This window comes from Hyperoodon ampullatus (assembly GCF_949752795.1).
Source record: "Hyperoodon ampullatus genome assembly, chromosome: 5".
Lineage (NCBI taxonomy): Eukaryota > Metazoa > Chordata > Mammalia > Artiodactyla > Ziphiidae > Hyperoodon > Hyperoodon ampullatus.
This window is the reverse complement of record NC_136918.1, coordinates 21,731,099-21,874,113: the sequence shown is the minus strand read 5'-3', so window position 1 is coordinate 21,874,113 and position 143,015 is coordinate 21,731,099. Positions and strand designations below refer to the sequence as shown.

General features: G+C 41.8%; 2 protein-coding genes across 3 annotated transcripts; one reads left to right on the top strand and one right to left on the bottom strand.

The window, feature by feature from the left end:
• Nucleotides 1-48,671: 48,671 nt before the first annotated feature.
• NGLY1 (N-glycanase 1) lies at nucleotides 48,672-105,289 on the bottom strand (the record flags this gene model as incomplete). Of its 2 annotated transcripts, none has more annotated exons than XM_079704372.1 (11): nucleotides 48,672-49,055; nucleotides 49,446-49,623; nucleotides 56,946-57,131; nucleotides 62,006-62,170; nucleotides 63,292-63,402; nucleotides 66,461-66,680; nucleotides 69,141-69,363; nucleotides 75,983-76,148; nucleotides 93,212-93,457; nucleotides 97,974-98,088; nucleotides 105,159-105,289. In XM_079704372.1, the coding sequence occupies 11 exons, from the start codon at nucleotides 105,287-105,289 to the stop codon at nucleotides 48,880-48,882; spliced, it is 1,917 nt and encodes a 638-aa protein (XP_079560498.1). In that variant the 3' UTR covers nucleotides 48,672-48,879. The 2 variants fall into 2 exon arrangements, with proteins under 2 accessions (XP_079560498.1, XP_079560499.1); XM_079704373.1 differs by lacking the exon at nucleotides 49,446-49,623 and adding an exon at nucleotides 65,292-65,437 and having other exon boundaries at nucleotides 66,559-66,680.
• A 9,974-nt stretch (nucleotides 105,290-115,263) lies between these two features.
• Nucleotides 115,264-118,642, top strand: OXSM (3-oxoacyl-ACP synthase, mitochondrial; the record flags this gene model as incomplete). Its single annotated transcript, XM_079704799.1, has 2 exons — nucleotides 115,264-116,243; nucleotides 118,186-118,642. 2 exons carry the CDS (start codon nucleotides 115,264-115,266, stop codon nucleotides 118,586-118,588), a joined length of 1,383 nt encoding a protein of 460 aa, XP_079560925.1. The 3' UTR covers nucleotides 118,589-118,642.
• Nucleotides 118,643-143,015: the final 24,373 nt, after the last annotated feature.

The following is a 143,015-nucleotide window of genomic DNA, read 5'->3' as shown; positions in this document are numbered from 1 at the left end:
CAGACCACGGTCTAATCTGGGCTCTGAACCTGATCAGCTAAGTATTCCTGCCTTGTTATTTAACTTCACGGACCTCTGTTTGCTCCTCCTTAAATTGAGGATTTTTGCTCTTGTACTTACTGTGTCTTTACATCTTAAAAGTACACATATATTCTACAAGTTTGAAAAGGGGTAAATAATTTTAAGGGCTCTGAGGGTTTTTTTAAAAAATAAAGATATATGTGTTAAATAGAAGCCAAGCTATAAAATATATAGCCATCTCTTTTTTTAAAACTTCAGTTTTCAAAGCTCTCCAGTCTCAAATTTTCAAATGAATAAAACCATATATTCAAAAGTCAGATGGGTTAACTAATGGAAATTCACGTTCATCTTTTCACTTGCCTTGTACATGAGGCACTGAGGTCTTTAGCCTTCTAAGCATGAAGACCCTCTAGTAAACGTAACTTGATTTATTCTTTTGAAAATACTGACTTACCTAAAAGAATCACAAATAAAGGAGCTGTTGAATATAAATGCAGATCAACAGTTTAAAGCAGAGGTTCGCCATGAAGGGGAAAATGTACATAGATCACAAGCATCTCAGCTCCTGAAGACACGTTGACCTGTTTCACCTCCTGCAGCATATATTTATGATAAAAGTGATTGTGTTGAACTTCAGTGCAGCTTTCCCTTCTGGGGTTTTGTCAAACAACTTCCATTTACAGAGTAAATGCAATAATTGCCATATTAAAAAGCTTCTATGAGAGATCATAGGCAAAACATTCTCTGACATAAATCGTACCAATGTTTTCTTAGGTCAGTCTCCCAAGGCAATAGAAATACCAATGAAAATAAACAAATGAGGCCTAATCAAACTTACAGACTTTTGCACAGCAAAAACAAACAAACAAAAATGAAAGACAACCTACAGAATGGAAGAAAATATTTGCAAAAGATGTGACCAACAAGGGCTTAATTTCCAAAATACACAAACAGCTCATACAACTCAACAACGACAAAAATAAATAAACAACCCAATCGAAAAATGGGCAGAAGACCTAAATAGACACTTCTCCAAAGAAGAAATACAAATGGCCAATAAGCACATGAAAAGATGCTCAACATTGCTAATTATTAGAGAAATGCAAATCAGAACTACAATGAGGTACCACCTCACACCGGTTAGAATGGCCATCATTAAAAACTGTACAGGGGCTTCCCTGGTGGCGCAGTGGTTGAGAGTCCGCCTGCCGATGCAGGGGACATGGGTTCGTGCCCCGGTCCGGGAGGATCCCACATGCCGCGGAGCGGCTGGGCCCGTGAGCCATGGCCACTGAGCCTGCGCGTCCGGAGCCTGTGCTCTGCAACGGGAGAGGCCACAACAGTGAGAGGCCCGCGTACCGCAAAAAAAAAAAAAAAAAAAAAACTGTACAGATAAATGCTGGAGAGGATGTGGAAAAAAGGGAGCCGTTCTACACTGTTGGTGGGAATGTAAGTTGGTACAGCCACTATGGAAAACAGTATGGAGGTTCCTCAGAAAACTAAAAATACAATTACCATATGATCCAGCAATCCCACTCCTGAGCATGTAGCCAGACAAAACTATAATTCAAAAAGATAAATGTACCCCTGTGTTCAGAGCAGCACCATTTACAAGAGCCAAAACATGGAAACAACCTAGATGTCCATCAACAGATGAATAGATAAAGAAGATGTGGTACAGGGACTTCCCTGGTGGCACAGTGGTTGAGAATCCGCCTGCCAATGCAGGGGACACAGGTTCGATCCCTGGTCCAGGAAGATCCCACATGCAGCGGAGCAACTAAGTCCGTGTGCCACAACTACTGGGCCTGCGCTCTAGAGCCCACGTGCCACAACTGCTGAAGCCCGCGTGCCTACAGCCCGTGCTCCACAAGAGAAGTCACTGCAATGAGAAGCCCGCGCACCACAACAAAGAGTAGCCTACACTTGCAGCAACTAGAGAAAGCCCACGTGCAGCAACAAAAGGCCCAACGCAGCCAAAAATGAATAAATTAAAAAAAAAACGATGTGCTACATATATACAATGGAATATTACTCAGCTATAAAAAAAGAATGGAATAATGACATTTGCAGCAACATGGATGCAATTAGAGATTATCATACTAAGTGAAGTAAATCAGAAAAAGAAAGACAAATACCATATAATATCACTTATATGTGGAAGCTAAAATATGATACAAATGAACCTGTCTACAAAACGGAAGTGGACTCATGGACATAGAGAACAGACTGGTGGTTGCCAAGGGGGAGGAGGTTGGGGAAGGGATGGATTAGGAGGTTGGGGTTAGCAGATGTAAGCTTGTATATATAGAATGGATAGACAACAAGGTCCTACTGTATAGCACAGAGAAATGTATTCAGTATCCTGTGATAAATCATAATGGGAAAGAATATGAAAAAAAGCATGTATATATAACAATCACTTCACTGTACAGCAGTAATTAACACAACATTGGAAATCAACTATACTTCAATTTTAAAAAAGCTTCTATGTCAAGGTTTGTCTCGTTTGTAATATTACTTTATTCATGCATTTATTACATTTAAAGACTTAATTTCCACCCCATGGCCGGCACCAGCCAAAATGAAAAATTGTAGAAATCAAAGTCAATTCCATTAACTGTCAAAGGCCTTTATTTAATCAAGCTTTCTGAATAGCTTCCATGGGAATTTATCCTAACTACTTTAGAATTTTTATTCTTAGATCTTATGTCTCCCTATTACAGCAATCAAAAAAATATTAAATGCCAGCTATGTGTTAGGTACTCAGGACCTAAGAATTCAAGAAGGTTATGAGGATGTAGTCTCTGCCTTGAGTTTACACCTTGTGCAGTATAGTTTTGAGCTAAGCTTTTCAGTAAAAAAGCCATTTATATGCATCCCTTTGCTATTTAATAAACAGTTTACCTGATGTGTCACACCTTTCATTGTGCTTTCATTGTGCTTAAACACAGCAGGGTTTGTTTATTTGTGTGTGTGGTACACGGACCTCTCACTGTTGTGGCCTCTACCCGTTGCGGAGCACAGGCTCTGGACGCGCAGGCTCAGCGGCCGTGGCTCACGGGCCCAGCCGCTCCACGGCATGTGGGATCTTCCCGGACCGGGGCACGAACCCGTGTCCCCTGCATTGGCAGGCAGACTCTCAACCACTGCGCCACCAGGGAAGCCCACAGCAGGTATTTTAATCAATAAATGATTGATTTAACTAAGAAGATAGAAACTCAAAACTATACTTCTAGATACCTGGCAAAGTTTCAATAGAGTTTCCACTTAAATCATGTCTTGTTCCAACACTGAGGTTCAGCTGGGAGGTGAGGGGAGAGGTGCTAATCTTTAACCCAGTAAGCATTTAAAGAAGTTAATATTTGAATTCAAGATTCAGTGTCTGCAATTTTACCTCTCCCTTCCTCTTATTGTGTTAGCTTTTATGGATCATAAATATATACAAGGTTGCTAGGCAAAGAATAATAAGAAAAATTCAGTAAACTCAATAAATGGTTTTCCAGATAATGACTATTAAATGTTTTCAATGTAATTTACTTTGTTATATCAATATTTCTTTAGAAGTATATGCTCAAGTTAGGGAAGAAAGCTACCATCAACGTAGCCTTTTGGGTTTCAGCATTTCTATAGTAAATATCATAATAAGATTATTAACTCTGCTTTTTGAGACTAATTGCTCCAAATATTTTCTAAGTATATTTTTACTTTTAAAAATATACCTAGGGGCCAGCTTCCCTGGTGGCGCAGTGGTTGAGAATCCGCCTGTCAATGCAGGGGACACGGGTTCGAGCCCTGGTCTGGGAAGATCCCACATGCCGCGGAGCGACTAGGCCCATGTGCCACAACTACTGAGCCTGTGTGCGCACCTAGAGCCGGTGCTCCGCAACAAGAGAAGCCACCGCAATGAGAAGCCCGCGCACCACGGCGAAGAGCAGCCCCCGCTCGCCGCAACTAGAGAAAGCCCGTGCAGCAACGAAGACCCAACGCAGCCATAAATAAATAAATAAATTTAAAAAATATATATATACCTAGGGGTTTCCCTGGTGGCGCAGTGGTTGAGAGTCCGCCTGCGGATGCAAGGGACACGGGTTCATGCCCTGGTCCAGGAAGATCCCACATGCTGCGGAGCGGCTGGGCCCATCAGCCATGGCCGCTGAGCCTGCACGTCCAGAGCCTGTGCTCCGCAATGGGAGAGGCCACAACAGTGAGAGGCCCGCGTACCGCAAAAAAAAAAAAAATATATATATATATATACCTAAGCACCAAAAGTAACAGGTGTTTATTGATGGCAGAAGACATTAATGACCACCACATTGCTGAGTATTATCACCACTGAGAAGACAGATGAAGGCTAAAGGTCTTCAATTTCTACCTATAATAAATTATAGCAAGTTCATCTTGTTTGCCTTTTTGATTTGGAGGAGTTTATTTTGATTGGTTTTGGCGAAGCAAGCTATGCTGATCCTTGGTGATGTCCCTAATTACTCGTACAGATAGAAGGGACATTTTCCATTATTTTAGGTGATATAGACCAGGCCTCTCAATTACTCTACTAAATTATGTAATATGGAAAGCATAATTAGCATATGATTGGCATATAGTTAACAATGCTGTACTTGGGCTTTGAAAGGGTGTACCATTAGGTCTGGGCTTTCAAAGAAGCATTTTGTTCTAAGCAAACCCCATCTTGGGGGAGCATTAGATGCCATCATTCTCCTGACCTTCACCCACAGAATGTGATGTGATCCTAGCACGCGTATGGCTACGTTGTATTAGACGTCTCTTTAGAGTCATTGGATCGAGTGACTCAGTGAGTTTATAAGATTCAGACCTAAAGAAATAAGGTAGAAGTGGCTTTCCTAACTCTCCTGTTTGCATTTCAGAAGAGCTTGGAACTCGGATGGTATGGGGCTGGAAGTACGAGAAATACCTACACCAGAAAAATCTGAGATGGAAAGCCTTCAAGTTACGGGGGTTTCAAAAAAGATATCTGTAGGTTACCCAAGGTGATAATTCAAAATCAGAACTTTGAAAATATTCCATCTTTTAGTGTGCCAATTAACAAAAAGCAAACCGTTCCCTACTTAAAAACAGCTAAGCACAGATTAGCCCAGATATCTTATGTAACTGATATCTTTGTCTAATAGCTTTCTTCTTTACTTCGAGAGTGCTGTTTGAATGTGGAAATATCCAGAAGCAGGCCTAAGATGCTGACTCTTTAAGGAATGTATTTCTGATTTAAACGTTGTTTGGGAAAAGTAAAAGAACAAGACCAGTCTGTTCAGTAAATGGTACACTACCTAGTGCTACACAGTCCTAGAAAGCCTGACACATAGTAGGTATTCAGTAAATATGTTCTCAAAGAATGAATTTGAGGCATATCAAAAAGTTCCTCGAAGAAAAACATCTCACCCCATCACCGTGATGGTGCTGAAACTTGACCAGGATCCTCAAGTCTTATTTTTTCAAGTGTTTTTGGTTGAATACCAAAGAGGGTAAAGTACCTTAAACTTTATCCGTTAACAGATTATGAAGAATTAGCTAAAGCATTGTTCTTCTTTAGGAATGAAAATCAGGATGATATGAGGAGGGAAAGAAGAGAGATTATGGTTCCAGGGAAAAGAACTGGGGGTGGGACCAGAAGAGGGATAACAAAGGCATCCAACTGAGTGAAACTGAGCAGAGAAAGTGAACACGTTCTGTCTATGGAAGTCGATGAGCTGTAGCCCAGCCAATGCTTATGCTTCATTTTATGAAGAAGGAATAACCCCATTTATCGAGAAGCCTGCTATCCGTTTAGTACAGTACCGGGCAGGCACTTGCACACATATCAGCTTAATTAACTTTCAACAACCCTAAGAGGGAAGTATTATCATTCCTATTTCACAGCCAAGGAAATTAATTGTCATAGAAAGCCACAGAGCTGAACAAGTGGTGGAACTGAAATTCAAGCCCAAGCCTCTCTTTGTCCAAACCACACCCTTCTGTCAGAGTGCCAGGTTGGCTGCCATACTTGGCAGGGGAGCATCTTCCGCAATGTGCTAGGAAGCTGGCAATACTAGTGAATAAATCTGGCCCTTGGTAGAACCCTTCAGTTGTTACATTTTATCATTGAACTATGGTGACAAACATCCACAATTTGTAGGACTGACTAACACTTCTCTTGGACACTAGCCTGAATCTGCTTTATCCTGCCTTGTTACAAAATAAGTTGCTTTTTGGAGTCAGTCCAAAGGATCAAAGACTACCTGAGGTCCAAGACCCTGTGGGTCCAGGGACATCTCTCCATGTGCATGATTTTAAACCATATAATATAATTCCAGTGTTATGATCATAGAAGACACTCAAATAGCTAACTTTCAAAGGTAGCAGGGAGAATGCAGAAGTACCAAGGGATTGGACTCTTGGATTCACATTTTGGAGAGCTTCAAATTCATAGTAAAAGATACTTAAAGCAGCATTAAAAATTCTGAGTGTGCAGTCATACAGGGAAGACTTGTTTCTGGACACTCCACCTATGTTAAGAATTATTTGCCTTTTTGTAACCTATTTTTATATATTACATTTTTTTCATCTCCTATTCCAGCATTTTGCAAATAATGTTTCTCAGTATACTAGCTCCTTGAGGCATAAACAGAGATTTTGGAAATTATAAATCCCTGAAACCATGCACACTATTGTGTAGTACCCAAGCATAAGAGATTCATCAGATAACATTAACATTTTTTGTGTCAGAGCAAGCTGCCGTGAATAAGTTAAACTTACTTAGCCTTGAAACTACTTGCAGGAATATCTATTAACATTGTTGAATTTTTTTTTCAATGAAAAGACTTTGGGAAATGCAGCTACTTTTTATATTATTTCTGTTATTATAACATGTTTGTTTTACAAGTTTAGAAAGTGTAAATACAAAGCAAACAAAAAATGACCCCATAATTCCATCACTCAGACAAAAATTCTACTCCTGGGTATATACAAAGAGAAATGCATACTTATATGGACCAAAAGACACACACAAAAATGTACATAGCAACACTATTCATAGTAGCCCCAAATCAGAAGCAATCCCCAAGTCAATCAGTGGTGGGACGGATGTAACATTTGCACGCCATGGAAAACCGTCCAGCAATGACAGTGAGTGATCACTGCTCCACCTACCAGGAATGAGTTTCACAAATGTAATGTTAAGCTAAAGAAGTCAAGCAGCAAAGAATATATACTGTATGACTCCGTTTATATAAAATTTAGCAAGAGGCAACACTAATCTATGATGGTAGAAGTCAGAATGTGGTTACCTGTGGGAGGATTCTGGGTGCTGGTAATTTCTATTTTTTGAACTAGATGGTGAATATATGATTCTGTTCATGTTGAAACTTCATCAGCTGTACATGTCGAATTACTTTTCTAAATGAACGTTATGCTTTAATTAAAAAGTTTACTTTAGGCTTCCTTGGTGGCGCAGTGGTTAAGAATCCACCTGCCAATGCAGGGGACACGGGTTCGAGCCCTGGTCTGGGAAGATCCCACATGCTGCGGAGCAACTAAGCCCGTGCGCCACAACAACTGAACCTGCAGTCTACAGCCCACGAGCCACAACTACTGAACCCGCGTGCCACAACTACTGAAGCCCGCGTGCCTAGAGCCCGTGCTCCACAAGAGAAGCCACCACAATGAGAAGCCTGTGCACCACAATGAAGAGTAACCCCCACTCGCCGCAACTAGAGAAAGCCTGTGTGCAGCAATGAAGACCCAACGCAGCCAAAAATAAATTAAATAAATAAAAAAATTTAAATTACATTAATAGAACAGTTTACTTTGGGGAATTCCCTGACAGTCCAGTGGTTAGGACTCCACGTTTTCACTGCCAAGGGTGAGGGTGCCCTGGTCAGGGAACTAAGATCCCACAAGCTGCGCCATGAGGAAAAAAAAAACAATTTACTTTAAAAATGTTGTATCACCAACACTTGATAGAAATAAGGGTGAGGGTGTGTGGAAAGACAGGCTCACTGATGCCTCTGAGTTGATCACTGATTTAGAAGATTTGTATCCTGAATGTGAAGTGGTAGGAATACCCTTACCAATTTATTTCATATGTGTTTCCCTTTTTATGTGTGCCGTCCCCCCAAAAAATGATGTAAGATTGAACAGTTCTTTCAATAAGCACAAAAGGAAACTTATGTGATTAAATAAAGAATGCTGCCACATCTGAAACTCCGCAAATCACTAATGAAATCTTTTAATTACCATATTTACTTGCATACCTTCACTTCCTAAACTCCCTCGATTTTCAATAAAGAAATATAACATTGTCCTAATAACAATAATTATAACTATTATTTATTGGCACTTACTATATATTGGCACTGTACTAACATTTTACTTTAATTCTTACAGGAACAGTATGAGTTAGGAATTTTCAGAATTATAAAGGTAATAGCTTCTGGGTTGTAAAAACCAGTAAAAAGTATGTCCAGTAAGAAATGCAGACACTCCTTAGCATGCCTTTTCCCCATAGATATCAGTGATTAACACGTTGGTATGTGTTCTTCCAGATCTTTCGTATGTATGTGGAAACACACACATGCACACAGCAGAGAGGTGGTAATAAATGAGATATTATAACTATATCCCTGTGAGCTGCTTTACTCAGTGTCTCCTGGAAATCCTTCTATGTCTGTGCATAGACCTCTCTCGTTCTTTGAACGACAGCAGTGATTATTCAACCATTTCACCATAAGCAGGCACTCTGGACTTTTTGGACTGGAGGATTCTTTAAAGACCTGTCCCGCCTCTTGCCTTCCAAGATGGCCCACACTCCGTCTGTGGAGTGTATATCTCCCTGGGCCCCTCTCACTTTCCCAGATGCCCCCATGCCCTGGGGCTGCTCTCACTCTCTGAGCTGGGCCACATTCTGTCTATGGAGTGTGTATCGCTCTAAATAAATCCACTTCTGGGGACTTCCCTGGTGGCGCAGTGGTTAAGAATCTGCCTGCCAATGCAAGGGACACAGGTTCGAGCCCTGGGTCGGGAAGATCCCACATGCCACGGAGCAACTAAGCCCATGAGCCACAGCTACTAAGCTTGTGCTCTAGAGCCCGTGAGCCACAACTATTGAAGCCCGCGTGCCACAACTACTGAAGGCCGCATGCCTAGAGCCCATGCTCTGGAACAAGAGAAGCCACTGCAACGGGAAGCCTGTGCGCCACAACGAAGAGCAGCCCCCGCTCGCCACAACTAGAGAAAGCCCGTGTGCAGCAACGAAGACTCAACGCAGCCATCAATAAATCAATCAATCCACTTCTTACCTATTACTTAGTCCCACTGAATTATTTCTGTGACGAGACACAAAGAACCTGAGCTTCATTAAGTCCTGAGACCAGGTGTGTGATTTTAAAAGACAATGGGTTGAACTCCCAGTCCCATCTGAGTTGTGCGGCTTCAACTCCACCCTAGAAACGGAGCCTGATGCTGGTTGTAATAATGAGCTCCCTTCCAGCGCTGTCCTCACTTTGGAGTGGGCAGGGGGGCCAGGAGGGCCGGTGGCAGGGGGGCACGGATTTCAACAGTCCTTCTGTAACCCAGCAGGACCCGCTGGGGCCTTCCCGGGACAGACCCCTCCCCCGTATCCTCTGCTTTAGCCCCTCTCTGAAGTACCCGGATAACAGCATCTGATGCACTTTTCCTGAATTGTTTCAGATGTGAAAATCCCCCACCAAATGGAAGAAGGTAACTATTGATACTTGATGACCAGGAGCACGTAGCCCCCAGGCCTATGGGAGGCTGAGGATTGATAATGTTATCCCCTGGGACACTGCCCTGAGACCTCAGCATCAGCCAATCAGAGAACTGCACACAGGCTGATAACATATCCTGCAATTACCACTCCCTCACCTGGCCTTTAAAAATGCTTTGCTGAAACTCATCAGAGAGTTTGGGCTTTTTGACCACTAGCTGTCCTGGACTACTTGTATGGCCTTACAATAAATGCTGCACTTTCCTTCACCACACACACACACACACACACACACACACACACACACACACAATAATAATAATAAAATAATAAAGACCTATCCTATGCATTGTGGGATATTACCAGCATTCCTGCCCTCCACCCACTGGAGGCCAGTAGCAAACCGCCTCTCCTCCACCAACCCACCCCCAGCGTGACCAACAAAAATCATCTCCAGATATATTGTCTCCTGAGAGACAAAACTCCTTCCCTCCCACCACCAATGAGAATCACTGGTAGAGAAGGATATTTATGTTGTTATTTTCAACAACGTGAAAGGGATTCGCTGAACATCTTGGTATTATTTATCACAAACCACTTTTTTATGGTTGAGAAGACCTAGGCTAGGAAGGTTGATCTGCCCGAGGTCCCACTGCTATAAATAGTAAAGGGGAGATAGGAACCCAGTTCTATTCTTGTCTCCAGAGTTCATGATTTTAACCACTGTAATTTGACTATCCAGAGGTTGTTTGAGAAGCCACTCTAAAAAGAGACTGTCTGAACAGTGACTATCACTACCTATTGACAGTAAATAAATATTAAAGCTATCTCAGCTTCTTCTGACAGAACCAGGAGGTAGAATTTTTCAGCTTTCTAAAGGTGTCCATAGCAGAACAAGTCATCTGTAATAAACATTTAAACAGAAGACTTGATGAATTTTTAGAACATATAGCTAATGTAGTATCACCACAGTTAACATACCCAACTATGATGAAGCGCCCTGAAAGCTAACCTAGTTTATACTGGCAGCAGGTTCAAGGGCAGGGTCCTAGACCTCTCATTAGCAGCAGTGAGCATAGACATGTATGAAGCTCCTACTGCATACAGAAGCACACTGATCGGCCCCAGAGCTGGGCAGGGTCTTGTAACCCTGAGCAATCAAAAACAAGGCAGATCAAACAACAGAGGGAGAGTAAAACAAATTCAGAATTAATCTAGCTGTTAATATTGATTGAGTGCTAACTCTGTACCACGTGTTTCAATCAGCTGTTATCTCATTCCCTTCCACAAATATTTAAGCACCTCCTATGCGCCAGATGGGCCACCAGGTGCTACAGATATAAGAGTAAACCAGAGGCACAAAGCACACCTCTAGAAAAGCAAGTGAAAGACATTCAGTAACTAGTTGCTTAAATAACTGTGATCCGTGGGTGGGTGGGGGAATGTATAATAACAAGGTAGGGGATGGAAGAGGCTTTCTTAAAAACTACATTGAGCTCTGAGGACGGAGTATGAATTAACATTCAACAACACGGGTTGAACCCTCAGGCAGAATGGGTCACGGTGTAGCTGAGGACGTGAGAGAAGACAACCAGGGCCAGGTTAGATCAAGCAGAGCATGTGGGGTCAGGTTACGGATTTTTATCTTTGCTCCTAAAAAGTCCAAGGAAAAACCAAGGAGGTTTTGTAAGCAGTGGAGTCTCCTGATTCCATTTGGAGTTTCCTAGTCTCTTTGCTCTAGTATTATTACTGTTATCTTAACAGAAAAGAGAATCAGACACCAAGTCTTAGAGATTAGACTAACTTGCCTACTACAACATATTCTTTCCCTGCTAGAAAAATAAGAGGGGAACAACAACCCTGAGCCCCTTTATTAACAAGTATTGGCTCCTTCCCAGTATTGGCCTTAAAATTTTCCCCTCACTGGGGATTTTGGGACCTCTGGTTAAACAATGAACCAAGGCTTCGAAAGCTTAACGGAGGATATGTTGCTACTGATTCTCTGCTTCTATTTTGCTCTTTAGTTTTCATACCTGTAAAATGAGAATATTCCTCCTGATGAGTCATCTGATGGAGAATACTACGATGAATAAAGACTGACTGTTAATATAGTTCTAAGAACAAAAAATTCTCAGCGATTCTAAGTTAAGTCCAGGCAACCACCACTTATGGGCTGTTATTTTAAAATCTGCCTCCCTAAACATCATCCATAAATTCACTGCTTTCTTATTTTACTGCTGCTGAAGTAGTTTCCACAGCATCTGAGCTGACCCTTTCCAGAGGGTCTGGGACAACAACCGAATAATTGCTTCACCTGATTGTGGGCACCTGAAGATACAGAACAGTAGAAGTCTGAAATGTTTTGCCATTGCCTTGGTCATAAATTTCTCTCAGGAACTGATCATGCTGCACAATTCTTGCTTTTTAATTAGGCTATCACCCATCTTCACCCGTTCATGTTACATTTCTTGTTTCTTCAATGGTCTCCAGGAGCTAACTGCGAATGATGTTTTTCACAGCTGTTTTTAATTCCCTGGCCTCAACTTTACAGGTTTTGTTGGTTAAATCATTTGTTTCAAAGTATAATTTCTCTGGGTTTCTAGTTTCTTCATCTGTAAAATGTAAAGAATTTGGATTTGATACTCCCTTCTAACCAAATATTTCTATGGTTTCTTTTAGTCTTCCCATTATTCAAACATAAGAGTAATTTGAGAAATATGACCAATGAGTTGCATTTACCCCTTCACAGCTTTAGAGAACGCTTTTTTTTTTTTTTCTGTAACTTGATACCAAACATTACATACTTTGCCCACACTGTTGGCTTTTGAAAGAATGAATACAGCCAGGCTTCTTTCAGCAGCACTGAAGGAGAACATCCATTGTTTACCAGTGGGGCTCAAAAATCAAATAATCTAGTTTAACAGGAGAGGGACATGTGACTAAGTCCATTTTGTGCTTGGTTTTGGTAATGTCAAAAGTGCATTTTGCCAATAACTGCTGGAGAGGGTGTGGAGGAAAGGGAACCCTCTTGCACTGTTGGTGGGAATGTAAATGGATATAGCCACTATGGAGAACAGTATGGAGGTTCCTTAAAAACTAAAAATAGAGCTACCATATGATCCAGCAATCCCACTCCTGGATATATATCCAGAGAAAACCATAATTTGAAAAGAGACATGCACCCCGATGTTCATTGCAGCACTATTCACAATAGCCAAGACATTGAAGCAACCTAAATGTCCATCAATGGATGAATGGATAAAGATGTGGTATGTATATACAATGGAATATTACTCAGCCATAAAAAAGAATGAAATAATGCCATTTTCAGCAACATGGATGGACCTAGAGATTATCATACTAAGTAAGACAGAGACAAATATCATGAAATCACTTATATGTGGAATCTAATTTTTAAAAATGATACAAATGAACTTATTTACAAAACAGAAACAGACTTACAGATATCAAAAACAAACTTATGGTTTCCAAAGGGGAAACGTGGCATGGAGGGGAGGGATAAATCAGGAGCTTGGGATTAACATACAAACACTATTATATGTAAGATAGATATCCAACAACGACCTACTGTATAGCACAGGGAACTCTACTCAATATTCTGGGATAACCCATATGAGAAAAGAATCTGGAAAAGAATGAATATATGTATATGTAAAACTGAATCACTTTGCTGTACACCTAAAACTAACAAAACATTGTAAATCAACTATCTCCAATAAAATTTTTTAAAAATGACTTTTGCTGTTAAAATATTATTTTGCTATCTTTTCCTCTTATTTGAATGTCTTCTTCAAAGGCCATAGGGGGAAAAAGTCATGCTCCTGGGAAAACTATAGATTCACTTAATCTCATGATCCAGCCTCTTCCACTGAACAGAGCTGAACCGTGAGTCCCAACCAGAGAGATACCTGAGCTCAGGGCTGTTGAGGTCCTCAATGAACTCACCATTCATTCCACTTCCACCGAGGAAGAGCCATCTAGACTTTCCCTTATCCCTTAAAGGCCTCTACATGGACTGGGTGAATTTTTATTGAATTGATTTATTTTCATTTCTGAAGTTCCCCTGTTCTGCCCCTTGAGTGACTTTTTACATTAAATTTTAATCAGCTTAAAACAAGTCACACAATCGTTTGCTAACAAACTTAAATCGTAGCAAAGTCAAGAATTAAAAAAACAGAAAACAATGCCATAGTCCCCAGTAACTTGCTGTCATTCTATTTTCATGCCAACAGTTATGTTTGGAGAATTGTTATCTCCAGTACAAAAAATCCTTTTGGAGATTGTAATAACCAAGACTAGCACCCACACTGTTATGCTTTATCGTTGGGCCTGAATTCTGTTGATATTTTCCACCTGTCTATTCAGTCTCCTTGTAACTAGCTATTCTCTTTCCTCCTCCACACCAACTTCCTAGGACCAGATCTAAAGCCAAAAAGGCATCAGAACCCCAAAGTTGATGCTTTCCTTCCCCAGAAAGTTGGTGATTTATCATAGAACCCAGTAGAAGAGGTGTAATGGAACTGATCATCAAGCAGGCATAATAAAACCAGAAGAATTAGGAAAGGATCATCTATTCAAAATAGAATTCCATACCTTCTCACTGCCCTTCATGACAAAGTTTCAAAATTTACTTAGAAACAATGCCTTTCATGGGCTTCCCTGGTGGCGCAGTGGTTGAGGGTCCGCCTGCCGATGCAGGGGACACGGGTTCGTGCCCCGGTCTGGGAGGATCCCGCGTGCCGCGGAGCGGCTGGGCCCGTGGGCCATGGCCGTTGAGCCTGCGCGTCCGGAGCCTGTGCTCCGCAACGGGAGAGGCCACAACAGTGAGAGGCCCACATACCGCAAAAAAAAAAAAAAAAAAAAAAGAAACAATGCCTTTCAGTCCCTATTTAAAGACAGGAAAATTGCAAAATATCACTGCTACAGGTAACTTGTTGACTCAGTTTTACTTTACATTATACTGCTGTTCAAATGTTTATATCTCCCCCCAAATATAATACTGAAATCCTAATGCCCAATGTGATGGTATTAGGAGGTGGAGCCTTTGGGAGATTTTAAGTCCTAAGGGCCCACCCTCAGGAATGAGATTAATACCCTTATTAAAAAAAAGGCCTGACAAGGCTTCCCTGGTGGCGCAGTGGTTGGGGGTCCGCCTGCCGATGCAGGGGACACGGGTTCGTGCCCCGGTCCGGGAAGATCCCACATGCCGCAGAGCGGCTGGACCCGTGAGCCATGGCCACTGAGCCTGCGCGTCTGGAGCCTGTGCTCCGCAACGGGAGAGGCCACAACAGTGAGAGGCCCGCGTACTACAACTACAACAACAAAAAAGGCCTGACAAACTGAATATGACATGGCCTTGCCCTTGAGGAAATTACAAACCAGGGAGAACAATCTACGAAGCTAATCATAATATTAATATACGTTTATTAATAAAAAGAAAATATACAAATTTCCTTGTACCTTCCATTGGTACAGTATATCAGGCATTTGAAACTATGGAAGACTAAGTACAAACACAATGAGATTGGGTGGTTATTGCCAAGGTGTATTGATGCTGCTCAGAAATAAACCAGATGCTAAAGGAAATTAACAAGGGGTGGGGGGAGGCCTGACACAGAGCTCCCTGGCCCCTTAGACCACGTGACGACATAGCAACCCAGAAGAGGGCCTTGACTAAACACCAAATCTGGCAGTGCCGTTATCCTGGATTTACCAGCTTCCAGAACTGTAAGAAACAAATGTTTCTTGTTTATAAGTCACCCAGTCTCTGGCATTTTGTTACAGGAGCTCAGACAGCCTAACACATTACTTTTCCAGAAAGTTGGTTTTGTCAGGACTGACTGGTATTCCACAGAGAAGGAGGGAATGAGTTATAGGGAAAGAAGATGGAAAAAAAGAGTTGGGGGGAACGCTGGAAATAAACTGCGTGATTCGAAGCTGGCCTGCAGCTTGGAGTGCAGTTATAGGTGGAATGCTTGAGTCCACTCTTTTTTTTTTTTTTTTCCGGTACGTGGGCCTCTCACTGTTGTGGCCTCTCCCGTTGCGGAGCACAGGCTCCGGATGCGCAGGCTCAGCCGCCATGGCTCATGGGCCCAGCCGCTCCACGGCATGTGGGATCCTCCCAGACCATCCCCTGAATCGGCAGGTGGACTCTCAACCACTGCGCCACCAGGGAAGCCCTTGAGTTCACTCTTGAAGCAAGGCTCTAAACTTGTCCAAGAACTCAATCCCCAGTGTTCCTTCAAATCAGACACAAATCTGAAGGATACAGGTAAAACATATGTAAAATGGAATTTTATATATATTATATATATCCCTAATTTAGGGAATAAAGCCATTTTACATTTGAGTTATATATGTACCATGCTATGCAATTTATAAAGTGTTATAGCTATCAAGACCATTTTTAAGTGATAAAACTGAGATTCAGGGAGGCCATTACACATGTTCACTATCACTCAAATAAAACACACACAGAGCTAAGATTCAAATATGAGCATGTCCAACTTCCAAGGCCACATTGTCTTTTTATACCTTACCTTCCTAACCTTAAAACTGTGTATGTTTATTCATCTAATAGTTCCCCAAGGCCCCTTTCTCCAGTCTTGAATACACTGCTCTTACCAGTATACAGTATTGATATACACATTTAGGATACTTAATCCAAGGAAAAAAATCAACAAAAGGCAGTATTTTACAGGCTGAATTTAAGTGTTACTTTCAAAAAGAAATATTTTCACTGGCACTTAGAATGCATTTTATAATATTATCACCAACCATTATAATGTCTACTCTAGGCAAAATTATGAGATAACTTAACTTTGTCTTTCAAGACATTGGCCACATAAATTCTGTGCCTTATCACATCTTAAGAAGGATATGAAAATCATTCAGGATTAAGTACTTCAAAATAGATGAAAGGCTTTGCTTTCTGTGAGATTTAAGTTGCTGCCTGACTTCTCAGATTCTTTTGTATGTTTACAAAGATCAGGAAGCTTTAAGACAGGAAACATCTTCCAAAATTATTTGACACAGAATACTTTTTCCCCCACTTAGAATCTCAAGGAATCCATTTTAGGAAATTCTGGCTCACAGGAGACCAGCCAAGTTTTCCCTGCAACTGCAACAGTTGAATTTTCCTCTATGTGTCCCTAATGAGTAAGAACTATAAATGAATGATCCAAAATGAAATCAACAATTCCATAAAATACTTTGGAATAAATTTAACCAAAGAAGTACCAACTTAGACTCTGAAAACTACAAATCATTACTGAAAGAAATCAAATAAGATCTAAATAAACAGAAAGACATCTCATGTTCATGGATTAGAAGACAATATTGTTAAAACAGCAATAATCTACAAATTGATCTATAGAGTCAATGCAATCCTTAGCAGAATCCCAGCTGGCTTCTTTGTAGAAACTGACAAGCTGATCCTAAAATTCATATGAAACTCAAGGGACTTAGAACAGCTAAAATGGTCTTGAAACAGAAGAACAAAATTGGAAGACCCCCAAATCCCAATTTTAAAACTTACTACAAAGCGACACTAATGAAGACAATGAGGAACTGGCATAAGGTTAAACATATTGGTCAGTGGAATAGAGTTGACAGTCCAGAAATAAATCCTTGTAACTATAATTGATTGATTTTCAACAAGGGTACTGAGATCATTTAGTAGGGAAAGAATAGCCTTGTCAACAAATGGTACTGGAACACTGGATAGCCACATGCACAAGACTGAAGTTAGACCCTTACTTTACACCATGTAGAAAAATTAACTTTAGAAAATGGATCAAAGACCTACATGGAAGGGTCAAACCTATAAAATTATTAGAGAAAAACATAGGGGTAAATCTTCATGACCTTGGATTTGGAATGAATTCTTAAATATAACACCAAAAGCATGAGCATCAACAAAAAGTAGACAAATTAGGCTTCATCAAAATTAACAACTTTTGTGCTATAAGACAGTGAAAAGACAAGCCACAGAATAGGAAAAAATATTTGCAAATCATATCTAATATGGAACTTGTCAGAATATATGAAGAACTTTTATAATTCCCAATAATAAAAAAGATAACCCAATTTTAGAAAGGGCAAAAAAAGTCTGAATTGACATTTTCCCAAAGAACATAAACAAATGGCCAATGAGCACCATGTAAAGATATTCAACATCATTAGTCATTAGGGAAATGCAGATGATAATCACAATACCACTTCACACCCAGTAGGATGGCTATAATAGAAAAGTCAAATAATAATAAGTGCTGGCAGAATGTGGAGAAATCAGAATCCTCATACTCAGCTATAGGAACATAAAATAGGGGAGCCACTTTTTGGAAAACAATCTGACAGTTTCTCAACATTTAAACATTGCCATTTGACTCAGCAATTCCACCCCTAATTATATACCCAAGAGAACTGAAAACATATTCACACAAAAGCTTGCATATGAATGTTCACAGCAGCATTATTTATAACATCCAAAAGGTAGAAACTATCCATATGTCCATCAACTGATAAATGAAAAAGCAAAAAAAAATCTATGCAATGGAATGTTATTCGATCATGAAAGGAATGAAGTACTAATACATGCTACAGCATGGATAAACTTTAAAAATATTGTCCTAAGTGAAAGAAGCCAGTCACAAAAGATCACATATTACGTGATTCCATTTATACGAAATATCCAGAACAGGAAAGTATTGATATATAGTGACAGAAATTCAATTAGTGATCAGCTGGGAGGAGGAGAGATGGAAGGGCTGGTGGGTGATAGCTAAAGGAGTATTGAGTTTCTTTTTGAGGTGATGAAAATGTCCTAAAAATCGATTATGGTAAAGGCTGCAAACTCCAAGTATACTTTCTGTGTACTTAAATGAATTTTATGGTGTATGATTATATCTCAATAAAGCTTTTCCCACAACATAATCCATAGCACAGATACTCAAAATGTTGTTAGTGGGATTGTGCCTTCTGTGAACTGTTTGTTGCTAGGCTATGAACAGTTGAGGAGCTTGCACCAAAATATGAAACTGTAGCAAGACTTTCCCCAAAAGGAAATTGTGCATTGATTATACAAGCCTAAGTTTCTTATCTCATAAATAAGCTCTTTTGAGTAGCACTGATCTACAGCACCTCACACCTGAAACAGAATGATTTCCAGTGCCTTTGGTGACTACATCCCCTGAGACTGAAATGAGGAGGGCTAGTGATTCTGTAAGAGGGTCTACTCCAAAGTTTCCGTACTGGCAGATGGATTATGGGGGCCATGAAGAACAGAAGAGACCCTTGAGGGAGGTGCCAGAGTGGGAGCAGGGGTAGGGTACGGAAGGGATCAGCAAAAAGGGAAGAATAGGAACAGAAATTTAAAGATATTGTGAGAGGGAAAGTTGAACAAGAAAACCAGAGTTAAGACAACAGCAATAACAATTTATCCAAGTTTAGCTTCTTTACGAAGCATATGGAAACCTTAAAGATGCTGGTGTCAATGTGCTGCCCCCTGCCCTGGTTGGAATACAGAAGGACTGAGATGAAAGTCAGGAATCTATACAACAAGCACCCCAGACATTTCCAACCACGCTGTAACAGCGAACCAGAGGAAGAAGCAGAAAATAAATGCACATGGCAGTAGAGGAACAATTTCCGGGATTTTATGGAATCTGTAGTAGTTACAAGAGTACTCTGAAAATTGAAGCAGAGTCCTTTTTTTTTCCTTACAAGAGAAATCTGTGCTTAAACATTCTGCAATATCAGCTTTTGAGTGGTTCTTACTCTAATTAAAAATCAGGGCTTTAAACAAGTTCCTATTTTTAATTCGAACATTAAAAATAGCAGGTAGTAATAAAAGATGTTAGGGTGTAATAATAAAATTAAGTAAAAGCTATAGCTTAAATGATTTTCAGCTTCTCTCAATTTAAAGTTTTCCAGGTGTACTTCATCAATAATGTGTTACAATTTAGCTTAATTTCAATTAAGCTAAATATTGGGTTAGAGTTAAAAAAGCTACCAGTTAGGGCTCAAGGTTAAAGACAGCTACAAACAAAGGGAGCCTAGGCCTAAAAAGTCAACCAATCTACAAGCAGTGAACACCAACCACATAACCATCATTATATGGGCACCATGGAAAAGACGACAAATTTAAAACATTGTCCTTGGCTCCAAGTATACTATAAATGTGAAGACAAGGCATTTCATAATAAATGAGAGTCATTTATTCGTTCAGCAAACATTTACTGAGTACCTACTGGGATAACTATTCTTTCATACTCGTGAGAATTTATTTTGTACATTATTCTCTGTGCCTTTCTGTATGCCTGAAATAGTTTATGATACATGATTTTTTTTTTTTAGAAAGGATAGTGGCAGGTACTATAGATAGAGTTGGTGATCTAAGCAAGGAGATATGGGTCTGTAAGTAAACTGGTTAAGTTTCAGATTAGAAAATCAGTTTGGTAGATCAGTAAGCATCTTTTTTTTTTTTTTTTTTTTTGCGGTACACGGGCCTCTCACTGTTGTGGCCTCTCCTGTTGCGGAGCACAGGCTCCAGACGCACAGGCTCAGCGGCCATGGCTCACGGGCCTAGCCGCTCCGTGGTATGTGGGATCTTTCCGGACTGGGGCACGAACCCATGTCCCCTGCATCGGCAGGTGGACTCTCAACAACTGCATCACCAGGGAAGCCCATGATACATGATTTTAAAGCAGTAATTAAATCGTTCAGTTTTAGTGCTGGTTGGTAACTAACAACTGCTAATAATATTGATTTCAGGTTTTGAAAAAGAGATCTAGCAATCAAGGCAGAATGAGGATTAATGCTAATTGGAAATTATACCTTCAAATTTACCTTAAAGCCAGAAACATCTTGTAACTGCTTTTTGTTTTGAATTACTTGGACTTACCTTTCCTTTCAAGGTGGCTTTAGTACGAATTCATGTTTTTCACTTTGGTACATAATAAACATACTGCCTGGTGTTGTTTGTAAGACTTTTACACACGTGTATCTTAGTCTCTGAATAGAACCAAGGGGAGGGGACCTATCTCAGGCCTCTTTGTATTCCCATCATGCAGCACCATGTCCTAAAGATTGTTAATAATGATTCTTTCAAATATAAAAGATGATTGTTATATAAACATTATAATTGGGAATGTAAGTTGGTGCAGCCACTATGGAAAACAGTACGGAGATTCCTCAGAAAACTAAAAATAGAACTACCGTATGACCCAGCAATCCCACTACTGGACATATTTCCAGACAAAACTATAATTCAAAAAGATACATGCACTCTTATGTTCACAGCAGCACTATTCACAATAGCCAAGACATGGAAACAACCTAAATGTCCATCAACAGGTGAATGGATAAAGGAAATGTGGTACATATATAAAATGGAATGTTACTCAGCCATAAAAAAGAATGAAATAATGCCATTTGTAGCAACATGGATGGACAGAGATCATATTAAGTGAAGTCAGAAAGAGAAAGACAAATACCGTATGATATCACTTATATGTGGAAGCTAAAATATGACACAAGTGAATTTATCTACAAAACAGAAGCAGACTCAGACAGAGAACAGACTGGTGGTTGCCAAGGGGGAGGGGATTGGGGGAGGGGTGAAGCGGGAGTTTGGGGTTAGCAGATGTAAACTATTATATATAGAATGGATAAACAACAAGGTCCTACTGTAGAGCACAGGGAACTATATTCAATCTCCTGGGATAAACCATAATGGAAAAGAATATAAAAAAAGAATGTGTATATGTGTGTAACTGAATCACTTTGCTGTACAGCAGAAATTAACTCAACATTGTAAATCACCTATACTTCAACAAAAATTTTTTTTAAAAAACCAGTGTGATTGGACAGTGTAATTATTAGAATATGGGCTTACCACATAATTCAGTCTTTTACTGAACAGGGTTGTGTTTCTAAGAATGTGGGTGATGCCCCACTCCAAAGAAAAATAACAAATAATGGAAGGATGATGGTAACAGGTTTTCCTGATAAACAATGACTAGAGTCATGGATCACTTAAGTCCATATACTTGCCCACAAGAAAAGTTTCAATACTTTTTTTTAAACTTTATGTATTTATTTATTTTTTGGCCATGCCCAGGGGCTTGTGGGATCTTAGTCCCCCCACCAGGGACTGAACCCGGCCACCACAGTGAAAGCATGGAGTAGTTAACTGGACCGCCAGGAAATTCCCTCAATATGTTGACCAGCCAAGCTCCCTGTGTAATGTACGGCTGTATACATGTTAACCCCAAAGTAAAAGCTCTGCCCAGTGGAAATTTAAAATCCAGAACACAGATAACAGGAAAAAAAGGAGACGTTTAATTTAAAAGAAAGAGGGTAAGAATTTTAAGGCACTGGGCTTAACTTGAGTGTGTTTAGAAAGTACTATACACTGGCCGTGGGTAGTGTTTTTCCTTCCACATTTCACGTTATGCCAGTGCTGAGGAGCTGCATTTACATCCCAACCCACAGAGCCCGCATCCGTGTCTGCCCCGGGCCCGCTGCCCGCATCTGACCGCGCGCACTTACCTTCCGTTCTGAGTCCGCCGCTCCTGCCCTTCAGACGCCTCCTTCCATCTTGCTCGCGTCCTCCTCCAGCGCCATCTGACCGAAGCCCTCTGCGTCAGCCAAGCTTTTCAACCTACTCATCTTGCCTTCCCCCTTTTCCTTCTATTGAGCCCACCTGGCAACACCCGAGCCCTGCCTCCCGCGCTCCCGCGGCTTCGCTCTGCCCGCAGGGCCAAGTGGGTGCTGCCCTAGAAAATCCCCAAACACCTTCCACACAGAGACCCGCAGCATCGGTATCACCGGGACTTTGTGGGGCTGCAGGCCTCTGCCTGCCTCAGGCCCACTGAGCCCGAATTCATGGCTTAGCAAGATCCCCAGGTGTTCCCCATGCACCTGAAAATTGGCGAGCTAAACGCAAAACACCTGGGTTGCTCCAGGAGCCGTGGTCTCCGGTCACAATTGGCCTCGGCCGCCTCTGGGCACCCATGTCATCCCATTCCCAAACTGGATATTGTCTTTGGAAATCCATCCGTTACTTCTCCCCGCTTGTCAGCCAATAGCATTACCTCTTCCCCCTCATTATTTGGTGGGCGGGGGGCTAGCAGGCCTCGGGCACGAAGTCCTCCACTGCTCCCCCCGCCCCCTCCCTAAATCCCATCGGGCTTCGCTCCCCTCTGCACCTAGGCTGTCGCTCTCTCCTCAACCACAGGCGAGGTGGCTTCCCCACAGGTCCTCATCCGTGGCCTCAGGTCCGTCCGCTCCCTCACCGTCTTCCTTTACAGAGGCCTCTGGTACTCCACGACGAACTCTGTTCTTCCACCGCCAGCTTCTACCCTCACCATCTCATTCTTGACGCAGTCCTCAGCTCTTTGCCATCTGGCTTCTCCCTTCACCCTGCCGGGGACCCTGCCCTAAAGGACCTGGGCTCACTCTGCAGCATTTGACAGTATGTCCTTGTCTCAGGGGCCCCCCTGTACTTTGCCCCCGGGATACTCCCCCCTGGTTGTTTTCTACCCTCTCACTACTCCTTCTGAGTCTCCTTCGTAGATCTGTTCCCCGCCATCCACACCTCAAGGCTGGTGTCCCCAGGATGCAGGCCCGGCTCTCCGGTCTTCTCATTCCTCACTGCCTTACTGCAACCCCACCTGCTGTGCCAGATGCCAATGATGCCCAGTCTGTCACCCCGGCCTCTTTGTTGAACCTGCAGTATTCAACTGCTTGTGTGTGGCTCCACTTAGATGGAATCGAGACACCTCTAATTCTGCAAGTCTCAGACGCATTTCTTTTGTTCATTCAATAATGGTTTATTGGGGGAAAGGTGGGGAGGGTAAATTGGGAGATTGGGATTGATGTACACACACTACTGTATGTAGAATAGATAACTAATAAGGACCTACTGTATAGCACAGGGAACTCTACTCAGTACTCTGTAATGCCCTATGTGGGAATAGAATCTAAAAAAGAATAGATCTGTGTATATGTATAAGTGATTCACTTTGCTGTACACCTGAAACTAACACATTGTAAATCAACTATACTCCAATAAAAATTAATTAAAAAAAAATAAATACAATAAAATGCAAAAAAAAAAACCCCAAAACAGTTAGTTCATTGAGCATCTACCATGGGCCAATTCTAGGTGCTGGTGATACCGTGATAATTAAGCATACCCTCTCCCCTGCATCTGAAGTTCACACGAGGAGGGCAGACAGACAATAATTAACGAACAAATGGACATCGGGTATTGGTAAGGGCATGAGAAAAAGAAAGGCAGGTAAGGGAAAGAAAGGGGGCTGGAGCCAAGGGAGGGGGACAAGGTATGTTCTTGAATTTGTCTTGGTCAGGAAAGGTCCCTCTTATAAACTGGCAGTTGAGCAGAAACCTGAAGAAAGTGAGGCCATGAGCCGGGGTGGTGGTGGTGGGGGGACGACAATTCCAGGCTGAGGGGAAGCAAGTGCACAGGCCTGGAGGCTGAAGTGCGCTGGTGGGTCCCAGAGCTGGGCAGGCGGAGGCCAGGGTGAGAGGGAGGGAGGGAGGGAGGAGGTGAGTCTGGAGAAGCAGCAGGGTCAGAGGGGGCAGGGCCCAGTAGGCAATGGGAAGGGCTCCACATTTATACCCAGTGAAGCGGGAGCCACTTGAGTTTTAAGCAAAAGAGTGGCTTGTTCTGACTTAATTCGCAGCCACCCAGACTCCACCCTCCCTGTTCTCCATCTCAGTGAAAGACCCTTCCCCATCCTGACTCTTAAAAACCCCTTCTCTTCTTGAGGTTCAAAGACCCCCCATGCCCCAATACAACACTCCAGTTTCAAATACACCATTATTCTGTATCAAGGGTCCTGGTGACTAAGAGCTCACAGTCTATAATGCTGTAACCATAGTTTTAAAATTAACTTTTCAATAATGGCAAACAACTATCCAGGTGCTTGCTTGCCATCTGTATATCATCTTCAATAATATGCCTTTGCTCATTTTCTAAAAAAAAAATAAATGAAAATTTAAAAATTAGAAAAATAAAATTAACTTTTCAAATCCAACAAGTAATAAAAGTCCTTCAAATCCAAGGATCGCTTTTAAAAAAGAAAATACAGGAATTGTCTTAGAATCAAAATAACAGAGGTCTCAAAGTAAGATATTCGGTCTTCCTGTGTTGTAGGAACGTATTTACCACAGAGCGTGACTTTCCTAAGTGCTCTGTTAGAGATCCAAGATGACTTTACACGAAGTACAAAAAGCATTGTTTAACAGGAGAGGAAACCGAAGCCTGGACAAGAGTGACCTGGTTCAGATGACAGCTCAGAGGAACACGAGCTCTCTCCTGGCTCTTCGCTTTTTCTACTTGAACATATCCCTGCAGAAAAGCCAAACCTCAACAGCTACACCTTTAGTTTTTGACCATCTTTGGTTGAACAAGTAAAAACCAACACATCATGTTCTTTTGAGGGAGGCCAGACGGCCCCTGGCACCTGCCCCTCAACTCAAACCTTCCCAAACAGCTCAGCCCTGCAGGTAAGGTTTAATCACTCCTAGTCCTATAGTCCTTTCCTGGCCGAGGCATACGATTTTTTCCTATTCAATGTGCCGTTGGTTTTATATCAATCCCAGAGGAAATCCACGGCCTTCTCTGTGGCCTCTTTCAAAAGGCATACATGGAGATAATGCTCTAAATGCAAGTTCCTCCCACGGAAGGATGGGTGGGCAGTGCATAGACATTTAGAAGGAGTGCACATATCCCAGGGAAACTGGTTATTCCAGAAATGTGTACAATATTGCGGTGCATATAAAGCCAACGGCACACCCAGTCATAATTTATCTAAAGAACTCTTCTTATTCCAGGCCCATATCTAGCGTCATTGCTGATGCCATAAACAAAGCAACATGTCCCATCCTGAAGCCTTGACCTTCTGCAACACAATGCCTTAGATCCTCAGTCTCCTGAGGAGCAGGAAACAAGGCCAGCCTGACTTTCGAGGCACTAGGCTCTCATTAGCTTTGGATGAGAGGAGGAAGCAAAGGACTCCAGGTTCCTGGCTTTTGGTTTCTTCGCTTTCTTTTTCCCCCTCCAAGGATCCTAGGGTCTTGACAATCATCGAAGGGGATGCCGATTTGAGAGGGAAGTAGGTGAATTCCACCTGGGACATCTAAGTGAGTGTCTCCACTAAGTGGGAGGAGATGGGCCTGGAACTCAGGATGGAGATCTGGGCTGCAGACAAAAGGTTGCAAAACACCAGCACAGGTTTGCGAAACGCGGCTAGGTGAAGCCGCGGAGCATGAGCCCAGGAAGAGCGTGCAAAGTGGGAAGAGGCCGTAGAGCAGGATGGTCCACCTGACAAATCGCACGCAGGTGATGCTGGGGGAATGAACCATCGAGGGATGAGGGTTGGTGGCGTGCATGAGACAGAAGCTGAAATGCGTCAGCCCAGAGGCTAGGCTGGGTGGGAAGGGAAGCAAAGCCATGAGCAGGGTGAGTGGCTTGGAGAACAGGAAGTCAAAGAACTTACTAGCTGTGGAGCCTCGATCCTGTCAATTGACATCCTTCCAAAAAACTTGCCCATTTCCTGTGCAGTAATGCCAACGCGCTAGGCGCTGCTATTTCAGATCCGTATATCCACCAAGGTGCGTGGTTCCTTTTCTATCATGTCCTGCACAAAACCTAGGAGTTGCAAGATACACGTTTCTGGCGGCAGAAGCAAACAAAGAGCCCCTTCCCACACTCCCATAAGCTTGACATTCTTCTTCCAGCTGCATGCCAGACCAACACTAAGCAACTGTACGACTCCCTCAGGACAGGCAGGAATGGGAAAATAGAACAGGACTGAAATCTATTAAGATTCATATCCATAGAAGTTTGATGAAGCTAACAAGGACATTAGGATAAGACTAACTGTAGCACAACCCCCAGTCTTTAAATGGCGTAGAGGTTGAATCAAAGTGCTTGAGTTAATGAGAATTTCCTTTTTGGGCAAGAGAACACTGGTCAACAAAGCTATTAGCTGTTTAGATATTGGAAGAGAAACCCAGTAATATATTATGCTTTGGAGAAAAGTAATAAAACCCACTCGTGATCTGAATCTTGAAAACCTCAACACCTCAATTTATTTCATCAGGGATTCTATTTTTTAAATGTTGGGAACACCACAAAAGGGGCAAAAAAGTAAAGCTATAGTTCTGCTCTTGAAATCTAAACATCTATCCGAATATTTGTCTGTGTTTGTTTCATCCTTGTGCTGCAGTTCTCCAAAACTGGGATGAGGGTTTTTCCTGTGTGTGTTTTTTGTTTTGTTTTAAGTTTGAAACACTCGTAAATCAACTACACTTCAAAAAAAATGTAAAAAAGTAAAAAAAAAAAAACAACACTTAAGAAGCCTTTTTACTGTTTTTAAAGGTTTTTTTTTTTTTTTTTTTGATGTGGACCATTTTTAAAGTCTTGATTGAATTTGTTACAATATTGCTTCTGTTTTTTATGTTTTGGGTTTTTTGGCCATGAGGCATGGGGGATCCTAGCTCCCTGACCCTAGCTCCCTGTGGGATTGAACCCACAATCCCTGCATTGGAAGGCGAAGTCCTAACCACTGGACTGCCAGGGAAGCCCCCAAAGAAAGCCTTTTTAAAGAGAACAATAATCATAGAATGTTACCGAATTGTAGAAGATAAGACACATTAACTTCTGGTGCTTCAAGAGGTACCCAACCGACAGTTGGTCAGTTGTCAACTATTATGTAGTTGATAACACCAATACCCAAATTTGAGTGATGCAGACTCTCTGGAATTTACACCACCTCTCTGTCTTGTTGTAACAAGAAATCTCTCTGGTTCTAAGACCTTCCGGGATATGTGAGCACTGGTAGAGGGAGTGCTATGGTCTGTTTGTGCCCCCCTCCCCAATTAATTTGTTGAAACCTTAATGTCTGATGTGATGTTTTGGTAGGTGGGGCCTTTGGAAAGTGCTTCAATCACGAGGATGGAGCCCTCATGGATGGGCTTAGTGCACTTATACAAGAGGCTCCAGAGAGCTCGGTGGCCCCTCTCCCCCGTGAGGACCACCAGACGCCTGCAGCCCAGAGGGCGCCTCACCTGGCCCAGCTGCACTGACTTCCAGCCTCCAGGATGGTGAGGAATAATTGTCTGTTGTTTATAAGCCACCTGGTTTATGGTATTTTGTTACAGCAGCAAATGGACGAAGATAGGGAGGGAGCCTTACTTGGTCCAAACAGAGAGAACAGTTGAAAGCCTGGAGAGGAAGGCTTACATTGGGTGGGGATGTTGGGAGGAGGGGGCAGGGGAAGGTGCATGTATCGCTGTCTGCCCACTATTGGCACACACTCCGCAAATGTTTCCATAAACGGAATGAACTAATTCTAGTTCCCATTTTGCTGTTAACTTGTTGTGTGACTTCAGGCAAGTGATTGTGCTTGACCCTCAGTTTCTTCATCTGTCAAGTTGCGCCGACCTCTGAGGTGACCCCCACGATCGCATCTATGAACTCTGAAGCTCTGGGCACATGAAAAGTTGAAGAGTAAGAGTTGTCTCTGTTCTGGGACTTCCCTGGTGGTCCAGTGGTTAAGACTCCACGCTTCCACTGCAGGGGACATGGGTTCCATCCCTGGTTGGGAACTAAGATCCCACGTGCCTTGCAGTGTGGCCAAAAAAAAAAAAAAAAAAAAAAGAGTTGTCTCTGTTTTGCTTCTTCTCAAATACTGGCAGATATCAAATTTTCAGGTCAGAAAACACTGCCAGTATTTTCAGTGGCTTTCTTCTAAGCTTTCTTCTAATCAACAAGCTTTTTAGCTTGTTAAAACTATGTGTTCTTCCCCCAAAGGCTGATTTCATTATAAGATTTTTAAACGTTGGTCTGAAATGTCTTTGTGTTTGGGAATTGAACCTTATTTTAAGAAGAAAATCTTATTCACTTTCTTTTTAAATAAGATGGGATTTCTAGGCTGTGCCACAAAATCTCACTTTAATGCCTAAAGTGAGTAGTAACCTACATTCCTGCTATTAATTCTAAGTTCTGACAACAACTGCAGATACATCTACTACTGCTAGTTTATCACTGTAATTAATTGAATACTTACTATGTCTCAAGTACTATGCTTTGCATTTTATATATATTCCCTTTAAGCTTTATAACAACTCAGTAGGGAAGATATTATTCCTTTACCACACATATACAAAGAGGCTCTGAAAGGTTAAGGGACTTTATCCAGCTAAGAAATAATAGAACCAAGTTTTAACCAGGTCTGGCTTATTTAAAAGTCCTTGGTCTTTCCACTATGACAAGTAACTGTTCAAAACAGACTTATGGAACACAAGTCAACAGTAAACTAATATCTGTATTTATGAATATCAGAAACATTGATTCATTTTTCAAAAAAAGAAAAAAAACCCTTGTAATATGTATTTTTTCCAAAAATGTCTTCAAAATATGCCTCAAATTACCACACTTAAGGCTCTTCATTGTTTGGTATAAACTGAATCAAATCAACAATATATACTCTTTTGACATTTTCTAATTCAAATAAGAAAACAGCCTTGATAATACTAAAATGAACGTTAAAAAAGCCCTCTGAAGGAAACAATGCTCCCCATGTTAAAATAACCCTTAAAAGATTAAAAAATAATGGCCACCATCAGGCATACAAAGAAAGTCCCTGCATTTTTCACGTTTCATGTCATGTATTCTTGCTGATTTCCACTTCAGCAGGGACTACCTTGTTTTGTGGTAGCTGTTGGGTCTTTGCAGATTCTGCTACAGGTGTTGTCTTGTACTAAAGAATAAGTAACTTCTAGTATTACCACACTGGCTGCAGGCAAGATGTCAAGAAACATGCAGTAGAAGTTGGCTTGAAGCCCTTTGCACATATAATGACTCTCTGAAGTTCCAATCTACACAAGAGCAATTTATAGTAGCAACATCATTCCAGCACATTGAGAGAAAAGTTAAATTTAGCTTATTGGCAAGAACAGTCTACCGCAGCTTAAAAGAGTCATACAGGTTTTAAATAACTGAAACATGAGAGAACTGCCCACATTCTTCCCAGTCTGCTTGGAACACCGGCAACTTGACACTCAGCCTACAATTAGAAGGTGTACAGTGTGCAATCCAAGGAGCTAAAAGACCTTCCCACGAGGACCAAAAGAAATATGCAGATTACAGTCAATCATTCAGGAGTTAATTATTCAGATTCATCCAGTATCAGCCAGAGTAGACCTAGCTAATCTATCTACCTTGTATCACTCACTTTCATTTCATTGCAGTGACTAAAAATGATAACCTGCACTTATCAGCAAGTTGTGCATCTTTCAGGAGGACTTATAAAAATTAAGCTGAGAGAAAAAAGCACACTCTCCTATCAGTTGATATTTTGGGCTCTAAAACCCAGCTCTGCTAAAGAACTGGGGTAACTGAGGGGAGATGATACACCAGAATCACCCTAGGAACTGTTTCAACCAACTCATTGGTTTTGTTCAATCCGTGAACTTGGATTATATATATCATTTTGAGGTGGGCTCTATGATTCATCTGAAGTTCTTATTAAACCTTGCTTAAAGTTAAATCGTCACAACTTTTGCAAATCCTAGATGGGGGGAGGGGGAAGACGAGGAAGCACTTCCACTCCAAATGCAAACACTGAGCATTTCACATGAAACTTCTCTTCCATGTGAAATCATTCAACTCCACATGCTCAGTGAATTCAGCTGATTTACAAACATTTATGCTGAAGCCAAAACCCCTAACCCTACAGTCCTGTTTAGTGATGGTCTTGCTTATGAGCGGCTCACAGATGATTGGCAGTTTGGCCGGGTCTAAAAATAAAAGAATGGGAAGAAGGGTTGAGCATACACAGCGATGGAGAAAATAATGAGGATGATTTGCAAGTGAGGATTATGAAAATTAGTATCTTCACCTTAAGACACACATTGTGAATGATCCATTTTTAGTGAAGTGCAAGTTAGATTGTGACTCCAAATTATTTCACAAGATAGAAGTGTCCTTAAAGCTTTAATCGCCTTAGTTTATTTCACTGTCAACAACTGTTTTACAGTGCCTCATTTAATATTTGTGAGTGAAAATAACCTAAAAGAAGTATAGTTCCGTAGTTACGAGTTCAAGCTTAGTGAATCACATGTTTAAGCTAAAACAAAACTGAAACCTCACATTTTGGAAACCAATCATTGAGTTCCTTCAACAGTTCTTTTTTTTTTTATATATATATATAATTTTATTTATTTATATTTATTTGCTTTTTAAATATTATTTATTTATTTATTTGAATTTCTTTATTTGGTTGCGTGGGGTCTCAGTTGCAGCATGTGGTGTGTGGGCTCAGTAACTGTGGTGCGTGGCCTTAGTTGCCCCATGGCATGTGGGATCTTAGTTGCCCAACCAGGGATTGAACCTGCGACGCCTGCATTGGAAGGTGGATTCTTAACCACTGGACCACCAGGGAAGTCCCCTTTCAACACTTCTTAAAAACTTACTATGTGTCAGGAATTAAATCTGTGGGGAATCAAGGGCAACTTTGAACTGGGGATTGATCTGATGATATGTTTTAGAAAGATAAAGGGAGAGAAAAGGGAGAGACCAGAGGCACAGAAACCAATTAGGAAGGGATGAGGGCCTGAGTCCTGTTGTGGGATTAGAAACAAATGAGTGGAAGAGAGAAATATTTTAAACATCTTAAAAATGATCAACAAGAAGGACTTGATAAAGTTTTGTGATAAAGTGGCATTATTGACAGAAATAGGAAAGATGGGAAAGGGAATCACCTGGAGATGAGGAGTTGGATTTGGGGTCGAGACAGAATACCTTCAGTTTAAGATGATGGTGGCTCATCTAAATGACTGCTGCATGGATTTGATTAACTATAAGAATCCGAAGTATGTGTACTTTCTTCCCAGTGGTCCCTACCATAATTTATGCAGTGATTAGTTTTGAAAGAAGTAATGTGTGAGTTACATTTTTCCACATTTACCTTCTGTTAATGAATACTGGTCAGAGAGAACAAGAGCTGTATCTTTGAAATCTTACTTTCTTCTACAAAGAACTTGTCTACATCTTATCAATTTACAGTCAATAGGTTCAAACTTGGCCCATGTGGGCAGCTTGTCAGGAGATTGGGGGCCACACCTGAATTAATCGTAGCCTGCCGTTCTCTTTAAAACAGCTCACAGAGGCCAGTGTATTCAGCTCAATGTGGACCTCAGAACTCTAAGAACGGGAGTATCCACGTCTATGCTTTGCTGTAGACAGGCCACAGCTCCAGGACCACCAGGCCTGTACTCAGCCATCAGCCTCTTTTTTATTTATTTTATTTTATTTTTTATGGTCTTTAAAAAAAATGTTTTAAGTTAATTAATCCATGGCTTGAAGGATCTTAGTTCCCCGACCAGGGATTGAACCCAGGCCGGCAGTGAAAATGTGCCAAGTCCTAACCACTGGACCACCAGGGAATTCCCCAGTCTCTATTTTAATCTCACTTCCTCTTCAAAATGACTGTCATCCAGCAATGCCAAATATATCTGCCACAGATCACGGAAGTCCTTTATAATTCTTATGATGTTCAGTTCATCTTTATGTTACATGAGAATCAATAATAAAACTGCATCTTGTCTTTTAAGTACATGATAAGTAAGTGGGAAACAAGAAGACTAGGAAATGGTATGTTTAGATACCATTTATATCTATATTTAGATAGTTAATAAATTTGAGATTCGAATTTAAAGAACATCTCTGTACCAGTGACATATGTGTCACAAAATCTGGCTGATTCAATTTATACAAGACTAAATAAAAAATGTCTTTTTAAAACCCATGCTTAAACATTGTGTCCCCAAAACTATTAGTCCTGTGCTGAGGAGCTCAGCAGCTGCTTGAAGGCTGTGCTGGCACCTCAGGTCCCACTCTAGCACTTGGTATGTAGGGTGGAAGGGAGGGATTCAGTGCCTTGTAATGGTCACCATGAATTGGTTACATCACTAAGATGTTACTAAAAGTCTGGGAAACTAGATTGATCTGTATCATCTTGGGACATGTTGTAGGTATTTTGATTTTGGGGGGAAATCTTTGCTACGAGCTGCCTTTTCTTTTCATGTACCTCTTTCTCTTAAAAAAGCTGACAAGAATCAAAACCAAACAACAAACTAATCACACCATTAAAAATCCAACAAGAAACTGATGTGCTTCAAATGACAAAGCCTTTGTACAGTTGATTACTATGCAATTATAAAAAATAAAGAAAAGCACATTATGATTCACAAACATTTAAAATATAAAACATGATGTATAGTGAAATTCTGTTTTTGAAAAAAAACAGATACATGAACTTTAAAATATGTATCCTTATTTATATAAAGACAAATACCAAAATCTAAAAAGTGGTTATCTCTGAGCAATGGGGTTACAGGCGAATTTTGGTTTTTGCTTATCTGTATTTTAATTTTTTCCATTTGAACGTATAATAAGAAAAAGTTATAGGGAAAAGAATTCCAAATTTTAATTGCTTTCTAGCTAATTAAATATAATTTCATTCTATTAAATTTCTTCAACATCTCTGATTTTCTTGCTACATTTTTGAAAATAACTGCAAGTTTACAAAAGATGATAAACATGAAGCAAAATCATGAATGAGGATAAAGGTATCTAAACAGGAGTGGCCAAGGCCAAAATTCTGGAAGAAGACACAGTTTGGCCAGGCCTGGCCCTGCAGGGAGAGGGGAGATCAATTACAATGACCACTAGCATGCATCAAGTCCTATTATATCCAAGTGTCAATGCCATTGCTTTATAGGAAACATCTCCAATTCTCACGTTCTTGAAATGTTGGAATTCTCTCTATGTATCACACAATAACACACTCAGGAGGAACTTAGTTAAAGCTATACGACTATGTGATAAAGTGGGTGCACTAGAGCTGACAAGATCTTGGTGAGGCCAAAGCACAGGAGCAAATTTGGTCCAAGAAAAGATGGAGAGGTGCTGATAAGCAGTGTGTTGCTGCCCTGTTTCTCCTAATCAATGTTCGGTCCTGTACCGCTCAGCCAACGGCTGGTCCTTCAACATGTGGAGCCGCAGTTCACATCACTCACACAGCAGATGGGAGAGTGAGGTCTTCCGTACAGAGAAAAGGTGCATCAGGCTTATCCTGAGGACACACAGATGTGGGGGGATGTCTGCAGCCAGCTCAAGGAATTGTGCAAAATCTAAGTTATTCAACCCTTACAGTGAGAGATGGTAGCGTGTCCTCTCTGTAACCGCCATCTGTCAGATAGAGGTGCGGATAGTCAGTAAAGCCACGCCAAATTGCCAGTCATTCTGCTCGGAGGCTGGGCACTCAGTTAGGTTCATTATAAGCAAGTCACTCTTGGTTCACCAGCCTAATATTGTGTACTGGTAAAATAATATTCTTTTTCTTTGGAATTTATCACTATTTAAGTATCTATTTCTCTGCATATCGCTATCTAAATATGTGTGTGTATCTTGCTTAAAAATCATCTCCCTCTCTCTAATACAAATGCCATGAAGCCAGAGAGTTTTGTCTGTGTTATTTTTTGCTGTAGTCCCCATACCTCAAATAATTCCTAAAACAGAGTAGGCTGTCAGTAATATTTATCGAAGGCCTGAATCAACTATGTCACGAACATCAACATGGCTCATACCCAGCGGCTAAGAAGGTTCTCACTGTAGAGACGGCTGTGTTTGAGGATGGCAGTGGGATGGCTGCATGGAAAGGAACTCGGGCATCTCTGAGGTGTCAGCATAAGGTCCAGCTCTGGGAGTCAGCTATGTCTCGGTTGGTCAGGGAAACTATGAGATCTGCTCAATTCTATAAGAGAAATAGTGAAATTAGAAAGAAGACTTAAAATGGAACTTGGATAAAGGATCTCTTTGGTAAAAGAGAACTGAAAGATGGGTAAGAATTGACCACGACAAAAAAAAAAAAAAATTGTAGGATATGGTATGTGCCACTAGCTGTCAGACTGTCCCAGTGATTATTTCAACCACAGATTTTAATTTAAATAATAATAATACCCATTTGGATAGATGAGCACTTGTTGGACTGATTAGGGTAACAGGAAGCCAATTAGGATTATGCTGATAGATCCAATCAGAAAAGGAACGAGAATGTGGCTTGAGAGCGAGCGAGTCCTGGTGGCTAAGGGAGAATGTATGGAGACCACTACCCACAGGGAAAGAAAAGCCGAGAAGCAGATCTTCCATGAATCCACAGCACAGGGGGTGCAAAATGTTGACAATGCGTCCTGGGGCAAGACCACCAGGACACATTTATATATTTATAAATTTATATATTTATATATATAACTATATCCGCAGAGTAGCAGCTCCCCAAAGAGGCAGGGAGTCCACTCGGGGTTCTTCTACTCTGGAGTTTATCTGCTTATCCTTCGCTGCCTCTTACAATATACCCCTTCTGGGTGCTGTGCTATGTATAGTAAGGGTGACAGAATAAAATGGCACATGGTTCCTGGAATTAAGGGGCTTGCCATCTTGTGTTTTCACCAAAGGTGAGGGGTAAAAGAAACTGCAGTGGGTTCAAAGTGAAAGAGGATGCAAAGAGGTGGGCTCAGTTAATCTAGAGCACCATTTTTTTTTTCCTTCTCTCTCTTTTCTCCGCCCCTCTCCCTTTGGAGGTAACCTTGGCCTGCTCTAAGAATTGAGAGAAGAGAACCAGAAGAAAAAAATTTTTTTTCTATTAAATTAAAAAAAAAAAAAGCAGCTAGCACATAATGATGCAAGGGAAAGAACAAAATGAAATAACTCCACGTTAGTAAAATCTTGGTAAAAATGAGAATGAGACAGGTTAGCAATAGTTAGAGGCTTCCGAATACTAGGCAGTGGGTAAAGAATTCCTAACTTGCTGTGTGGCCTTGGACCAATGTCTTAAGCTCCCTGGCCTTCAATTTCCTCATCATAAAAATGAGAGCATTATGTTAGAACAGCAGATCTCAAATGTTTGTCCATTTAAGAGTCAGGGACTTGTGAATAAACCAAATTCTCTAGCCTCAACCCCAGGATTTTGACTGAATATCGCCTGCATGAGGCTCAGGAATCTGTATTTAAGTGACACCCCCCCACAAACACACACCACCCCCAGATGTGTGATACAACCCTCACTCTGGGGACACTGCCTGAAAGATCCTATGTTCTGTGCGAGGCATCACCCTTACAAAAGGGAAATAGCAGAAACATTAAACACGCAAATTGCCATTTCTTTTCTTCCTGTTTCCATTTATATATTCCCATTGTAATACATCACAAATAGTTTAAAGTAGGAATTATTTCATAAACAGTATAATTTAATCTGTATGCAATTCCTTCTTCAGTGAAATCAAAATTATACTTTTTTTTCAGAAAATGAGGCTTAAACACAACACTGCATTCAAACTAAGAAAAATAATCAACTTGTATTCACAAATCAAAATGAAAAGTTTCCCCAAAATACCATGATTTATGAATTATGCTGTGAAGAGTCTGAGAAATCAAATGCAGACTGTTTCCATTCTCCTACTGAAAACATTTTAAAAGTAGTGATTGTTTAATACGCAGGCCTACTTGTTAGCAAGGCATCCCTGTAGCTCCTGGTGATGTGGGACTGGATATTAGTACCCTACACAGCAGTGGGAGGAGGGCAGGAGGGACAGCACCTGCCCCTCGTTGGGAACTCAGGCAGCACTGCAACCTGGCAACACTTCAGTGTAGACGCCCATTCCCATTCATGTGGACAGGAAAAAGTGGTACTTAGGTTTGCACTGTGCCTTTTGGACAGCTCCTCTGCCACCTGGCATTTTCAGGATATAGTATTTGATTAATGAAAATACCTTAATTTTCCCTAGTGGCAAAGGTACATGACTTGATTGCATGACCATTCGGTCCTGACACTCCTTATCCTGTGAGATGATTTGAATCCAACTGAAATTACAGCACTCATTTCTTCAGCCATGAATTTTTTTTGAAATTCAACTACTTCATGATCCACTTTAACAAAGTTTTCCTGCCATGATTCTGCCTTAGCATTTAATCTGTTTCAAATTTAAGTTTACAAGAAGTACAAGAGCTTTGATGGCTCCATACTTATTCAGTGAAGATCAAAGGCCTTCTTTGTTTTTTTTCGTCTTTTACATCTGCAAGGGATAACTAACATTTCAGATGACAGGTTTTCTTTCCACCAAAGAATTTAGCATGAGAATGCCTTCATTTTCAAGCATTTATTTTTCTCTAAGCCTAAACGTTCTCCAAATTATAAGCATGCTGCCATCACACATGGAATTTCATTCAGTGTTATGTTTCAAGAACACCAGGGATCTAACACACCATTCTTAATTGCCACCAGATACAACTTTGTCCCTGTTCTTCCCACAAAGCTCTTTTCCTAGTAAGACTGGCTTTAGGGCTTATAAAATGATATAAGTCAAAGGTTGTTATCTTCCTAAACAGATCTTAGAGAAGATGGTTCTTTGTTGTGTTGTTTCCGTCTGGCAAAGGATCATTGACATACTTAAAAGATGGAACACATATGGAGAAAAATATAAAACAGGCAAAAGATTACTGTCCCAGTATATAAAGAACTAAAAATCAGTAAGAAAAGGACAAAAGAATCCAATAGAAAAGGAGGCAAAATATCCAAACAGGCAATTGCAGAGCAGGGAACTCAAATGATCAATAAATGTAAAAGGATACTCCAACTCACCAGTAATCAGAAAAATACAAAGTAAAGCAACAAAATACTATTTCACACAGATCATAATGGCAAAAGTTATAAAGTTTATAACTGAATAATTTTCAGAATGCTTTTTAAGTATTTTTAAAGTTTATAACTTTAAAGTTTATAACTGGTGGGAATGTAAGTCACTATAGAGAACAATATGGAGGTTCCTTAAAAAACTAAAAATGGAGCTACCATATTACCCAGCAATCCCACTCCTGGGCATATATCTGAAAAAGACAAAAACTCTAATTTGAAATGATACATGCACCCCAGTGTTCATAGCAGCACTATTTACAATAGCCAAGACATGGAATCAACCTAAATTTCCATTAACAGATGAAATAGATAAAGAATATGTGGTACATATACACAATGGAATATTACTCAGCCATAAAAAAGAATGAAATAATGCCATTTGCAGCAACATGGATGGACCTAGAGATGATCATACTAGTGAAGTTAAGTAAGATAAAGACAAACACGATATGATATTACTTACATGTGGAATCTAAAAAAATGATACAAATGAACTTATTTATAAAATAGAAACAGACTCACAGACAGAGAAAACAAACTCATTGTTACTAAAGGGGAAAAGTGGGGAGGGATACATTAGGAGTTTGGGATGAACAGATACACACGACTACATATAATATAAAAGAAACAACAACCTACTGTATAGCACAAGGAACTATATTCAATATCTTGTAATAACCTACAATGGAAAAGAATCTGAAAAAGAATATATAAATGTATACACACACACATATCTGAATCACTTTGCTGTACACCCGAAACTATCACAACATTGTATATCAACTATACTTCAGAAAAAAGAATATTGTTATAAAGTTTAACAATATTGTGTATAGGCCAGGATGTAGACAAGCAGGAACTGGGATAAACTGCCAATAGTACTGTAAGGTGGCATAAACATCTTGGAGAAAAACTGGCAATAAATGTGAAAATATACATAGACTGTGAGTCAGCAACTCTATATCTAGGAATATATCCTAGAGAAACTGCACTTACCCACAAGGAGAAACAGGTAGAACTGGTTATAAGTACTGCTTGTAATAAACACGGAGAACAAGACAAACAACCATCAGGTTAGTAAGGGAGAAATAAATTGTGATACCATTAAACGATGGAATGGATTCAGCACTTAAGATAGTTAAGATCTATATGTTTCAACATGGATGTGGAAAATGAAAGAGCGAATTAGTGAACATTATGTACTATTTACAATACTATTTATGTAGATTTAAAACTCTACAATTAATATTTTATATTATCAAATATATGCATATAGTAAAAGTTTAAAAATCATGCAATAAATAAACTCTATATTCCTGATTCCAGTCGCCTGTGGGGAAGGGAGAGAGGGAGTAGCGGGGACCCACAAGGCCTTCAACTGATTAAGTGCTGTTCAGATGTTCATTAGAAGATGAAGCAAATAAAACCAAGTGCTAATAGCACAGGGAGATCAGCCCGGTGCTTTGTGACCACCTAGAGGGGTGGGATAGGGAGGGTGGGAGGGAGACGCAACAGGGAGGGGATATAAGGATATATGTATACGTACACCTGATTCACTTTGTTATACAGCAGAAACTAGCACACCATTGTGAAGCAATTATACTCCAATAAAGATGTTAAAAAAAAACCCAAGAAAAACCAAATGCTAATGTATTTCACTTTCGAGTGGAGAGGACACTGGGTTTTGTTATATCATTCTTTCTACTTCCCTGTATTTAAAAATACTTTTAAACTGACGTATTAACAAGTAACAGTGTGGGATACCTGGAAAATATCTCTGGATGCTCACGATGATCCTTTACACGGTGAGGGTGCTACAGTGGGGCAGCCACTCTGTGGCGCTAGTTCCTCCAAATGCCGTGATGATACTTATAAAGCATTCTGAAAATTATTCAGTACAAGGGTTCTTGTCAAAGACAGTCGTGAGAACTGAGCTTTGTCTCACAGAACACTGACTGAAGTGAGGGATTATAGAAATAAAGATATAAAAATTGGGCTTCCCTGGTAGCGCAGTGGTTAAGAATCCGCCTGCCAATTCAGGGGACACGGGTTCGAGCCCTGGTCCGGGAAGATCCCACATGCCTCGGAGCAACTAAGCCCATGCGCCACAACTACTGAGCCTGCGCTCTAGAGCCCGCAAGCCACAGCTACTGAGCCCGCGCGCCACAACTACTGAAGCCCATGCGCCGGGAGCCCGTGCTCTGCAACGAGAAGCCACCCCAATGAGAAGCTCACGTACCACAACGAAGAGTAGCCCCGCTCACTGCAACTAGAGAAAGCCCGCGCACAGCAACAAAGACCCAACACAGCCAAAAATAAATAAATTTATTTTTAAAAAAAGATATAAAAAGTAAGTCACCTACATTTTGTATCTGACATCAGAAATGACTCCTACCATCTTAGCTGACTTCCTGATGGATCCTAAGTTCCTGAAAATTCAAAGACAACAAACTTCAACGTGTCAAATTACTTTGCTTTAAGCAACTTGTACTATTAAGCAATTACCTTAAATTTGAGTAAAATGTGCACAAATAAAATAGTACATTCTTTTAGGGCCGGCACGAACTTCAACACGCACACGGGCAGATAACTTCTATGAGTAAACTGACCATAGGTAAAAGTGAATTAATGAATAAATAAAACCATATGCAATCCATGTAGTCTATCTTTGATTTTACAATCTTGGTAGGTGGGAACAGGGGATTATTTCTCTAAGAAAAAATGTAGTGCAAGTATTACAGCAAAAGGTGACTGACTGACCCTAGGCTTTAGCATCAGAGCTGGGCAGGGGTGTGGGCTTATGGTCCCTACGGCCCTTATCATGGGGATACAGGTCCTGCCTTAAAGAAAGCGCAGCTGCTGCCATTGTGCATGCAGTGTTGTCACAGCACCTAACTTTCCGATGTAAGCTGAAATCCAGATTTTATGGTAAATATAACATAATTTCAAATTGTTGGTTGAATAAGACTGGGGACAGCCCAAAACGTGAGCTATCGTGCACTGAAAGAAATATTATGCACTTGTAGAAAGGATAAGGAAGCTTTTAAAATACTCACATAGATGGGATTAACATACACACGCTACAATATATAAAACAGGTAATCAACAAGGACCTACTGTGTAGCACGGGGAACTCAATATTCTGTGATAACCTATATGGGAAAAGAATCTGAAAAATAGATGTATGTCTATATCTAACTAAATCACTTTGCTGTACACCTGCAACTAACACAGCGTTGTAAATCAACTATACTCCAATATAAAAAAAATACAGAGTGAGTGCCACAATAGATCAAGTGAAAAAGGTGAGGTGCAAGACTGAATCCGTAGCATGGTACAGTGTCTGAAGTGATGGAAAGCGGGGGAAATGTTTTTCCTGCTTATATTTTCAAAAAGAAAAAATAGAATAAACCATGAGATCATAAAGGGAAAAGAAAATCCCTGAAACAAATGAATACTGAGCAGGGAGGGATGGGGTGAGGCTCGCTGGGGACTGGCCATGCCCGCCACTTACACGGTCTGCTGTGCAGTCAGCCTCCCAACCAAGGGAGAGGCCTGCCAATCAGCAGCCTCCCTGAGTGAGGAAACTTAGGCCTGCCACCTGGTAGTTATCAGCTTAGTCCTTAGTCATAAATACAGTCCATCAAACATTTACGAAAAGCCAACCACATGGAACAGAAAACAAGATGAACAATGTGATATGATCCAGAAGAAAGTGGAGATAATTCTTTAACAGAACAGACCTCTGGGAAAGTTATGATTAGGCATCTTGATAGAGAGAATGTCCCAGGCATTAAACAAGCACAAACCGATATGGAGGAAAGAGATCAGGAACAGTCAGGGATTAAAGGTGATTATCAAACAAAAAGCCCACCCAACAGGCAAACACAGTCACTCTTCGTACCCTCTGGTTCTGCAGCTTTGGACTGAAACAACCGTGACAAACAACTAAAACAAAAATATTCAGAAAAACCCTCCTCACTGTCGGTGGGAATGTAAACGGGTGCAGCCACTGTGGGGAAGTGTGGAGGGAGGGTCCTCAGAAAACTAAAAACAGAGGTGCCCTATGAGCCAGCAATCCCACTCCGGGGTATGTATCCGAAGAAAACAACAACACTGTCTTGAAAAGAGACATGCACCCCAGTGTTCATTGCAGCTCTATTTACAATAGCCAAGACATGGAAGCAACCAAAGTGTCCATCGACAGATGAATGGATAAAGATGTGGCACATATATACAATGGAATATTACTCCGCCAGAAAAAGGAGTGAAATAATGCCATTTGCAGTATCATGGATGGACTTGGAGTGCATTATGTTAAGTGAAATAGAGAAAGACAAATACTGTGTGATATCACTTATATGTGGAAACTAAAAAATACAGCAAACTAGTGTATAAAACAAACAAAAGAAGCAGGCTCACAGAGATACAGAGAAAAGCTACTGGTTACCAGTGGGGAGAGGGAAGGGGGGAGGGGCAATACAGGGGTAGGGGATTAAAAAAAGGGTTATTATGGGATTATATGAAATCATGTGAGACTTTTGAGAATTGTAAAGGACTATAAATTTAAAGACTCCTTCATTCAATAAAAGCAGTAAATTAAAAAAATAAAAATCATTTCTTCAAAAAAAAATATTCAGAAAAGAAAATCCCAGGAAGTCAAAAAACAAAGCTGGGGGCCTCCCTGGTGGCACAGTGGTTGAGATTCCGCCTGCCGATGCAGGGGACACGGGTTCGTGCCCCGGTCCAGGAGGATCCCGCGTGCCGTGGAGCGGCTGGGCACGTGAGCCATGGCCGCTGAGCCTGCGCGTCCGGAGCCTGTGCTCCGCAACGGGAGAGGACACAGCAGTGAGAGGCCCGTGTACCGCAAAAAAAAAAAACCCACCAAAAACAAAGCTGGAATTTGCCTCACACTGGCAACTGTTTACATAGCATTTTTACATTGTATTAGTCATTATAAACAGTCTAGAGATGATTTAAAGTACACAGGATATGCACAGGTTATGTGCAAATACGATGGCATTTTTTTTTTTTTTTTTTTTTTTTTGCGGTACATGGGCCTCTCACCTTTGTGGCCTCTCCCGTTGCGGAGCACAGGCTCTGGACGCGCAGGCTCAGCGGCCATGGCTCACGGGCCCAGCCGCTCCACGGCATGTGGGATCTTCCCGGACCGGGGCACGAACCCGTGTCCCCTGCATCGGCAGGCGGACTCTCAACCACTGCGCCACCAGGGAAGCCCACCACGGCATTTTATAAAAGGGACTTAAACATCCTTGGATTTTGGTACCTGTGGATACCGAGGGATGACTGTATATATAGAACATTCAGATAAGAAACAAAACTGGCTAATGAACATGATAAATTTTAATCTCATAGTAATCAAGGAAATGGAAGTTAAAACTAGGTATTTTTCATCCATCCTCGGCAAAAAGAGCAACGCTGTTTTAATTAACTGTACTAGTTTGGGCTGCAGTAACAAATTACATAGACTAGGGGGCTTAAACCACAAATATTTCTCACAGCTGTGGAAGCTCTAAGCCCGAGATCAGGCTGGGCTCCCCGCGAAGGCCCTCCCCTCTTCCTGGCTTAAGGATGGCCTCTTCCTGGGTTCTCAGAGCTGGAGAGCAGAGAGGAAGCAAGCTCTCTTCTCTCCACCCAAAGGCACAAATCCCATTCATGAAGGCTCCACCCTCATGACCTAATTATCTCCCAAAGGCCCTACCTCCTAACACCCTCACACAGATCACACTGCAGGGGTGGGTGGGGAGAGGGTTAGAATTTCAGCATATGAATTGGAGTGGGAGGAGGGTACACCAACATTCAGTCCCAAACAGTAATCTCATGGTGTATCAACAAACCACTCACTGGCTCTCCTGGTTTCTGTGCACTAGGAATTCAGTAGTGGTTTGGCTGGGCAGGTCCAACTTGCGTGACTCCGTCTCATGAGGCTGCAGTCATTGAAGGCTTGATGGGGCTGGAGGACAGGCTTCTATTGCCGTCGGTTCCTCTCCAGACCTGCTCGAGGCCTCCTGGCGCAGCCACGGGCCTCCTCCGGAACAAGCGGTCCAGGAAAGCAAGGCTTTTCATGACATACCACACACACGGTCACTTATATTCTACTGGGCACAGACCAGCTCTAATTTAGTGTGGAAGGGACAACACAAAGACGTGGAAGTCAGGAGGTGAGGCTCATTGGAGGCTGGCTACCACAACTGCCACATTCAGTTTGGGGGAGAATGGGAGGGAATGGGTGCCCTGATAGACCACCGCGGGGTGTGTAACTGGTGTACCTCATTTAGAGGGCAGTTTGACAGTGGGTGGGTGGTAAGATTTAAAATGCAACATATCTTTGCAGGTATTCTATGTGAAGGATGTATGTGCAAGGAAGTTCAGTGCAGTATTTGCAATAACAAGAAAAAGGGGGAAAACCCACATATCTGTAAATTAGGGAATGCATAAATTAAGGAATACTATGGAGCAGTTAAAAAGAATGTGGCAGATCTATGACTGGCCATGGAAAGATTTCTAAGGCACATTGTTAAGAATACAAGAAGAAAATACTCTTCCATTTACATAAAAAGAAAACCAAATATCAATACATGAATACTGATTTTGTGTGTGTGCATAGATATCTCTGAATGTCAAAATCTACAGAAAAGCTCTGGAAAGACACATGTAAAAATTTTGGTGGTTACTTCTGAAAATGGTACAAGAGGAGTGGGGTGTGAAGGCAGCACTTTTAATTCGTAATACTGTCTTGTTTGAATTTTTAACAAAAATAAATAAACATTTAAAACTGGAAAATAACAGACTTTGAGTGACAACCCAAAGTGCCCTCTTACAGTAAAGACTTTGGGCTTTTGTGGCTAGAGTTTATTTTAGCTCTTTGGAGACCCTTTATGGCTCACTTATGGATTTCTAGTTGCTGCTACAATTTTGTCGATCTCAGATCAAGTCTTTAGAAAATTAAGGAAATAGAGCAAGGTCTCAACTTCTGAGTCTGCTTTCACTTGTCGGGGTGTAATGAATGGGAAACGGCTGTTAGACAGTCCGGTGTTAAAGTACCTGACTCTCAGGCTCTGTTTCATCAGCTATAAAATGGGGACAAGATATACTACCTACTGTACAGTGCCACTACGATCCAATGAGACACCAAAGTCACTGGTACCTAGTAGACACTCAAAAGGTGGCCACTATCAGTGTAGGTCCATTCTAAATCTCTGATCAGAAATAAAGCACTGGTTTGGTCAATATAAAGGATGTAACTGAATACATCCTAAGGGGAATAAAACCAATCATGACTTGTGTGGTTTTCCCTTATTCTTCCCATGAGTACTTTAGGAAGGAATACCACCTTGATCGCAGCTTATAAAAGTGTATTTGCTTACTTCACTCTGTATGACAGACCATATATACACTCCCAAACGTAAAATAGACAGCTAGTGGGAAGCAGCCGCATAGCACAGGGAGATCAGCTTGGTGCTTTGTGACCACCTAGAGGGGTGGGGACAGGGAGGGTGGGAGGGAGGGAGATGCAAGAGGGAGGAGATATGGGGATATATGTATACATAGAGCTGATTCACTTTGTTATACAGCAGAAACTAACACACCATTGTAACGCAATTATACTCCAATAAAGATGTTTAAAAAAAGGGTATTTGCTTTACCATATGATACCACTTATATGTGGAATCTAAAATATGACACAAATGAACCTATCTATGAAACAAATACAGACTCACAGACATAGAGAACAGACTGGTGGTTGCCAAGGAGGAGGGGGGGTGGGAGAGGGATGGATTGGGAGTTGGGGTTTAGCAGATGCAAACTATTCTATATAGGATGGATAAACAACAAAGTCCTACTGTACAGCACAGGGAACTATATTCAATATCCTGTGACAAACCATAATGGAAAAGAATATGAAAAAGAAGGTGTGTGTATGTGTGTGCATATATATATATGCACACACACACACACATATATATAAAAATAAATATATAAAACTGAGTCACTGTTGTACAGCAGTAATTAACACAACATTGCAACCCAACTATACTTCAATAATTTTTTTTTGCGTTACGCGGACCTCTCACTGTTGTGGCCTCTCCCGTTGCGGAGCACAGGCTCTGGACGCGCAGGCTCAGTGGCCATGGCTCACGGGCCCAGCCGCACCGCGGCATGTGGGATCTTCCCGGACCGGGGCACGAACCCGTGTCCCTTGCATCGGCAGGCGGACTCTCAACCACTGCGCCACCAGGGAAGCCCCTTCAATAAATTTCAAAAGTGCATTTGAACTATAAAATCAAAACACAATTTATTGTGTTGTAGGAAAAAAAAAATACCAAAGCATATATATCTATAGTTATCTATTATCAAATTATAATACATTTTCTCTCCAGGAAAGCTTAACTATAGTTAGAAAAATAACTGGCTCTAACATCAGTTTTAGTATCTCCTCAACTTGAACATTCCTACCAAAGTATCTGTATTCATGAAACATGTAATACAACAGCAGTCCACACACAGGACTAGAATTCTATAGAATTACAACCCTGTGTTACAATCCTGCAACTCGGTAGAAGGGAACACTGAGTGTATAAGTCAATCTTGCCTGTGTTACTAATCCACTGCATTGTTTAGACAGGCCCTTCTCCGGGCTAGAGCTTCCTCAAGGAAAAGTGAGGAGTCTGGATTAAATGATCTCTAACAACCCCCCTACCCCTAAATTCATGACACCGTGTTCTCTAGCCCTCCCTTAATCCGAGGCACTTCTTTTCCTTCTAAAGTGATCAAAACATAACTTCTTGTTCATCTTGAGAATGTGATTTCCAGCAAAGGACCTACTTTAAAAAAACAACACTGCAGGCTTCCCTGGTGGCAGTGGTTGAGAGTCCGCCTGCCGATGCAGGGGACACAGGTTCGTGCCCCGGTCCGGGAGGATCCCACATGCCGTGGAGCGGCTGGGCCCGTGAGCCATGGCCGCTGAGCCTGCGCGTCCGGAGCCTGTGCTCCGCAACGGGAGAAGCCACAACAGTGAGAGGCCCGTGTACCGCAAACACAAAACAAACAAACAAAACCCAACACTGCAACAGAAAGCAGACGGTCTGTAAAGTTCCTCAGGACGCCAAGGTATAAAGCCTGTTAGACGGTGAGCAAGGGCAGCAGAGGCTCACCGACCAGCTGGTGGTTCTGCAGCGTGGTGCAGGTATCCCCTGAGCGCTTTGCGCTCACCCTGGGGTCACTGCAGACTGAGGGCTCTTACAATAAGACCCCAGGATCACTCGGAGGTTTGTTTCTGATCCAGTAAGTCTGAGGTGGGGACTGAGAATTTAAATTTCTAACAGTCTCTAGGTGATACTGATGCCACTGGTTCACAGATAACGAACACTTTTGAAACCACTGCCCTAAGCATTTGTATTTTAGATTTGTATCTTGTAAAGGTTTTAAGAGAGGCTTATTATTAATTTTTACAAAATATAAATGGTCTAGTTTTGGTATCATATATTTGGATTCTGAAATTTGTTTTGATCGAGATAAATGAAAACCCCTGCAAATTAATTACAATTTTTCAGCTGGAAAGAAAACAAAAAAAGATCCCCGATGACTGCTTTATAAAGGGCAGCTAATATGAGGGCCAGTTTATTCAGGGGGTTTGTACTATCAGCCCATCTCTGCCTCAGTTACTTTTGCCTTACTGGTTTACTCACTATGCCGTACACATTACTGAGAATTGCTTTGTCTCATACCTTCTATACTATTGCCAAACTTGTCTGTATCATAAAATATCTATTAACGTGTGTCAGGTACCCTGAGGTTGAAACTCTCAAGGAACACATTTAAGAAAAGTGTGCAACTGCTTTTCTCTTCAGTAGTTCAACTCTGTAAAAATACAGGACATTTGAACTTTCTGCTTAAAGCCACAGTAAAGATTAGAATGTTTCCTTTTCACAGATAAAGTACATTCAGTTTATCTCTATTGCCATCTTTAACAAGACTGCTCGTCAAGCTCCAGTTTTTCTCATGAAGAGTGTTGTCCCACTTATCCAAATACTCACCGTGACAAAACCAGACACTTCAAGACAGGTAGGAGACAAGGCTGTCCAATTTCACGTATTTGGCCACTCTACGATGCTATGATTAACTTAAGAGTTTCAGAATTCCAGAAAATTTTCTAATATTCGAGACGTATTAATAAATTTAGACACACAAGCTACCTTTAAGTGTAACTTTTTAGCAAGAAGGTGATCCTCAGCAGAGTTGGACTACGATTAAAAAGAAAACATGAGACCTTTGTTTCAGAATTCCAGTACATATTTCACAACGTATGTCTGGCCGGGAGAGATGAGAAATCGCTCTGCAGAAAGTGACAAAAGGCATGTAGGGAGCGGAGCCGTGGTCGTCTTCGTCACTGCATCCCTTGCGGTGCACACAAAACACTTCATAAATGTTCACTAAGTTTAACTGGAGAGGTTACATGGAACACACACACACACACAAAGAAAACTCTTGATACAGTATATACACACTGAATAATCCCAGTTACATAGTTTCAAAGTTAAGAATAAACATTTTATTCAATGAGGTAGATAAAAATACTCAAAAGTAAACTCAAAAGTAAAGCATTTTCAGAAGTGCCCACATATTATGGATTTATAGTGTATCTTTGAATTTATGCAGTGTTAACCGTTTTCATAATTCTTGTCTATTCGAGCGGTTTTCAATGTTTAGCATACTTATGATTTTTATTTAGCCAAAGTAATCACTAAAAAGATATAACGCAAAATAATTCATTTTATTTCTTAAATGCCTATGTATTTACAACCATAAAAATTTTCATGTTCTATAACTTATGAAATACTACACTTTCACATTTATTAAAAATTAAAAAATCTTAGGAAATCTATTTCAATTACTTATGGAGAAATTAATGCCAGAATGATCAGAAACTGTCAAATTACTATTATTAGCTTATTTCATCATAATCACGAATAGCATTTAATCACGAATACCTTCATTTTACTTTTAAAACCATACTTACAACTTTTAGGTTAAAATCTCATAGTGGGGCAGTAATAAGACTTCACTCCAAACCAGTCACATATGGAAGGAAGCTTTTAATTCAAGGTTTCATTAGGGTCCACAGTAAAAAGATACATTTTCATGAGGGTTAACACGATGGATAGCCAACAAGGAAATATGCTAGCAGGGGGTAGACCACTGCCATCTAAGCATGCATGGAACCAACAGACTACTTCAGAACATGCTATGTCCTTGATTACTGCCAGCTTTTCTATAATGTTCAGGTTCTCAAAGGTCACTGAATTTTATAATTATCTCCAAACAATTTTCTTCAGGGTCATTTAAGCTTTGTCTAAACAGCTGGGTGTGTTGCCAAGCAACAACACCATCTCCTCTGCTTAATTCTGCTTCCAAAATAACTTCAGTGGCACCAGAAAAATCATGATAGGAGCGAAGAATTTTATCTGTTGGAGGAAAAAAAAAAATTAACACTTTGCTTTTGGTAAGAACATAAAGAGATAGTTTTGGAATGCATTTGACATACCTGCCTTATAGACAAAAATCAACCCTTAAAAAATAAATACAAATTATTCTTTATGGAGGAAATGTGTCCTCTGAAAAAAGAAACGATGTTTTCTCCTTCCATTTGTGTTTCACCATAAAAAACATCAGCCCTACTATTAATAATGAGGTTAAAGTACAGGTTTTAATTTTTTTTTTTTTTTTTTTTTTACTGCAACAGTATGAATAACTCTAGGCTAAGGAAAACTCTTAACTACGTCTCAGATAAGCACAATCACTCTTCAGAGTGCTGAACACACACTTCACGATTACTTCTCTCGTCAAATGCTTACCGCCCGCCAGCTCTACTTGTGCTGCATCAGATCTCAATTTCCACTGTACTGCTCCTGTCTCAAAGGTCTGGCTACTTGTCCTAATGGAAATGCTATCTACGTTGAGGCCAACTGACCCACATTCAAACTTCCAGGAAATGTAAGCATAAGACGATCCTTCCTTCCGGGTTAAATACACCTATAAAGTAGGTGGGAGAAAAGGAACTGTCAGAGATCATCAAACAGTGTAGAAAAACACATATAGTCACAGTCTTATTGCCACAGGAACTATGCACAAATGGTTATTTAAAACATAACTTTTCTCCACTGAAAAGAGTTTTACTGCTAACAATTTTTCATTTTATTAGCAATCTTTGCGATAGCATCTTTTGCTATGGATGAAAGGTATTATTTGAATACAGGTGCCTCAATAAGTACAGCCCTAAGGCTGCATGCTAACCAAAATTTTGGTAAATCATATTCTCTTTTAAATTACCAACTCCAGCTATTTATTTATTTTTTATTTATTTATTTTTTAGATTTATTTATTTGTTTATTTATTTTTGGCTGCGTTGGGTCTTTGTTGCTGCGCCTGGGTTTTCTGTGGCTGCATCCAGTAGGGGCTACTCTTTATTGCGGTGCGTGGGCTTCTCACTGTGGTGGCTTCTTGTTGTGCAACATGGGCTCTAGGCACGCGGGCTTCAGTAGTTTCAGCACATGGGCTCAGTAGTTGTGGCTCGCAGGCTCTAAAGCACAGGCTCAGTAGTTGTGGCTCACGGGCCTAGCTGCTCCGCGGCATGTGGGATCTTCCCGGACCAGGGCTCGAACCCGTGTCCCCTGCATTGGCAGGCGGATTCTTAACCACTTCACCACCAGGGAAGTCCCCAGTCCAGCTATTTAAAATGAACTTTATGATGAATCCTGCTGAAAATGAAGAGTCTTTTTAAATGCAATTATTTCTTAATGTATCTTCTTTTCTAAGCCTGGATTTTCAGATAAGCTTTCCTAGAATGAGATGGGCCATATCCTCTAAATCAAGCAAATACCTCAGTCATTGCTAAGCAATGGGAATGGTTTACAAGGCTAAAAGTCCATGCTCCCTGGAAGCCTCTCTAAACAAGATGCTCCCCAGGCCTTCACCATCAATGCTGTGACCACCGTCAATGTCCTCTCTAAGACATCCAGACCGACCACTGCCTCCAGTCCAGCTCCCTTCACAGTTTCATCCACACTCTTCAAATGTGCTGACATGAAAACTGAACATCCACAGCCCTGGCCCACTCACCCAGGCTTTAACCCCTGAGAATCTGACTCTTTACTCATTTATCCCTAATGTCCAAACTCCCACAATAATCCATGCATTTCTTCGAAATAAGTCTTGGAAAAAAAAAAAAAAAACCCTTTCCTCATGGATACTGCACTTACACTTCGGTCATGACGTTACACTCATCTTTCTGCAACTGCCTAATTAACGTTTTTAACATCCCACTGCCTCCTGTCGTTTGCTGATCTAGAACATACAGCAAGTACCTGCCTCTTGCATGACATCCAAACTCGCAGTTTTCATGGTCCTCCACAAGTGCATCCCGCCTTGAACTGCCAATACTCCGTGACACAAATGTAACTGTTTTATTTCAGGTATACTTATATTACCTAACTTAACCAAATCATAAATGCTCTGGGGGCACAGGCTCTGGATTTATGGGGTTTAATAAACAGTATTTAAGTACTAGAAACTTGTGCGCGCACACATACATTCTTTCAGAAACAGCTAATCTACTTCTCAGGGGCAAACAGCTGGCAGCACCACGTGAAACACACCTGCCATGGAAATGTCCAATTCCTTACTATTCTAGTTCTCAGCCATCAAGTAAAACATCAGTCACTGCTAGCATGCTATTGATATGCTATTCTACTCGGCAACCTCTAGCTAGTTTTCTTCCAGGTTAAATATGCTGGCTAATTTGAGTTTTTAGAATCAGTGAGCTGGAGACAATGAAACCGTTAAACAATCACTCTCCAAGGAAGATGACTTAAAACTCCTTAGATCAGAAACACACAAAGCGCCTGCTGCTGTTCTGCACAACCATCCCAGCTGTCTGCACTGTTGCCTGCCCCACTCGGGTCCCGGGTACCTCACTCTAGCACGTCGGATGCGTGTGTGCCTCCTGCTTGCTCCCCTGAGAGCTGTGTGCATGGAGAGCCTGGGCTCAGGGCTGCAGCAAAGCTGCCAGGGAGCTGTTAGTCTCACCAACACTAAACTCCTGGGCACCTAGGGATTATCCATAATGTAATTACTCCTCCAAAGGAGAGGCTAGGAAGTGGGGCTACCTGGAAAAGAAGAGCCAGACAGAGGGGTCACTGGAAGAAAGGTGGTGGGAAGAAACTGAAAGACAGGGGGCAAATATATTTATGTCTCAATACATGTCTTGTGTGTCTTGTGTGTTTTCAGAGCTCAGTGGCTTCAAATGCCCCCGCTAAAAGTGTGGGCATATAATATACGATAGGCTGAAGTCAAGCTAACTTCAAAGTTCTAGTTTACCCCCAAGAACTGCCTTAATTGTATCATGTGAGTCTGGGCCAAAAATTTTTTTTCTTCTTCTTTCTTAAAGCTTCTAATTTTGAGACATGACAGAAAAGTCTTACAGGTACACATGGAAAAGTAATACCTGATCACAGTAGAAAGTGAAGACAATCTAATTAGAACTGTTTTTAACTGTCACAGAAGGCTTATAATGGCTGTTGAACATGTCTGAAAATTGCTTTTTCTAAGACTTACATTTTTCAGTCCTGAAGGCATCAGTTTTTACAACTCTAAAACTTTAAAGGATACGGTGGACTTCATCATTGAATTCTTAGATGCTTAAATAAACCTTTAAACATACTGTGAGCAAATAAAAGTCCTCTTAGGCTAAAGAAACAGCATATGGAGATAAAGCAGACCCTATTTATATTGAAAATTCATGTCATCTTTTGGACGCAACATATTCTGTCTGTAGCACTTTAACCAACTTATTTAACTCAGCATTTTTAGAGACTGTAGGATGTCACTATGGTACTGAGTACACTATGTATACCCAGTTCCATAGTATACTATGTATACGCAGTTTGGCACTTTGAAATGTACCAAAACATCAGGATTTACATAAACCTCCAACTGTGGTCCTGTCTAGGTGTAAAACCAATAGAACCAGTAATTATAATTTATTTAGGAGAAAAAAAATACTTTATAACCTCTCCAACAGGCAACTGTTTGCTCTAAAGGGGAAAAAAAGCATTTTTGTAACTGTTGATCGTTCCGAACTTCTTGATTTACCTTCAACAAATGTTTTGCCTGTTGGCTTTTTAAATTTGTATGTGATCCACCCTGGCCCCTCTCTGGCATCCGTAGACAACAAAAGCACATCACACACAAGCTGTGGGGAGGAATGAGACCAGTGCATCTGTGGCTTCAGATCTAAGTTATACTGCGTGCCATGCACCCTGCTGAGACTGGTCCTGCGGGTTGTGGCTGCGACCACTACTCTCAAGACTGTGAACAACCTGCACATCAGCTTCTTTCTGTATTTCAGATTCTTGGGAAGATCTGCACTTAAAGATTTTCTCATTACATGAGAAACATGCCAGGCTGGTTAACCGGCTGTTACGGTTTCCTGGAGGTTCAGTTTGCACTGCACTGTTTGAAGCTGCTCTTTAGTACACACTTAAAATTCTCATTCTGCTGCGGCTGCTGAGATGAACTCTGAGTTCACGGTGCAGTCAGTCATTCCTACAGATCCCCAGCAGAGCAGCTGTATTTCAAGAAATGCTAATCGAATGCTAGTAAGCTGCTCTTGCTCATGAATCTTATTTTTGGTTATTCCAATTCTTCAACTGAGGTCCAGCGTGAACACTGTCAGTTCCCACTGTATTTACATCTTTCCAGACTATGCTTCCTACTTATTCCATCTGCAGCCTCTGGATGGCCAGTGTGATGATGGTCCTCCTTTGCCTGAACTCCTGCAAGGTTTCCTATTGCATAAGTGCAAGGTCATCAAAGTCCCTGGGGCCTGACAACCGTTCACCCCTCCGGCCTTCTTCCCCGCTGTTCTCCCCGTGTTCCCGACTGCTTCCTCTTCTCTGAAGGTGCGGGTGTTTCTTGCTTCTGTGCGTGTGTACACTGTTTCTCATGCCCCTCTCTGAGAAACTCCCCTCTGCCGCCCCCTCGGATATCACTTCTTCTGCAAGGCTCCGGCGTGAGGTGCAGCGGCTCTTCCTCGTGTGTCACACACGGGCCCACGTGTCTTCCTCCTACACAGGCCTAGCTCACCTTGGGTGTGCCTCGTAACTCACCACTAGGCCCTAAGTGCCAAGCACAGAGTATGACAGGGCGCACGGCTGCCGAACGGCTGAGGGGGTCAATTCCTGACATTACGCCGTGCACCCGAAAGGGCTAACGTGACTCTAGTGGCATTGAGAATGACAAAACTGCTCAAAACTGCAAAGTACTGAGGAACATCCAAGGGGCACAGTCTGAATGAACAGAGCTCCTGCGGTGCTCGACGTGGCCCTCGGGCGCCGCAGAATTTATGCCGTACACACTCAAGCGCTCGTTCTCACATCCACCCGTCTTTATTATTAAACATTTGCTACGTATCAGGCACTATGCTAGACATGTGAATACTGAGAGCACAGAAGTGAGTAGGAAAAGACGAGGTCTCTGCCCGGGCCATGTTTACAGTCTGGTAGGAGAGACACAATCTGTTCTCACACACGTGCGTAGAATAAACTTCAGGAAGGGGAGGGGCATGATGCCACGAGTCAATACAGGGTAAAAGGAACCAGCTGGCCGGGACTGGACGGAATGAGGCTTACGCAGGTCCTAAGGGTAAGAATAAGTTAGTCCCACAGAAAAGAAAGAAACGAGGCTCCGCGAGGAGGGGGCAGGGCAGGGCATGCAGAGAGCCAGGGGGCAGCCTGGGGGTGCAAGGCGAGGGCCAGACTCAAGAGCCCGGAGCTGCTTCTCACCCTGAGAGCACTCAGTAACGAACGGGGTTCTGAAAACGTTCTCCATGCTGTAGCCAGAAAAACATCTTTGAAGGGACCAGGGCAATGCTGGGAGACTAGTCAGGAAGCCACTAACATCACTTTTATCAGGGTGTTATTACCTGCCTCCTAAAAAGAAGACTTTTTTTTTTCCTGCGGTATGCGGGCCTCTCACTGCTGTGGCCTCTCCTGTTGCGGAGCACAGGCTCCGGACGCGCAGGCTCAGCGGTCATGGCTCACGGGCCCAGCCGCTCCGTGGCATGTGGGATCCTCCCGGACCGGGGCACGAACCTGTGTCCCCTGCATCGGCAGGAGGACTCTCAACCACTGCACCACCTGGGAGGCCCAAAAAGGAGACTGTTGATTGAGCTTTTTATGTTCCCTTCAAATCCAGACACCACTGAACAGTGTCTTTGCTAAGGAGTAAAATTCAGAGAGTCTCTGTGCTCCCGGGAGGCTGCCACTGTGAGAGCTTACGGTTCTGTTCTAATCACCCACAGACGGGCTGCACGGGACCTGCTGTGACTCCAGCGTGGGGATTACTGAGTGGAATGAGCCTCTAGTTTTAGCTGAGTTAGAGAATCCCTAGCAGGGGGCGTCCTCGAACAGAACGACAGAGGTTGATTTAGGCGAAAAATTCATGTTTTAATGGCAACATATGACTTCGGAGTGATTAGTCTCTACAAGCGCAGTTACAATTCCAGCATTCTTCTTCATTTAGTAGTATTTTAACTGGAAATGGATTCGTTCAGCTTTTTGAAAAACGGCGCCCCTAGTAAAAGCACACGAAGGCACAAACTTTGCTTCAGTAGGCTCCTGTTTCATACTTAATGGCCCTCACACCTCACTTGCCTTATGTAAAGCCTTCTCACAGGACACCCCGGCTCCGGCCACGACCGTCTACTCAGAGGTCTGGAAGCGAGCCCTGCCCTGCACGCTCCGGCCCTGCCTCGCGAGCACCTACTCCGCTCTCCGTGCGCAGGCCCAGCGGCACCCGTGCTGTAGCGCTCTGCCAGCCTCCCGCAGTCCCCAAGGCAACGCGCTGGCATCCTTGTTACAGCGCCCTGCGTCGTGGCTGCTCACGCTTCCTGGACTGTGAGGGCCGACACGGTGGCACCTTCACCTGCGCGTCCTCACGGTGAGAGCCGTGCCGGGTACAGCAGGCGCTCGGTGCACGTGTGCCAATGAGCAAACGCGGGAACAGGACGGGAGCATGCACACACTGACCCTGCTCCTGGGTACAGTGCTGTCTTCTCCACCAGGCCGGTGGTCAGGGCGCGAGGCATGCCTTGTCTCCAGTTCAGCACACGCTAGTCCTTGGGTAAATGCCATGTCTGTCCTCTCCTGCTTTCTGTTCAGAGCAATTCTTCAGGTAAGGATGTTTTCCAGAAGAAGCTCATCCTCTCTCATCAGCGAGAAGAGTCAATTACAGATACACATATCTTGAAGTTTTAAATTTTATCTTGTATTATATTTTATGCCCTTCCTTAACTAAAGAAGAGAATTCCTCCATCTACAATCTCAGTGAGCCTACAAATCATTCTTGGCTTAATACAAACAGATAGTCAAAATAAGCACCAAGGTAAGTTTAGAACAAAAACCTATGGGGTGGGGGGGTGGTGGTGGAAGAAAGCAGGGACCTTATCTTTGTATGTCCTCTGTACTCTGATTAATGGCTGGTACAGTGATAAGCATGTAGTAGATGCTCATAAACACCAGCAGCTATTCATCTGTGACTCACCTGCTAAATCTATTCACTATGTCTTACAAGTGAACAGCTTCTCACTCTTCAGGTGGCAAGTTAAAGCTGCCTATAAGCTCATTCACTCCAGTGAAACCTATCAATAATATGGTCAGACCTACTTAGGTCATGTGAGTTGCTCTGAGCTTATTTTTGGTGTGTGCCTAAGGGGGAGGGCAGTCTAAAAGCAAAGCCTCTTATTCCAGACAGCAAGTAACAACAATGTACAAGTTGGTATAATAGACTACTACACTCCCACTATCCATTTCTCCCTTTATTTTTAGGAAACAGAGAAGAAATAACCAATATTGCTGCTCAATCATCCACATTGTTATGGAACAGAAGTGTGTTAGATGGTTAGCTCTTGGGACTTTGGACTAAATGGGTTACGGTCCCTAAGAGCTTGCCCGTAGCAGGCAATCAGTACACATCTATGAAGAAAGTGGATAACAGTATACTCTACATATCCATGCAAAAACTAGTCACATGAGTTGGTCATACACTTGATTATTTTTCCCCATGAAAGAATTAAATTCGGCCTCTTTGATGAAAATGGATACTTTCTTGATATAAACACACAGATTTCGAATGGACATTTCATTAAACAGAGAGCAGGATCTTCTTTTACAACTTTAAGGATTACTAAAAGTAATTTTGATATCCGTTTTCACATTATGCACAGCTGAAAAATGAAGCCAATCTATATTTGTTTAAACAACGACTGAAGTTTTAAACAGCTTCATGCATTACGTTACCATGTTCCAGTCTGTTTCAACTTTTCTGAATATGGATTCCATTCTCCACACACCATTCTCCCATCCAGAAATGGTTTGGTTATTACTTGAAATGCGGACATAATGATTTTTTACTATATTATAGCAAAGGTGGAGCTGTTTAGAAATCTTCTCGTTTTCAGAGGGGATGAACAGGGTTTCTTTACTCTTAAAAAGAAAGCAGAATTAGTTTTTCAACATAATAGAAAACAGATCCATAGAGAGGTACTGCTATGGATAGTGGTTAAGAGATTCCTTCAACTTGAAAATGAAAAACTGGTGCCATTGGAAAATCTGGAAAATATTTTACAGATTAAATATGAACAGTATGATGCTGACGTAGCACCAAACATTACTAGACAGAAAACAAGAAATATAAACCGTAACTGACTTACACTTTTCGGATTTTGTGTCAACATGACTTCATTTCCACCACCACCATGTCTTAATTGGATGCTGCAATCCTCTCCTACAGCTGATTTCCCAGCTTTCAACTCTTAACGTCTCCACACAGTCATCAACGTGATTGTTAAAAATGTAAATTGGGACACATCACTTTCTTTTTTTTTTTGGCTGCACCACGTGGCATGGGGGACCTTAGTTCCCCCAGCAGGGATCGAACACACGGCCCCTGCAGTGGAAGTGCGGAGTCTCAACCACTGGACCCCCCCAGGGAAGTCCCTCACCTTCCTGCTTAACTGGCTCCACTGACCTCTCACTCTCACTGCACAGGAACGCCACACCTCTACCAAGGCTACCAGGGCCCACATGGCTTGTCCTCTGCTTCTTCTCCAACCAGATCCCAGGCACCCTTCTCTGCGGTCTCTTCACCCCCACCGTGTTACTTCTTCTTTAGTTCCTCACAAAGGCCCAGCTGCTTCCTGCCACAGGGCCATGACACATGCTGTTCCCTCCGTCTGGAATGCTGTTCCTTCTACTCTCCAGCTACGTGATTCTTTCTCACCCTTCAGGCCTCAGCCTAAAGCCGTTTCACCAGGGTCCTTTCCTGATGCCCGAAAAGAGGACAGTGCCTGGGGAGGTATAGCTGGAAACAATCTTGCGCACATGTGAAATTGCTACAAAAACTCTTGTTTCACCTTAAAATTCCAGGCAAATTTTGCATTCTATTACAAAATAAATGTTTATTTTAATGTAAAACAGTCGCCTGAAATCACCGGTTGAATCTCAGGTTTGAGGAAGATGATGTATTTGTCCCGCGCCTGTCTGTGGCACCGACACAACGTCCCCTCCCACTCAGATGTGAGCATAGCAGCGTGTGGTGTGTGGGGCTGGGCTGCCCTGTGCACTGCAGGTTGCTCGGCAGCATCCCTGGCCCCTCACCCGCCAGATGCCAGTGGTACTGCCCCTCACAGCTGGAACCCCCAAAATGTCCCCGGACATTACAAATATCTCCTCGAAGGCAGTCATCCACTGTTGAGAACCACTGCTCTAGTCTGTATCAACGTCTTGCTTCTAACTAATCAATTTACTAATCAATCAAGATAGTAGGTGATGCTTTCCTGTTAAACACTGGGAACTAGGTAGTACACAATGTAAAAACTTCAAATGTACAAGGATCAATAAGTAGAATACAAAACATCTTAGAGATGGAAAAAGAAAAATATTTATAAATGTATAAACAAGAAGATAATTCCCTAGCAGAACCTGGATAAGGTTAAAAAAAAAAAAGTAGTTTATTATTTTTAGAAGGTGATTTTCTAACTATGAATTAGTACACTACACTTTAAAACAAGCATGTAACAATACTTCTCAATTCTTCTCTATCAAAGATATTTCAGAGTGCTGACATAAACCAGATGGAATTAAAATATTAAAGTAGCATTGTCTACTATTTTACCAAGGATAACTAATTACCAAAGGGAAAAGAAAAATATGTTACTGAATATATCATATTTCATAATTCTTTAAAATATAAGATTAAGACAAAACTTCTCTTTATGAAAATATCACCAATGTTTCCTTCTTTTTCCAACCGATTTCAAGACACAGTTCCCTAATTTTTTAGGACTGAGTTTTTAAACAAACATCTATTTGTAAAGAGGAAAATGATTTTTTAAATCCACGGCCCTAATATGGTCTCCAATAACTGAGAAATCAAAAAAATGTTCATCAGGGAAAACAATCTGGGCATAGGACCCAATTCATATTTTTAAAGTTTAATCAATGTATATGCCATGCAAGAGGAAGTGCACTCATCCACAAAAAGAAAAAGAAGCGAAGACCTAAATAGCCCCATTTTAAACTGAACACAGCTGTGAATTACATTAGCTCTTTTCAATTGGCTTCATTTAGATTTAGACTTGTAACTTGCACTGCGTCAGCAGTGATCTGAATTATTTGTTGAAATTAGATCTTGTAATTCTATGGCTGAACCAACACTTCTAACTGCCAGCTAAAGATGATGGGATAAATTTAAAAGTAAACAAAGTTTACTAGAGATAATTCTCCCCTTCGGGACATATTCCTTTATTAGAGAAATGAGGTGTAACAATGGCAAATTTAGAAAAAGTAGATATAAAACTTTGTGTGGGACTGTTTGATACTGCTACTGTGATGGATTATTCTCCTTTTAAGCATTTTTCATTGCTTATCTTCTTAGACGTTTATATTAAATACTTTCTAGTGAGTCAACTTTAGGCTCCCTAAGAGCAAAGGACATTCTACTGTACTTAATGTCCATTACAGAGCACACTGCTTTAATGCTAGCCCCTAACTCTAGAAATTACATTTCCATTGTTCATTATTTAATTTTGGGAGATTAATCAAGTGATAAGATCTTCAAATAAGTTTGACTATATAACAGTACTCACAGCAACAACACTTTCTAGCCAAAACCAGATGCAAGCAAGTATGTAATAAGAAATAAACACTTTCATCCGCTGAATTACCCAGATTCTATTATTTTTCCCACTTTATAAAGTTTTCATAGCACTGAACGCGACTTCACAAAAGAGGATATCCAAAAGTTTAAAGAATGGGACTTCCCTGGTGGCCCAGTGGTTAAGAATCCACCTTCCAACACAGGGGATGTGGGTCTGGTCCCTGGTCGGGGAACTAAGATCCCACATGCCGCGGGGCAACTAAGCTCGCGCGCCGCGCAACTACTGAGCCTGCGCACTTCAACGAGAGCCTGTGTGCCGCAAACTACAGAGCCCACATGCTCTGGAGCCCACGCGCCGCAACTAGAGAGAAAAAAACCACACGCCACAAGTAGAGAAGCCCACGCGCTGCAACGAAGAGCCCATGCACCGCAACAGAAAGATCCCGCATGCGGCAACCGAAGACCTGACGCAGCCAGAAATAAAAATAAATAAATAAACGAAAGTTTAAAGAACAGACATGCAACTTCATCATTCAGCACCAAAGTGTAAATTTAAAATCGGAAAAAAAATGGATATATATGTACGTATAACTGAATCATTTTGCTGTACACCTGAAACACAACATTGTAAATCAATTATACTTCAATAAAAAATTTAAAAAACTATGTTTTCCAGGAAAAAAAGTAATTTCTTACTAAAAAAATAATAAAATCACAATATAATACTATCACTACTATATACCACCAGAAATGCTAACATGAAAAAGACAGACAGGCAACTATAGGCAGAGCCGCAGAAAAGTCTCATTTACTGCTGGGGAGGGTGTAAACCGGCACAACCGCTCTGGGAAACTGCTCAGCGGCATCCGCTAAAGCCGAACATCCTCACACTACCACTGCGATCCAGCTGTTCTGCTCCCGGGTAGGCACCCATCTGAAACGCATACACATTCACTGAAAACATGTCTGTGTATGTTCACAGCAGCATAAGTTTTAAAAACCTGAAGTATACTTGATATACAATATTGCGTTAATTTCAACTGTAGAGCAAAGTGGTTATTTCTATATATATGTTTTCAGGTTATTTTCCATTACAGGTTATTACAAGATACTGGATATAGTTTTCTGTGCTCTACAGTGAACCCTTGTTGGTTATCTCTTTTATACACGGTAGTGTGCATCTCTGAATCCCATACTCCTAATTTATAACCCACCCCTCTCCCCTTTGGGCAACCGTAAGTCTGTTTTCTATGTCTGTGGAGTCTGCTTCTGTTTTGTAAATAGATTCATTTGTATTTTGTTTTAGATTCCACATACAAGTGATATCATGTAATATTTGTCTCTGTCTGACTTACTTCACTTAGTATGATCATCTCTAGGTCCATCCATGTTGCTGCAAATGGCATTACTTCATTCTTTCTTATGGCTGAATAGTATTCCATTGTATGTATGTACCACATCTTCTTTATACATTCATCTGTTGATGGACACTTAGGTTGTTTCCATGTCTTGGCTATTGTAAATAGCACAGCAGCACAATTTTAAGCCAAAATCGAGAAACAACCCAAATACCCAATAGTGATGTGGATAAATTATACTATGTTCACACAGTGGAATATTATACCACAATGAGAAAATAAATGTACTATAAACACGCAGCAACAAGTATGAATCTCACTAAATAATGTTGAGACAGAAATCGTCCACTAATGAGTACATCCTGTATGATTCCATTTACATAAAGCACAATAACAGGCAAAACTAGTCCATATTAGAAACCAGGAAAAAGGTCACTCTTAGGGGTGAAAGGCAGTGGCTGGAAGGGAACTCAGGTTGTTCAGACATCTGCTTGTCTAACTTCTTATTCTGGTTAGTGGTTACATGGGGAACCACAATTTGTGAAAATCTGTTAAGCTGTACACTTACAATTAATGGGTTTTTATGTACTTTAGTCATAACTGCCCTAGAAATTTACGTAAGGTAACAACAGAAAAATCCCATTTTAATTGCTTTGCTAACTCTTGTATGTAATTATACTACGTCAATCAATTATTGGTTCTCTTCAAATGTTTACATTTTTTAATAATTACTCTGCAAAGTTCACTGAAAGGTCGTGGCCAACGTGTTTTTCTGCATGTAAAGGGCACAGGACAGGAAGTGGTAAAGTGAGAAGGTTATCAGGCTGTAATGAAGCAAATACCTCTGGACCCGTTTCACCTCGGGCTACTCTCCACGCCAATGACCCAGATATCCTTCCTCCAAGTTCTCCAGGCTTAGGGCTTTTGGGAGATATAAATTCAACAAGCTCCACAATGATCCTCTGGAGAAGTTCTTTTCTTCTGTTTTCTGACAAAGATATCTGCCTCTGTAATGCACGTTTAAAAAAAACATCATTAACGATTAGGGGAATGCAGAGGTCCATCTCTAAGTATGAATATAATTAAGACATCTGTATTTTAACAGGGTCTTGGAAAGAAGTAACCAACTTTGTTTTCATACATGTAATTTTGGAAAATAGAAAGGACACTGTGGAAACAAAATACTTTTACAAATTTTATGTTAAGAAATCACTGAACACCCATATCCAACTTCCCATGCCCTTTAATGGCTTAAGTTTAAAACAGAGGCAGCAGCTTCTGCTTCTGGCTGTGACAGCCTGAGTCAGACTAACTGTCCTGCTGAGAAAGGTGTGGACAGCAGGGAACACACACACACACACACACACACACACACACACACGCACGCACGCACGCTGTCTGAATGCAACACAAAGCTACCAAGGTAGCCCGACCTGAAGAAGCTAAGATCCCAAGGGAAGAAACAAACTGAGGTGAACTGAACTGCGCCTCTTCTCCCTTCCAGGCATTTGCCAATCATCAAATGGCCCAAGGAGCCGAGCTCAAAACAGGTGAACATGTTGAAACACTGAATCTCAACCACTGTAAGGTGATCTGCCTTATTCTAATTGCCTGCCAACAGCAAAATTCGTTGTTTTTTAAATCATGAAAAATAATATGCATATATATATAGTAAAAAAAATTTCAGTACTACCAAAGGGGTATAAAATCAAAGCTGAAACTTCCCTCTTGGACCCCCAAGTCCTCTTCCCAGAAATACTCATTGTTATGTTAACAACTTCCCATGCCTTGTTCCAGAAATTTCCCTATGTGGACAAGTGTGTGGGTAATTATATTCAAGACACAATTACTTCGAAAAATAAGGCAACATATTTTTTATGTCAACTAGTATATACATAGAAATTTTGTTTCACTGAACTTTGAGATGTGACAATTTAAGGCAAAAAAAACCCCACCTCACAATACTTAAAACAAGTCCTCAAAAATTTTAATTTAAATATTTAAATATTTTTCATTGTAAAATAATGCTACTACTTGAAGAAGAACTTCACTGGGTTAAAAACTGGCTATTCTTGATTATATAATATTTCAAATGTCCTTTGAAAAATGACAAATGCCCATCACATACCTGCTTATTAAGTGTATTAATAGTTTCTCGAAGTAACTCTTCTTTAATTTCAGTTCTTCTGGAGATTACCTCTTCATGTTTACAAGAATAGCGCCAAGTGACATCAACCACCTCGAATTATAGGACACAAATATTTAACAAGATTACAACCATCAACATTAATTTGCTAAATACCTAAAATGCATGTAATTCTTAAATAGAATTTTTAAAATGCTGTCCTTTGTTTAACATTTTAAAACCTGTGGAAAAAAAATCGAAGAGAAAATGCTTTTTGTTCATTTTCTAACCAGTACACTTCCAAGAAAGACTGTGATTAGGAGATAAAATTTTCAGAACATTTAGCTGTTTATAACTTATCTACAAAGCCAATTTCACAAAATTCAACAAATAAACACTCCATTTTATTGTACTGAATACATAAATTATATATAAATATATTATAGAACTGATTTTTGACAAAGGTACAATTCAGTGGAAAAGGATAACTTTTTCAACAAACGGTGCTAGAACAATTCATTATCCATATGCAAAATAATGAATTTCAATTCACACCTTGGACTATCTACAAAAATTAGCCCAAAATGGATCACAGACACAAGTGTAAAACTAAAAGTATAAAACTTCTAAAAGAAAATGTAGGAGAAAATCCTTGTGGCTCAGGCTAGGCAAACATCTCTTAGACATAACATCAAAAAGCAAGATCCGGGCTTCCCTGGTGGCGCAGTGGTTGAGAGTCCGCCTGCCGATGCAGGGGACACGGGTTCGTGCCCCGGTCTGGGAAGATCCCACATGCTGCGGAGCGGCTAGGCCCGTGAGCCATGGCTGCTGGGCCTGCGCGTCCAGAGCCTGTGCTCCGCAACGGGAGAGGCCACAGCAGTGAGAAGCCCACGTAATGCAAAAAAAAAAAAAAAAAAAAAAAAAAAAAAAAAAAAAAAAAAAAAAAAAAAAAGCAAGATCCACAAAAGAACAAATTGATAAACTGGACTTCATCAATTTCTTCTCTTCAAAAGTCACTGAGAGAATAAAAAGACAAGCCAGATAGGGAGAAAATCCTTGCAAAGCACATACCTGAAAAAGGACTTGTATTCAGAATATATGAAGAACTCTCAAAACTCAAGAATAAGAAAATGAACAACCCAACTAAAAAAAGAAAGGGCAAAGAAGAGAAATGGATGACAAACAAGCCCATAAAAAGATGCTCAGTGTTGGTCCTCAGGGAAATGCAAATGAAACCACAATGCGACACCACCGCTCGGTCTACTAAAAAGGGCTAAAGTGGAAAAGTCAGACCATACTGTTAGCAAGAATATGGAGAAACTGGGAATTCACACATATTGCTGATGAGAATGCAAAACAGCATCATCGCTTTGGAAAACAGTTGAGCCAGTTTTTTAAAAAGTTAAACAATCACCTACCATACGATTCGGTCATTCCACTAGCAGGCATTTACCAAAGAGAAAAAAGAAAGCATATGCCCATATAAAGACTTGTGCAGCTGTATTTGAAATAGTAAAAAACTGCAAAGTACCGAAATGTCCATCAACAGGCAAATGGATAAACAAACCATGGTACATTCGTACGATGGAATGCTGCTCAGCAATAAAAAGAATAAATTATTGATACTTGCAAACACATGGAGGAACCTCCAAATAATTACGATGAGTAAAATAAACCCCCCCATCAAAAAGAGTATATATGATTCCGTTTACATACAACTCTGGAAATGCACATTAGTGTATAGTCTCAGAGAGTAGATCTGTGGTTGCCTGGAGAGGGGCAAGAAGGAGCGAGAACGAACACAAGGAAACTCCCGGGATAATGGATGTGTTCACCACCTTGACTGCAAAGGTCATCTCTCAGGCATATACAAATGACAACACTTATTAAATTGTACACTTTAAACATGTGCTGCTTATTTTATGTCAATTATACCTTCAAAGGCTGTCAAAAAAGAAAAAAAAATTTTATTCTTAGAACGCATTTTTTCTCTTCCGTCCTACCTCATCTTTAGAAAATGCGATGATGTAGGACAGCTTCTTGCCCCAGCCGATCTCATAGAGGAGGGGCTTGTCACAGATGTCTTCACATGCGTCACAGTGCAGCCACCGCTGCTGAGAAGGGGAGTACACTTCTGTCCAGACGTGGTCTACGCAAGTGACAGACGAAGACGCGACAGGAGAAAAACAAAAGCTAAGTTTATAAAACCAAGACTTCCAATAACTATATACAAACGCATAAGATGAGAACCACATGATAATATGCAAGATTCTAAATTTTAATTAACAAGTGAGCATTTTGTGGCACACAAGACTCTAGAACACCTGCTTTAATTTCTCTTTCTCTTCTTTTTAATAGGGGCAATTCTTGATGACTTTTTTTTTTACTTTTTATTTTTATTTTCTGGCTGCGCCATGCGGCATGTGAGATCCTAGCTCCCCAACCAGGGACCGAACCCGTGCCCCCTGCAGTGGAAGCATGGAGTCTTAACCACTGGACCGCCAAGGAAGTCCCTCTCTCTCTCTCTGAAATTCTTGCAATTGTTCTGGAAAACCTCCTTTAATACAGTCAGTTTTAGGCTTAATTAAAAATAATGTGAGCTATAACTCTGAAAAGGGCAAACACATTGAACAACAGCACATAAACCACAGGACTAATGCACACAGTTTGCTAATGTGAAGGAGTTAATTCCACTTGGGAACTGTAGGCCAGCAGAGGTCTAACAGAGGATGTCTGGTTACTGATGGTCTCTATTTGACTGTAAGAGAACAGTAACTATTAAGTGAAGGTTTCATTTTATCCTAAGAAAATAACAGAAACACAAGTGAAAAAAATCTAAGAAGAAAAACTTTTTAACATGTGACACAAGTTCTAACTAAATAAGGACAATATAAATCTCACATGGCTTTTATTATATTTTATTGTATATTAAGATTACTAAATCTTTTACACTAATCTCTACAAAAATGAAGATTTCTACAGAACATTATTACACATGTTCTTATCCATAGAGAAACAGCGCTACTAAAATGTCATGATAAATTGTTAATAAAAAATGTTTAGAGTGTAAAGTACCAGGCAAAATGCTAGGGGTACTAAAAAAAATCCTGTGATCCCCATTAAAAAAAAAAACAAAAAAAAAACCCACGAGGCTGGGATTACTGCTATTTACAGAAGGCAAATGGAAACACAGACTGACAAGGCGGGACTGTACACCCCATCCTGAAGTCAGCAAGACCACCCTGGCCTCTGCCCACACGGCGTCCGCACCTGTGTAATCCCAGACGTAGCGGGCTTCAAAGCCCAGGGCTCTGCAGCACAGTGTGAAACAATTGGCCCACTCCCCGCACCGTCCACATCTTGTTTCCAGAAGTTTCTCGGGATTATTATACCTGGTTTAAAATAACAACAACAAAAAGCTTCGATTCATTATAGAAATCAAGCATTCTAAAGAATTTACATTACCTCTGTGCTAAACAGTAATATTTCTTAACTTCATATTCTATTTTTTTTTTTTTTTTTTTGGCGATACGCAGGCCTCTTACTGTTGTGGCCTCTCCCGTTGCGGAGCACAGGCTCCGGACGTGCAGGCTCAGCGGCCATGGCTCACGGGCCCAGCCGCTCCGCGGCATGTGGGATCTTCCCGGACCGGGGCACGAACCTGTGTCCCCTGCATCGGCAGGCGGACTCTCAACCACTGCGCCACCATGGAAGCCCTTAACTTCATATTCTTAAATAACAATTAAAGAGCCTAGAATATGTGAGGCATTGTGCTAGAATCCTGGGTGGAAAATGATTAAACAGTGGTACAGCCTTCAAGGAGCTTATAGTCCTGAGAGAGGAAAGGAGAGAACACAAATCATTTAAATACACAGCAGAATGTGATACCAACCCTACAACAGGTCAGAATTAGTGTCATGGGGAGGGGTCGGGGAGGAGGGCTTGATCCTGAACTGGGCCTTGAAGGACAGGCAGGATCCGGACAGGCAGATTCTCTAGGAAATCTGCATTAAGCATTAGTGTTACTCTAACAAGTGGTATAATTAGCTCATTGTACTTCAAAGGTAAACAACTTTAACAAACAACTCAAGAAAGATCTTAAAGCTTAGTTGAACTCAGTTTTGCTTAAAATACTATTCTTCTTTCTAACAATCATTTGGATTGAAATTTAATTCTGCTTAACTACTTAAAGGTGCTTGCTAATTTGCAAGTTGTTTTTTGAAATGTGTTGGCAACATTCTTTTAAAAAGTTACTCCAGTTATAAAATTATCATAAAGCTGAAGAACATCAAAATTTGCGTATTGTGTTGAGGATTTTGAGCTAATAAAGCTACTCAGGAAAAGTGCCCAGCTGAGCAGCGATGTCAGCTGTGAATGAACTGTATCTGCAATGACAAGCTGTCTGTCTTCAATCAAGCAGATGCTCTTGCTTGAGCTAAGTTAAATGAATTTATGGTTTAGGTAATGTAATTACTGGAAGAAGTTGCGTGTTAACGTGAAGAAGTAACACCAGCAGGATTAGAGCATCCTACGCCTCCATCTTCTAAACACACTTGTGCCAACTTGAAAGGCTGCTTGGTCTCTAACTGATAGTGTTCATCCTCCCAGCCCTACCCAGAGACAAGCACACGGTTAGGAGGGAAAAGGACAACGCTCGGTACAGACACCTTTGTTAGCCTCTGTCTCCCTGTGCACTCACTATCAGTCTACACCCAACTGCTTAGACTTTATGAGGACAGGATTTAATCACAGACATCTTTTATCTTCAAATCTTTGCAAAGTACCTGTGCACACATATGCTGAATGAAAAAATAACCTGCGCTTATTTTAGATAATTATTGGACAGTGGACTCTGTTTATCTTAGACTCTGTATATCACAGGACTGATTCCTCATTAGGACAGAACTGAGTCCCTAAGCCCCCAAAATCAGGTATTTCAAAAACTTGGTATCTTTTCTTGCCTGATGACACAACCAAACTTTACAAGTATTGTCAATTAAGAACATCTGATAAGAGACTTATAAACTAAAGGATGGAAAAAGTGAACAGAAAAGTTCCAGTTCCCTTAGTTTAAATTTAGAGATATGAGGGTAGGTTAGGTTGGTAGCAGAAGCCCCTAATTAAACTTCTGTCATTCAAGATAAAATATGATGAGGGGACTTCCCTGGCAGTCCAGTGGTTAGGACTCGGCGCTTCCACTGCAGGGGGCGCGGGTTCGATCCCTGGTCGGGGAACTAAATCCCATGTGCCACACAGAACAGCCAAAAAAAAAAAAAAAAAAAAAGATAGTCCTATACTATACTTCAACCTTCCATATTTCCATCTGATGATTTTGAGTACAGCATTGTATTTACTATCACAATGATCACTATTATTCTAATGTTTTAGCAGTATTTTATGTGTTATCAGTTTTATTATTAAAGTTATCAGAAAGTTAAAATTTATGTATTAAAAGAATAAAAATACAAGATTTACAGCATTAAGTTGCTAGGACTGCACTCAATTTATATTCAAGAGTCAACAAACATTTCCTATATAAAGCCAGACAGTAGATGTTTCAGACTGTGCAGACCATATGGTCTCTTGCCAGTATTCAACTCTTGACATTGTAATATGAAAACAGTTACAGACCATAAGCTATTGAAGCAGCATGGATGTGTCCCAATAAAACTTTATTTACAAAAATAGGATGTGGGCTGGATTGAGCCTGTCAGCCATAGCTCGCTGACCCCTGTCCTAGAGGAATATACTTCTAATAATTAAAATGAAGATTAAAAGTTGATTTAATAAAATTCTCTTCTAACCATCCCAATAAGAGATTATTCTGACTTCACTGTCCAGGGGATGCTCACCTTGGAAATCGATTGCTGAACTGGCAGGCGTCACAGTAATGATCTTCCACTCTGTTTGCACCCCACTTCCGCTCATCATCACTGGGGAACAATGATTCGCCTCTAGACTTAGTCTGGCCACCACATTTGCTGCACAAAATGTCATCCACCCAGTGAAAAAATTCTTCCTTAAACCAGTGTAAAAGCTCCAGCAAAAGAAAGTCCTCTTCGCTTACATTAGTACCTGAGAAGTTATAACAGAACCAAGTAAGATTTAAAGCAGAAAAAAACTAAAAACATCCACGTGCATTTTATCCTCAAATATGAAGCTGAAATATATGAAAACAGAAGATGACGTAAAAGGTCTTCACAAATAGGATGCGGATAGAATTGTCAGTGTATTGTGAAGCAGGCTGAAATACAATGACGTAATCCACTGCACATTCAAAGCAGTGGGACTTTATTGCATCCTCTGACCGACACCATGCTGAATACAACCACCTCTCAGGGAACTACTGACAGTTTGGAGTTGATCCTGAAGCACTTGTAAGGTAACAAAGTAAGTCTGATTTTGAAAAACATTTTTTTTTTTTTTTTTTTTTTTTTTGCGATATGTGGGCCTCTCACTGTTGTGGCCTCTCCTGTTGCGGAGCACAGGCTCCGGACGCGCAGGCTCAGCGGCCATGGCTCACGGGCCCAGCCGCTCCGCAGCATGTGGGATCCTCCCGGACCGGGGCACGAACCCGCGTCCCCTGCATCAGCAGGTGGACTCTCAACCACTGCGCCACCAGGGAAGCCCTTGAAAAACATTTTTAAATGACTGCATTATATTTGTTATCAGATACATTCACAAGTAAATATGAAACAATCACAGTATTACAGGCAGAAATCACAGAATTCTGGACACCTTAAAAATCATCCTATTAGCTTTTCTATTAGTGCTTCAACTGTACAATATAATTCACCATCATTCAATATAATTCACAAAACACATAAAAGCACAACCATGTGTTCTATCTATCTATCTATCTATCTATCTAAAACAACCCTAGCAAGTAAGCATGACATATATTATTATATCCACTTTATCAAATAAAAAGATCTCTCTCTCGACCATATTCAAGACAATGGTATCTCTGGGAAGAAGGAGAGGAGAAAACAATCTCGGGGACATATATGGGGATTCTCATTCCTATCTTTAATATTTTATTATTAAAAATAATAAAACATATATGAAGGAGATATATGGCATAATGTTAAGATCTAATAAAGTCTGATGCTGGGCACAGGTGTTTGATCTGTTATACGCTATTCTTGTATTTATGTTTGATACGTTTCAAAATAAAAAACTATAGAAGAACAAAAAAACTACAGAGAATATTAAAAGGCCAAAATACATTATGTTCTTGAAAGGGAAAACTCAAAGTTGTTAACTCTCCGCAAATTAACCTGTACTTTAATGCAATCTCAACTGAAATTACAAAATAATTTTTCATAAACTTTGACAAGCTAACTGCAAAATTCATGTGAAAGGGGAAAGGCACAAAATAGTCAACACAATTTTACTACAAATGAGATAAATTTGTCTACAGCACATCAAAACACATTACAAAGTTCTAATAATTAAAATATTGTGATACTGATAAAGAATAGACAAAGAGATGAATGAAACAAAGCAAAGAGTCCTGAAAGACAGATTTCTAAGTGATACACGGTATTTAGTAAAGTTAGCCTTTAAAGTAGTTCTAAGAGGATGGATCGTTCAACAAATGGTATTGGGATGAGTAGCTATCCAAATATCAGATCCCTACTACATTCATTCTACTACATATATATAAACACTATACACAAAGAGGGAATATTATAAAAGTAACAGTAGAAGTTTACATTTATGACTTTGGTGTAGAAAACAAAACACAACTGTAAAATCAAAAATGGAAAAAATAATTTTCTCATATTAAAATTTGTAACTTTTGAATTTCAAGGTACACTGAATTAAAGAATACTGAGAGAAAAATGTAATGAGTCTAACAAAGAAAAGTATCCAGAATATATTAAGAATGTCTATAAATCAGTAAGAATATTAACAGAACCCATTAGAAAAATTAGTAAAGTCCATAAAAGAAGTTCAATAATTTCATTAAGTTGAAACAAATACTCCCAGACACTTCTGGTATAAAATGGAAGGCAATTTGTTTGGCAGGGATCCACTGTAGTATAAAAGTATCACACATCCTTGATACTTTTATATCTAACCCAGTGAAACATTCCTTCATGTAGGCAGGCATGCTTTACAAGGATCTTCACTGCAGCAGCCTTCAGAACAGGGAAGTCTTGGTGTCCATCAGTGGGCAACTGTATAAATAACAGTGCATGCACACTACAGAGCATGCACTCTGAGGGAAAATGACTTCCAAGACATGTCAGTAAATGAAAATCACCAAGGAGCTGAATATATGAGAGATGATACACTTTATTAAACCCATGCAACTTTATTTATTTTTATAGATAACTTTACGGGTATAAATACACAGGAAAAGATATGAAAAGGAACACATCATGTGATAATAGCTGTTACCTGCAGAAGAGGAGGTGGAGGACTGACTGGCAGGGAGAGTTCAGCTTTTCCTGTACAACATGAAAGTTTCTCAACAAGGAGACACTCATGAATGCTGGACTAAAGATGAACTTTAAGAAAAACAGCACTCTCATCCTGCTTTCTCCAACAAGTCCCTACAGCAGAGTGATCTTTTTAAGAATGCAAGGTAGCTTGAGTCGACTGAAACCCTCCGATGGGTTTCCATCTCATTCAGAATACAACCCAAAGTCGCCACTCTCATTCTTTCAGCTGGCCCCTGAGGTAGGCCGAGAAATGGCTCCCCAAAAGATATCCACACTCTAACCCCTGGAGCCCGTGAATCCTACCAAAGAAGGCAAAAAAAAAAAAAAAAAGTCTCTGCAGATATGATGCAGTTAAGGATTCTGAGACAGGGGGATTATCCCACGTACTAAATGGAGGCCCTAAATGCAATCACACGTGTCCTTTCAAGAGGGAAGCAGTGGGACACTTTACAGAGGGGGAGGTGACGCAGCGGCGGAGGAGCTGGATGTGAAGGTGCTGGTCTTCAGGACTGCAGTGGTGTGGCCACAAGCCAGACTGCAGGCAGCCCCCAGAAGCGGACAGGGGCAGGGAGAGCTTCTCCCCTCCAGCCCTGCCCACACCTTGATTTCGGCTCAGGGATACTGATTATGGACTTCTGGCTTCCGGAGCTGTGAGACAGCACTCTCCTGCTGTTTCAAGGAGCCAAGTTTGTGGTAATTTGCTACAGCAGCACAGGAAACTAATGTACCCCCTTTGCCTCTCTCAGCTTTCTGTCTTGCTCCTTCTGCTATGCCACGCGCCCTCCTTCCATCCCCTAAACATGCCAAGCTCACTCCCACCCACGGAGCCTTTGCAGTTGCCAATGCCTCTACCAGAAAAGAAAAGATGTGTTCCTTCTTTCCTACTTACATTAAAACGCCATTATACTGCCCTTATATTTTCAAGTGTGAAAGGATATACAGTTGACCCTTAATCAATGCAGGGGTTACGGGTGCTGATCCCCCCCAGGCAGTGGAAAATCTATGTGTAACTTTACAGTCAGCCCTCTGCAGTTCCACATCCACGGATTCAACCAACCTTGGACCATGTAGTACTGTAGTACGTATTTAGAGGAAAAAAAATCTGCGTGTAAGTGGGCCCGCACGGTTCAAACTGTGTTGTTCAAGGGTCAACTGTATACACAATCTTAGAAGCTGCATTCTGATGTGATGAAATTATGGATGGCTTATCTTCCCCCTATTTTCTGAATTTTCTACATAAAACAGGTATTACTTTTATAATTAGAGGGAAAAAATGCCAGGGCAAACGTCAGCAGGGACATTGCTAACTATGTCTCTCCTGCAGGGCTCAGCACAAACACACACACAACATGACAGTAAGTACCTGCTAAATAGGCATGTATGTCAGGCATCACGTACAGGACCACAGTACTTTGAAATGGACAGAGCCTCCGTAACCACATACTGATAAGCATCCTTGTTTTATAAATAGAAAAAAAAACAAAAAAACCCTGTTAATTCAAGAAGAGGAAGAACTGTTTCAAGGTCTCACAACAAACCTGTAGCTTAAGTAAGTTTGGGGAAAGGGCACTTCCCTGACTCTAGGCCCCTCTGGCCTTCCTGTCTCACCTATGGGGGGTGGGTCACAGGCCTGAGCATAAGGCCCCCTGAAACACTGAGATTTAACCCTAAGATGACAGAATGCTCCTCTCCCACACCTCACCACCACACCAACAGGACTCCGGTACAACAATAGGGGATGATTACAACTAAACCATCTGCAGGATGCAGACTCGAGCTAAGGAGGGGTCCTTAGGGAAGCCCACAGACAACAGAGGGACCCGAAGAACACCAGAGGAACCCAAAGCCCCTGACACTTACAGCAAACATTAAACACAATGTCGTTAATGGTGTCCAATTCCTAGTAAAATGGACATTTACACCTTTCACAAAAGGCCTGTTCACCTCAGTTCCTATTACCCAATACACTGTATCCAACATTTAACAAAAAAGTACGAGGCATGCTAAAAGGCAAGGAAAAGCCTGAAGGCAAGAAAAAAGTCTGAAGAGATAAAGCAAGCATCAGAAACCACTCACATATGGCACAAATTTTGGAATTAGGGAAGTTAAAATTACTATGATTAATATGTTTGGGGCACTAATGAGAACGGTAGACAACATGTAAGAACAATGTAAGTGGAAGGATGGAAACTCTAAAAAAATGCTAGAAACCAAAACTGCTCTAACAGAGATAAAGAATGCCTTTCACGGGCTCATCAGTAGACTGGACACAGCCAAGGAAACAATCACTGAGCCTGAAGACAGGTCAACAGAAACATCCCAAACTGAAAATCAAAGAGGAAAAAAGAGAATAAAAACAAACAAAGGAACAAAACACCTAGAACATCCAATTATGGTGGGAGAATTTAAAAAATGGACCAGAACATCTAACAATGGTGGGAAACAGTTGATAAATAAAGGTAGAATAGGATACCCTATTTTGGAATATCAGAAGGAAAAGTAAGAGAGAAGGGAGCAGAAGAGATATCTGAAGTAATAATGGCCGAGAATGTTCCAAAATTAATGAGGCACCAAACCACAGATCTGGGACGCTCAGAAAACACCAACCAGGATAAGTACCAAAAAACTACACATATGCACATCATATGCAAACTGAAGAGAACTAAAAACAAAGAGAAAATCCTGAGTGAAGCTGGGGATGGAGGGGGAGGTGAGGGGCATAGGTGGGAGAAACCTAGAGAAGAATAAAGATAGAAATTACGGTAGACTTCTCCCCATAAACAGGCAGGCAGCAGAGTGAATAGAAATTTAAAGTGTCATCGACAGAAAAAACCCCCACCAACCTAGAATTCTACATCCCAGTGATATTATCCTTCAACAGTGAAGGAGAAATAAAGACTTTCCGAGGCAGAGAAAAACTGAGGGACTTCACCTCTGCCCTGAAAGAAACAGTGAAAGAAGTTCTTTGGGAAGAAGAAAGTGATGGTCATAAACTCCGGCCTGCATCCAGGAAGAGCATCAGGGGAAGAATGAATGAAGGTAACATAAAATCTGTTATTTTTCTCATTCTTACTTAGTCTAAAAAGTAACGGCTTAAATAATAACAATAGCAATGTACTGAGTGATTACAGTGTCTGGGTAAGTGAAATGAATGACAGCAGAGTCTCAAGGGATGGGAAGGAAGAATTGAGACTTCTGTTGAAACGTATCCGCACTACGCACGAAGCAGCATAATGCTTCTGAAAGAGGGGGAGGGGTAAATGGGGAGTTTGGGATTAACATATACACACGACTATATATAAAATAGATAAACAACAAGGCCCTGCTGTATAGCACAGGGAACTCTACTCAATACTCTACAATAAGCTGCATGGGAAAAGAATCTGAAAAAGAATAGATATATGTATATGTATAACTAAATCAATTTGCTGTGCACCTGAAACTAACACAACATTATCAATCAACTATACTCCAATATAAGATAAATTTTTTTTTAAATTGGAAAAAAAATGTTTACTGTAAACTAGGGCAACCACCAAAAAAATACGACAGAACCCCCTAGAAAGGACAGTATTAAGAAATGACTTAACAGATAAAAACCAATTACATAAAGACTCAAAGTAAAAATGCTGAAGTTGGAAAAATTTAACAACTAAAATCCTAAGACCATTAATGAAAACAACAAATAATTATTGCTTGATGAATGTGGCAGGCACTGTTCTGAGCCATTTACATGTACTATCTCAGTTATCTCTTAAAATTATCATTCCTATTTTCAAATGAAGAAACTGAGGTATGGAGATTAAATTACTTGCTCAGTGATGCACAGTAAGAGTCAGAGCTGAATTTATACCCAGGTAGCTGGCTTCTATATCCACGCTCTTTATCAGTAACTGTCTATTAAAGGGAGTCAGTGGTCTAATCACATGAATTAATTTTGAGTAAGCGTTTTCTCCGATTCACATTAAAATCTTCTAATAATGCCATCATACATTCCATGGACTAAAGTTCTACTATATCTGAAAAAAAAATCACATATAAATGATTAAACTGCAAATACACATTCCAGTGTGCATGAGGTGTATGCAATAAAAAATTATATTATCGTTGTACTTCTTAAAAATCCAAATAGAACTGGGTTACGTATTTACAATATAAACAGCAAAAGGCACCATTTCAGCGTTCCTATTTATTTAGCAATGATGCATATTGAGCAATGAATGGTTATGTAAAGCTACTACCTTTATCCAATTTTCTAGCTCTAGATAACTTTTCTTGTGATCTCCTTTTTAGTTCTTGGACTGGAATGCAAGACAGCACTTTCTCCTGGACAGCAAGGTTCTCATAGACCAGTACATGCTGAATGTTGGACTGAAGAGCTTTTAGAATGATTGAATCACCAGTAACCTAACAGAAAGAAAATAATGAAATTAGCTTTTCTCCATATGCTATAAAAATAATAACACTGGTTCTATGTTAAACATAATAAAAAAACACAGGTTCTACGATTTCATAGATAAAGAATGTATGGATTCATTGAAATATAATAGTTATACCCAAAACCTTTACAAAATCAGAATTAGGAGATAGCCATAGCTGTATCACAGTCTAAGACATGTCTATATTTTCATCTGAAAGTATGTTATTGAGGATATAAATATTTAGGCAGGGATATGTTGAACTCTTAACCACACACCTGGAACAAGACAGCACTCTAAGCAATGCATTTGACAGCTGTTTCCACTTCAAATCCCTGTAAATGACAATTTTTTAAAAACTTTATATTGAATTAGCTAACGAGGACTACTCTCAAGGGATCAGGAATTTTGAGAAATTCCTGAGAGGAAAGGCAGATGCAAATGGACTAAAGGAAGAAACAATGGCAATATGCCCTCTAGAGAAAGTGGTTATAAAAACTAAGAAAAAGTTCTCAAAAAAATCCCAAGGAGAGAGGAGCCTGAGGACCAGCAGAGCAGGAAGGGGCCTTGGAGGGAGCGTGAGGAAGGCTGCTGGGCTCCACGGGAGGAACAGCTAGACATTTTGGTCACCACTGTCAACAAAAAAGTGTGTCTCTGAGCAGTGAGGGCGGACGCTTAGACTTCTAAAAGGAAAGAGGAGTGCCCCGGCTCAGAAGAGGCGCTGCTCAGGCAAAGCCCACCTGGCGGCATGTCCTGCCCCTCCCCACAGTGGCTGAAACCACATGCGGTATTCACAGATAGGCTAGCAGGGACTCTCAGACCCCTGTGAATCTACAACAACCCGTACTGTTGAGAAGATGCACTAGAATCAACAGCAGAAAAAGGAACCCTGTGGCAATGGCAGCAAATGCAGAAAAAGACTAAAAAAAAGTCTATCTTTAGAAATGCAAGAGTACACTGGAGTCAGAGAAAGAAAACTATGGATCTTGGAAATTAAAAATGTAAACACTGAAATGAAGCACAGATGGTGTGTCAAACAGCAGAACAAACACAGCTAAGTGATCAATCAATTAGAAGATTGAGACAGTTTCTGAGGCTGCAGTACAAAAGAACAAATAGACACTGAGGATAAACCCCCAAACTTCCCAAATCCAGCTAACAGGAAGTCTAGAAAGTAGAGTAGAAAAAAATGGAAGAAAAAACTTCTCCAAGAAATAATGGAAAATTTCTGAGAGTTGAAGAAAGAGCCAGTGTGAATGGGAAAACAAAAACAAAAACTGTACCAGGTATGTAAGAGTGACATTTCATGACAGTAAGGATTAAAAACAAAATACTAAAGCCTTCAATGATATTAGACATCTCACTGGAAACAACAGAGCAAAATCTCTGAAATACTGAGGGAAAATGAGAACATACGACACATACCCAGGCAAACCAATTACACAGAAGGGCAAAATAAACACATTTTCTGATATGTAACAATGCAGAAAATATATCACTCCCAAATCCTATTTTAAAAAATTATTAGAAAAGTTATTGTTCCCCCCAAATATAATATAGCCAAAGGTAATAAACAGAACACCACGGAGTAGAACCTGGGATAAAAGAGCAGGAGCGAGTTAAATAAAAACCAAACTAGTTAAACTTAAGTTCCGATTGTTATAAATAAATAATAATAATTGAAAAGCAAAATCTCCTAAGAAAGGTGGCAGGGAAGGGAGAAGAGTAAATCCTTTCTGAGGTTCCTGTCTTGTTGTAAGATGTTGGCAGAAAAATATAAAGTAAATACCTGCATTAGAAATTTAAAGAGAATAATTAGAAGACTAAAAGGAGGATACTTAACTTCCTAATTTTTAGAGGGAAAATAATGGAAGAAAACTTGATCAATCTAAACAAAAATAGAAAAAGAAAAAAAAAACAAGAAGGACACAGACAACACAAAATAAGATGTCAGAAGTAAGTTCAAACATATTAGAATTACAGTAAATAGGAATGGATTAACCTGTTTATTAAAAGGCAGAGACAGATTAATTTTAAAAATAAAGACCATTACCAAATACTTACTGTAATGTCAGGCACTGTATCAAGCACTGGGCATGGGTGCACAAAACAGACATCATCACTTTACAGTCTGAAGGGGAAGGCATTAAACAAGAAACGACAGAATCTTCACATGAAGTCGACAAATGTTTGTGTGTAAATGTGTGTGTGCATATGTGTTAGATGATGGAAAAATAATGGAGACCAAACCAGACAAGGACATTATCCTCCCAGAGTAGGGAGTCTGTGGACACAGAAACAAATATTGCTACAATGATGCTAATTTAGTCAAATATTTAAGGAGCCTTTATTACCTGTTAGGTACAGGGGATATAACGGTTAGACAGTTTATTCATATGTATGGTAAGAGTTATAAAGCAAACACAAAGGACAGTTAACTGTACAACTAGAATTCCCTGGAGAAATGATATTTGCAGTAAAACATGAAGGATGAGAAGCAGCTGGTAACCAGGCAAGGGAGAAGACCATTCCTGTCACAGGGAGCAATGTGTAGGTAGCCGGGGAGTCTGCACAGGGGGATACACTTAACATGCTGTGAAGGATCAGAGAGAAAGTCAGTGTGTCTGGAGCACAGAACACCCAGGGGAAATGATGGAGCGAGACAGCTGAGCAAGAAGTTGGGCTGGGGAAGCATCTAGATCTTCCCTGTCTCTTTCCACTGTAATGGGGAGCTATTAAAGAGACCTAAGCAAGGGAGTAAAATGATCAGATTTGTGTTCTCTGAGTCTGACGCCAGCTGTAGGCGGGAGAAAGCAGGCCTCAGGAGACTCACTGGGGGACCACTGCCGAACTCTGAGGGAGCGGAGGCTTAAACCAGGGTGGGGACAGAGGTGGTAGAATGGTGAATGAATACGAAACACACATAGGAAGTAGAATCAACAAATCCTAGTGACTGAACCGTGGGGTCAGGGGGCAGTTAGGAAAGTAGAAAAATATGTGGGAATGACCCACATATGAGCAACTGGGTCAATGGTTGAACCACTTATAATAGGAGAAAAACCAGGAAATTGGTCAACTGAGCTGAAAACTACGAATGGTCAAATAAAAATGAACTGAAAAAAGTCCATTAAATTTAGCAGCATGGAGATCACTGATGATCTTAGTAATAAGATTTGTAAGTGTTAATAAGGAAAACAAGTTTTAAGAGACTCAGTGGTATAAGTGGTGTCCCGAAGTGGGCCAGGTGCCCCAAAGGCACCTGGAGCTGTACAAAGTGGTCCACCGGGATAGGGACAGAAAATATTACAACTTCTATTTATATTATTATTTTTGTCCAAAAAGTAAAGCAATTAAGTTATTATAATATTTAATATTTGGATCAATGGTGGCTCCCTCCCAGGCTACAGAAGCCATCCTGAGGGAAGAAACTCCCACAAAGTGGAGGGGTTCACAGTGGCACGCTCACTCCTACTTCTGCTCCCACGATGCTACAAACTTCTGCAGTTCAAATGTGCCTGATTCAGCGGACTTACAGATTATATTATACTATGCGGTTTTAACTAATTTAACCCTCAACCTGGCTTAAAAAAGATTTCAAAGACCTCTAGGCACTGAGGCTAATACTTACAATGTAAGCACATGTGGAGTGTTACAAGAAGAAAATGGCAGGGCTAACCCATCTATTTTTTTAGTATGAGCCCCTTCAACAGCCATATTTTAATGTCCCCCCCCCAAACCACAATCTACTGAGATCTGACAAACAAAATGATCAAGAGTATTTAAAATAAGACATGTCTACGTTCTTGAAATGATATAGTGTTAATACGTTTTTTAAATTAAAAATGTTATTTATTTTCTAGCTCCTCTTTACATTGTTTTATAATGTATCGAGTACACCAGCATACTAGTATATGTATATAATTTATAAACAAATAAATACACATTGAGAGGACATGCTCAGAAATGTTTTACTGACGGGGCACATGTTAGAATGAGGAGACCTGCAATACAAGTACATGAGGAGTACAGATGCAGGGATGCGTACTGGGGATTCTCCCTGAAACTTGCTGTGAAGAGGAAGTGAGAAATACAGGAATGCATGATCCAGGGATACTTGTGTGATGGCTTGTTTCTAAGAGTTACATGAGAGGTTCATAAACGTTCATCTGCTGGCGAAGAATGCATGTTTCCAAGCTCCCCCCTCTCTTTCTGGCTCAGCCTGTCTGGGGTTTGCCCAGGAATCTGTGTGTCCAGGTTATTCTGATGCCAATGGTCCAACCTTAGATGAAAACTGGCCTAAAGCAAGGTTTCAATGCCACTGAGAAGAATCTCCAAGAAAAGGGACAGGTCAAGACTGCACAGTCCACCTGCAAACCCACGGTGAACAGAGGAGAGGAACACAGGTACAGAGGACGGGCTGGCCTTTAGTAGGTGCAGACACATTTACTCTACTAACAGATGACAGAAGAGATGGGGCAGACCTGAAGGTGGGAAACCCAGGGCATCCACAGCAGGAAGGAGTGTGCTTTTTACCAGAATTGATACAGAAACAAACAAACAAGCAAACAGGATGTCTCCATTTTTACTTGAAAGAATTCCTATAAAGAGGAGACCCTTACAGTTGTTTTTTATTTATTTATTTATTTTTACACACAGATTTTCATTTACTGAGAGGGTAAGAACTCATCCAAAGAATTTTTATTTTCATTTTTCACTCTGGAAATTACCTCCTTCACTGTGGTTTTTAATGGCACTCAAACGATCTTGAAGAATAAAGTTTATTTTCTTTGCCTTATTTCTTTAAATACTCATTGGCACAGTGTCAAAAAAACTAATGCATAAAAATAAAAGTTTGCTGATTGCATGGCCATTATAGCAGCTGGGTAACCATGTAGATGAGGCAACAGTTAATTGCTTAAGAGTTAAAAGTTATTTGGAATACAAATGGGAGTTTAAAATGTGAAATCTGTTTTAGAGCAAAAAAGATTTTTTTCTTCACTAATCATACCTGGATTCCAATTATTGGTTTCTAATGTGAGATATTTAAGACTCTTTATAAGAAAACAAGTACAATGTGTATTTTTGTCAAATCACACAAAATAGAAGCAGTGGAATCTGGATCAGCAAATTTACTTCTTTAGTAAAGGACAAGGCTTCTCAAGCCCACCAGCCCTCTTTCCACCTTTTTACAACCCTTTGCTTCAATGGCTTTTAAATTTAGAACCTGTTTTCTTAACATAAACGTTATGTTTAATAAATTTTAACAATAGTTTTAATCAACTTGTGACTTCAATAAACATTTCTTATAAAAACCGCTTTATTCTATTTGTAACAGTAATAAATGTTGCAGAAAGTTTTCAGGAAATACTGAATGGTATAAATAATATGAAATCACTATAATTTCACCACTCAGAGAAAATTATAGCTAAAATATCTGTGTACAGCTTTCCAGACCTTTTAAAATTTAACATATTTATGTATGTGTGTTTTTAATAAGCAAAATGGAAATACACACATACACACAACATATGTTGTTTAATTTTGGAATTCTTAGTTTACCTTTTTTTCACCACATAATAATTGTCTTCATGTCAAAATATACCACATCATCATTTCTAAAGGATATTAAGAATGCCAATTTAAATGTGTCATAATTGCCCGTTGAAAGTACGTAAATATATGTTACTTTTAAGAATGGTTCATGAACAAGAAATTGAACATTTAAATCTTGTGTCCAAAGGAGACAAGGAGGAAATTTCTTCTCTTACAAAGTCTGCATATAGATCCAGACTAAGAAGTTGTCTTATGAGATTTAAATAGTTTAAAAATCGACTAACTCAGAGGTGCACAGCCAGGGGAAGAAGACGCCAGGGCGGCCAGGAGGCTGAACCTGAGTGCTCCTCATGGTGGGCTCCTACCGTTTTAAGTCTGCATTTGACGATTCTGTAATTCTGACTTAACTCTTTAACATCTTCAAGATGGAACAAATTTGACTTTGATGTGGAGACTAGAGAAGTGCTTTGCATATAATAAGCAGAATTGGTGTCAATTTAAAATTATAAACAGAACAGAGAGGAGACAAGATGGTGGAGCAGAAGGACCTGAGATCATCTCCTCTCAGGAAAACACCAAAATCACAACTAACTGCTGAACAACCATGGACGAAAAAGACTGGAACCTACCAAAAAAGATATTCTGCATCCAAAGACAAAGAAGAAGCCACAGTGAGGCAGTAGGAGGGGCGCTTTTGCTGTGTAATCGAATCCCACACCCACCAGGTAGGCAACCCACAAACTGGAAAATAATTATTTCGCAGAGGTTCTCCCACAGGAGTGAGACTTCTGAGCCCCATGTCAGGCTCTCCAGCCTGGGGGTCTCACATCAGGAGGAGGAGCCCCCAGAGCATTTGGCTTTGAAGGCCAGCAGGGTTTGAGTAAGAGCTCCACAGGACTGGGGGAAACAGAGGCTCTACTCTTGGAGGGGACACACAAGGCTTCACGTGCACTGGGACCCAGGGCAAAGCAGTGACATCATATCAGCCTGGGCCAGACCTACCTGTGGGTCTAGGAGGGTCTCCTGGGGAGGCGGGGGTCAGCTGTGGCTCATGTAGGCTCCAGTGCTGGGACACCTCAGTCCAAGCAACCAGCAGGGTGGGAATACAGCCCCACCCATGAGCAGACAGGCTGCCTAAAGACGTCCTGAGCACACAGACACCTCTAAACACACCCCTTGACACGGCCCTGCCCATCAGAGGGACAAGACCCAGCTCCACCCACCAGTGGCCAGGCACCAGTCCCTCCCACCAGGAAGCCTGCACAAGCCCCTGGACCAACCTTACCCACCAGGTGGCAGACACCACAACCAAGAAGAATTACAGTCCTGCAGCCTGAGAAACAGAGACCACCAACACAGCAAGTTAGACAAAATGAAATGGCAGAGAAATATGTTTTAGATGAAGGAACAAGATAAAACACCGGAAGAACAACTAAGTGAGGTGCAAATACACAATCTGCCTGAAAAAGAATTCAGAGTAATGGTAAAGATGACCCAAGATCTTGGAAAAAGAATGGAGGCACAGACTGAGACAATACAAGAAATATTTAACAAAGAGCTTGAAGATTTAAAGAACAGAGATGAATAATACAATAATTGAAGTGAAAAATACACTAAAAGGAATCAATAGCAGAACAAATGAGGCAAAAGAACGAATAAGTTAGATGGAAGACAAATTGGTGGAAATCACTGCTGTGGAACAGAATAAAGAAAAAAGAATGAAAAGAAATGAAGACAGTCTTGGAGACCTCTGGGACAACATTAAACACAGCTACATTCGCATTATAGGGGTCCCAGAAGGAGAAGAGAGAGAGAAAGAGCCTGAGAAAATATTTGTAAAGATTATAGCTGAAAACTTCCCTAACATGAGAAAGGAAACACTCACTCAAGTCCAGGAAGTGCAGAGAGTTCCATACAGGATAAACTCATAAAGACAAAGAAAAAATATTACAAGCAACAAGGAAAAAGCAACAAATAACATACAAGGGAATCCCCATAAAGTCATCAGCTGATTTTTTTCAACAGAAACTCTGCAGGCCAGAAGGAAATGGCATGATATATTTAAAGTGAGGAAAGGGAAAAACCTACAACCAAGAATACTCTACCCATCAAGCCTCTCATTTAGATTCGATGAAGAAAGCAAAAGCTTTACAGACAAGCAAAAGCTAAGAGAATTCAGCACCACCAAAACAGCTTTACAAAAAATCTTTAAAAAACTACTCTAGGCAGAAAAGAAAAGACCACAACCAGAATCAAGAAAATTACATGTGGGAAAGCTCACCATTAAAGGCAAACATAGAGTAAAGGTAGGAAATCATCCACATACAAATATGATATCAAAACCAGCAAATGTGAGGAGAGTACACATGCAGGATATTGGAAATGCATTGGAAATTAAAAGACTTAAAACAATCTTGTTTGTATATAGACTGCTATATCAAAATCTCATGGTAACAGCAAACTAAAAATCTACAATAGATACACACACAAAAAAGAAAAAGCAATCCAAACAACACTAATGACAGGCATCAAATCACAAGAGAAGCGAACAAAAGAGGAAGGGAAGAAAAAAACCTACAAAAACAAATCTAAAACAATTGACAAGAAGGAAATAAGAACATACATATTGATAATTACCTTAAATGTAAATGCATTAAATGCTCCAACCAAAAAACAGACTGGTTGAATGGATACAAAAACAAAACCCATATATATGCTGCCTACAAGAGACCCAACTTCAGATCTAGGAACACATACAGACTGAAAGTTAGGGGATGGAAAAAGATATTCCATGCAAATGGAAATCAAAAGAAAGCTGGAGTAGCAATACTCATATCAGACAAAATAGACTTTAAAATAAAGACTGTTGCAAGAGATAAGGAAGGACACTACATAATGATCAAGTAAATATATATGCACCCAACAGAGGAGCACCTCAATACATAAGGCAAATGCTAACAGCCATAAAAGGAGAAATCAACAGTAACACAATAATAGTGGGGGGCTTTAACACCCCTCTTACAGCAATAGACCATCCAGACAGAAAATAAGGAAACACAGGCCTTAAATGACACACTAGACCAACTGATTTACTTGATACTTATAGAGCATTCCATTCAAAAGCAGCAGAATACACATTCTTCCCAAATGCACATGGAACATTCTCCAGGATAGATCACACGCTGGGTCACAAAATACACCCCGGCAAATTTAAGAAAACTGAAATCATATCAAGCATCTCTCCTGACCACAACACTATGAGATTACAAATCAACTACAAGAAAAAAACTAAAAAAACACATACACATGGAAGCTAAACAATATGTTACTAAACAACCAATGGATCAATGAAGAAATCAAAGAGGAAATCGAAAAATAACTAGAGACAAATGAAAATGAAACACGACGATACAAAACCTATGGGACTCGGCTAAAGCAGTCCTAAGAGAGAAGTTTACAGTAATACAATCTTACCTCAGGAAACAAGAAAAATCTCAAAGAAACAACCTAGCCTTACACCTAAAGCAACTAGAGAAAGAAGAACAAACAAAACCCAAAGTTAGTAGAAGAAAAGAAATCATAAAGTTCAGAGAAGAAATTAATGAAATAGAGATGAAGAAAACAACATAAAATGTCAATGAAAGTAACAGCTGGTTCTTTGAAAAGATAAACAGAATCGATAAACCTTTAGCCAGACTCGTGAAGGAAAAAACGGGAAAGGGCTCAATCAACAAAATTAGAAATGAAACAGAAGTTACACCTGACACCACAGAAATACAAAGCATCCTAAGAGAGTACTACAAGCAACTCTATGCCAATAACATGGACAACCTAGAAGAAATGGACAAAGTCTTAGACAGGAACAATCTTCCAAGACTGAACCAGGAAGAAATAGAAAATATGAACAGACCAATCACAAGCACTGAAATTGAAGCTGTGATTAAAAATCTTCCAACAAACAAAAGTCCAGGACCAGATGGCTTCACAGGCGAACTCTATCAAACATTTAGAGACGAGTTAACACCTGTCCTTCTGAAACTATTCCAAAAAATTGCAGACAAATGAACACTGCCAAACTCATTCTATGAGGCCACAATCACCCTGATACCCAAACCAGACAAAGACACCACCAGAAAAATTAAATTACAGGCCAGCATCTCTGATGAACATAGATGCAAAAATTCTCAACAAAATACTAGCAAACCAAATCCAACAATACATTAAAAGAAGCATACATCATGATCAAGTGTGATTTATCCCAGGAATGCAAGGATTCTTCAATATCTGCAAACGAATCAGTGTGATATACCATATCAACAAATTGAAGAATAAGATCCATATGATCATCTCAATAGATGCAGAAAAAGCTTTTGACAAAATTCAACACCCATTTATGATAAAAACTCTCCAGAAAGTGGACACAGAGAGAAACTACCTCAACATAATAAAGGCCATATATGACAAAACTACAACTAACATCATATACTCAACAGTGAAAGGCTGAAAGCATTTACTCTAAGATCAGGAACGAGACAAGGATGTCCACTCTTGCCACTATTATTTAACATAGTTTTGGAAGTCCTAGCCACAGCAGTCAGAGAAAAAAAAGAAATAAAAGGAATCCAAATTGGAAAAGAAGAACTAAAGCTGTCACTGTTTGAAGATGACAAGATAGTATACGTAGAAAATCCTAAAGATGCCACCAGAAAACTACTAGAGCTCATCAATTAATTCAGTAAAGTTGCACGATACAAAGTTAATACACAGAAATCTGTTGTTTCTATACACTAACAGTGAAAGATCAGAAAGAGCAATTAAACAAACAATCCCATTTACCATCACATCAAAAAGAATAAAATACCCAGGAATAAACTTACCTAAGGAGGCAAAAGACTTGTACTCAGAAAACTATAAGATACTGATGAAAGAAGTTGAAGATGACACAAACAGATGGAAAGATATACTATGTTCTTGGATTGGAAGAGTCAATATTGTCAAAGTGACTATACTAACCAAGGCAATCTATAGATTCAATGTAATCCCTATCAAACTATCAATGGCATTTTTCATAGAACTAGAACAAAAAAAATCTTAAAATTTGTATGGAGACACAAAGACCCCGAATAGCCAAAGCAATACTGAGAAAGAAAAACAGAGCTGGAGGAATCAGGCTCCCTAAATTCAGACTATACTACAAAGCTCCAGTCATCAAAACAGTATAGTACTGGCACAAAAACAGAAATACAGATCAATGGAACAGGATAGAAAGCCCAGAAATAAACCCATGCACCTATGGTCAATTAATCTATGACAATGGAGGCAAGAATATACAATGGAGAAAAGATAGCCTCTTCAACAAGTTGTGCTGGGAAAACTGGACAGCTACATGTAAAAGAATGAAATTACAACATTCTTTAACATCATACACAAAAGTAATGTTAAAATGGATTGAAGGCCTAAATGTAAGACCGGATACTATAAAACTCGTAGAGGAAAACATAGGCAGAACATTGTCTGATATAAATTGCAGAAATATCTTTTTGGATCTGTCTCCTAGAGTAACGAAAATAAAAAGAAAATAAACAAATGGGACCTAATTAAACTTAAAAGCTTTTGCACAGCAAAGGAAACCATAAACAAAATTAAAAGACAACCCACAGAATGGGAGAAAATATTTGCAAATGAAGCAGCTGGCAAGGGATTAGTCTCCAAAATACACAAATAGCTCATGCAGCTCAATATCAAAAAGAAAAAAACAAAAAAAACACACCACAATAAAAAAATGTGCAGAAGCCCTAAATAGACAGTTCTCTAAAGAAGACATACGGATGGCCAAAAAGCACATGGAAAGATGCCCAACATCGCTAATTATTAGAGGAATGCAAATCAAAACTACAACGAGGTATCACCTCACACCGGTCAGAACGGCCATCATCAAAAAGTATACAAATAATAAATGCTGGAGAGGGTGTGGAGAAAAGAGAATCCTCCTACACTGTTGGTGGGAATGTAAATTGGTACAATTACTATGGAGAAGAGTATGGAGGTTCCTTAAAAAACTAAAAATAGAACTAACATATGACCCAGCAATCCCACATCCTGGACATATATCCAGAGAGAACCATAACTCGAAAGATACATGCACCCCAATGTTCATTGCAGCACTGTTTACAATTCCCAGGACATGGAAACAACCAATATATCCATTGACAGATGAATGAATAAAGATGTGATGTGTACACACACACACACACACACACACAAATACCACTCAGCCACAATAAAGAATTAAATAATGCCATTTGCAGCAACATGGATGGACCTAGAGATGATCAAGTAAGTCAGACAGAGAAAGACAAATATCATATGATATCACTTCTATGTGGAATCTAAAAAGATGATACAAATGAACTTATTTACAAAACAGAAAGACTCACAGACTTCAAAAACAAACATGGTTACCAAAGGGGAAAGGTCTAGGAGAGGGATAAATTAGGAGTTTGGGATTAACATATACACACTACTATATATAAAACAGGTAATCAACAAGGACCTACTGTATAGCACAGGGAACTCTACTCAATGTTCTGTAATAACCAAATGGGAAAAGAACCTAAAAAAGAATTGATACATGTATACGTATAACTGAACCACTTCACTACACACCTGAAACTAACACAACACTGTAAATCAACTATACTCCAATATAAAATAAAAGTTAAATTAAAAAAATAAAAAAAACATATCTTCATTAAAAAAAATCAACTAATTTTGTTACTTATCATTATCTAATATTATTTTTATAATTTCAATAATATAATCTCAAATGATAATTCTTTTAAACAGATACATATATAGTCATATACACAATGGGCAATAATTTCTAGAGTGATAAAAGTGTTGATGCAAAGTCCTCAACAACTTCATACACATTCTAAAAGCAGTCACATATCAAATAAAAGCATACATTTAGACTATCTGTGCAATAACTGCCAAAGACTTATTTTAAGCAAATCATATTTCAGAGTCACATGCTTTCAACCTAGATAAAGTTGCAAAATTGGAAACAATGCTTCTAACATTGAGGCTCAGTCTTTGAAAAACTGTCTTTGCTGTTTTGAACCTGCTTTTGGAAGGCAAAGGGCATAAAAATATATAAAAGGTTATCAGGAAGCTATTTCATATAAGAACACTAAATACTCAGCATGTATAACCAGCAAATTTAAGAAATCATTTTGGTCATTAGGAAAATACAAATTAAAGCCACAATGAGATACTACTTAACATCGACTAAAATGGCTATAATAAAAAAGACATTAACAATTATCAATGAGAATATTGAGAAATTGGAACCTTCACACTCTGCTGGTTAGAATGTAAAGAGGTGCAACAGCTCTGGAAAACAGCTTGCAATTTCTTAAAGCAATAAACATAAACTTGTCATACAACCCAGTGGTTCCACTTCTAGGAACCTACCCAAGAGAAACGAAAACATCTGCCCACACAAAGCCTGGTATGTGGACATTCATAGCAGCATTGTCCATAACAGGCAAACATGGCAAACCCAAATGTCCGCCATGGAATGCTATTCAGCAATAAAAAGGAAAAAATACTAATAGATCCTGCAATATGGATAAACCTCAAAAACATACAAAGTAAAAGAAGCCAGAAGCAAAAGACTATGTAGTGTATCATTCATTTACATAAAATATCCAGAAAAAGCAGCAAAATAGATTTCCAGCTACATCACCGTTTATTGAGCACCGGTATATTCCAGTACTTCATATCTTAAGGGAAAAACTTACTGGCAACTTCAACACCAATGACTATCACCTTGTCTTATATTTCCAAATTTTACTTGATACAGTTTCAACCAAAGAAATATATTAGTTGTGACACTCAACAGTGCTCAGGATTTGTCTAGTTTATATGCAGTTACATGCTTTGTTAATCTCTCTCCTGCTGCTTTACTTGGTCCATTTTAATTCTCAGTTAGTATCCCCACTCAAAATGAGAAAGGGAGGAGAACATAATTGTCAAACTCTGTAATACAGCAACTAATGGTGATAAAAGCTTAAATAACAAAATACTTTTTAAACATGTGTACTTCAGTGATCCATGGAACCAGGAGTTGGCTATAAAAAACAAGATTCATTCTAATTTCTCCCAACTCCCTTAAGGAATACAGAAAAAGATACTTTGTCCCAGGGACTCAAAAAGTAAGAGTTAATATACAGTAGCCTTCTAAGAGCATATGTGTTGGCGAAAGTTTGTTTTCTTCTAAACTCTAAATTCATTTTGACAATGACAATTTGTTTTTAGTGTAGTATCCAGGCCCTTTCTGGTAAGTAATTAAAGACCTCAAACTGTAACTGAGGGGCTTCCCTGGTGGTGTAGTGGTTAAGAATCCGCCTGCCAATGCAGGGGACACGGGTTCGTGCCCCGGTCTGGGAAGATCCCACATGCCGCGGATCAACTAAGCCCGTGTGCCACAACTACTGAGTCCGTGCTCTAGAGCCCACGAGCCACAACTACTGAGCCTGCGTGCCACAACTACTGAGGCCCGCACACCTAGAGCCCATGCTCCACAATGAGAAGACACCACAATTAGAAGCCCGTGCACTGCAACGAAGAGCATGCCCCGCTCACCACAACTAGAGAAAGCCCATGCACAGCAACGAAGACCCAATGCAGCCAAAAATAAATAAATAAAAAAAAATTAAAACAAAATCTATAACTGAATTGCAAGGCTAGGAATAAAAAAAGTTTTTTTAAAACAGGAAAGAGGTTAAAGAAAATTCAGAAAATCTGAATGGATTTTCTGAGCCAGAACACTAAAAAAAATTCTACTTTGTCCAGCAAAGAGCTATTTTGTAAAATAAAATGGTTTCCTGCATTATGCTTTTCTGTAAGACTGGTTAGTACTGTGCATTTTAAACTGTAATACTGAGATTCAACAAAATATAAAGCAAGGAATCTTAAAAGGTATATTCTAACACTTTAATTAGAAGACTCATAAGAAAAGGTGCTAAAAACCAAGAAAGAGGTTAAATATGCTTCTCTATCTGTATCAGCCTTTTTTTAAATAAATTTATTTATTTTTTATTTTTTAATTTTATTTATTTTTGGCTGCGTTGGGTCTTCGTTGCTGCACGCGGGCTTTCTCTAGTTGGGGTGAGCGGGGACTACTCTTCGTTGTGGCGTGTGGGCTTCTCATTGTGGTGGCTTCTCTTGTTGCGGAGCACGGGCTCTAGGTGCACGGGCCTCAGTAGCTGTGGCATGCGGGCTTCTGTAGTTGTGGATCGCGGGCTCGGTAGTTGTGGCTCATGGGCTCCAGAGCGCAGGCTCAGTAGTTGTGGCGCACGGGCTTAGCTCCTCTGCGGCATGTGGGATCTTCCCGGACCAGGGCTCGAACCCGTGTCCCCTGCACTGGCAGGCGATTCTTAACCCCTGTGCCACCAGGGAAGCCCCTGTATCAGCCTTAACTGCAAAACAGATGAAGACCTGTTACCCAGAGGTGTAATGACATGCTTTAATCCTGTACATGAGTCCTGTATAAGGTACATTAACACATACCCATAGAAGTATGTAACTCGTAAGTAAATAGACACTTATTGGGTTATGCATTCAACGTTTTACCACTGGTAAGATGTACAATCAAAAAAGAGTGGAAACCAGTGTCCTAAGGACTGGACTGGCTAGGGTTACTATTCTGTCCCAATAGAGTTAAGTAGTCCCACTTTTCTGTTACTCTGTGGTAACTTTGTTCTGAATGAAGCAGCTGAGATACTTTACAGAAAGAATTACTGTTACCAAGAGCAAACCTTTAAGTCCTTTACAGTTTATTAAGCTTTCACATACACTCTTATCTGATGCCCACGGCCACTTAATATCATTACTAGTTGATCCAATAGTATCCAGTAACAGTTTCTTGGAAGCATTCATAAACAATAGCTGTGTTTATTATTAGTATAAACAAACATTAGCTCTGAAGCTAATGAGAGGAGAAATATTTTAAAGACTTAAACGTTAACCTAAGTCAACTGAGGCACAAAAGAATATGTTTTAGAAGAGTTAACCCTCCACAAAAAAAGCTGGGAAACCACTCATAAAGAATTATTATTCAGGGGCTTCCCTGGTGGCACAGTGGTTAAGAATCCGCCTGCCAATGCAGGGGACACGGGTTCAAGCCCTGGCCGGGAAGATCCCACATGCCACAAAGCAACTAAGCCCGTGCGCCACAACTACTTAAGCCCACGTGCCACAACTACTTAAGCCCACGTGCCACAACTACTGAAGCCCGTGCACCTACAGCCTGTGCTCCGCAACAAGAGAAGCCAACACAATGAGAAGCCTCTGCACTGCAAGAAAGTAGCCCTCGTTCTCCACAACTAGAGAAAGCCCACGTGCAGCAATGAAGACCCAACACAGCCAATAAACAAATGAATGAATGAATGAATAAATAAATAAGAATTATTATTCAAAAGGACAGTAACTCTCTCTTCCTCTGCCAGCCCCTACCACCTTCAATTCTTTATTTTTTAAAGACAAGCTTAGGGTATTCCCAGCCTACACTAAGCAATGACTGCCCATCATCTGACTACCAGGGAGGTTAGGTTAAAGGCTCTCCAATTATTCAGCTGGAGAAAATTAAAGGTAGATTTAACAACTGACTCTAGATGTAGAGTTCCAGTGTATGGAGGAGAGCAACCAGGTGTTTCACCAAAATTAAAAGAGGACATGAGTTTAAGGTGCCTACTGATAAAATTACTATAGAAAAGCCATGAAAATTTTTCTGACAGTGAAAATTTAGGAGTAAAATGCTTAAGGACCTTTATTACAAGGGATTTTTTTGTAAACAGGATAATTTCCTATTAAATAAGGTCATTTAAGTATACCAAGAATGCCTGTAAGACATCAGTAATTTGACTTCAGTTCTTCAGAAGTATATATGTATATGCTAGCACCACTATCAGTAAATTAATGATTATTTACCTTAAACCTAAAGAAGCCGATTTTTTATTGAACTGAGGTGCTGATAATGGTAGGCTGTTGGAATTAATAATTCCATGGTAGACAGCAGCAGGTATTACATCAGAAGTGTCAAAGCAATAGAGGAAATCTTACTTGATGGCCACACATCTGTCTAGCAAGTCCTTTACTTTTTCTAGGTTAAAGACATACGCTAATCTGTGCAACTGATTTAAGTGCCACGGCAACAGGTACATTTACAAATGATAAATTAAATAAAACCCTGGCTGCCTCAGAAACAATAAGCCACAAGTTAAGATGTAAAAGTCCAAATAAAAGACTGCCATTTCCCCACTTTTGTTACAGATGTGACAATTTTTTAAAAGCGCTCAGGAAATTTGGGCGTATTAGAACTATAAGAACCAAGAATGACTGAGACATAAATTCTGGAATAAGTCCTATTTTCAAGCTTTTGCTATATCAACACTTCGAAGGGAGCAGTCGAGGAAGGTTTAATTCTAACGTTACCATTGGAGCGGACGGTGGATTTGATGACCGTCCTTCACTGTTCCCTGGATGCTGGGTTAACCCATTAGGACTGGAAGGCTGTGCTGTAGGAAGCTGGGTGCTGGCTGCAAGTTGCTGAGATAATTCTGCTTTGTGGCTCGTATCTGATCCATCCAATCTGCTACTTCTCTCTATGGCAATCAGGTCACGAATTTTTTGCAGCTGCTCCACTGAAGCTTTTTTAGGAAAGATAAGATGGGTTTCTCCCTGGAATTTATAAAATTAGAGAAAATTTTAACCTCTGCTTTATACTGCCAGTCATTCTTACACAGTATATATAAAATGGAGCCAATACTACAGAACATATCATATTTTAACAATCTTTCTCTTTTCTTACCATTTTGGCACTTTAAAAAAAAATACAGGCAAAGGTATACCAGAAAATTAAGAAAATGTCTCCTTGTTAGCATAAAATGTTTAGCCTGTTTTATTGTTTCAAAAGACCTTCAGAAAAATACTGTTTCTTTTAGAAATACTGTAATGAGTCAGAAAGCCTCCTAAGAGATGCAAAAATGCACATTCTTATCTGCTCTGCAATAGTATATGATACAACTATTCTCCATGAAATTCCCTATGAAATAATGATACTATAGATACAGCCATTCAAAATGATCACTGGTCACATAAAACCAGTAAGAAGTTATATAACAACCTTTCAATCTTCTAAACTCAAGTCTTTAAGAATAGCTACATGATTAGAAGTCTGTGTATGGAGTTCACTAATTCTTCCAAGATAACCAAAGTTACATCCTGAGGGTCAATTCAAAACTATGGATTGCTATTTAGTAATACAAAGGTGGTCCAAACAAAAACAAACCATCAAACAATAAAAATCTGATTCTTTAAGAAGTGATTTAATGAATTCACATAATATAATCAGAGTGCTCTGAGGTACAATAAACATTACAACAAAGCTCACAATGTAAAATAGTAAACTACAAAACAAACAAAAAAGTGAAATGAAAATATATTCCATTAAGGTTTAAGGTGTTGAGAAGCAACAATGTTAAAACAGTAATTCCACCAACTGCAAATGAGATAACACAGTTGTTACAATATGCAGTGGACCAACCTGTAGATTGTGAGCATTTAAATTCAACTCCACAACTGAGAATGACCTTATTTCCCTGGTGACGGCAGATCTACAGGAATCAACTGGTCAAGACATTACTCCACCACGACATGAAAATCAATTCCACGTGAATCCTTTTGAAAAAGCTGGAAGAGGCCAGCAATCTCCACGTATTACCCAAAACAGCTGTAGAAAAGACTACTACCATTTACTGCATTTATGTGTTTCTAGGTACTGTGCTAAAAAGCACTTTACCCACATTATCCGAAGAATTCTTACAACGACCTTGAAAGGTAGGTATTGGGTTTATCTCCACTTTTCATATGGAAATATGAAGGCTCAGAGAAGTTAAATAACCTGCCTGATGCTACCAACCGTCAGAGCAAGGGTTCAAACTGCATGACCTTAATCGCTATGCTATAACTGATTCCACCTGAGACTGAACAGAGATCAAAACCCACAAGCCTGTACAAACAGCTTGAAGGGCTGAGCAAAAAGCATTTCTACAGTTGTGATGATTACATACACGATGATTGGCACAAATTGGAACACAGTGAATTTTCCAACAGGAGAAAGGAACCACCTCCTATCTATGATGAGCTCTGGGAAGAGAAACCAGACTCCTAACCAAGCATGGAGGCCTCTGATCTCACACTGTGAGTGGAGCAGCACTGAGGAAGGTACACGACACCATGGCCAGAGATGGGAGAGCCTGACAGCCACGTGGATCTGTCTGGTCCACACCTCAGAGAGGGCCCCGGTGAGACAGAGGCTGCTCCCTTCCCTTCCATCGTTTCAGGACCAGTCCTAAAAGAATGTATGATTATGATTGAAGTGTCTGTACGAAAAAGTTTAATCGACAGCACTGTATTTTCATAAAAGGACAAAACTACAGGCTTAATGCACTAGACCCAATAACATTTTAAGAAACCAACGAGGATTCTAGCATTTAACAAAATCTATGTTTCTCAACGCATTCTTGGTGAGACAATTCTCACTGCCAGATGTGAGTCAACCCCGTCCCTGCTCGCTAAATGCTGGTGACATCTTCCAGTCACCAAGACAACCAAAACTACGGCCCTCGATGCCCCATCCTCCCCGAGGGTGGGTGCACCTCCCAGCAAGAACTACTCCACTAAGCCAGCCTGATGGGTCACACGACCATCTGAACCCCAGTCTTTCTCAACCTCCTCCTCAGAATTTTCATAAACAAGAATGCAGCCTCAGGGACAAGTGGGTGCACAGGTGTCCAGGATTTTAATGTGCAACTGAAAATTTCAGGATAGGTCTTGGTTTCCTACTTCATCTCAAAGCCCACCAAGTTTCTTTCTGGTGGTAGAGTTCAGTCTCAGCTCCGTTGGCTAACACTGATAAAACATTTACTTCCTACAGTGTGAAGTCCAAAGCCAGCCAGAAACTCTAAGTATAAATTAGTCTTAAAGCATGATCATCTTTTCTGAAATTGTGACTCTACTTGCATTAAATACTACTGCAAGTCTCAGTCTGGCTTGTTACCTGGCACTGGCGTGACCAACTTACAAGTTTGCCTGGGACTGAGGGGTTTTCTGCAGGGCTGGACTTTCACTGCTAAAACCAGGACAGTCCCCGGCAAACTAGAGAGGTTGGTCATCCCTCCTGGCACTCAAGTATTTGCTGAATGAAAGATAAATACGATTCCACTGAATCTGTGCCACTTCAACAATGAGAAACAATGAGAAACTGAAACACTTCAACAGTCTCCAGTTGTCATTTACTTAATTTTCCTGTCATTTGACTCTCAAAAATCTGCATTTCCTTGAACAAATTCATCAATGTTCTCAATTTTCCCCATCTATAGTTTTTAATTCTTTAGGTTCAGATGTCTGCGAGCAACTACAAGCAGATGACACCATAATTTATACCTCCACCCTGGCCTCTCCTTTTGAATCATCAAAGACTCATATATCCAACTCTCTACTTGACACCTCTGCTTGAATATTTAACAGTATATCAGTTATAATTATCCAAAAGACGGGTCGTTGTTTCTCCCCTGATACCTGCTACTCTCCAAGATTTTTCAACCTCGATGAATGGTACTCCCATCCACTCAGTTGCTCAAACCAAAACCCAGACGTCACCCTGATTCCTTCCTTTCCCTTACATTCCACATCTAGTTCATCGGCAAGTTCCACAGCCTGCTTCAAAAAGAAATCCTGGATCCCACTACTCCCCCATCTCCACTGCTGTCGGTCTTTAATCCCACAAATATCTACTGGGTGCCCACCTGCACTGCGCCTTTCCCAGCAGCCAGCACACAGGGAGCAACACAGACACGAGGCCTGTCCTCTCAGAATCTAGACAAACCACTACCATTTCTCATTGAGACTAACGTGATCAGCTTTATAACTGGCCTCCTTGCTTCACCCCTTGCCCCCACCCAGAACATCCAGAATATTCTCTTTACAACAGCTAGAGCAATCTTCAAAAATACTCTTCCCTGCTTAAAACCTTTCGGTGGCTTCCCATCCCACTCGTCATAAAGTCCAGTCTTTACCACAGTTCCCAAAACCCCAGGCCTGCCTCTGTGGCCACCTTCTGTGCCAAGGCTACTCCTGCTAGAAATCCTCCCCACGTGTGGATCTTTGTGCCTGAAAGACCCTCACCTGAGCACATCAGGTATTTGAACTGCTTCTCATCACTCAGGCCCAAACTCAAACATGCTCTCCTCGGGGGCCTCCCCTGAGCGCCCGTCCTTACACAGCTGCCCATCGCTACAGGTGCTTATGACGTTCTTTCCGCGCCTTATTTTCTTCTTTGTGCTCATCCTTGTTTTCACATCCACTGTCTGTCTAACCTACAGGAATGCAAGCTCCATGTGAGCTGGGATCTCTTATCTAACTAGTTCACCACTATATTCCCAAGGCCTGAAACAGAATCAGGGGAGGGAAGCAGAGAGGCGGGGAGGGAAGCACATCCCAGAGCGACTCAGCCTATCTCCTTAACAGCTGCTGCGGTCTTGCCAGCTGACTGCTACTGACTGCTTGGCCTCTAGAACCTGGCTGGACTGCTCTCAGTATTCCATAAACTAGAAGTGGTTAAGCATATATGCATAAAGAAAACTCATCATCTTGAAAGCTACTTTCATTGTGTCATAAAATTAAACTACGCCACAAGATTCCACAACATGGAAACACCAAGCTTTTCTTTTGACCTAAAAACAAAAAAACCCACTGAGATTCTTTTCTCCTGTCACAGAAGGGAACCCTTAGGTGTGGCAACTAAACTCAACTTTTCTGTTTTTACTTTTCTTCTTTCTTACTGGACACAGGTGGTTGGACCTCCATCAGCAATTCATGTTTGCTCACATAGCAGGCTTTTGCTAAAAGTCTAAAGAGAACCACAATTTAGTCCTTGGGTTGCATGTCTGACCTCCCTATTCTAAAGGACTGAGATTGTAAGAATTCTCCCTGTGGGAGAGTTATTATATTTTACTGTGAATTTAAAGCATACGGACTGTGACTTTTCAATGTACAGTAAGTGAAGAAATAACTAGTTCCATAGTTTTCCAAAATGAATCAATCAATAAAAATATCCTTATTAGAAATTATCTATCAACACCATAATGAATGCTCTGTACATGAACTGTGGAGAAGAAACCGTGCACATACTTACCTCTTCAAAGCCCATTTCAAATAAACATTCAACAGCTCCTCTGACAGGCAAGAGTCTAGTAGAAAAAGTTGTGTTTCCAATCCGGATAGATCTATATTTTTCATCATTAGGGTTTCTGATTAAAAAAAAAAAAGTCTGATTATATAGAACAATTTACATTTTTCACCATGTTTTTGCATTCTTTTTCACATTTTATACTGGCTATACGCCTACGAAGTAGTAGAGATCCCAGCTTTAAAGAAAGAGGATGCACAGTCTAGAAAGACAGACTGATTTTGTGATTCTTATCTTGTACACACTTACTGCAACATTATTGTTTAACTTCACAGCTGATAATATCAATGCTGCCATAAGGGAAACGCATGCGACATTCTATTTCTGTGCTGTTAAAACTAGAGACCTTTATGAGTTTTTAGGTTGCTAAGAAAAAATTCCATGCAAGTTCCAGACAGGGGCAGAAAGTTTTGCCTGTTTTCTTCTGATGGATCTCAGCCATCGAGAATAACGCCTGATGGACATGTAGATGGTGGTTAATAAATATTTGTGAAACGAATGAATAAAAGAAACTAAGAAGCAATATACAAATGAATCACAGGTCCTCAAAGACTTTACTTCTGACAAACATGAACCTAGGTATACCTTTACGGTCACTTGATTTTTCTTTCTTCCCTAGACCAATGGTTGTTTTTACTATAATTTCTGTTTCAGCTAAAGATATATTTTTGTCACAGCAACTACGGTAATAAAATACAATGAAGATATGAATTTCTTTTACCATGATTAAGATTTTGAATAGTACACATGAGATGAGACCAGCACATGAAAAATCTTTGATTTGAGATTTGTAATAACGTTGATAAATCAGAAAGGCTCTAAAAAAAAAAAATGAGAAAGAAAATAAAAGGTTAAAGACAATCAAGGTATTATACTCAAAAGGCCCTCTGAACTTAATTCAGGATGATAAGTAGGTTTCATATCTGATACTGACGCCCTTAAAATGGTAGTGGCTTCCATCAGTATGGCATTAAGAAAGACTGAGGCTGTCTCAGGGGTCCACAGAAGCAGTGCTGAGGCTATCAACCTGGGGTCTGGGATGATGGGGTGGCCAAGTGCTGGCAAATGACCAAACACCTTTGTCCTAAACTTACACATGTTCTCTAGATATGGTGATATAAAAACCAAAACAGGGATTGTTAACTGTGGAAGTTTCAACAAATTTCACATTTGTTTTCTATCAAGCGGTTCCTGTTGCCAAACTGTCATAAATACTACACAAAACTTTTTTAAACCTCTTTTCTTCAATTTCAAAAATTACACAAATTTATTACAGAATATTCAGAGACAAAAGCTCCAAAATAGTGTTACTTAAAATGTCCAGATTGGTGCTGATCTGTAAACACTGTTTTTCATCCATGAGGAGTACAGAAATTGAAAGAATTCAGTAATTATTACAGCAATTTGACACTGCCATGAAATTTTCATTGCATTTTACAAAAGTTATAGGTCCACAAAGGGTTGGAAATTAAAAATACTGTTCTTTACTGCAGGTAATTGAAAATCACAGGTAACTGAGAAACACAAAGAGAAACAGATGTCTTACTCTTTTATTCTGTGTATCAGATCAGGGTTTCTAAACCTTGGCAATACTGACCTTTGGCCTTTGCTGTGAGGGCTGCCCTGGGCACAGTGAAATGTTTACATCCCTGGCTTCTATACCACACTATATCATAAGTGTGCCGCTCTTTCTTACCACTTAAACATTAAACAGTGAACAATCCTACCTTTACCAAAGCTAGTTACAGGTAAATGAGGCGTCTTTTCACCACACTCAACACGTTCCACAGGGTGATTAAACACATCAGTACCACCAGGATGGTATATCCCACTGGTGCAGAACTGCTTGAGCTATCTTAGTCTATTTTTTCCCAAGAGTTTCCAGATTTCTACATAATCAAAGTCTTTCACTGGGCTTAATTTTCTAATTTTTCTTCCCTTTTTCACACTAAAAAATTCTTATAAAACTTACACGAGCTGTTCTGATATAGCTTATTATTTTGAGACACGTTTCAAAGGGTCGAAGCAGCTTCTCTGCTACAGGCTTTGTATAGCTTAGATTTTCCTCTCTGGTTTCTAACAAACAATGTTCTATCTTTGTACAACTTCTATGGACCTCACATATCATTTATGTGTTTTTCTCACTCAACGTATATTGCAAATAAAAATTTGAAAAATGGCAATAACATCCAGGTACCCAAATCCCAGCTTCCTCTTTTTAAAGGTGCTGAGCAGGACTTCCCTGGTGACACAGTGGTTAAGAATCCACCTGCCAATGCAGGGGACAAGGGTTCGAGCCCTGGTCCAGGAAGATCCCACATGCCGCGGAGCAACTGGGCCCGTGAGCCACAGCTACTGAGCCTGCGCGTCTGGAGCCTGTGCTCTGCAACAAGAGGCTGCGACAGTGAGAGGCCCGTGCACTGCGATGAAGAGTGGCCCCCGCTTGCCGCAGCTAGAGAAAGCCCTCGCACAGAAACGAAGACCCAACACAGACAAAAATTAATTAATTAATTAAAAAAAATTTGAAAAATGGCAATAACATCCAGGTACCCAAATCCTAGCTTCTTCTTTTTAAATGTGCTGAGCAGGACTTCCTTGGTGGCGCAGTGGTTAAGAATCCGCCTGCCAATGCAGGGGACACGGGTTTGAGTCCTGGTCCAGGAAGATCCAACACATCGCAGAGCAACTAAGCCTGCGCTCCAGAGCCCATGAGCCACAACTACTGAGCCCATGTGCCACAACTACTGAAGCCTGCGTGCCTAGAGCCCGTGCTCCGCAACAAGAGAAGCCACCACAATGAGAAGCCCGCGCACCGCAATGAAGAGCAGCCCCCGCCCGCCGCAGCTAGAGAAAGCCCGTGCGCAGCAACAAAGACCCAATGCAGCCATAAATGAATGAATGAATGAATGAATGAATGTGTTGACCAGACCAGCCATAGTCTTGAGCACAGACTGATGTGAAAGTCAGCCCCTGAAGCCCTCAAAGACTTACAGAAGTTGGCCCCAGGGCCATCAGACCTCGGATCCATCAGCTCCCACTTTCTGCCCTTGGAGAAGTGCCATACAAACACTCCTGAACCTCTCGCTTCACAGCATCAGCCTGGAGTGGCCACTCTCCTCGAGCCCATTACTACTCTCAGTATCCTGCAGCGTCTGAAGTACCCCTACGGACCTTTAGTTTTGATCTTCTTCTTCCACTAATTTAATTTTCTCTGCAGACTTTTCTCAAATATTTTTTGCTATAACTCTTCGATTTTTTTCCCCCTATCTCTGGTAACAATTAACTATTTCTAAGACTTTATTATTTATCTTGCTTGTTAGCAATTATCTTGCAACTCTTCGATTTTTTTTCCCTATCTCTGGTGACAATTAACTATTTCTACGACTTTATTATTTATCTTGCTTGTTAGCAATTATCTTGCACCTTAGCTTGAGATTTCTTTTTCTGGTTGTTGGATGATGATGTTGAATGAATAAGGTTTGAAAGGGCAGCAAAACTTCCTAAACCTCACTCAACCATCACCTTGAACACACTTTGGTGCCTTCCTAGCTGTCTTACCCACAGGTGGACAAACTGTTTCATTTACAGAAAAATAGCCTGTGTATTTACAACTGAATAGTAGGAAAAACTCCCGCTTTGCACCTAAAAAGTCATAATCTACCATATTTCTAAGATTTTACATGTTAATAATAAGCCTCCCACTGAGTCACAGCATTCCTTTTCTCAGAAAAGGAAAGCTTAAATGTTTCTATTTCAGAAATGCTAGGAATTAAATATATCTGAGCATTCACTAGCTCTCTTCCTCTTTAGAATGCATAATCCCAGACAGAGTTCTCACAAATGGAAATTTAGTACATGAGTGCATCCTATAATCTTGCATTTTTATTACTGATGACAAAAGTTGGTTTGTAGGTCATCTGAAAAACTATTTCTAGTCCTTCTGAAAATCTGTTAGTGTGACTTACATGCAAAAATTTCAGAAACATCTCTCTGCCTTTAGAACATCTGGGAAGCATCTCTGGCTCTAATTCCACCATTCTCTGCAGCTGACAACAATGGAAACCTACACGTAACCTAGCTTAACATGAAAAACTGAATGAGACTAACAAACAACACATGTGCCATGTTCTTTCTATCTTTTGCAACAATCTTATAATGTAGGTATTGTTCGTTCCTTTTAAAAATGAGGAGACTGAAGCCCAGTTTACATACATTCTTAGGAAATGGCTGACTGGGACTTAAACCCACTGGTTTGATTACAAATACTCTCCACCATACAAGCTGCCAACAAGCTGCCCATCCTCAGTTGACAACCTTGCTCAGTTTCTCCAGGTGTCAGTAGTAACCCAGATGAGAAATCTCAAGTGATTTCAGGTACAGTATTTTGTCTCCTCCCGTTACCAGCTCTACCCCTGGCACTCAGTCATCAAGGACTGCCAGTCTCTGACTACAATTCTTCTCTCTGTTCCATCCACAGTTATGCTTATGCTCTGCAGTAGCTTCAGAAATGAAACCCATGCCTTGTGTCTTCTCGCATCATTATTCCACGTGAATCTCTCATTATGCTTCTCTTTTGAGTCTAGAAACTACAATCACTTTCTGTTGCCTATCACGTCAAATATATGTTCTCTCACCAAACCTTTGTTCTCAACTGTTCCACACTAGGTCATCCAGCTATCTCCTCACATAAACACGTAAGTGCTTAAACATTGTCTTGGAATTAATTGTTCTCTAGATTTTATGCTGTGGCTATTTTCCATACCTCTGTCTTTCTCCCAGGCGTATTTATTTTCCTTGAAGGAAGAAACCACTTTCCATTCTTGGCCCTTCCCAATCACACCCAGTGCAGTTCATAACCAGTAACTGTGTGCAGTTTGCAAAGGAAATTAGTGGAAAATCAAATATTGTTTTTTAAAGAATGAATGAAGCAAGTTTTCTAGGGAACCCACATGGAATGCCAGTAAAACTACTGCAGACTTTTGAAAGGTAGATACTGAGGACAGCTGATTTTTATCTAGAAGTCAGTGAACTGAAAAAAACGGTTCAAACCCATGGTATACTGTGCATGCAAATTAGTATATACTTCATTCTATAATTTCATTATTAGCTTTACGAGCCTTAGTTGGAGAATAGGATAAACATCATCTGAGGCAGAAATTTCAAACTTAACCCAAAGTATTATTTTCACCAGTGTATAGTGACAAAAATCGCTTTTAACAACAATAAAAAAACTGCAAATGAAATTCTCATTTCAGCACTCACCCTATAAAATGCTATGTCAGATCCTGAGGTAGGAGCAAAGGATATCAAGACAACATCCCTCACCTCTCATGCTAAAGGAGTTCCTAAAACAGCAAAAGAAACGATGGTTTCCTCTATTCTCAAGTAAGTTAGATTAGCCTGTCTGTAATGCAGTGTAGCTAAGGGATCAAGAAAAGGCCTGGGGCTTTTCTGTTAAGAGGCAAGCAAATCACTGGACTTGGAAGAGGAAGAAAAGGTGAGGTTTTTTTTTCCCCCCTCTGAAGACCAAACGAGTTTGAACTGTAAGAATGAGGGCAGGAACTAATACTATTACTTAAGACAAACTAAAATTGGTAGCTTTTCATACCATCTCCACTTATATGAGTTCCAGACTCCTAATTCCCTTTTTGGATTAAAAAAAAAACTTTTTAAGAAAAGAAACATAAGCCATAGTAGAGACTATAAGATACACTGACAGCATGCCAGGTTTCTTCTATGAGTTTGGTAAACACTCAAAATGATGATTATGATGCAAAGGACTTCCTTCTTCAAAACACCTTGATCTCAGCATTTGTGGTCTCCCTGGATTGAAAACAGAAGTGAATCCTCATTACAAGGGCAACTCCCTTTTCTGAAGAATGGGGTTTAAATAGTTTGGTGGCTTTCCAGATGGGAGGTGCTAGCTGACGGCCTCTGGAGAACTCTGCCTCGGAGTTCACTGTGCAGAATCCTCTGGCATCCTTGCGCTCTGAAGAGCTGTCAGACCTCCCAGGGCTGAGAAGGTGAGCTGAGAGGGTGTCACAGAGGAGGAAGGCGGCCCCCATATAGGTCTCAACTGTGCAGCTGTGCACAGTGCGCATGCTGCATCCCTCTCTGCATCTGGCGCACAACAAGGGCTCAATATGTTCTTCTTTCAATTCACTTTTTAAATCATTAATGTTGCCTATATGAGCCATATTAAAACTGCCATGGGTTAAGACACCGCACTTGTAACTAATGTCTCCAAAACTGGGTCACGTGAAATCTACAACCTTGACACTGCGAAGGATCTCCTTTTAGACTTCAGGCCAATACATCCACCCCTTAGAAAAGCAAGCGCACCAGGGGCTGGGGAGCAGGGGGCAGAGCCTATATGATCACGGCGCCCTGATAAACGAGCTAACAGCACTAAGGCGGCGGCATGTGGGGCTCCTTTTCCCTCCCCCACACATCCCGTCCCTCAGGACACCACATCATTTGATCTAAGAGTGGAGGGACGTAATGCTTCAAAATGACTAATCAAACTTACTTCCCAATTCCCCAAATCTGTAAGGTTCCTTAGAGGTCTAGAAGTGTGCTCAGAGGAAAAGGAAACAAACTACTCTTAGCCAAGGTTATCCTCACGAACACCACGGTAGTGTTAGGCTCTAGTATTAGGATATTCACAAAACGCTGGGAAGAAAACATCTTGTCCGTGGCAAACTTCTGAGAAGCCCTATGGCAACTGAATGCACCTGGTGGGTAAAACGCACGCAGTGGGGATGAAACACTGTCGCCGCTCCTGTCCTGACACGTAAGACGGTTCAACCGCCCGACGGAGGCCAGAGTCGGGGGCGCGCCTTCCCCTCCTCCGCCCCGTGCGTCCCAGGACCCGGCTCGCCCCGGGCTCCGCGACAGCAGGTGTCAGGTCACAGGTGCAGAGACTCCCTCGGCTCCGGCGGGGCTGGGCCGGGCGGGTCTCCAGGCCCCTGGCGGGCGGCCCCAGCTCCCCCACGCCGCCCCACCGAGCGGGAGCCAGGCCCGGGGCCCTCCCGGCCTCCGCGCCCCTGGGGCCGGCCGGGCGCCCCCAAACCCGGCCGCGCGGGCGCCGCGCCCCGCCCGCTGGCACGCGTCCCGCCCGCGTCCCCGCACCTGAGGATGTTGTCCGCGTAGGTGAGCAGCAGCTTGGAGGCCTCCAGGAAGGTCTCCGGGGTGTTCTGACAGAGCTCGGCCACCGCCGGGGACGCGGACCCACAGGAACTGCCCAGCGCCGCGGCCGCCATACTCCAGCGCGCCGCCGTGCTCCCCCCGCACCGCGTGCGCTCTGAGCAGGCGCGTGAGCTCGCCGCGCTCTGCGGCCGGCCGGGGGGCGGGGGCTGGTCTCCAGGGGCGGGGCCCGGCCGAGAGGGTGGGGACTGGTCTCCAGGGGCGGGGCCCAGCCGAGGGGGAAGGGGCTGGTCTCCAGGGGCGGGGGCTAGTCTCCAGGGCGGTGTGGGGGGATGGTCTCGTGGCGGGGGGGGGGGGGCTGGTCCCCAGGGGACGGGGGGGTTTCCAGGGGGCGGGGTCTGATATCCTGGGCTGGGGACTCGGCGGGAGGGGAGGGCGGGGGCTGGTCTCCAGGAGGCGGGGACTAGTATCCGGGACCGGTGGGGTTCGTCTGCGAGGAGCTGCGGGTTTTTTGGGGCCGTTGGGGGCTTGGGCCGACAGGGGCCTGGTTGTCAGGGCCTGGGGCCCTCGACCAGGCGGGGGTGTGGGTCTTGGTCGTCCGGACCGAGGGGCTTTGCCCATGTGTGTCTGGTGGTCGGGGCCGCGGGGTGGGGTGGAGGGGCGGGGGTTTCGCGCCGGGGTAGGGGGTTCTGGCTGGTGCATCTTAGGAACCCAGGTTCCTCGGCGCCCCGGGGCCGGCCTCAATAGCTCCAGCCAGACGGTGGGGAAAACCCCTATATTCCAACCACCCATTTGCCCCCAGATGAAACTACTCTACAGCTTCCTCCTCGCAGATGGTCAGGCCTTCCTAAGTAAATGTGGATGAAAGACCCCAGAGGGAAGCAGAAAACCACGTTCAAAACCAAACACATAAACTCTGCTGGGTTTCTCCTATATGGATTTTTTTTGGAATTAGATAAATGATTGAAAATCTCTTGCATAAGTCCCAGCTCAGAGAATATGATGCCTCTGTAAAGTTTTTTTCAAAACTGCAGTTTGCAACATAGTGGGATGTGGACTCTACTGACCAAAGTAAAACACATATCCAATAACGACAAAGTAGAATGGAATGGAGGGGAAAGGAAAGACAGCAAAATTATGCATCCCATATAGTAAGTGTATGTATTAATTTGTGACTTTGTTTTGCAGGTAGATCCTGTGATCAGTGTCCTTTATTCCTCTTAAAAGAAGAATCCTAACCTCTTTAAAAAAAAGAATCCTAACCTCTTCAATCCATCATCTACCTCTCCATGACCTTGAAAGTGTACTTTACCAATGCCTTCTTTCTTTTCCAAACCTCAACAAATGTTTTTCTTGACACTATATATTTTTAAAAGTTGTTTGCCTAAGTAGCTTCTTTGAATGTTCTTGATGCTTTATCTTCAGTTTGCTTTTTAAATTTGAAATTTTCTTCCAGTGTCTCTGAGCAAGACCCTGAGCAATAACCACCCACTCCAGTTACCATTCACTTGTCAGATATATGTGAGAAGTTTTAAATAAATATGTAGGTTTTTGGACCAGCTTCCAAGAATAGTGTGTTTAACTGATAGTGTGTTGCTAGCTGCTGTAACTGAAATTTTCAGTAACTTAACATGAGAAATTTCTTTCTTGTTCATACAAGAGGTAACATTTGTCAGTGAGCAGCTTTCCTCCAGATAATGATTCAGGGCCCCAGGCTCCTTTCATCCCATAGAATAGAGGTCAACAAACATTTTCTATAAGGGCCAAATATTAAATGTTTAAGGGTTTGTGGCCATAGGGTCTCTGGTTCAACTATTTAACTCTGCCTTTGCAGTTGTAGTTCCATAGGCAATACAGTTTGCCCTTGAACAACGTGGGCACCAACCCTCCAAGCATTCAAATTCTGGGTATAACTTCCTCTGTATATCTGAGGTTCCACTGTATTTGTGGTTCTGAATCTGAGGTTGCAACTCACAGTGGACCGTGTAGCACTGTAGCATTTACTGTTGAAAGAAAATCCGCATATAAGTGGACCCATGCAGTTCAAACCCGTGTTGTTCAAGGGTCAACTGTACTTTAAAATGAATGTGTATGGGTATGTCCAATGAAACTATTTACAAAAACAAGCAGCCTTCTGGATTTAGCGTGTGGTTTGCTAACTACTGCTATATGGCCACAGAGACTTCTGAATTTAGTTAGTGGTTGGGCAAAAAGACTGCATACCTGCTTCTTAACCACATGGGCCCAGAAATGACAAACAGCGTTTTCTCTACTGTATCATTAGTGAAAATGAAGCCCCATCTAGATGAAAAGGGGGGGAGACTGGGAAATGTAGTCCTTAGCTGGACAGGCACCACCCACAACTCTGGGAATTGTGGGATGGGAGGTGGGAGGCCTGGGATGTAAATAGCTGTCTCTATCACAAACAGTATTCCCCTTGAGTTTCTTCTTTCCATCAGCACACTCATTTATTCTTATAATAATTGTATAAGGTTATCATATCCTATCTAGTATTTATGACTTTTTTTAAGGCTACAGAACACTTTTTTTTTCTTTTTTTTTCTAAATAAACCCTTAGGAGGAAACCTAGTATATACAAAACACCAAAGTGGAGGCGCTCTAGAACTGAAGCAGGAGTGCTTGTGTGGTGGGGGAGGAATAGAATGTTATCAACTTAGCTTTCCCCTTGAGGAGATAATGGCTTTAAGGTACTTTTGTGAGGGACATGCAACCACAGTGTGAAAACCAATGCCATAAAATTAATGCTGTTAAAATAATGTACAGTCCATAAAATCATAGAAATCCTCATTTCAATGGTAATTCACTAAATTATTGTTTATTTTAATTCACCTGAAATTTAAATCCTTCCCAATTACTTTTTTTTAAAATTTATTTATTTTGGGTGCATTGGAACTTCATTGCTGCGCGCGGGCTTTCTTTTTAGTTGCAGCGAGAGGGGGCTACTCTTCATTGAGGTGCACCGGCTTCTCATTGCAGTGGCTTCTCTTGTTCCAGAGCACGGGCTCTAGGTGCGCGGGCTTCAGTAGCTGTGGCACGCGGGCTCAGTAGTCGTGGCTCGCGGGCTCTAGAGTGCAGGCTCAGTAGTTGTGGCGCACAGGCTTTGTTGCTCCGCAGCATGTGGGATCTTCCCTGACCAGGGCTCAAACCCGTGTCCCCTGCATCGGCAGGTGGATTCTTAAGCACTGCGCCACCAGGGAAGTCCCCCAATTACTCTTTACTTTGAGTAACTACTCTCTCTCGGATACCATCATCTATGAAGCTATTAAGGGAATTTATTATAACAAGGGACTTGACTCATTCTTTTCCTTGTCTGCTTCTTCCACTTAAGTCAAGTTGAAAATATTTTGATTCTTCAGTTTCCTTTAGAAAAGTTAAAGGTTTTAAGCTAGTCAATCTCTTTATACCCACCATTGCTCCAAACACATAAAAGGATGTTCTAGTATTAAATCAGCTTTGAACTTCCTGTTCATTCACTTGATTTTTTTTTTTTTTTGCTTCAAGATAATGAATTTCTTTTTAGGATTCCAGCTTTGTTAAGAACATCATCTTTAGAGTTGACATAAGCTGGCCCTATTCTTAAATGAAATAAAGATATAACTCACTGAAATTTCCCCAGGATAGGTTTTGTCATAAAAAAGAAAATGTTGGGACTTCCCTGGTGGCTCAGTGGTTAAGAATCCGCCTGCCAATGCAGGGGACACGGGTTCAAGCCCTGGTCCGGGAAGATCCCGCATGCCGAGGAGCAACTAAGCCCGTGTGCCACGACAACTGAGCCTGCACTCTAGAGCCTGCAAGCCACAACTACTGAGCCTGTGAGCCACAACTACTGAAGTCAGCATGCCTAGAGCCCGTGCTCCACAACGAGAAGCCACCGCAATGAGAAGCCTGCACACCTCAACGAAGAGTAGCCCCCGCTCGCCGCCACTAGGGAAAGCCTGCGCACAGCAACAAAGACCCAACTCAGCCAAAAATAAATAAATTAATTAAAAAAAAGAAAGAAAGAAAGATAATGTTGACCTCAATAAAGGTTATTGGCAAGGAGAGGGGTTGAAGCCTCTCAGGAATTGATGTGGTAGCTCACTACTGTGTGACTGTATTAAGTAATTAAGCAACTACTATTTATTGAGCACATGCTGTATGCAAAGCAGTCTGGGATGGATGACATAAGAAACTTTTAATCTAGTAGGAAGGACAAAATGAATAATAATACCTTACATACAGATAGCCCTTGAGTTGATGAAACAGAGTTACTGTGAAAAAATCATTTGGTAAGAAATGCACAAAGTGGTATATGCATAAGGGTATGTGTTTATTAATTCATTCCGTAATTCATTCATTCACCAAATAGTTATGAAGCCAAGGGCCGTGCGCCACACACTGTGAAGCAAGGGAGGAGATGAGCACAGGCCCCGCCTTCATAAGTCATTGAGTTCGAGCACTGGTGAGACCAGCAGTATCAGCATCACCAGGGAACTGTCAGGATATTCTCAAGCCCCACCATTAAAGATGAGGCCCAGCAGAGTGTGTGGTAAGCCCTTCAGGTGATTTTGGTGCACGGTAAATTTGGAGAACTATTAGTTTAGAAGAAGGAAAATTCCACTGTGGTTGCAGTTTCATGGAAGAAGAATTTGAAGAAAACCCTTAAATTGGGAGGTTAATGAGATGAGGAAGGGGAGGACTTCCCAGCTGTGGGAGGAAATGCCCCCAACACACACTTAATTAAGGACAGCATCCTAGCACTCTCTCCTCCGTGCCACTGCCTTAGTTCAGGGCTTCACCAGCCTTTCTTTTTTTTTTTTTTAATATTTATTAGAACATGGTTGCTTTACAATGTTGTGTTAGTTTCTGCTGTACAGCAAAGTGAATCAGCCATATGTATACATATATCCTCTTTTTTGGATTTCCTTCCCGTTTAGGTCACCACAGAGCATTGAGTCCCCTGTGCTATACAGTAGGTTCTTATTATTATCTATTTTATACATAGTAGTGTACATATGTCAATCCCAAGCCCCCAATTCATCCCCCCGGCAGAGCCTCACCAGTCTTAACTCTCTTCCCCATGTCCACTCCCACATTCCCCAATCCCCCTGCACATGCTGCAACGATGATCTTTCTAAACCGCCCATCTGATCATGTCATTCTTCTGCTGAAACGTCTTCTATGGCTACCCCTTGCCCACGTGTAACTGAGCAGGACCCTAGGAGGCCTGCCCAGAATAGACCTCCACCCACGTCCTACACCTGCCTTTTGTCCGTAGAAAAATTTTAGTTGAAGAATAATCAGAGAAGTGAGAAAATGCAGAAAGAAAGGAAGACAATCAAGCAAGACAAAATAATAATAGTTTAGCCGTTAAACAGAGTCAAGGACCTGTTTAATGACCTGTTTAACAGGTCAAGGACCTGTTCCTCCAGGACTATAGAGAATATTCTGAGCCACATCCTTTGAGCTGTTTTGCAGATACTGAAAACCCCACCAGGTGGAGGAAGTTAACTGTCTGCTGCCCACAGTCATGTAGACCTCAGGCCGGCTGGAACCAGAAGGTTGACGATGCCGACTCCCCATTACCTCACCACCAACCAATCAGAAGAATGTCCACGAGCTGACCACGCCCTGCTCCTTGAACACCGTAAGACTCCTCACGACCCCGTCCAGGGCAGGGCACACAGTCCTGAGGGCACGAGCCCACTGTGGCCCCCTTTGCCTGGCAAAGCAATAAAGCCATTTTTTTCTACTTCACCCAAAACTCTGTCTCCAAGATTTAATCTGGCACCAGTGTAGAGGCCAGATTTCAGCAAAACACACTCTACCGTCAAATGATGTCAGGAGTCAGGCAAGAAACTTGAATGTACTAAGTGGCTTTGTTCAAGACAAATGAAGTAGCAGAGAGTCCGGTGAAGGGAATGAGAGAGCTTACCATTTCCTTCCTAGAGGAATTTAGATTCAATGAAAGAATGTCGCAGTCCATGTTAGACCTGGGCTGCCTGCATATCATTTCTGACCTACAGGATCAAATCCAAAGTCTTCTGCACAACATCCAAGACTTTTTCAGATTAGCCCCTGCTTCACTCTCATGCTTTCACTGTTGCTTTGTCCCACACCTCACATCCAGCATTGGCCGCATTGAACTACCACTAGCAGTTTGTGGAAGATATCAGGTATCCAGGCCTTTGTTCTACTCTGTCAGGATGGCCTGTCCCACCAAAGTTACTAGACAAACATGTACTCATTTTCAAGATGCAGTTCAAAGGTCAACTTTTTTGAAGGCTTTCCTGACTTTGGAAGGTAGTATTGACCCAGTTGTCTCCTTTGTATTATTATAATTCTGTCGTATTCTTCTATTATAGCACCTGTTTCAGTGGTTTGCACATATTTGTCTCCATGGCTGTTTCCTTAGACTATGAACTTCCTGAAAGCAAGAACCATACCCTATTCATTTTCATATACCAGCTTCTAGCACAGCTTAGGAAGAAAATGAATGTTGAAGAAAAGCAAAGCAAAGATACAGAGATGAAAAAAGAAAAGCTGAAGTCAATCTAGAGATGATAAGATCACTTTTGCTGGGTGTTGGGCTGCACCCTGCAGGCCTGCAAGCCCTGGGCTTACCCAGCTTCAAGACAAAAGAAAGAGCCCAGTCAGTGACAGAGACACCAGTGGTTTAGTGGATGGGGGATCTTACATGTCTGAAGCAAGGTTGTGGAGTGACACCCCACCGTCTGCAGCAGACGGTGGGCAGGACATAGCGACAGTCTTTGCTCCAGGGGGAGGGGGAGGTTACCAGTTATAGGGGAATTGATGTCAAGTTGGCTCTTCGGTTACCAGCAGTGAGGCACGCCCCTCACTGCTTCTTTGATGAACTCTCACGTTACAGAGGTTCTGATCTAAAGATTAGAACAGTCACCAGCTGGGGCTGGGGGCAAGTCTGTAGGAAGGTCAGTCACGTGAATAGGGTGTAGGTGAAGCAGGCACTGGTCAGGCAGGGGATGTACAGAGAGCAAGAGAACAGCCATCTTGGGTGGAAATCTATTTTAATAGAGAATGGGAACTATATCTGGAAAGATAGTTTTGAATCACATTACAAAGAATTTAAGTAAACATATGTCTGAACAAGAGGCTATGGCAAGTGGAGCCTTTTTGAAAATTTTGGTACTTTAGCTAAAACACCATGGTATTTTAACAAGGAATATGGTACTAAATCATACAGTATAGCTATTAGAATATCATAAAATCTCCCACCCCTTTCCAGACCAAAGGAAATATCAGAGGTAGAAATAAAAATGAAAAGACTTTTGGTGGCTTTACTTTCCTACAATATTTCTTTCTGTTTTTTGGCCACACTGCACAGCTCGCAGGATCTTAGTTCCCCAACCAGCGGAAGCGGGGAGTCCTAACCACTGGTCCGCCAGCCAATTCCCTCTACAATACTTTAATTGACTTGTCACTTCTTATCCAAGATAATTTTGTGATGTTACAAAAGAAAAAAGGACAGCATGTTAAAACTGTGTTTCATATGAATTTGGCTTCAAAAAATATTTTAGGACTTTTCACACTATGATTTTAAAATATTATACAGCCATGAAGAGAGGAGAGAGCAAGTTTGGGTACCTCTCACTCCTTAACTTTGAGTTGTATTTTATAACCACGTTTGTTTTAATTTCTCTCTCTCTTTTTTTTTTTTTTGCGGTACACGGGCCTCTCACTGTTGTGGCCTCTCCCATTGCGGAGCACAGGCTCCGGACGCGCAGGCTCAGTGGCCATGGCTCACGGGCCCAGCTGCCCCACGGCATGTGGGATCTTCCCGGACCAGGGCACGAACCCGTGTCCCCTGCATCGGCAGGCGGACTCTCAACCACTGCGCCAACAGGGAAGCCCTAATTTCTCTTAAAGTAACTCTATCGTCACTGAAAGAAGGTCATCCTAAGAAGTGACTGAATAGGCCTTGGATCAAGGATGACTCAAGGTCGTACTAGGGAACTACTTTAGAAAAAGTCTATTTCCAGACACATTTAAATCCAGTACTAACCAGGAAAAGCTAAGCTTCTCCCAAATTCTTCCCTAGAGCTGGGAAAGAAGACAAAGCACTCTACTTGGAAGCCATCAAGAGGCACACTGTCCAGAAAGAAACAAACATGCTGAGAGGTTCAGATGCAGGTTATATGGTCAATCCTTTATCTACAGAAGAAAGAAGGACACAAAACACACCTGGGTCAGCATGTGAGCAACAGATGGTCATCTAAACAAATACTACCTTGCTGATTTCTTGCTTTTTTATATTTTCATGTTATTTTTCCCTTGATAGATTCACAGTGAGCTCTGAGCAAATAAAAGTTATTGAAGTTTTCAAACACTTAGAAATAAATGTCTACATTCTTCTCTATTCTATTCTTGTCTCCATTCTTAGACAATGGCTGTGATATTTTGAGCAACGGCCAAGAGCTGAAAATAAGTTTTAAAAAGTAAAAGTAACCTTATTATTACAAAAGCATCATTTGTATACAGTAGAGATGATAAACAAAGCTAAGCAAAAATAAGGGGGAAAGGGAATCCCCTGGCGGTCCAGTGTTTAGGACTCCAGGCTTCCACTGCATGGGGCCTGGGTTCCATCCCTAGTCGGGGAACTAAGATCCTGCACACCACAAGGAGTGGCCAAAATATTTTAAAAATTAAAAAATAAAATAAGGGAAAAACACCGCAATCATTATACTTGCTTGCAGACCAGACCCCGCCCCCAAGAAAACCCTTTAAAAAAAAAAGGAAAAATACAAGTTACAGCTTGGCTCTTCTAAGAAATTATCAACATCTTTCCACATTAATAAATATTCACTTATAAAATTATTTTAAATGGCTGCACATTAGTTAGATGTACCACAAAATAGACAACTGATTTCCTGCTGTTGGGCATTTCGGCGAGTCCTACTTTGCTATTATAAACAGCTCTGAGCGATACAGAGATCACTGTAAGGATACGGTAACTTCTTTAATTCTTCCCTAGCATTCCGGGCGAATATGACGGAGTCCCTCTTCCCACAACAGGGGAATATTTGGGATTATTAGCAAAAGAAAAAAAAAGAGATTCCTTTTTGATACGCAAAAATGCTATCTCCCCTCGTTACGTGCTCGTTCCCAAGTTACGCTGGAGTCGGTGAGGTGGCGCCCACAACCTCCCCTCACCGTCTGACCTCCGCCAAGGTGACGCGGGGGAAGGGCGCCCAGCCCAGAGGGCGCGCACGCCGGGCGTGCGCGTGCGCGGACTGCGCGTGCGCGCCTGTGCGGACGTGAGTGTGCGCGGACGTGCGCGGACTGCTGGGCGCGTGCGCGCCTGTGCGGACGTGGGTGTGCGCGGACGTGCTGTGCGCCTGCGCACGTCCGCGTCGCGCGTGGGACTGCGGTGCGCTGGCCGCCGGAGGCCGGGTGCAGGTAGTGGCTGCTCGCTCCTCTTCTTCTGCCCTCCAGCTCCGAGTCGGGTCGGCGCTGCGTGGGGAGAGGGGTGTGGCGGACCCGGGTCAGGTGTCCTTTCCTCTCGCCACGCTTTCCTCGGGTGTCTGGGGCGGTGCGGGGAGTTGGCCACACCCCCTTTCCGTACCCACTACCCCGCCCTTGACCTTCGCGGTCCCCGAAACCCTAATCGAAAAAGTTCTCTCACCGCCACCCCAAAGAATAGGCCCTGAAGTGTGTTTTGTGCCACCGACATGTGAGCTGTTTTTTGTAATAAGGCCTCGGTAATCCTGAAAAAGGATGCTTTCCGCAGCCTACATCCGGCCAGGAGTGCCTGTATATTTTTCATTGTGAAGTTCTGTTGTGAATCGAATGAGTGGTCTTTTCAGCTCTTTGTCTTGGAATGTCTGAGTGTACTGAGAGTCTAAAAAGGGTTGAGTCCAGACAGGTGGTTTGATAAGTAAAACTGATGTAACATTATTTTCCCTGCGCTCCTTAACAGCTCATACCAAGCACCCAAGAAAAACCACCTTGGATGTTGTTTCTTAGGCCTTTAAGGTATTTCAGCAACAGTCAATACCTGCTGGGCGTGTCGTGGTCTGCTACGGGAACGTCTCTGACCCTCTGAGTCTCAACCATGCTGTCAAACGGCTTGCAAAGTTTCCTAAAAGTTACAAGCCCTCATCTGATACACACAAGGTTGTGCCAGCGATTGATAAGAGAAAGGAGGTTTTTCGGAACTGTGCCAACACCCAGATTGCGTAGGCGGGTTGTCGTTACAGGCATTGGCTTAGTGACTCCTCTGGGTGTTGGCACTCAGCTGGTGTGGGATCGTCTTATCCAGGGAGAGAGTGGAATCGTTTCACTGGTCGGTGAAGAGTATAAGAGTGTCCCTTGCAGTGTTGCTGCTTATGTGCCAAGAGGTTGTGATGAAGGTCAATTCAACGCACAAAACTTTGTGCCCAAATCAGATATCAAGTCCATGTCTTCTCCCACCGTTATGGCCATTGGGGCTGCTGAGTTAGCCTTGAAAGATTCCGGCTGGCATCCTCAGTCAGAAGCTGACCAAGCGGCTACTGGTGTTGCAATTGGCATGGGAATGGTTCCCCTTGAAGTGATTTCTGAAACCGCTTTGATGTTTCAGACGAAAGGTTATAGTAAAGTCAGCCCATTCTTTGTCCCTAAGATTCTGGTCAGTATGGCCGCAGGCCAGGTCAGCATTCGCTATAAACTCAAGGGCCCCAATCATGCAGTGTCCACAGCCTGTACCACGGGAGCTCATGCTGTGGGAGACTCTCTGAGGTTCATAGCCCACGGCGACGCTGATGTGATGGTGACTGGAGGTGCCGACTCTTGCATCAGCCCTTTGTCGCTTGCTGCGTTTTCCAGAGCCCGGGCTCTGAGCACAAACTCTGATCCGAAGTCGGCATGTCGGCCATTCCATCCCAAGAGAGATGGTTTTGTGATGGGAGAAGGTGCAGCTGTGCTGGTGCTAGAAGAACACGAGCATGCTGTTCACAGAGGGGCTCGGATCTACGCGGAGATTTTGGGCTACGGACTCTCAGGTGATGCCAGTCACATAACCGCCCCTGATCCTGGAGGAGAAGGTGCCTTAAGGTAAAGACTGGTTGTTTGTTCACATTTCTTCAGGTAAGACTCTTTATTGGAGTCTCAACTTAGGGGAAACTGTAGTATCTGGCCTTGGTGTACTGTATCTCTGTTGTGTTCCCATTTTAGACTAACTAGTGTTTTTGAATGCTTTACCACGTTTGAAATATTTGAAAACGTGAATATCCTTACAAAATCTGATTTTTAGCAAAGGCCAGTAACGTTGTGAAGAAGGCAGTGTGTGACTTTGCCACATTTTCATCCCTTCAGTTGTGCTTAACAGCCATCAGGGTCAGGAGGCTCCCTTCTGCAGCCCTGCATCAGACCTGGACAGTACAGTTAGCACTTTGTCCTACGTGTACCTGGTCTCTGCTCCATTTCAGTAGGGTTCTGCTGCGACTTCTAATCATCCAGGGATCTTATTGAAATGCAGATTCTGACTCCGTAGGTCTAGGGTGGTGCTCGAGATGCTGCGTTTCTGACCAGCTCCTGGGTGGTGCTGATGCTGCTGGTCTGAGAACCGCACTTGGAAAAGCAAGTTGCTTTTATTGTGGAAGAGGTAGTGAGTTAAGTTAAAAACCCCACAAAACAAAAGACCCCTCTGACACTAACATTATGTGTCAGTATGTTTGCTCATAGGTTAGCCTGCTTAGATCATATTATGTTTTAACCAGTTAAATTAGCCAGGAGTTGGCAAGCCTTTTCTGTAAAGGAACAAATAATATTTTTGGCTTTGTGGGCCAAAAATATTATCCCAACTACGAGGGTCTCTATCACAGCTACTCAGACTCTGCTTTGTAACTGAGAGTAGCCATGGACAGTACGAAAATGCATGGGTGTGTTCCGATGAAACTACAGTTGACCCTTGAGCAACACGGGTTTGAACTACACAGTTCCACTTACACGCGGATCTTTTTTGCTAAGTACATACTACAGTGCTACAGGAATCGCAGTCGGTTGAATCTGCGGATGTGGAATTGGGGGTATGGATGGCCAACGGTAAAGTTATAGGGGCATTTTCCACTGTGTGACGACGGGTCAGCACCCCTAACCCCCAGTTTGTTCAGGGGCCAACTGTGTTTACAAAAACAGCATCTGGCCAGGGTCATAGTTCACCGACCCCTGAATTATATTTCTGAGTTTTAGTGAGTAGTTGCTGGTGCTGGAAATGTCAAGCCTAGTAGTCAGCTAGATGAGGAAATAGTTATGTTTAGGTGAAACCTTCCAGCACGCTTCAGATTATACTCTAAGCTGCCTCTTAAGGAAATGTATGCAGCCCAGAGGTCAACAACTAAAAAAAAGGGTGTTAACATCCATGAGATTTTCAGAGGTTTTCCCAGAGAAGTGTTTTATTTTTGGATTTGTTTCTCTTGGGGTTTGGCTTTGTATTTCTTCATTTATTTAGAATTCTCATAGCCTGAATAGACAATTTTTGAAAGGGTGTTTGAGCCTTAAAGTAATAGGACAGACATTTTTTAGATTATTGGGACATATTCCAAGTTTTACATTTAAATATGAAAGAAAACATTAAAGCATAGTTATAAATTTTTTTCTCCACGTTTTAACTCTATAACACACCCCACTGATAAGAAATTCCTAGAAGAGAAATTATTCTAGGCCTGAGTCTATGTGGCTTTTTCCTCAAGGAAGAAAGGACAATTCAAATAAAATGGAAATACATTTTATTAGAGATTGTAAAATCCATAGGTTTGTATGTTTATGTCATGGTGATGAGTCAGTCCAGGGTACTGGGGGTGCCTTGTTATTCCCATTCAGACAGCATTCCAACTCACATGGTAATCCAAGATGCTGTTCTGTCACTAGAGCATAAAGGGTTCTTTTCATCCAGTGTACTTGGATATTTCTTTTTCGTAAGCCATACAGACAATGAATACCGTGCTACAATTAGATGTCGTTCCTATAAGTTCAGTTGCTTTTCTCATTTTATTAGATGTATGGCTGCTGCTATAAAAGATGCAGGTGTACAGCCTGAGGAGATATCCTATATCAACGCACATGCTACTTCTACACCGTTGGGAGATGCTGCTGAAAACAAAGCCGTCAAACATCTTTTCAAAGAGCACGCCCACGCCCTTGCCGTTTCCTCCACCAAGGGAGCCACGGGACACCTGCTGGGGGCTGCCGGGGCCGCTGAGGCAGCTTTTACCTCCCTGGCTTGTTATCATCGAAAACTGCCACCTACTTTAAACCTGGACTGTACAGAACCAGAATTTGATCTCAATTATGTTCCACTCAAGGCACAGGAATGGAAAACTGAGAAAAGATGTATTGGACTCACCAATTCCTTTGGTTTTGGTGGTACAAATGCAACACTTTGTATTGCTGGCATGTAGGACAAATCATTTGTTATGAAATACTGATTTTTTTACCTGTTATAAACTGCATTAAGTTGAGAAATAATATGTTTATGTAAATGCATATTTTTATATATCAATATCCAGATACGCTTTATCTTTGTCAGGGTTTCTCAGCCTTGGCACTGCTGACGTTTTGTGCAGGGTAATTCTTCGTTGGGGAGAGGGAAGCTGTCCTATACAACGTGGGATGCTTTACAGCATCCTAGTCTCTACCCGCTAGATTCTGGTAGCACCTCCTTCCCCAGTGATGACAACTAAAAATGTCTCTAGACATTTCCCCCTGTTTCCTGGGGAGGGGGGACAAAAGTGAGAAGGGAACAGCCTTCCCCATGTGTTAATGGGCTGCTCGTATTACCTTTGCTGCAGCACTTTATCCCCTATATGCGTAAGTCTCCAGTCATGTTCATTCAGTGGTAATCGATCTTAATTCTCATTGGCGTATGGTTTGTTCAATTGAAATTTATTGGGTGCCAGTTGTGAACCTGGTTTTGTGCTGGCCACCAGCAATAAAGTGGTATGTCAGGAAAGGCTTCCTAAGGGTGAAAAGGTCTCAGCCAGGTTACAGGGGAAGGAAGGAAGAGTATTCCAGCCAGGAGGCATAGTGTTTAACGGCTAGGAAATTTAGAGAAAACCTCAGGACCAAATGTAAATATTTCAATACTTATAGCCTGAGATGGGAGTAGGAGGTAAAGCCAGAAGACCTGGTGGAAATCAGGTCACAAAGAACCTTAAAGTTCTGTTAAGGCAGTGAGGGTAATGGAAGCCACCTAAGGTTTGGTGTGTTAACGATGGTTTGGTAACGTGTCAAGTTGGCTAGGCTGATCCGCATTTCCCAGAATCCGCTGTACCGTATGTTTTTTGGTTAGGGCTGGCCACGAGAGAGTCTTGGAGGAGATACGCAGGGTGACCTGAAGCAGCAACCCTTTTGTAGCTCACGTGTGTTGTGGCTTTGCTGGCTGACTTCTTGAGGTGAGGCAGTGGCTGAGCCTGTAACTGCTCCACCCGCCCCTGGATCCTCCCTCAATCTCCCTGACTCCTGGGCCACATGCGTTTAGCTTCACGAACGGCCCAGCTTCCACCCCATGACGCCAAGGTCAGAGGAAGCAAGAACTGACAGGGTGAGGTTCATTCTTGTGGCTGTGCGTTCCAGCTGGTTGTTGGAACTTTACATCCATCTTCCCTTCCCAGTCGCCTGCCCAGCGGACTTCAGTCTCCAGCCGCGGAAGAGAATAGGTGGATCTAACAGCCCTACAGAGACTGTTTAGCCGGTTCTTGTAACTGTGTAGGTCAGATCCCTGTAATAAGTATCTACATCTGTATCTCTCTTAGCGGTTCTCTTTCTCTGATTGAACCCTGACTGATACATGTGAAGAAGAATGGGAGTTGTTGGGAGTAACATAATCACATTTCCTTTTAGAAACATGACTCCGGCTGTAGAGCAAAGAACAGATTGGAGGAAAGCTGGATTCCTATAAGGGAATCCAATCAGAAGGGGAGAGCAAAATCCAGGTAAGAAAAGGTGGTGGCCTGGATGAAGAAGGATATTTTGACCCAAGGTTATTTTAAAGTTGAAAATCACGTTTGTTTTTTTTAGTCAATTTTACTAAGGCATAATTTACATGCAGTAAATTGCACCCATTTCAAGTGTATGGTTAAATGAGATTTAATAAAGGTGTTACACACACTCAAGGAATTACTACCTCAAATCAGAATATAGAGCATTTCTGTCTCTGCAGAAATTTCCTTGTGCCCCTTTGCAATCAATCTCCCCAGCTGCAGAAGAACTTTCTGTCACTATAGATAAGATTTGCCTTTTTTAGAGTTTTATATAAGTGGAGTCATACAGAATACCCCTTGGTTCCTGGTTTCTTTCTCTCAATTTTTTTGAGATTTATCCATATTATTGAGTGTATCAATAGTTCTTTCCTCTTTTTTTTTTTTTTTTTTTTTGCGGTACGCGGGCCTCTCACTTCTGTGGCCTCTCCCGTTGCGGAGCACAGGCTCTGGACGCGCAGGCTCAGCAGCCATGGCTCAGGGGCCCATCTGCTCCGCGGCATATGGGATCTTCCCGGACCGGGGCACGAACCCGTGTCCCCTGCATCGGCAGGCGGACTCTTAACCACTGCGCCACCAGGGAAGCCCTCTTTCCTATTTTATTACTGATTTTTAAAAATTCCGTAATAGATACAGATACTTTTTGGCTTTTAATCTTTCCCTAATCCCTACTCAGCTTATTTTATAACATTTTACTTAATCTCACTGTTATTTTTTAGATGGATATGTATTGCCTTTTGCACGGAAGACAAGGATTTAAAATTTTTTCTAAAACTGATAGCTTCTGAAGTGAAGAATCCTTCCTTTGAAAATCACAAATATACAAGGATACAGTTGTATAAAGGATATACGGTTGACTCTTGAACAACATGGGTTTGAACTGATACCTGGATTATGGGTACACTTATGCAAGGATTTTTTTCAATAGTAAATACTGCAGTACTACACAATCCACAGGTTGGTGGAATCCACAGATGCAGAACGAGCGATACGGAGGGCCAACTGTAAAGTTATACACAGATTTTTGACAGCACACTAGGGAAGAGGGGGTCAGCACCCCCCATACCCACGTTGTTTTAGGCTCAACTGTGTATATATGTGTATGTGGTGTATATAGATAGACGTGTGTACATCTATATATACACACATTACTGAGAATATTGAACTGGTAGAAATTTGACAATTTTTTTCTGTCGTCTAGTGCCAAGAGGATATGACTATTTTTGGACCCGAAGACCCTCCTCTCCCCCTGGGTCTTTATGTTTAAGGAAAAAAGTAGACAACTTAGGGTAATAAAAGTCATAACAGTTAGCTTTAGTTTTAATTCAGGTCCCCTGAGAAGCAGACACCAGGAGAGGATTTCCTGTGCAGGAAGTCTTCGGGGGGGGGAAAGGCCTGTGAAGCATGAGGGGAGAGGGAGCGAGAGGAGGCAGGGAGCCCCTCCGACCGTGATGAGAGCCTGACACCCGTCAGGAGCGGGGACAGGGACGAAAGGGGGTGGGGTAGAAAGGTTTCAGATGGAAGTCCCATTCTAAGAGAGTTTTGGCCAGGCCGACGGGCCAGATCGACCGAGAATCTCATGTTGAAGGAGTTCCAGGACCCTCAGGAGTGGACCTGCATTAGTGCCCCCACCGTGGTCGGCGGCAGTGCTACCAGGGCACGGCCGGAGACCTGAGCTGTGCGTTTTTCGTGGTCAGTGTGCTGCACCCCTTGTACCACAGTGATCTACTGCTGCAAGCAAGTTTAGGGGGCAGGTCCTCCGTGAGTTCTGTGGGCCTCTCTTTCTGAGGGAGAATTTCGAAGAGGGACGTTAGTGGGACAAGCAGTGGCCCCCGATCCTGCATGGGCTTCAGGTGCATACTGGTGGGTCCCCCTCCCCTCCCTAAGCCACTGTTCTTTCCAAACTCCTCTCACCCTCAGTGATTATCTTGGCAGGCTTTGGCGGCTTCCCTGGTGGCGTGGCTCAAAACCTTTAGCCCTGAAAGCCTGAGCCCTTGGCAATCATACCACACTCTTTTCGGACAGCAGTTGGAGCTGTGTCCTAGGCACTGGGATCAGGAAGCCGGCGGATACCAGGAGGCACCCAAGCGGACCACCGGGATTCCATACACATGCTACCTCCCCTGGCTGGTCAGGGTCAGATTCCACAGCCAGCATGCTGACTTTCTGGTCCCTGGGCACAGGGTGGCCTGGCTGTAATGAGACACTTGCTGTGGCCCCGGGCAAGAGTGTGCATACCCTCTGGAGATCAGAACTTTTAATGCTGCAGAGCTCAGAGTGGCAAGGATGGGAAGCATGAAGTTCCTCACTGTGACTGGATCACCGGGAGTGACGGTAAGTGGGGCCACTCCTGTTCCCCACCCCGCTTTGTTTCTGGACCCGTGTGTTGTTCTTACTGGGGACTTAGCCCCGTACAGTAGTCTTTGATTTAAGCACATACTGCAATCCCGAGGATGGCACCGCACCCATTCAGGAGGTTGCCTCTTAGCTGGTCATTCACGGGTGCCTTTAGAAGGCAGTTCATCCTTCTAGGAGGCCGGCTGCTTCTGCATGGTATGATGTGTCATACAACCCGGGGATCCCGTGTCATTGGCCTATGCCCACAGCCCGTCTTTGCTGTGAAGTAGGTCCCTGCTCAGTGTCGGAGGAGGTCATCAGAAGGATGTATATCACAGAAATAACCAAGTTTCCTTGCCAATTGCATTATAATGAGCTCTCATCAGATCTTTAACCTTGGCCATTTTAAAGTCTTCTGTCGTTTACAGACTTTTGTCATGCTCTGATGCTTTTGCAAAAGTGTTCCTGTAAGAGTGCTTCATCTTTAAGATTTGTGGAAGAGTATAGCTTTCTGATAACTAAGATCATACTACTAAACTGAGTAAGAATTTGCAGAACTCTAATGGAAAAACTGATGAGGATGACTAATTTTTATGATTTTTTATTGGGAACATTGTTGATCCTTTTATGTTTTGTTTTTCCAGGTTTAAGAAAAACAATTTTCTTTTCTCTTAAGCTATCAGCAATTTGCTAACATATACCATTGTGAACAAAGAGGAAACGTTCATCTTTTCCTCCCTACCCGACCCCTCCAGAATTCAGAAAGTCTTAGAATGAGCATTCTTATTTTCATGGCAATATAGTTATTTGCATAAGTTCAACAAGAATCTGTTCATCTTGTAACAGGAATGAATTGCAGCAGCCAAGGGTTTGAACTCAGCATTTGGCTGGTGACCACTCCTGAGCCTCGGCTGTTAACCCTTTGCCATGACAGTTGGGCTGATCTAAAGGGATTAACCCTGTGGTTTGAACAGCAGGGAGTTGGGAGGTGGATGTTCATGAATAAACCCTCACTGGGGCAGGATGTGTGGAGAGACATTTCGGTTCACCTGCAAGAGGCTGAGGCCATCCTCACTGGCTTCCACCTCCTGGCTCATGAGGCGCTGACACCCTGGCGGTCAGGAGGCTGATGCCCTAGCTCGGGTACCAGCCCTGGTAACTGACCCTTCAGTAGATTCATCAGTAGATGGGGTGCATAGGAAGCGCAGCCACCGTAGCACCAGGGTGGGATGGCGTATTGCCAAGACCCTGGATTGCCCTTGAAATACAGTGAGTTGGTTCATGCAGCAACAGTGTGTCCTGTGTGTTCTAAACGGTGCCCAGGGCAGCTACCAGAGTAGTCTGGGGCCACCCCCTGGAGTTCACTGCCAGCGAGGGGTTGGCAAATTGATCGTATTGGCCCCTTCCCTCCGAGTGAGGGTTCTAAATATGCCTTGGTTCCTGTGGACACTGCATCTGGCCTAACCCAAGCTTTCCCCTGTGGCTGCACGAACCAGGGGCTGCCACCCTTAGGTGATTAGAGAAGCTGAGTGCCCTGTACTGATACCCTCGTCAAATAGTGATCAGAGATCCCCTTTCAAGGGCCATGCTGTGCAAGACTAGGCGGAGGAACATGACGTTGAATAGAGGGTTCATCTCCCCTATAACCTGCAAGCAGCAGATTAAATTACTAACAAACAGGTCAAACCACCTTGGCTGGGTGGACTAAGCCACTGTCCCAGACGTTATACATTTGAGTGATCAACCAGTAGGGACTGTTTCCCCATGTGCCAGTCTGGGGCCCGCTGCCAAGACCCTCAACACCATAAAGTATGGAAGTGTCAGGGGGTAGCAGTGCCCTGACACCACGGATCAACGTGGTGTGCTGCTGAGAACACCCGGCCCCCTCAAGCCCGGAACGGGCGCCGTGTGCTGGAATTTGCAGTGGGACGTCCCACCAGGAGAGGAGAGTTGCTCTGTGCCCCTGTGGGAGGGGGTCTCCACCAGGACCCCGTTGTCCTGCTGCCAGCTGTGCCCGGATTGGAGCGTGCACCATTGAGAGGGGGGAGCAGGGGGGGTCCTGCTTTGACATAGCCCACCCCCGGTCCATCCCTCACTCCTGACACTGCTGCCTTCCCGGCCAACATGTATGGCCAGCACAGCTGGGTCACAGTCCTAAAGCTGCCCACCTCCCTCTCCTAGAGGCCAGGTGGGCCCGTTCTCTTTTCCACTGGTACCATCATGTGGCTGCCATCTTCGTTCCTCCATTGGCCTGGAGGTTATTCTAGCACATACACAAGCCCTCACCACATTCACCCAGCAAGCCTTAAATGATAGCTGGCAAAGCCTGCGCCTACCGGACCCTGAACTGTCTCTAGTGAGAAAAGCCGTCCTCCAAAATAAAATGGCCTCGGACATTACCACTGCCTCACAAGGAGGCCCCTGTGTGTTATCCAGACAGAATGCTGTGTGTTCACACCTGATGGTCTGTTAATGTGTCTTCTTTATTAAAGCACATGGGGACTCAAGCGAGCGCCCTGAGTGATCCACTGTCCCCAGCCTGGGACATTTAGTGAATCAGTGGTTTGGATCATGGGGCTCTTGGTGGGAAAAGTTGTTACTTATTTTGGGAGTCATTATGTTGATCTGTGTTTTCTCTTGCCTGTGCCTGTGTTGCTACAGTGTAGCCAAGACGGCTGCCAAACAGGCCATCTCGATGCTAGTGAAACCGCTTGCGGACCTCTCAGAGCCATTGTGGAGGGGCTGGGGGGGCGTGAGAGACTGTAGGAGCCAAGGAACCGGGAGGACTGGAGTGTCTGGGGAGGTCACTGAGAGGATGCGACCACTGGTTGACTCTGGAGTGGCCCCGGGCAATCGGAGGCTCCACAACCCCTGGCCTGTCCTTGAAATGTACCTTCCGTCCACCATTCCCACGGTGGGAGTTGTTTGCAAGGACGCAGCCTTGAGAGAGCAGTGTGGTGTTAAGACCATCTGGACTGAACACATGACTGAACCCAGTGAAGTTCTCTGTATAAACTTTAAGATTTGGTGGGTGGAGAGGTCTCCTCCTCTTCTGGCACCCAAGACAAGCCTCCTGTGTAAGTTCCCTTGCTTATTACACCTGCCACCTACCTGCCTCTTTCTTTGGTCCCTCCTTGTCCTCCGTTTGTGGGGGCCAGGTTCAGATTTCTCCCGGGAAGCTCCTGAGTTTTTGAGCCAACACGCAGAAGTTGTGTTGAAGGGAATCCAGGCCTGTGGACCTGCAGACAGTGGTGCCGGCTGAGGCTCGATGGCAGAAAGGGCAAACCCACACCTGAAATTGGAATCTACGCCTGCGAGGATGAACCACAGGTCCTCCTTTTGGAGCGTGGTTGGACGTGCAGAGGCAGCGGTAGCTAGATCCATCTGGGTAAGTGGGGGTCTGCAGTGTTGGGCCCATATGTGGCCTTCATCTCTGCCACTGTGACTTCTTTCACAAGCCTTCTGTGTACGTTCTGGGTGGCCAATGACAAAGGCTGATAGTGTCAGCTGACAGTCGTTTTGTCTGCATGGTCGTTCAGTGCCTGTACCACGTGAGTGTTTTCTGGTGGCTGTGAATGTGTGATACGAAAATCTGTACTCTCCAATCTGTACTCTCCATGGAGTGTCTGGGTGTCCGCCTGCGGGCCTCGACTCCAGACCGTCTCATCTCTGGTCTTCCAGTTGTTTTCTTTCCAGACCCCTGACTAAAGGCCAGACCTTTAGCCACTGTCCAGAAATATTGACGTAGTCTCACTTCTTGGGCAATTTCTCCTGTACAAAGTGGATGACCAGATGCATTGCTTGCAGCTCTGCCCATTGGGAAGATTTGCCCTCACCAGTGTCTTTCAAGTGAACTTGTTGAAAGATAAACTGAGGCATAGTAAACATTTTAAGAGTTTATTTGAACGCTTTTTGATTCGAATGGGCCAAACCGTGAGTGTTTAGGTGGCTTCACCAGCAGGAGCTCAGGGACCGACTTGTAGAGAAAAGGAAGCAAAGCAAAGCAAGGACATATTGATTGGCTACAGCTTAAAGCCTAGTTGGCTGTTTGTGATTTGTTGTCCTTAGTTTCAATTTAATAACCTTGAGGCATTTCGGGCTTAGATGTTGGTTTGGTGACTTAGGCTGCCAGGACATGGGGGCCACCTCAGTCTAACAGCCTCCTGTTTGATTAATTTAACACCCTGAATATGACTTTCATGTGGCTGCCACCTGTTTTCAACTTGAACTACTGCAAGGGATATTTAGGAGACAGAATCAGAGGATTTGGTAAATGATTCCCCTTGTCTTCCTTCCCAAATTCTTTGCTTCTGTCATAATCCTCTGTATTTTCTATCCCCTGCTAGAATATAAATTCCACCAGAGTAGGGATTTTTTTTTTTTTCTGGTCATGTGGCATGCCTTGTGGGATCTTAGTTCCCCAACCAGGTGTTGAACCCAGGCCCCAGCTGTGAAAACACTGAGTCCTAACCACTGGACCACCAGAAAGTTCCCAGAGTAGAGATTTCTGTTGCTTATTTCTCTGCTATAGTTCCTGGCACCTAGAACAGTACCTGCACAAAGTGTGTCCCCAATAAACATTTGTTGGATGAACAAATGAGCGAATCTCAGAATATTGCTCCACCGACCACAGGCTAGTGGGAGGCAACTTGATTCCTGCCCTCCCCACTTTCCCCCATCTCCTTCTTCCAAAAATCCACCAGGTTGTATCCCCAAAATATCACCTGCAGAGCGCTGCCCTCCACCTCCACTGCTGCTGTCCATCTCCCCGAGTTCCCACGAGAGCCAACTCTTTGCTGTTCCTCTGCCCACTTCCCATTTCCTCCCGAGCACCATTCATTTTGTCAGGGAACCGCTGACTGAAACCACCCGCCTGGGCTGGGCATGATGATGACCACTTGCGTGAGTTGTGTCACAACAGGAGGTCCCGATAAGGAACGTGGTGCTGCCACTGAAAACCAAGTGGGAGAATTCATGGGGGGCTGAAGGCAGGAGGGAGGAGATGCCAGCCCATAATATGTCTGGCCAACCTCCCAGAAACCCTCACGTTGGAATCCATCTTGGCTGAGAGATGCGTGCACCACCCAGGAGGACCCTGAGTGATACCATATATGGGCACAAGCAAGATGACCGGCCAGAGGCAACCCAGAAACTAACCCATCACCGTAAAACCCGAGACTGCGAGCCACGTGGCAGAGCAGTTCTCCTGTGTTCCCTTACCCCGCTGCTCTCCACCCAGGTGCCGCCTCTCAATAAAGCCTCTTGCTTTGTCAGCACGTGTGTCTCCTCAGACAATTCATTTCCGAGGGTTAGACAAGAGCCGGCTCTCGAGCCCTGGAAGGGGTACCCCTCCCTGCAACAGTTTTAGTCGTAGCTGTCAAGTTGATCTTTTTATGATGTAAATGAGATTGTGCCCCTTCTCTGCCGGAAAGCTTGCAATGGCTGCCCGTTTCACAGTAGATGAAAGGCAAACTCCTTACCAGGGCATGTGATCTGGCCCTGACCCCCCTCCAGTCCCACCTCAGAGTGCTTGCATTCAAGCCATACTGTGCTCTTTTTCTTCCACAGACATACCAAGCTCCTTTCTGCCTCTGTCTTTGCTCTTCTCTTGTCCGTTTTCATTTATGTGCAAATTGGCTTGCTCCTGTTATTCAGGTCTCAGCACAACTGCCTCTTCTTGGGGGAGCCTCCAATCTAAAGGAGCCCCCTCTCTCCTTCCTAATCTCTCTCCATCCCAGAGCCCTGTTTTGTTTCTTTACATCTATCACTATCAGAAATGATGTCCTTTTTAAAATTATTTATTTATGTTGGCTGCGCTGGGTCTTCACTGTGGCTCTCAGGTTCTTCGTTGTGGCACGTGGGCTTCTCTAGTTGCGGTATTGGGGGGGGGTCTTAGCTCCCCGACCAGGGATCGAACCCCGGGCCCCCTGCATTGGGAATGCAGAGTCTTAACCACTGGACCACCAGGGAAGACCCAATGATGTCATTTAAAAAATATTTTTTTTCCGGGCTTTTTATTCCTCTGTTAGAATGTACACTTTATGAGAAGAGAAATCTTATTGATCTTGGGAAGAAAAATCATCTTCCCAGAATCCAGCAAAGCGTGTGGCATGCACACGTGTGCACACACACCAACACAAAGAGAAGAATGTTAGTCCTAATAGTGACTGAAAATATCTCTGTTTCAGGAAGACGGTGAGGAAGACCAGTTCGTTCATGGTCATAGAAAACCGAGAGGGTTGTCATTACCGTCTCGAGGAAGTTCAGGGGATGGCCCTCACGGCTGTGATGAGTGAGGGCTGCAGTGCTTTTCTCTGTCTAGTTACTAGAGGCTCAGCTTTGGTCTTTGAAACCAAGGAGGAGGGGTCATGGTTATCTTGGTAGTTTCTTTAGAATTGCTTAAAAGCAGTGTACCTTGAATTATAAAAGCCTACTTATGTTGTTTTGAACAAAAATGCCTTTAGCTCAGGGTTCAGCCATTTTTTTTTTTCTGTAAAGGGCTGGAGAGTTAATATTTTTGGCTTTACGGGCCACATGGTCTCAGTTACGGCTTCTTAGTCGCGCAGCTAGTAGTGCAAGGTAGCCATGAGCAATACTTAGGCAAGTGACAAGCGCGCAGGATTCCACCTGGAGGGGCCACTGGAGGTGGGAGACAGATATGGCCAATGGGCTGTAGCTTTGCGACTCCTGCTTTAAGTCTTCAAGGAAGCTCATTCTCTGAAGTGTTTAGCCAGCTAGCCTTTCTGTGCCCGTGGGGTGTCTAGAAATTTTGCAGCGTAAAATTAGAAAGCTGGATTTCCGTCCTGGAATAATAACAATAATTATCATAGCAATCGCTAATGCTTATGTAGTATGTCAGGCAATATTTCAACTACCTTTCTTAACGTTTTTGCATTTAATCCTCACGATGTTACTGAACCAAACTTGGGTCCACTAGCCCGTGCACAGTAAAGCCAATCTACTGACACCTAGTTGTGGTGAAAGAAAGTGCAGTTTTTATTGCAGGGGCACCAAGCAAGGAGTCCAGGGCAGCTAGTGCTCAAAACACCTGAACTCCCCGATGGGTTTCAGCAAAGTATTTTTAAAGACCAGGTGGGGGGGTGCAGGTTGCAGGGTATGTGATCAGCTCGTGCACAGTTCTCTGATTGGCTGATGGTGAGGTCACAGGGCAGGATCACAGGGGTTAATATTATCAGTCCTTAGGCTCCAGTAGGCCTGGGGGCTGTGGGCTCAAGGTCGTCAAGTAGGTGGCATCTTCCATTTGGTGGGGGATTTTGACATCTGTGAAACAATTCAGGAAGTGTGCATCACATACTATTATCCAGGTACTTCAGAGAGGGGCTAAGGCAGAGGATACGGGGGAAGGGTCTGTCCCGGGAAGGCCCCATTGGATCCTGCTCGGTTACAACTATGTAATTTAGGTAACATCATTGTCCCCATTTTATGGATAAGGAATTTGAAATTTAGTGAAGTTAAAAAGCTGGTCCGAAGTCACACAGTCAAAAAATGGCACAGCGGGGACTCAAGAGTGTCTTCTGACTCTAAAGAGCGGACTTTTACCCTCATGAATATACCACCTGCCCAAAGAGCAAGGACTGAGGCTCTACCAAGGGAAATCTTATAGGCAGGGGCAGAGCCAGCTCTTTTGGACCTTGTTCTGAATTGGGAGGAGGAATAATGCAGTTTCCTGAACATCTCCTTTTGTTTCTTTGGAAAGATGGGACCTGTTTTGTTTTTGCAGGTACTGACACATTAAATTAGAATATATAAAGATGGGTAACCAAACCCCAACTTGAAAATCAAAATGATCCTTCCCTAAGTATATATATTCTACTCTTTCCAGGTTTAATATTAGTGTATCTTTATAATTAAAAAAATTCATCATAGTATCTTAAGGGAAGGACCTATTAATTTATTGGTTAAAAACACTGATGGTATATTTTTCATATACCATCAGATAGTATTGATATATGCTCATTTAAAAAAAATTAAAGCAGAGCAGAAGAATATATGTCAGCCCATTGCCACACCCCCTCACCACTGGCTAATAACATTTTATAACCTCAAAGTAACTGACACATGTATTGCCATTTTGATCTGGCCTAACTTTAGCAAACAGCACATGAGGATTTCCTTTATCCTTTTGTTACCAAGCAAGGGCTCTTATGCCCTGGTGCAGAAAGCCAAACTCTGACAGCGGGTGTTTGCAGTAAAGTAATGGTTTATTTGCAGGCACCACACAGGGGGACTGGGCAGCTAATGCTCAAAAGACCCCGAACTCCCTGATGGCTTTCAGGCAAGGGTTTTTAAAGACAGTGTGAGGGGAGAGGGTCCTAGGTTGCACGATCAGCTCATGAACCTTCTTCTGATTGGTTGGTGGTGAGGTAACAGGTGAAATTTCTGGAATCTCAACCTTCTGGTTCCAATCAGTCTGGGGTCTGTGTGCTTGTGGTCAGCCTGTAGTCACCATCCTCCCCTTGGGCGGCTGAGGGGGGTCATAGTTCTGCAGAACAGCTCACAGATATGCACCATATTGTTATCTATGTCCCTTCAGGAGGAACTAGGAGTCCTGTGACTCTACTGTCCTGATTATTAACTGCTTGAGTCTGCTCTTTGGAACTCAGGGAAGGCCCAGGAGATGGAAGCCTTTTTCCTACAAATGAGAAACGGGGGGTATGGGAAGGCTTCTGTGTCTGGGAGGGCCCTGCAGGGGCCTCAGTTTCAATCTTCTCTTTTCTTTGATCTCCCTCAATCTTGAGGGGACCAGGGTGGGACAAGAAAGGGAATAAAGTTTTGCAAAGAGAGGTTAATCGTAAACTCAGCAGGGGCACTCGGCTTTAGGAGGACTTGGTTTCACTTTCACTGCTTAATTCCACCCTAGCCAAGCTCTGTTAAAGATGGGCTGGTGGTGAATAAGCCACCTGAGTTTTCTTTGCTTTCCAGAGTGATGTTGGGGTAAGAGTGGGAGCTGTAGACTCAGTAGACCTAGGTTTAAATCACTATCACTGGGCCTCCTTTTTCTCATCTGTAAATGGAGTTGTTACTGGACCAAACCTGGGTCCACTTGCCCACCTTGCAGCAAAGCCAATTTACTGACACCAGGTTGTGGTGGAGGAAAGTACAACATTTATTGCAGGGCACCCAGCAAGGAGAACGGGTGACTCCTGTGCTCAGAAGACCCAAGCTCCCTGATGGTCTTCAGGGAAGAGTTTTCAAAGGCAACATTTTGGGAGGGGAGGCTGCAGGGTGCATGGCTTTCTTCTGATTGGTTGGAGGTGAGGTAATAGGGTGGCGTTTCAGGAATCTCAGTCATCAGCCTCTGATTCCAACCAGCCTGGGGTCTAGTGCTTGTGCTCAGCCTATAGTTACCATCCTCCACCTGGGTGGCAGGAGGGTCTTAGTTTCTGCAGAACAACTCAACAACCTATGCATCAGGTTGTTATGTATATTCCTTGAGGAGGAACTAGGACTGTTTCATCCCTGTACTCTTGTCATTACTTTTCTTGTTCAACTGCTTTTCCTTTGTATCTTCATTCCCTCTCTTCCCTAATTAGTAAGGGCATGTGCCTTCTCTTCGGAACTCAGGGAAGGCCTAGGAGAATAAAGCCTTTTTCCACAAACAAGAAATGGGGATGTAAGGCCAACTGGCCCGGGGCAGGGGAACGCAATCAGATTCACAGGTTGCATCAGACCGAAACTCTCTGGACCACCCAGTTCCAGGAACTGTCCTGGGGACCTTCCACCCAGCCCAGCCTTCCCGCCTTTCGAGGGGCGGGACTAGCGGTCCCAAGACTGATGTAACCGGCACCAGATATTGCCATGATACCCGAAGAGACCACCAAATAGGGAATACTTTGAGCCCTCCCAGATTCACCACACCCCTTTCCCTTCTTCCCCTATAAAATCTTCCCCAACCCTCGCCCGGGTGCGACTTCTCTGGCCCCTTTCTCTCGGACCAGTGAACCTCGCCCGGGAGCGCCCCCTAATAAAGCTCACTTGAAGCTTTCCTCTGTTTCGTGATGCCGTTTGTTAAGATCCGACCTTACAGGGGATACAGAGGGGCTTTTGTCCTCGGGTGGAACCCACAGTGTACTGCTCGGTTTCAGAGTCAATAATGTTATCCATGCAACAATGGTTTTGAGCCTCAAATGAGGTTATCAATACTGTACAGAGAATACTAAGTGTATCCTCTGTACAGAGAGCGGCTATTTTGTTAAGAGCTGAGTGCGGGCTTTTCCATATGTATGGATTCTCTAGGACCTTCGTTGCTAAGTCCAGAAAATTCAATTGGCTTGGATTTTATTATTATTTTCATATTTCTATATCTATGTAGATTTATTATTATTATAGCATCATCCATGTGACCTATTATTACATAGGAGAAAAGCTTTGTCAAGGTAAAAAGCACCATATCCAGACTTTAGGATTTTCCCCTAAAATAAGCAGTGTGAAGCACAGAAACATTAACAAAGAAGCTTATGACATTCCTTCTGAAGAGATGAAAGATGAGAAAGCTGCTGCTCTTGGCTGGCTCAGGCCCACCCCTTCCTAGCAGCAGCGGGGGATCAGATGACCTCTCAAGGTTCCTTGTCGCTGCTGGTTTTGTTTTTTGATGTCTGTTTAAAGATTATGCTAATACTGCTGATGTAAAATTCTTTGTACACAGTGATGGTTAAAAATCCTGGCTCCTGACCTGAATCTATGCCTGCCTGGTTAAAATTGTATACTTGAGATTAACAGGATTCAAATGCTCATGTCTTATATAAGCCATTGGGTCTTTTTTTTCTCCTCAAAGAGATTTCTTGTTATTGTATTTTGGACTAAAGCAAGAGGGAGAAGGTTGATAAAAAATGCATTTAAGTACAGAAGGATTTAGATTATTTTAATAACTAAGCTTAGTTTTTATATTGTGGATGAGAAAGAGGAATGAATAATAATGTAGAATACAAAGACCCAGGAGGTGACTCCCCCAGAAAGCTATCACTGGAGCAGCATATTAACTAGGAAAGAGTCTTTGTAGCAGAGAACTGAGAGTTCCCAGATCTGTAAATCACCAAGTATCTAATAAGTAACTTGTGTAGTACTGTGGGAGAATGGGCTCTGGAGCCAGCCTATGAGGGTTTGGATACTGGTTCTGAGCTTTTATGGGCTCTGTGATCATAGCAATGCATTTAACCTACTTGGGCCTCGTGGTTCTCATCTGTAAAATGGGGATAATAAAGGTTACCTACTTCTTAGGGTTGCTGGGAAGATTAAGTGAGTTAATAAATGTAAAGTGGTTAGCATGGTGCCTGGAATACAATGTGTTCAATAATAGCAGTTAATTCAAAATCTTAAGTATTATTGTGTTTTATTTTGTTTCCTTTTTGTTTTCACTTTTTATGATGGAAAAAATTTTAACTTTTAATAATAGAGAGAGGTATAATAACCCCCCATGTATTCGTTAGCAGTTATCCATTAATGGGCAATCTTGTTTTACCTAAATGCCCATTCACTTCCCCTACTTTTACTTGATTATTTTGAAACAGATCTCATCCATACTCTATTTCATTTTTGAATCTTCCAGTATGTATCTCTAAAATAAAGGTAGCAAATTATGGCCCAAACTCTGTTTTATGAATAAAGTTTTATTGGAACACAGTGAAGGGGTCCACAATATGCCATTGATGCATAAAAATTATTTTGAACTGAAGTCATTTGAGGATAGGCTTTTTTTCCTGAACTCTTTTATCTGCCTAAGAGCAGATCCTCCTAGAAGAACTCAGTTGTGATGAAACTCCCCAGGAATGCTCAACCAGGGAAGATTGACTCTTATCACAGATATGAGAAGTTGGAACCACATCTAACCAGACATTGTCACAAAACTATACCTGTCATCTATTCTCCTGAGGGCCCACTTATCTATCCTAAAAGGCATTTGTTTTTCCATAAGTGTCCTTTCTTCCCCTCCACTTCCCCTATTAAGATAATTTGTAGGTCCCAAATTATAAAGATAAGACACCTTTTTGAGTCATGTTTTTCTGTGAACTCTTGTGTATGTGCATGAATAAAAATCTGTCTTTCCTCTTCCTAATCTGTTTTTTTATTTCTAAATTTTAATTTTATTGGAGTATAGTTGATTTACAATGTTGTGTTAGTTCCAGGTGTACAGCAAAGTGAATCAGTTATACATATACATGTATTCATTCTTTTTCAGTTTCTTTTGTCGTATAGGTTATCACAGAATACTGAGTAGAGTTCCCTGTGCTATACAGTGGGTCACTGTTGGTTACCTACCTTATATACAGTCGTGTGTGTATGTTCATCCCAAGGTCCTGATTTATCCCTCCCCCTTTCCCCTTTGATAACCATAAGTTTGTTTTCAATATCTGTAAATCTGTTTCTGTTTTGGAAATAATTTCATTTGTTTCATTTTTTAAAACATTAGATTCCACATATGAGTGATATCCTATGATATTTGTCTTTCTCAGTCTGACTTACTTCACTTAGTAAGATCATCTCTCAGTCCATCCATGTTGCTGCAAATGGCATTATTTCATTCTGTTTTATGGCTGAGTAGTATTCCATTGTGTATATGTACCACATCTTCTTTAACCATTCATCTGTCAATGGACTTTTAGGTTGTTTCCATGTCTTGGCTATTGTGAATAGTGCTGCTATGAACATAGGGGTGCCTGTATTCCTAATCTGTTTTTTAATCAGTTTAATTCACAGACCCCAATATCTGAACCTAAGAGAGTAGAGGAAAAGTTTTCTTTCTCAACACCAGCGATGCCCATTCATGTACTTATTGTGTGTGACCGCTTTTGTGCTACGATGGTGGAGTTGAGTAGTTGTGACAGACTTATGGTCCACAAGCTTAAAATGTTTACTATCTGGTCCTTTACAGAAAATGTTCACCAACTCCTGCTCTGAAAGACAAGCAGACTCTCTTTCTTTTTTAAAAAACATAACCAGAATTCATTTTCACACCTAATAATTTTCACACCTAATTTCACACCTAATGCATTAACAATAATGCATTAATATTATCAAATATCCAATTGGTATTCAGATTTCCCCAGATATCTCATAAATTTAAAAAAATATGGATATATTAAAAATGAGGAACCAAATGAGGTAAACACATTGTCGTTTTTAATCTAAAGGAGGCAGTCCTCTTTTCTCTTTTTTCCCCTTGCAATTTAGCTGTTAAAGAAACAGATCATTTGTCCTATAGCATTTCGCACATCTATATTTTGCTGGTGGAAGTCTATGGTATCATTTAACATACTCCTCTGTCCTCTGTATTGCCTAGCAGTTGGTGGTTAGAACTGGAGACTTGACCCAAGTTTACAAGAACATGCACTGTTCAAGGGTAGTATGTGCCTTCATGACACAGTACACAATGACTATCATTTTGTGATGTTAGCAGATACGCTGAATTTTTTTTAAACATCTTTATTGGAGTATAATTGCTTTACAATGGTGTGTTAGTTTCTGCTTTATAACAAAGTGAATCAGTTATACATATACATATATCCCCATATCTCCTCCCTCTTGCATCTCCCTCCCACCCTCCCTATCCCACCCCTCTAGGTGGTCACAAAGCACCGAGCTGATCTCCCTGTGCTATGCGGCTGCTTCCCACTAGCTATCTATTTTACATTTGGTAGTGTAAATAAGTCCATGCCACTCTCTCACTTCGCCCCAGCTTACCCTTCCCCCTCTCCGCAATGAGAAGCAATGGTTCACAAGCTTCTAAAGAACCTACACCACTTCTGCTACCTCTGCTCCAGCCTTGCTTATCTCTTTGCAGTTCTTTACGTGCACCTGTCATATCCCTTCATGGGGCCTCTGCACTGGCTGTTCTTTTTACCATTAGTGCTCTTCTCCCACATGCGTGACCAATTCTCTCACCTTCTTCAAGCCTTTGCTCAAATGTCACCTTCTCAAGAATCCCCAGCCTAATCACTCTTTTTAAATATTGCCTTCTGAGTATTGAGCAGTGTTCCCTGTGCTACACCATAGGTCCTTGTTGCTTATCCATTTTAAATATAGCGGTGTATACATGTCGATCCCAATCTCCCAGTGTATCCCCCATCCCCCTGCTCCCCCCCTGGAAACCCTAGTTCGTTCTCCAAGTCTGTGAGTCTGTTTCTGTTTTGTAGATAAGTTCATTTGTATCACTGATTTAGATTCCACACATAGGCGATGTCATGTGATCTTTTTCTGTCTGACTTGCCTCGCTCAATATTCATATACTATACTCCAGTAGAACATTAAAAAAAAATGCATTCTGCCTCCTACTTACACACTACTGATCCACACTGCTACCCACCCTGCTCAACTTCTTAATTTTCCAAGGTATTAGTCACCGCCTAACATACCTTATAATTTACTTAGTTGTCTGGTACTTACATATTGTTTCCTGCCAGAAGGGAAGTTTCCTGATGGTAGGGTGCTTTGGTTTTTTTTTTCTTATAGATTTATTTTATTTATTTATTTATATTTATTTTTGGCTGTATTGGGTCTTTGTTGCTGTGTGCGGGCTTTCTCTAGTTGTGGCGAGTGGGGGCTTCTCTTCATTGCGGTGCAGGGGCTTCTCATTGCGATGGTTTCTCTTGTTGCGGAGCATGGGCTCTAGGCGCATGGGCTTCAGTAGCTGTGGCACACAGTAGTTGTGGCTCATGGGCTCTAGAGCACAGGCTCAGTAGTTGTGGCACACAGGCTCAGTAGTTGTGGTGCATGGGCTTAGTTGCTCTGCAGCATGTGGGATCTTCCCAGACCAGGGCTCAAACCCATTTCCCCTGCATTGGCAGGCAGATTCTTAACCACTGCGCCACCAGGGAAGCCCTAGGGTGCTTTGTTTTGTTCACTGAAGCATCCCATGTGCTTGCATCAGTGTCTGGCTCAGAGAAAGTGCCTAAAACATATTAATACTTGCTGAATGAATGACTGAATTTCTGTCACTTATCCCTGTAAACAGAACACAAATGCATCCCATGAGACAAAAGGCCTCTGGCTCACGTGACTACCCTCTCACCCAATTTTTTGTTTTTCTTCCTCTTGGCAATTAGTCTCTGTGCCAGACACTGTGTTAAATGTTTTCCAGTATTATCTCATTTAATCCTTCAAACGACCTTTAAGAAAATAGGTGTTATTATTATATCCATTTTCAGATAATGAAACTCAGGCCTGGGAAAACTTAACTCCTGGCCAAGCTCACATAATACGATGCAGATCGAGAACTGGAACTCAAATCCATCAGATACCTAAATCACTGCTTGAAACCACTAAGTCGATTACTTCCTCAGTGGGTGGAATTGCTCTAAGTTTAGTCATTTATGGCAATTTCTCCATTCATTCATTCAACAGATATTTACTGAGCACTGACTATGTGCCAGGTCCTTGGGACATACCAGTGAACCAAACAAGAATCCTTGCCCTCTGACCTTTCATTATGTCTACCTCTTTTCAGAGCTGTGATTCAAGGTTAATGTTGAAGGGGGATCAGGCAGGGCCCTAGGAGCTACAGTCTTTGGTCATAGAGAACATCCCTCACATAAAATCACTCTTCTTATGTGGTACATATATACAATGGAATACTACTCAGCCATCAAAAAGAATGAAATAATGCCATTTGCAGCAACATGGATGGACCTAGAGATTATCATACTAAGCAAAGTAAGTCAGAAAGAGAAAGACAAATATCATATGATATCACTTATATGTGAAATCTGAAATATTATACAAATCAACATATCTACAAAACAAATATAGACTCACAGATATAGATAGGGAACAGACTTGTGGTTGCCAAAGGGGAAGGGTTGGGGGAGGGAAGGACTGGGAGTTTGGGATTAGCAGATGCAAACTGTTATATAGAGAATGGATAAACAACAAAGTCCTACTGTACAGCACAGGGAACCATATTCAACATCCTGTGACAAGCCATAATGGAAAAGAATATGAAAAAGAATATATGTATGTATAACTGAATCACTTTGCTGTACAGAAGAAATTAACACATTGTAAATCAACTATACCTCAATAAAAATTTAAAAACTCACTCTTCTTCACCCCAACTTGTTATGATATTCTATCTGAAATACCTGGATTAATGATAATTTTGGTGAGCTATAAAAGGCCTGCTCTAAAGTGCTTATTTTTTTTTTCTGTTTAGATTTGTCCTCACTTTATAGATGAGAAAACGAAGGCTTAGATGATCCTGAGACAGTCTCAAAGTCAGTGAGTAAATGGCAGAGCTGGGATTTCTGGCTTCAAACTTTATGCTCAGGATACCCTAGTAAACACCAGAGAGGCACGTGGTGATCTGAGTGGGACCTGGTCGGGGTCAGGGGTGTTGGTGTTCTGTCTGGTAGATAAGAGGAAAATTGGACAAGAAAATTAAGGGATCCTGGAAGCCCAGACTTACCCGTGTGTTTTCCTGCAGCAAGGAACAGGACATCTTCGTAGAACAGGGGGTACAAGGGCAGGTCATTACTTTCACGGGGCGATAGAGCAATGAGGAGAACTCGGGCAGGGGTGAAGCTGGGAGCCCTGCTGGGCGGACTCTTTGCTTGGAAGCACCAGGATGCCTTTCTCTGGTAACCGGAGAGCACAGCCTCAGAGGCATGGGAGAGAGGGGTAGAGAAAGTCACGTGATCTAGGCCACACCTCTCCACCTCACCTCGCAGGACCGTCAGCCCGACTCGGGATGCGGCAGGTAACGTCTCTACCGGGTTGAGACCAGAAATGTCTAAAGAGCAGGGATTCTGTTCATTTCCATTGTGTTCTTCGTGTCTACACTGGAGATGTAATAGAAAGAGACTAGGCTTTGGGTTCAGAAAAGGTTTTTTTTTTTACATTGTGGCTCTGTCATTTACCATCCAAGTTACTTAAGTTTCCTATCTGGAAGAAGGAGTTAAGGAGCTAATAGTACTTATAAACATTCATTCATTTATTAAGCACATGTGTGTTGGATCTATTATATATAAAGAACTGGACATGATCGATGTCAGGATAAGCTAATTTATATAAAGTTCCTGACACATACTTGTTGCTCAATAAGTAGTGGCTGTTATTATTGTTATTATTACTGGTGTGCAGGTGTAAACCAGCAGTAAGTCTTCTGGAATGGTAGTAGCACAAGAAGCACATCAGTTAGCCACCCAGCTAACTAACTAGAGGCTCTAGTGCCCTTGTGAAGCTTTATCTGCTGGGGGATGATTGTTTTCCTCCCTAACTGGAAGTGCCATGTCTTTCTGCCATGGCTAGGTGACTTCTGACAACCCTAGTCGGCCGTGTCCCAAAAGGAAATTATGCTGCTTGCCTTGAATATCTTTCTGTTTCACAATGCTTGATAGGGATTAGCTAATAATTTCGACCTGGTAAAGAGTCAGTCGGTAGAAAACGAGAAATTTTAATGAGGATTCTCATTAGCTGTTCCTCGCAAATAGTGGAGCGATAATCTAGCTCAAGATTCTTGGCAAAGCAATTCTCTTTTCAATTCTCACAAGTAATTCTTATTTAGTGTTTATACCACTTTGTATTTCCATACATTTTTTCAGTTATCTTTTCCATTATTCTTCGGGGAAAAAGTATCCCAGAAAACAAAACCCTTTGAGGCATCTTAGCATGCTAATCTCCATTTCACAGATCGGGGAATATGGGACATTTCTTTAGCAAACACCAATGTATCCTGTTATGCTTACAAAAATAATACAAAGTTTTGTCTTAATGATTAGCTACAACCGGTGCCTACCATTAAACAAGAAGTACACATACACACACACACACAGAGAGATAGAAAAGATGCTCTTGGATTAATGCTTGTAACATTCAGTGAGTAAAAACGACTCTGCATGATTTCTCTCAGAAAATTCATGTGTTGAATAAATCTGTATTAAAGATGATGATTCCATCACCTCTTTGCTGGTTTCCTGCCTTCAGAATTCCTGTTCTCCTCCTTGCCTCTTCATCCACTCCTTTTTTTTTAATCAAAAAAGGCAAATTTAATAATGGTGAGTCTTGGGACTTCCCTGGTGGCGCAGTGGTTAAGAATCCACCTGCCAATGCAGGGGACACGGGTTCAAGCCCTGGTCCAGGAAGATCCCACATGCGGCGGAGCAACTAAGCCCGTGCACCACAACTACTGAGCCTGCACTCTGGAGTCCGCCAGCCACAACTACTGAAGCCCACGTGCCACAACTACTGAAGCCTGTGCGCTTAGAGCTCGTGCTTCACAACAAGAGAAGCCACTGCAATAAGCCCACACACCGCAATGAAGAGTAGCCCCTGCATGCAGCAATGAAGACCCAACGCAGCCAAAAATAAATAAGTAAGTAAGTAAGTAAGTAACTAACTAACTAAATAAATAAATAATGGTTAGTCTTTTCATGAAGTTGGTAGATGCAAACTATTACATTTAGAAATGGATAAACAACAAGGTCCTACTGTAGAGCACAGGGAACTAAATCCAGTCTCCTCGAATAAACCATAATGGAAAAGAATATAAAAAAAAGAATGTGTATATGTGGATAACTGAGTCACTTTGCTGTACAGCAGAGACTGCCACAACATTGTAAATCAACTTCATCTACTCTTAATTCAGTTTATCAAGAATTCAGTCAATTTCAGTTGCATACAACTACAAGCATTTATTTTTGGCTCATGTACTCTGGGGTATCCGGGCTGGTTTGCTGTGTACTGAAGGGGCAGTGTCTTCCCAGGGTATGTTTTTCTCATGACAATGGCCCAAGTGCAATAGCGTAAGCTTAATGCATAAGCATATTTTAAATCTTTGCTGGTGGCACGTGTCATCAGCCAAAGCAAGGCATGCGGCTGTCCCACAGGTGAGGGGCAGGGAAGCTTACTGCTCCCATTGAGAGGCCAGAGCAAGGGTTTGGGTGTATTATTGGTGGGAGTCGAGAGACAGTAAAGCCCTGTGGACACAGGTAGTGTCTTCCTCTCCCCCTTTGACCCTGTCTCCTCCGACTTGCCCTTTAGAGAGTAATGGCGACTGCAAGACAGGGTCACAGTAAGATAAAGTCTCAGCAAGAACAGTTCTCCAGGTAGAAATGTAACACCTAAGGAGACTAGCCAGGGGTTTCCTAGGGATGTTAGACTTATTGCCAAGACACTTGAATAGTTCTCTGTCCTTGTATTTTAGCCCTTTGCCACGTGACGTTGAAGACCTTCTCATCAAGAGGTTGAGTCCATTTCCCTGTCCCTTGGCTCTGGGCTGGCTGGTGACTTGCTTTGGCCAATCCCAGTCATCAAGGGCTTTGCACACTTCTGTTCTCTCCTTGCCACCAGCATGAGAACAAGCTCAGGCTAGCTGGCTGAAAGATAAGACCATGTGGAGGAGCGTCTCTGCTGGAGCCACTGCTGATAGCCCAGTGCACAGCTGACCAGCCTGCTGCGTGCAGACTGAGTGTGCTCACATCAAAAAACTGCCTGGCTGACCCATACATGTGTGGGCAATAATACATGGATGCTGTTTTTTTTTTTTTAATTGAAGTATAGTTGATTTACAATGTTGTGTTACTTTCTGCTGTACAGCAAAGTGATTCAGTTATATATATATATATGTATATATATATTTTATATATATATATACATATATATATAATATATATATTCTTTTTTAAATATTCTTTTCCATTATGGTTTATCATAAGATACTGAATATAGTTCCCTGTTCTCTACGGTAGGAGCTTGCTGTTATGGCTGCTGTTTTGAGGCATCAAGTTTTGGGTGGCTTGTTAGGCAAAAGTATTAACTTAAACACCCTGAAACTTCCCATCTTGGGCTGCCTGGTACCATAGCATCACTTTCCCAGATCCTACATATTCCTGGGGCAAGCAAGAGGTGATAAAACATTCCCTGATACCTTCTGTCACTGCCCAAACCTGCATCCCTCCCGTTCAGGAGATTTTTGTGACTGACTTTTGCACAGTAAGTATGTGTCATGGGTAGGTATTTCTTTAGGAAGATTATAGTATACAAATTGGTTTTGGAGAATGTTATTACTGATATGATAACAAAGGAAAGCAAAGCACACTGTCTTTTCTGTTCCAGCTGTCAGATGCATTCTGATTTCTGTTACAATGATAATTAATTTTAGCTGTGTAGAAAACCCATTTTCTTTGAGGAATCAGTGAACTGTAGAGAAATTTGTCAGTAACTGTTGTCTGGAATTTTAGTCTCCATGTAGGAGTGCAATAATTTTACAATGACCGCTAATATACAGAAAAACCAACCCAAGATAAAGAAAGCTATTTGGCACTATTGTGTATTTCTAGAAATATGAGATTGAAATCAAATGAAAAGGTAAGAGGCCTGATATCAAAGCTCTACTTTTTTCTCCCCTATTTTATTTTATCGGCACTAAAATACAATATAAAAAGAGAAATGTGAAGATACATGTGGTGACTTACAGTTCAAACTTTTACAATTATCTTTGGAATTTGAGGAAAACATCACTTTATGAAAGTGTCAAAGAAACACTCCATTTTTGCAGTTAATT